Source organism: Hemiscyllium ocellatum, chromosome 28 (genome assembly GCF_020745735.1).
Source record: "Hemiscyllium ocellatum isolate sHemOce1 chromosome 28, sHemOce1.pat.X.cur, whole genome shotgun sequence".
Taxonomy (NCBI): domain Eukaryota; kingdom Metazoa; phylum Chordata; class Chondrichthyes; order Orectolobiformes; family Hemiscylliidae; genus Hemiscyllium; species Hemiscyllium ocellatum.
The window spans coordinates 15726529-15870707 of NC_083428.1; the positions used below are offsets into that span (position 1 = coordinate 15726529).

The 144179-nt window shown below is 39.6% G+C and overlaps 1 protein-coding gene across 2 annotated transcripts; it reads right to left on the reverse strand.

Annotated features, from left to right (window-relative positions):
* Nucleotides 1-1745: 1745 nt before the first annotated feature.
* polrmt (polymerase (RNA) mitochondrial (DNA directed)) lies at nucleotides 1746-113024 on the reverse strand. 2 transcript variants are annotated; one of them, XM_060846268.1, is made up of 21 exons: nucleotides 112869-113024; nucleotides 105195-105293; nucleotides 98481-99118; nucleotides 96192-96325; nucleotides 72654-72840; nucleotides 70806-70955; nucleotides 69738-69905; nucleotides 66647-66817; nucleotides 64303-64542; nucleotides 55814-56602; nucleotides 54493-54615; nucleotides 46314-46436; nucleotides 45505-45684; nucleotides 38866-38952; nucleotides 36378-36491; nucleotides 16821-16873; nucleotides 12143-12241; nucleotides 8016-8088; nucleotides 4978-5069; nucleotides 4753-4826; nucleotides 1746-2962 (listed from the first exon to the last, which is right to left on the reverse strand). In XM_060846268.1, the coding sequence occupies exons 1-21, from the start codon at nucleotides 112990-112992 to the stop codon at nucleotides 2913-2915; spliced, it is 3768 nt and encodes a 1255-aa protein (XP_060702251.1). In that variant the 5' UTR covers nucleotides 112993-113024; the 3' UTR covers nucleotides 1746-2912. The 2 variants fall into 2 exon arrangements, with proteins under 2 accessions (XP_060702251.1, XP_060702250.1); XM_060846267.1 differs by having other exon boundaries at nucleotides 98481-99256.
* Between the last annotated feature and the right edge of the window lie 31155 nt (nucleotides 113025-144179).

A 144179-nucleotide genomic window follows, 5' to 3' on the forward strand; every position in this document is an offset into this window, starting at 1 on the left:
TCATTGTATTCCTATACTCGAGCAAATGTGACAATAAAATCTAAATTTAAATAATCAGAATCAACACCAAACAACACTAAATTTCCTCAAGGTCAATGAGGATTGGGCAATAAATGCTGACCTAACTAGCAATGCCCACATCCCATGAATTAATATATTTAAAAATGCAGTTAGCAAAGCTCTTACATTCTGCACAGTTCATCTTATTTCAAGACGATTTAAAAGAGACCAAACCAGCAACTTTTTCATGCAGACGGTAGTACGTGTATGGAATGAGCTACTGGAGGAAGTGGTGGAAGCTGCTACAATTACAACATTTAAACGCCATCTGGATTGGTACAAAGGGTTTTAAAGGGCAGTGGGCCAAATGCTGGCAAATGGGACGAGATTAATTTAGGATATCTGGTTGGCATAGACAAGTTGGACCAAAGTCTTCTTCCGTGCTACGCAACTCTATGACTCCAAGTACATTTCAAACCTGCCTACATTGTGTCACAGAAGATGACAGTTGGTTTATTCAAAGGGCTTATTCCTTAGTAAGAGACTGCAAAAAAAAGTCAGCTTTCTGAAAACTGCTCACTAACCTGATATACTAATTCCCTTAAATTGTTCAGTTATTTAGGATTTTGCAAGTGATTCTGATTCCATACACCATTTACTTGCAAAGACAGACAGGACAGTATTTTAACCTGTACTAAGACTTAAAATGATGAAATGTTTTCTATCATTCAAAGTAATGGACAACATAATGGATGTCTGATACAATTGCTGAAGTCACAACGTGATCTCTTCAATCTCAACCTACTACTTAAACTACTTACTGTAAAAGTCATCAAGCAAGGACAATGTTTTTTTGAAAAGTTCAAGGCTGAATAATTTCTTAAATGAAGAACTGGTAGTGATGTAGTACAGAAGGACGTGGACATACAGTATATAATTCTTTTAAGGTAGCAGCATATAGAGACAGGGTGGTTAAAAAGGTGTTCGTCATGCTTGCCTTCATTGCTCAGTCCTTTGAGTATAGTCATGTTGAGGCTGTACAGGATATTGGTGAGGCCACTTCCAGAATACAGTGTCCAGTTCTGGTCATCCAGTTATAGGAAGGATATTATCAAGCTGGAGAGGGTTCAGAAGAGACGTATCAGGATGTTGCTGGCTACGAAAGGTTTGAGTTATAAAGAAAGGCTAAATAGGCTGGGACTTTTTCACTAGAGCATAGGAGGCTGAGAGGTGACCTGTTAGAATTTTATAAAATAATGAGGTATAGATAAAGTTAATGGTAGTTGTCTTTTTAATTTGAATTGGGGATTTTGAGACTAGGGGGCACATTTTTAAGGTGAGAGGAGAGAGATTTAAAAAAAGACATTAGAGGCAAATTTTTCACAGAGGGTGGTTTGCATGTGGAATGAACTTCCTAACGAAGTGGGGAATGTGGGTTCAATTACAATGTTTAAAAGACATTTGGATAATAATATGAATAAGAAAGCTTTGAAGAGATATGGGCCAGGAGCAGGCAGGTGGGACTGGTTTAGTTTGGGATTATGTTCAGCATGGACTGGTTAGACCCAAGGGTCTGTTTCTGTGCTGTGATAAAAAAAAATTTCATCAACAACCAATGACATATGTGGATATGAACATTTCTACAAGCGTAAACTTCTGTAGAATGTTAAACAAAATAGCACAGGGTAGTTAGCAGCCATTTTTCAGATCCAATAATTTATTATAAAAAAATACAATCAAGTCAAACTTTCTGCAATTAGAAATCTGATGCAGTTTAACAATGTGAATCATTCACTAACAAGTGATAGGAAATTCAATGATTTCCCTCAGAGACAGACATGGAGGTCACAATTCCTTTTCACTAAACTTGCAAAGCAATGAAAGCTGCAGGAGTCATATTCTTTAACCAAGACAAATCCTGGGTTTTTCACAACCATATCATAACAGCCCAGAGGAAAGAGGTTATAAAACTAAGGACTGGTTTCTTTAAATAAGGAGATACAGAAAGTGGGATACAAGTCCCATTTTTGTGTTTGTACAGTAATTCTTCACCTTACAGATTTTATCACTTTTCATTCATTAGGTTAATGAAATACAAATTTACAGGAGTTCATAGTAACTGCCATGATGTGTTAAAAACAGATGCAAAAATTAGACTGAAAATAAGTTTGAAACATTTTACTTCTTGGAAACATTTAAACTGAAATTTCTCAAATTTAAAAACTGAAATAGGATTACATTTGGTGGGGAAGCAACAACTTTGATACGAGGATGTAAGGGATGTGCAATTCATGATGCTAGCATCTCCTTTCTCACCTAGCATTCTGCGCTGAGATATATCCAGTCACCTTAAGAACAAACATGTGCAGAACTTGGGTTCTGTAACCCCCTATGTAAGGATGACAATAGCTGAAACAGAAATAGTACAAAAACATTATTTCTGACTTTGTTCACCATACAATGAGCAAGCCATAAGATTTTACTTAACTCCTCCACATGGTATTATTTTGTCAATGGTGGTCAATTTAATCTTCAAATCGAAAGAGAGATAAATTATTGTTTGGTAGTTTTATCAAGTTTTCATGGAACCTATCATAAACAGGAAAGATTTACACAGGTCAACAGTACAAAACCTCTTCAGCTATTTCACTGAAACAACAAATTCCTTTCCCAGCTTAAGCCTTTCATGTATCCAATAAACAATGGGAAGATATCTGAAGAGGAGTCGTGCTAGACTAGCAATTTAGCACTTGCTATGTCTCTCCAGATGTTTCCAGATTTGCTGATTTTCTACAGCACTTTGTTCTTATTCCAGATCTCCAGTATTTGCAATACTTTGCTTTTAATTAGAGGACTTTTCTGGAGTTCAAAGGGCAGATGCTTGTAGATATCTTCCCTTCATTCTGATATCTTCAGCTGAAGAAATAAGTAGATTCTTTAACCTTCTCTAGATCAAATTCACCTGAAAGGATATAAAAGCACAATCAGTCTTGCATAAACAAGCGAATCAGAAAGGAAGAACTGATTGAAATCAAGTCAAGTTCACGGTGGAAGGGGATATTTAGATTTTTCGTATTGTCGATTAAATCTCAATTAATCCATATTTTTAAGCAAAAATAAAGCATTTGAAAAAGTTGGAATGTTTTCAAACATATGCAAAATGCTTGAAAAGGCATTCCAAACTTTTTACCAGTTTAACTATGCTTTTGCATTGAATAAATAGTGATGATTGAAGAGTGAGTGATTAATGAATGGATTTACTGAAGCATTAAAGATCACTTTAATGAACTAATTAGTACTTGAAGTGGTCATCTCCCAACAAAGACTCTTAATTTCTGGAATTCTGCAATGAGCACAATCATTTCTTCAAGGAAAAGTTGTATTGTTTCAGAAGCATAATTAAATCCAAAATCATTAAAAGACCTTAACTTTCAGATTACATGGAAAACAATTGTTGCAAATGTGGTATAGTCTGTCACTGTTGAGATCTTGAGAATTATTTCACAAATTTTGATTTTCCAAGCCAACGTACATCTCTTTATCTGGAATTTCAGAATTTTAAATAGGCGAGATAATCTGTTGTGATGTGGCAGTTACAGGAGGTGAGTGAAGAACATGCACCATATCATGAACAATATTACTTCACATATCAAAAGGAAGGAATTAAATTCACAATTAACATACTACAGACTAAGCCCAGGTCACACAAGATATTTTTCCTCTTCCTATCCTTTCCACTTCCCAAAAATTGTTAAGCCAGCTACACTTTCAACTTATTAATACAAATTACTCACACTTTGCTCACGTGAAGCCATAAATTTAGAAATGACATTGAAAGTTGCTGTTCTTCAATCAAGTGGCTTGCTCCACCATTTCAAAGGTGACAGCACCAATCACATTGCTGTGGGTATGGAGTCACTTGTAGGTCTTCTCAGAAGTGTCCTGTTGATAATCGCAATTGCTTCGTGGCACCGTGAATGACAGTAACTTTCAGTTCCAGATTTATTAATTAAAACTAAATTCTGTCAGTTGCTGTGATGGTACTTGAACTCATGGCCCCAGATCATTAGCCTGGACCTCTAGATTACTAGCCCAGAGATTTTACCACTACGCCACCACATCCCTATTGTATTGTACTGTCCTTTGATACAGTAGATACAGCAAGATCCACATATGTTATTAAGCCAACAGATCTTATCATAGATAATGGTAAGTGCCACACCCTGGGTCAGTTGCCATAGTTTCAAAAGCAGACAAAGTGGCTATAGCTACAGTGACCCTCACTGGAGGATAACGCACATGTACTAAATGAGTGCAATTTTGGATTTAGGTCCATTAATTTCCATGAAAAATTGCATACAGCCAAAATGTCCAGAATTCTTAAGAAAAATAACAAACTCCTGAATAATGCATCAAAGAGTGGTATCAATGGCTGCAGAAAAGGGAGTTGGAGTAGTGAAGTAACTGGCAAAAAAACTTGAAATTATTATACAACTTTGCAGTTATTATACAACTTTTTTTTTGCCTTTAAGGCATTTAATCTAATTTCTTTCATCCAGCTGCCTTAAAGTTCATCATTATTGCTCTCCCCTTCAGAGCATACTGTTCCTTCTGAGAAAGTACTCTAAAAGCCATAGTATTTTATTCAAAGAGCACACAGGTTAAATTCACTAATTTGACTTAGACTAGGTATGTCCTATTAATCTAATACCAGACTTAATTTGCTTTTTTCTAAACCAGTTTGTTCAGTACCTATCTTCAGTTCTTTAGAAAGTAATTCCATCATTCTTTGGTAGTCCTGAAGCTTCTTGCTTTTTCGATCAGCTCTGCAAAGACAGAAATATTTGACTGAAACCATTGTCTATATTAAAAAGCTCAGAGATATCAAAGTATTACTATTTCTTGCCTCTGATTGTTACAAGTCTATGTTTGAACAGATAATGATATTGTATGGAGTGAAACTAGCTCAATACTCACGGAATGTTATAGCGGTATTTGTTTACCAGGAATTTGGAAAGATCTTGAAGAATAGGTTGGCTATGCAGGGCAACGAACTGCTCACGGCAAACCTACAACACAAGTGCACACTGCTTACTAACGATATAGATTACTGCATTGCCTTATTGGTTAAATGAGATTAGGTTGGAGGGTATCGGTGTTGTCCAATTAGGACCAAAAGGCTTTAGGAACAATAACTATAGCCTCACTGTAATAGAGCTGCAGTTTTGTTGAAATACATTTCTGAAATCCTGTTTTATCAAAGGTTAAAGAGGAGAAAGACCTCATATGTTTCAATTATTTAAGGGTGGCCCAGTGGTTAGCACTGCTACCTCACAGTACCAGGGTCCCAGGTTCGATTCCAGCCTCGGGCGACTATCTGTGTGGAATTTGCATGTTCTCCCCGTGTCTGCGTGGGTTTCCTCCAGGTGCTCTGGTTTCCACCCACAGTCCAAAGATGTGCAGTTCAGGTGAACTGGCCATGCTATATTGCCCAGGTCACTCTTTTAGAGGAAAATGGGTCTGGGTGGGTTACTCTCGGTGTGGACTGGTTGGGTCAAAGGGCCTGTTTCCACACTGTACGGAATCTAATCTAATCATTATAAAGACATTTGCAGCACAGCTAAAATTGTCATTCAAATATTTTACTGACTCAACTTTATGCTGAAATACTAATAGAGAGGAGAATGATTGTTTTATCAAATTTCACAATTTTGACATTTTCTGTAGCTCCAATTTTAAGTTGAATTGCCGTACAAGGTTACCCTTAAGTCATCTATTCAGTATATGCCTTCCACTAATCACGTCACTTAAAGAAAACTTTCCTAGCTTATGGCAAATGTTTTATAGATATTTTCAAGTCGCCGAGCTCAGTCGATAAGTTCAACTCAGTTTACTGAAATCATACAAAATATCCTGTATTCTTTAAATTCTACAATTAAAAAGTTTATGAAAAGCATTACACTACAGTAGTGCTGTAATATTAACAAGCTTTGCATCTATTGGCAGCACTTTGGACGTTTTTCAACATAGAAGCACTTGTGTAACAAGGCCAGCAGGTCATTAATCTAACAGGTAACATCAATTTGCATCAATATAGCAGCTGTTATAAAATGAGGGAAAAATAGATGGATAAAGGGAGTAATGGAAAACCAATGAGCTATACAGTAAAAGGAGGAGAGGAGACTGAAAAAATGATGGAAAGATTACTTTAAGATGATTTCAAATGTGGAAAAGTATAGGGTTTGGACAGAGTTTTGAAGAGTACAGTCTAGAAATTTGAACACATTACTGGTGGGGCTTTGGTCAGTATTTATTACTGTTGTCTGCTAGCTGACTTTCAGGTGATGCAAATGCTCATTAGGATCCAGATGCCCTAACATTAATTTTAAAAGCAAACTATTTAAAAGATTCAAAAACACCCATAAGTGGAATTTTCAAAGTTTTGTAAATTAATTATTTTTTTTTACTATTTTAGTCATTATTTTCCATTCAGCTGATGGTGCAAAACTACTTTGTTTGGTGGGAAGGCCAGAAAAAAATTCTTGTACATTTTCTCATGAGTTTTTCTTGCAACTGTTGATCCATTTATCCCCGAAAAAATTATACATATTTTTTCTCAACCTCAGAGTTGTAGTGGTTAGATTGTTGGAAGTAATTAGAGAAGTAGTAGATAGATTTGTGAAATATCAAGGAGTTAAGGGCTATGATGAAATGGCACAAAAGGATTGAGGCATGGAGAACATTAGTCACGATCTTGTTGGATGTCAGGGTATACTTGAGAGCTGAATGGCCTATTTCTGCTACTATTTATATTCATCTGCTTGTTGACTTTCATCAGTGGCCACATAACTCCTCAAGTTGCAGGTAGATAGGATAGTGAAGAAGGTGTTTGACATGCTTTCTTTTATTGGTCAGAGTATCGAGTACAAGAGTTGGGACGTAATGTTGCGGCTGTACAGGACATTGGTTAGACCACTGTTGGAATATTGCGTGCAATTCTGGTCTCCTTCCTATTGGAAAGATGTTGTGAAACTTGAAAGGGTTCAGAAAAGATTTACAAGGAGGTTGCCAGGGTTGGAGGATTTGAGCTATAGGGAGAGGCTGAACAGGCTGGGGCTGTTTTCCCTGAAGTGTTGAGGGGTGAGGGGTGACCTTTTAGAGGTTTACAAAATCACGAGGTGCATGGATAGGATAAATAGACAAAAGTCTTTCCCCTGGGGGCAGGGAGTCCAGAACTAAAGGGCATAGGTTTAGGGTGAGAGGGGAAAGATATAAAAAAGACCTAAGGGGCAACTTTTTCACACAGAGGGTGGTACGTGCATGGAATGAGCTGCAGAGGAAGTGGTGGAGAGTGGTACAATTGCAACATTTAAGATACATTTGGATGGGTATATGAATAGGAGGGGTTTGGAGGGATATGGGCCGGGTGCTGGCAGGTGGGACTATAGATTGGATTGGGATATCTGGTCGGCATGGACGGGTTGGACCGAAGGGTCTGTTTCCATGCTGTACATCTCTATGACTCTATACACAGGAAGGTTAAAGTTTGGTATACAATTTTCAATCCATTCTACTCCACATACTATTTTCTAACAATTATGGTTGCCAGCTTTGTGACAATGACACCATGTACGTGATGTGAGCTTTCAAACCCTAGGGTGTTTTGACTCTATTACCCATGTCACGGTTTCCAGAAAAAAAACTCCAAAGCCAATGCACTCTTTGGGAAAGGGAAAGTGATATTATAACAAGCCATTTTGCAAATGGGATCTTTTTAAATTCTGTTTTACAATTATACTGCAAATTAAAGTTCAGATATTTGCAGAAAGATCAAGAGGGAAATTTATGACATAAAAAAACCACTACAGAAAATTAAGATACTCGAGGCATTCATTTTCACAAAGCATATATATTAAATAATTCGGTGGAGCAATTGTTGCAAAATTTTTCTTATACAATATCATATTCCTGATCATTTTTGAACAGCACCAATAATATAAAAGGACTATAGTTACCTTGTTCATGACATCGACTGTGAATGCGTGCGTCCAGAAGCAGTCATGGACAGAAACAAATGTTACCCCAGCACTGCAAAGACACAAAGTTATGACAATTACATTTTCATTCAATACAGAGAGATAGGATGATTCTAGTGCCGAAGTCCGTCAGCTTTTTCAGTATACTTAACTTGTGACCGAGAATGCAGACTTTAAAATTGTACATCTTCCACAACTTCAGCTTAAATTAATACCTTATGAATCCTCTCAACAGTCTTATCTCCTCTATACATTAAAAACATTAGATAGTCTAAACCCCACACCCATCCTTTCTCTGTCATAGTACAGTTTTACCAACAACTCTGTTCTTTCTCCTTTTGTCCCCCAGTGAACTAACTTCAAGATCATTATCTTCAGGCCACTCTATTCATCTCACTGAAACAATTATCCGCTCCTGAAATGATCATTTACTTGCTCTGGATTATTGATGAATGACCATTCCGTTGTCAGTCACTACGCTACTGCCCTGTAATTCTTTGCAAATGTGTCTGAGTCTTACTACCTTCAACATTGGCTTCAGAAACCTTTTAAAGTCCTATCTTTTTCACTATTCCTTTAGCATTGCCTTTTTATTTTACTGTTAGATGTTCGCATCTTTACTGTTTCCTTGCCCTTCTGTGTAAGGAGTGTTATATAAAGCCAACTTGTTTATCTTAGCCACATAATGAACATAAACAGCTTTGACAGTGGAGCCAGGAGAATGAAGCTGCAATTTACATAAAGCATTTAATCAAGTGACCTTTCCTTTTGAACAGCTGGTGGATATGAGAGGTGACCAGGTGATATAATATAGCTACCACTCCCATTTATCTATTAGTTGAATAGCAATCAAAGTACTGAAGTAGATTTTATGGAAACATTAAAAACTAGTCCATCAGAAATAACTGTCCTTTCATGGACTGAACCACTACCAACAGTACTCAACGAGATATACAAATCTCATCTCATTTCCCTTCTTCTGTAAATAGAACATTTTTCAAACCTTATACTATTCTGACATTACACAATGTGATATGGTAATCGCACAAAATGACATGGCATTCAAAGACATGGATCGGACTTGGCCTAATATAGTTTAAACTATATAAGGCTCTGTTGTGCCAGCACGTGACATATTTTCTAGGTTGGTTTCTAGATCTGTGAATCATAGAATCCCTACAATATAGAAACAGGCCATTAGCCCTATCAAGTACCACAAGGGTACACAGGAAAACAACACACACAGACCAAGTCCTAAACTATGAAAGTAACCACCCCAACACACACAAATGAAGCTGCATCAGGACACTATTCAAAAGAGCCACAACACACTGCAGTACACCAGAACTGCGAAAAGAGGAAGAGGAACACCTATACAAGGTATTCGCCAAAAACGGATACCCGCGCAACTTTATCAACAGATGCCTAAGAGATAGACCACGGAACGAGGACATGCCACAACCAAAAGGACTAGCCACACTACCATACATCAGGAGCGTTTCAGAACTGACAGCCAGACTACTGCGACCCTTAGGACTCATAACGGCACACAAACCAACAGCCACGCTCAGACAACAACTTACTAGAACAAAGGACTCGATACCCAACATGAGCAAAACTAATGTAGTTTACAAAATACCATGCAAGGACTGCACAAAACACTATATAGGACAAACAGGAAGACAGCTAACAATCCGCATACATGAACATCAACTAGCCACGAAACGACACGACCAGCTATCCCTAGTAGCCACACACGCAGACAACAAGCAACATGAATTCGACTGGGAAAACACTACTATCATAAGGCAAGCCAGACAGAGAAGAGCCAGGGAATTCCTAGAGGCATGGCATTCATCCACAAACTTTATCAACAAACACATCGACCTGGACCCAATATACCCAACCACTACAGCGGACAGCTGAAACTGACACCCGGAAGCGGCAAGGACAGACCACTATAAATACCAGAAGAAACATCAAAGAAGCGCTTCGCAGGAGGCTCCAGAGCACTGATGATGTCGCCTAGCCAGGGGACGAAACGTTTGCAACAAAAACTTCCAGCTCGGCAAGCAGAACCACAACAGCCCTATCAAGTACACACCGAACCTCCGAAGAGCCTACACTATCCCTGTAATCCTGCATTTCCCATGGCCAATCCACCTAACCTGAACAACCTTGGACTGTGGGAGGAAATGCACACTGACACAGGGAGAATGCGTAAACTCCACTGAGACAGTTGCTCGAGGGTGGAATTGAATATGTGACCCTGGCACTGAGAGACTGCAGTGCTAACCACTGTAGCACCATGAAAGCGATTGTAATCCTAAAGTGTGCATAGAAGATTCCAGGATTATAGCAAGTTTTGCAACTCTCAGTTATGAACAATGCTCCAAGAATTTGGCCCATTATTTTGTAGAAATGCAAGCTCAAAGGAGATTATAAAGTTTTTCTTTCAAATAGAAATGGGTTGTAGAAGACCAAACCTGTCAAATACATGGACAAAGACTTAGGTCTGACATTGGAATGCAATTTTGGCTTGAAGATGTTAAAAAACATTGTGAAGTATGTTTAATTATGGACTCTACACAATCCTTTAATACAATAATACGATTCTGAAACCGCTCATTTCTATCTTAGCTAACCAGTGACTCCAAGAATTAGCTCAATTGCAAACTGAAACATTTTTTGAGCCGCTCTAAGGCTTTTTTTCCTCTATTTTTATTTTCCCTTTCCCAATAAACATTGTTAGTAGGAGTGGCTAGATCATCTGTGTGATTACACAATCAAATAGACAAAGCAGGCTTGATGAGTCTGATAAAAGTCATATGAACCAACCTCCATTTCAATGAAACAATGAAATATTGTAATTAAGTAAATTCCAATTGCCTGAAAACACATTTAACTTGCATCACATTAGCAACTAATGCAATGGAACAAAAAAGCAAACATAATTCAAAGTTATCTGCTCAGAAATGTAGACCCAAACACAGTGACTTTATATTTGAAGGATAAAGCACACGCCTTTCAAAATCTCAGAAATTGCTTTTTTCAACTAAAACACCGAGCTATTATTTAGAAAGCTTAGAAACCACACAGCCTAAATATTTCAACATGGTGACAGACAATTAACTGAGCAAAGTACTTTCTAAAATATCAAGGTTGCATATAAACAGTTGATGCTAACTGAGATGGCCTGGTGGCAAAAAAAAACTCATTAGTACAGATCTGAATACATCTCAAAATTGTTTTTCAGCCATTAGCTTCCATTAAGAAATTATATCATGAACAGGTGTCACAGGTTATTTTATGAAAGTGCTCTGGGAACAAATTAGGTGGAAAAATTGATGTCTGAAAGTTATTTTCAGTTCGCTGTTTGTGGTCATTTAATCTCAATAGTGTCTTCCAGAATACAAGTTTGAACATCCACAAGCAACAGCACACTCTGACCAATTGTGAAATACATCTAATTTATTGCATATGCTTAAATCCACTAGCAGGAATGGAACAGAAAGGGGCATAAAGGGGAAAAATGTAGTCACTCTCTTTCACCTGATTTATGTCCCCTTGCTGTTGGCCCAGTAACTGGTCATTTCAGCCTCAATAAGATTTTATAGTAATTTGTTTATGAGATATTTTTGTATTAATCTATGTAAGCTAACACCGCCTGCATGTACACATTTCTTCTCAGGGTAAAGAACAATTACAAGTTCCAAACTACTTTGTACAATATCCCCAGGTCTAATTTTGTATAAACTCTAAATGGACCATAGTAATTAAAACGTGGAACAAGAAAATGGCCTCAAATATTTAATAAAGCTGTCCTGTAAATTATTTCCGTATGTAGCCATTGCAGTCACCATTCCCAACTAAATACTTTAAACAGAAATCTTTGTAGGCATCATAGAATGGGGGAAGCAATTATGTAACTGTATAAAATTTATCAATTTTAATATTTTGCATTAAACTTTAAAGAATGTATGTATAAATAGAATACGATATCCTAAGTAATGAAGTTACAGCCTTAAACCGAAAGACAATAGGTATAAACTTTTTAGTTGTGATGATGCTCTTGTTGCAGTCTGATTACTGAATCAATAGCTTACCTATAACAGTACAGTGCTGTCAGCATCATGTGCGTTGAATCAAGAGAATGAATGAAATTTGGAGGAAAAGCATTCTTCTGCTTGACTGTGTCAGGTCGTCTGCAGTAAACAAGGAAACACAAAGGTCAAATTTTCTGCAGCACCATTGCTTTTGTTTTGGAACTTGCAGGTGAATTGATAATCAACACATTAGTGGTTTGCATTACAAAGTAACAAACATTGGAATAATTTCAATGATAATCTTACATCTATCCAATGTTAACAAGGCATGCGTATGACCTTCCTATCCATAATAAGTTTACCCTCCCAAATCCTTTTTTTCAAGGTTTTTCAGGTGTAGCACATCAATGACGCCAATATTTTTAAACGGCATAATTGTACTTCAACATTTGACAATGGCAAACTAATGTCAACATTCCAATGTCACAATTCACCAGTGAGTCATACAACCTTATTTTACCCTCAAGCTTAGCAAACCCCAAGAAACCAGCCTAAGTGGCTTGGCACTCATGGATGAAACCAAAAAGTCATCTTGATGTGGTTACACTTAGCAATACAACAAAATACAGCTACACTCCAGGATTATCACCCAACTGGCAAAACCCAAGACTGATTCCACTCAAATACATGTTCGTCCCAATACTGTCATTTATGTGCAGCCACTGATGTACTTTGGATACAACCTTGATGTTCACTTTCAGTTTTAAAACCTGTGAGGAATATAGATTAAATGAACACTTGAGTATATGCCAAACATAAAATGACATAATAGCTTTTAATCTCTGAAACTCTGCTTAATATTTTAAAATATTATTAACATTAGCCACTTCTATTTATAGAACACCATTAATGTAGTAAAACGCCATGAGGCACTTCACAGGCCATTATAAAGAAAAATACCATATCAAGCTACCTATGGATATATTAGGTTAGAAGTAGGTATTAAAAAAAAACTTGAAGCAAAAAATTGAGTTAGAGAGGAGAAAAGTGCGGAAAGAGATTTCCAGAAGTTAGGAGCTTGGCAAGTAGTCCCTGCCACTAATAGTGGCAAAATCATTGATACTCAAAAGGACATAATGAATAAATACTTGCGAAGTCAATGTAAATCCAGCTCAATAAAGTATTGTGCACGTGGCTTTAAAAGGCATGTTTTATCCTGCTTTCTTTGAGAGAGAGAGAGAGAGAGACTGTGAGACAGGCACTGAGCAGTCTATGAGAAGATAAACAACTTGTGAGGTTTTGGGTTTTTTAAGTTGAGACAGCTTGAGTGGGTGTGGCCAAGCTCTCTCACATCCAGGATTTTTAGTAAGCTTTCGACAGTTGCAGTTGGGAACTCGAAGAAATGGAAGCTATTTTTCCCTCTTCTGATTACAGCCAAAAGCTGGGGGTTCTCTTCCTGGGCTGCTAGATTGCACGTGACACAGATCTATTTTCTGAAGTTGCCTTTTACCAAGGGTATGTTTATGGGATGTTACTATATTGGAACAGTTAATAAGTAATAATTACTACATTTTTTATCTAGGTTAGATTAGATTCCCTACAGTGTGGAAACAGGCCCTTCAGCCCAACAAGTCCACATCAACTCTTCTAAGAGTAACCTCCCTCCTCCCTCCGACTAATGCACCTAACACCATGGATAATTTAGCATGGCCAATTCACCTGACCTGCACATCTTTGGAACGTGGGAGGAATCCAGAGCACCTGGAGCAAACCCACACAGACACAGGGAGTCACCCAAGGCTGGAACCGAACCTGGGATCCTGGCGCTGTGAGGCAGTAGTGCTAACCACTGAACCACCGTGCCGCTAAGTAAGTTATTATTCCAAATTATTCTTTCTTGCATTGTAGTTTAACTATAGTGTTTGAATAAATTGTGTTTTGTTTAATGTTGAGTAGTTTGACCAACCGAACTGCATCTGGAACATATCAACTAACACTTATCTTCAAAATAAGAACAAGCTACTTCCTTAATCTATTTTTGAGGGGAGTCCGATCCAGTCTATAATATGCATTACATGTTAAAAAAAAACTGCCATATTGTTGCAAAATATCATGTTCTCTGAATCATCAGGGTCAATATAATTTGAATATTTTGTTTATACTTTGACATGTTATCAGTACATTTAAAAAGATGTAACCTCATTGAGTTTTGCAAGGTTCATTTTAACATTGTTTCCTGTGAGACCTAATTCATGTCACTTTGATGTAGCCTCTCTCGCAGGTCTCCAACTTGCTACTTCTCCCCATCCCATGAGCCTCTGCACTGCAGGGACTCTGAACTCTGATTTACAGCCACTCACTATGCCTAATACATCCCCTAGCTGAATCTCCCATTCACTGACGCTCACTGCTTCCCTCTCCTGACCTGCAACCCCACTTAAGATTCAAACCCAATCCAATCTAATGTCAGAGGTTCTGGAAATGTCAAAGTGTAAGTTCTAATGTTGCATTTCTTTCTTACAGAGATTGTCAAAGATGCTCTTCCTCAAGCCCGGGAGAATTTATGAACAGTTTCAGTTTGATACTACAATGAAGTTTCATGTCATATTGCCTTGAACTGGAGATAACAAGATGACTCCTCACTGATACCCTTGGACGGAGAGCAGAATATAAAATTGGCAATGTAACATCAATAAAGCACTAATATTAATTTGAAGAGGTTTTGTATCAATTTAGCATTTATGTAACAAATGTGGCTTAAACTAAGTTATTGCACCATAACTAACACTGGACGGACATGACACTGCCTGGAGCCAAAATAATCTTACTTTGCTTCACACGAGGATCAGTTCAGATCCCAACAGAAAATTGTTTCGCACCAATAATACACTGTACAATGTACTGTGGTCAACAAATCTGGCAGTAAATGCAAAAATCATCATGACAGGAACTGATGAGAAGTGGGATGCTCTATGAGCTTCACTGGAAAGTCTGATTTAAAAAATAACAAAATACAATGCATTTTCCAGTTCTCCAATAGCAGGCATTGTGATTGATGATTTGTAGTCAATTAAGGACTGTTTTCAGTTTTTTCTGCTGGAAGATGATTTTTTTCCCCCCACCAGAGAGAGAATGTTGGTCAGATTTAAGGTAAAATCACTGCTTCATTTGTTTAACTGAACATCGAGGGGGCAGCAAAGCAGAGACACTGACTACAGAAAGATATGTGGAAATAAAAAATGCCTTGAGTTTCTTTATCCTCACCTCTATTTTAAGATTCCCGACAGTATGGAAACAGACCTTTCGGCCCAACATGTCCACACCAACCGTCCGAAAAGTAACCCACCCAAACCCTATGTTTACTCATAATTATGGATAATTTAGTGTGGCCAATTCACCTAACCTGCACATTTTTGGATTGTGGGAGGAAACCTGACATGAGAAATAACGCTAGTAATAAGAAAGACCAAGTCTTCAAGTATAACCTTGTGCTATCATATAATGTCATTTTTAAAGATGACTTTAAAATTCAATCTGTATGAGAACATTAAACTACTGTCACTGAATAGAGATGCAACATGTGAAAATGATATAATTCTGCTGTTAAGGCTCCGGGACAGTATGGTTAGTGAAAGGAGATGCTTGGAGAATCTGAATGAAGAGATTCTGCAAACATCCCTTTCTTTCACTAACTATACTGCTCTGGAGCCTTAACAGCAGAATTATATGCTTGCAAAATCTGAAAGAAGAGGTTGCTTTTACTGAGTATAATCATTAATCTAGCAATAATTCTCTTTTAGCCAAATTATCTTGACACCTGACTTGAAGCAAAGAACAACTCCAATCATTCCAATGTCATTTATGTACTGCAGTGTTCTATCACACACAAACAAGTAGCGATCAAAGCTTTATTAACTTCTTTCAGCTGGTTCTGAGAGTATAGACTTTCTTGGAATTTGAGAGATAATGACAGAAATTTATGCAAATCAACATTTTACTTAGAGGGAATTTTCAAAATATTAAAATTATCTAATGTATTCACTCCTTTAAGAAATACTAATTCATTGCCCACTCTTTGGCCATATAACCTATATGATTCCATACCATACATAATTTAATAATGTTCCCAAGAAGTTGCCATAGAAAGTTTCATAAGAGACATTAAAAGCACTATAAGCTATTCTTTTTATTCAAGGACTTCAACAACTTTTTGTTGTTTTATCAAATCACAGGGTACCTTCGTGGATTACATTAAAAGTATATGCCAACTAAAACACTGAACTGGTGGAACCATTCAGTATTTGATTAAATTAAGTTAAGTCTATATGGCTATCAGCATTGTGTACATATATCTATTAGAATTAACTAGGTAAAGGTCCTTGGCATGAAAGTCAAATATTAGGCAAGTATTGTGATATCTATTACATAAGCAAAAGGGTAAGCTGAAAATTTTATGGACATTGTTGGTCATTAGTTAATGGTAATTCACCTTTCTTCTATATTAAACATTTTAAATCCTATTTCTAAAACTGAGATAAAAATCATAATTCTGCTTATCTTTGACTAAATGTACTAACTTGTGTAATGCTTACAAAGGTTGCAATATAATTTAATATACTACGACATCAGCCTCAATTTCCCACTTAATTTGAGCCAAACACAAGACCTCTTAATTTTTAACAACAATGAAGTTACTCTCATAGACAAAAGGTAGTGACAAAATTGGTGAAATACTTACTGAGTTGCATCATGACTTATTTGCAAATTCAAATTTTGAAGATTGCTTCTGAGCTGTAAAAGAATAATTTAATAATTTCACCCATCTTAACAAAATAAAAAAAAATTCTTGATTGTGACAATTATATTCTATTAACTCAAATTTCAATGCTTTATATATGCTATTTGTTTGAATTTTAAATATTGCCAAAAGACAATTGCGTTTAATGCATACATTAAATTGTGAATTGCTAAACTTCATTAAAGCAACATTACAAATTGCTATTTATTATTAGATTAGATTAGATTAGATTACTTACAGTGTGGAAACAGGCCCTTCGGCCTAACAAGTCCACACCGACCCACCAAAGCGCAACCCACCCATACTCCTACATTTACCCCTTACCTAACACGGGCAATTTAGCATGGCCAATTCACCTGACCCGCACATCTTTGGACTGTGGGAGGAAACCGGAGCACCCGGAGGAAACCCACGCAGACACAGGGAGAACGTGCAAACTCCACAGAGTCAGTTGCCTGAGTCGGGAATTGAACCGGGTCTCAGGCGCTGTGAGACAGCAGTGTTAACCACTGTGCCACCGTGCCGCCCACTTATAGACAATAGACAGTAGGTGCAGGAGTAGGCCATTCTGCCCTTCGAGCCTGCACCGCCATTCAATATGATCATGGCTGATCATTCCTAATCAGTATCCGCTTCCTGCCTTATCTCCATAACCCTTGATCCCACTACCTTTGAGAGCTCTATCCAACTCTTTCTTAAATGAATCCAGAACTGGGCCTCCACTACCCTCTGGGGCAGAGCATTCCACACAGCCACCACTCTCTGGGTGAAGAAGTTTCTCCTCATCTCTGTCCTAAATAGTCTACCCCATATTTTTAAGCTGTGTCTTCTGGTTCGGCACTCACCCATCAGCGGAAACATGTTTCCTGCTGCCAGAGTGTCCAATCCTTTCATAATCTTATATGTCTCAATCATATCCCCTCCCACTCAAGGGTATAAAGCCCAGTCGCTTCAGTCTTTCAGTGTAAGGTAATCCCTCCATTCCAGGAATTGACCTCGTGAACCTACACTGCATTCCCTCAATAGCCAGAATGTCTTTCCTCAAATTTGGAGACCAGAACTGCACACAGTAGTCCAGGTGTGGTCTCACCAGGGCCCTGCATAGCTGCAGAAGCACCTCTTTGCTTCTATACTCAATCCCTCTTGTTATGAAGGCCAGCATGCTATTAGCCTTCTTCACTACCTGCTGTACCTGCATGCTTGCCTTCATTGACTGGTGTACAAGAACACCCAGATCTCTGTACTGCCCCTTTACCTAAATTAATTCCATTGAGATAGTAATCTGCCTTCCTGTTCTTGCCACCAAAGTGAATAACCATACATTTATCCACATTAAACTGCATCTGCCATGCATCTGCCCACTCACCTAACTTGTCCAGGTCACCCTGTAATCTCCTAACATCCTCATCACATTTCGCCCTGCCACCCAGCTTTGTATCATCAGCAAATTTGCTAATGTTATTGTTGATATCATCTTCTATATCATTAACATATATTGTAAAAAGCTGCGGTCCCAGCACGGATCCCTGCGGTACCCCACTGGACACTGCCTGCCATTCCAAAATGGAGCCGTTTATCACTACCCTTTGTTTCCTATCAGCCAACCAATTTTCAATCCAATCTAGTACTTTGCCCCCAATACCATGCGCCCTAAGTTTACTCACTAACCTCCTATGTGGAACTTTATCAAAAGCTTTCTGAAAGTCCAGGTACACTACATCTACTGGATCTCCCTCATCCATCTTCAGGGTTACATCTCAAAAAATTCAAGATTAGTCAAGCACGATTTCCCCTTCATAAATCCATGCTGACTCTGTCCTATCCTGTTACTACTATCCAGGTGTGCCGTAATCTCATCCTTTATAACAGACTCCAGCATCTTTCCCGCCACTGAGGTCAGACCAACTGGTCTATAATTTCCTGCTTTCTCTCTCCCACCTTTCTTAAAAAGTGATATAACATTAGCCACTCTCCAATCCTCAGGTACCGATCCCGAATCTATCGAATTCTGGAAAATAATCAACGTATTCACGATTTCCCGAGCCACCTCCTTCAGTACCCTGGGATGTAGACCATCAGGCCCCGGAGACTTATCAACCTTCAGATCTAACAGTCTCTCCAACACCAAATCCTGGCAAATACAGATTCCCTTAAGTTCAGGTCCTTCAGTTACTGTTACCTCAGGGAGATGGCTTGTGTCTTCCCCAGTGAACACAGATCTGAAGTACCCAGTTAATTCTTCTGCCATTTCTTTGTTCCCTGTAATATATTCCCCTGTTTCTGTCTTCAAGGGCCCAATTTTAGTCCTAACCATTTTTTTGCCTTGCACATACTTGAAAAAGCTTTTATTATCCTCCTTTATATTATTGGCCAGTTTGCCTTCGTACCTCATATTTCCTCTGTGTATTTCCTTCTTAGTAATCCTCTGTTGTTCTTTAAAAGCTTCCAACTCCTGTTTTCCCACTTATCTTTGCTATGTTATACTTTTTCTCTTTTAACTTTATATGTTTCTTAACTTCCCTCGTCAGCCACGGCCGTCCATACCTCCTCCTGGGATCTTTCTTCCTTTTAGGAATGAACTGATCCTGCAACTTCTGCATTATACACAGAAATATCCGCCATTGTTCCACCACAGTCATCCCTGCTCAGGTATTGCACCATTGAACTTTGGCCAGCTCCTCCCTCATAGCTCCATAGTTCCCTTTATTCAACAGAAGTACTGTCACTTCCGACTGTACCCTCTCCCTCTCAAACTCAAGGTCAACTCAGAATTTAACCTGCATGTGAGAAATTGGTCTGCATTCTGCATGTATTCAATTCTATATTAACCTGTTGCATCACAAAACAATACTGAACATAAGAATTTAAATTCAATTTCTGCTGCGTGCTAATAGATTGACATCATCCATTACAACAGTCATACATTGTTGGTGATAAAGCAATTTATTGTACTCCCAGTTCCCAACTGCTAGATCCAGTGTTGAGTGTGTGGTTCTGGAAAAGCACAGCGCGTCAGGCAGCATCCGAGGAGCAGATTCACCTGCTCCTCGGATGCTGTACTTTTCCAGCACTACACTCTCAACTCTGATCTCCAGCATCTGCAGTCTTCACTTTCCCCGTTACATCCAGTGTCAAGGATGAGAGCAGCTAAAGATGAAAAGATCTGAGATTTATTTTGTGATAAGGTATTATGTAATTATAGAAAACCTCCCAATATCCAGCATCGAAGCATCCAGAATTCTTATGCAACTGGCAAAAATTTCAAAGGAAATATACCATTTTTATACTGTTTCTTCAAAAACAATCTGAACTTGGTGCACCAACTTCTGATGCACACATGTTCATAGTATTTCTTGTGCTATCAGTAACTGCACAGAACTGACACACCTCCCATTCCCCATATTTGTCAGATAATGGAGAGTTTGCTGTATAATACTTTTCATAATCTGTTGTGAAAGCAAATGTTTCTTGGCCATATGGTGAGTAGCTGGAATTGTTAGGCTCTAAGTTGTTTGAAACATTAGTTTTTCCTTTGTTTACCTTCTATTACCATAAAGATTTAGACCAATGTCTTTGTATCAAATCACCAAAGTGATCTCAAGTACTTCAGCATTTGTGCAAGCTATGCAGGATGAAGTCCCTGCTAATAAAAGACCATGACCTTGCTAGATTATGTACATATAAAGCATAGCAAAGGAAAACAACAGTGCTGTCCAACCATGTTTTAATCCACTGCCACACTTTCAAGGCCAATTAGAGATAGACAATAAATGCTGATATGTCCAGCCATGTCACATTCCACGAATTAATATTAAAAAACACTCTTGAAAATGAACATAACCCAGACACCAAAAAACAAAGAAAAATGACTACAGTAATATTTTCTAACATAAGTAAAATATAAATACACAAATCTTTGTTTTAAAATATTTCACAAAAGCATTATTGCTTCATACAGAAGTTTGTCATGCTCTTCATTTTACCTAATGGGAGAAGATTCAATTCAGCCCTCGGCTCAATATTCCTTCGCCTCTTTCAGTTAGAACAGCAGCCACTCTTCCCAACCCACTCCTCACACAACTGAGCAACCCTTCTTCCCAAAATCCCCCTTTCTTAGACAGCAGACTCTAACCTCTTTTCCTGCCTAACCTCTTGGATAATCAGGCTTCATTGCTCCACATTCTCCCTGTTTCCAACCTCCCCATCACTGTATCAGGCCTGCAGAAAGTTGGGGCTCTGCATACCTCCCACATTAGCTGCATGCTTCCTTTATTCCACTGAATGGCTAGAAGGAGAGTGCACCCCTCTAGTGGGGTGAGTGACTCTGGGCTGGCACAAGACTGACTTACGGTTCCGTCCTAGCCATGTCACTGACAGGATGTCTCAGGCTGAGATACTCTCTCATCCAGACTTCAGTCAAGTTGGAGGCAGAAAGGGATGAGGAGTGAGAGGTCAGAAAATAAATTTAAAAGGTAGAATCTCATTATCTAAAAGTTGGAAACAATGAACATATGTCAATCCTGCAATGATTTAGTGGTCGCAAAAATGGCAATACAAGTAAAGTACTGGAGAGAAACTACACCCAAATAAATCAATGGCTTGACAAGAAAGGAGGTGTGTTGAGTGGAGGGGCTGAATAGCTGAAAAACAAACGGTTTCTATATGGTAATACAAACGTTAACAATACTTTTTTTGTATCCAAATTGTAGCAGACAAGAAATGTTTGTTGCTCTGATTTCACAAAATATATTATCGTTTATTGATAACAATATAATTGCCAAAATACTTTATCATTTCACATTACTCGTTCTTGAACTAGAGTAGCAAAAAGGATACTGGTGCAATCACTAGAATTGGAATTGGTGTAATCATTTCAGTATTATTGCAAGTTTTAACTTTATTCTAATCTATTCCACTTAACAGAGGTCACCTTCAAGAGGTGTATTTATAATCAGTCATATTCTTAAAATAGGTGCTCTTAAATTACAAACATAAATAAAGATTTTCTTTTAAAATAGGTCATCAGTTGATTTTGTATCAAATACCGATGGCAATGTCAAAACAGCACAGTCTTGAAGTGTTTTATTGCTCTCTTTCATGACTAGGGCTCAAGCAGTAATTAATCATTGCTTTACCCACTCCATTTGGCCATAGGTCTTCATGCTCGTAACACAGATTTCATACACTGTAAAGCATTTTTCTTCCCCTATGTGACAGATAGTCATAAAAAATGAAATGTTCAATTAAACAGAAAATATTACAATTCATAATGCTACTTCATTGCTTTGTTTTAAAATTCTAAAAGAAGAAACACTTTTTAATTGTGTTATGGCAACCATAGGCAGTGATATAACCATTTACTCTTTTTTTCATATAATTCTTAAAATAAAACCATGCTGTACAATTCACATAGAGCTCAAAAGTTCAACGCCACAGATCTCTCCGAAACAAAACAGATATTGAAGAGAAGATATTTGAGACATCCCAATAACATGTATGGTAAAATATACAACAGGCAACGTATGGGCTCCAACATTAACAAACTCAGGTGAGTGGGTTTTCAGGAAAGGCATGTAATCAGAATGGAGATTGCTATCAAATCATTCAATAAACATTGCTTATCCAATATACGCAATGGCACGGAAGATGATGTTGTGAAAGCTAATGAAGATAATATTGATGATCCATGTGATGATATCATTCAAACAGCAGAATGGTATGAGTTATTTGGTTCTAAAGACAAGGAGGATGGTGATTTTATGGATATTAATACACGTTCAGCGCATGCTGTGTTGCTAAGTATTATTATTTTCTGTAGTGAATCTCAATATACGACTTTTGCTTTTGATGGACTAATTCAGAATTCAGAGTGCAGAGTTAATGTCTGTTGGCAAAGAAGTGATCAATTATTTATAAATAAAAACACTTTTGGCTCCATTAGTGCTATGGGATTGGCAGCAAGTCTCTGATGTGGCAGCTGCAATAGTCAGATTATGGGACAGAGTGGACTTCAACCTCTCCAAAAATGTTTCTCATTAAAAGCCAAATCCCAAAAAATCTAGTCTTAGAAAATCGACTTTTGCGTAAACACATACAGTATTTAATAAAGGGCATAGTACTACTTCGTATATTCTTAAAATGCCGTCGGTGTGATAGAAATTCTTGTCCATGCACCTTCTGTTGGCAAGAATTTTCTGTAATTAGTAGGCTTTTTAAAAAAGGGATTTTGACGAATTGTATCATTTCAATAAGCTAACTGCTCATGAATGTTCTTGAACACATTGCACAACAGCATCTTATATGTTTGGTTTAAACTCCTTACAGGATTAGGACCTCCAGAAAATATCAGCGTAAATTACACAGACCCAAGTGAATTGACTGCTAACTTTGTGCCAACAAAAGCTTGAATAATTATACAACATAGTGACACACTAATGTCAGTAACATAGAATCAGACAATACAATATCCCAGCATCACTGCCTGGATCCTGGATTCATTTATTCAGCCAAAATGGAATTTCAAAAATATGAAACCTATGAAATCACACCTGTAAAAAACACTTGAGATATTCCAATAAGTTGCACAGTAAAACATGCACAGCATGAAGCTATGAGACACTCAAATTTCTTTGGACAGCCTTCAGTACACCAAAACCTTTTAAGTTTTAAAACATAAGACACACGGTCGTAAAACAGATGCTTATGCATTTTTCATGGATTCAGGATAACCACAACTTCCTGTTACAGCTTAATTCATTTCTGCCCTACATTTTCTTTCACTTTGGTACAGTGAATATATGTAGGTACATATTGTGTAGTGCATTTTGTTTAAGCAATGCTTTTTGCATCCAGGGAAGCTCTTTAACTAGAATCCTTAGTGGCAAAGAACTCTGTCTCTGAAATCGAATGCTGCTTTGGATGCTGGTTAAAGAATTCCCTCCTTTGATAAGAACTGTTTCTTTTGCAGACCTGGCTGCCGATGTGCACTAACTTGCAAACATGAACTGAATAGTCTTTTGTGGCAAGCAAAATCTACACAATCCTTTCCTCCTTAATCCTACCAAGGTCTCCTTTTCCTTGACTTCTGATAAGGGATCAGGTTCTTTGAGGAGCTTTGGATTTACAATGTGAAAGTAAGACTGTTGTCCTGGGTTCTCCACGTTTCTCCCAACTATTAGTCAATTTTCCAACAGCCCCACTGCATAACCAGAAAACTTCAAGTTCACTTGCACATAACTTGCCCAACTTGTGCTCTTCTTCGTAAATGTTGTCAGCCTAGTTTGAGACTTGCCTTTGTAAACTTCAATATACCATTATAATCCTCCCTTTTATTATTCTGCCATTAGCTGGCAAGCCAGAAGATCTTGAAATGAAACAGAAATTTAGACTACAGAACTGAAGTGAACACTGTTGTGTAATAGGTGTACTCATACTTTTGCTGCAGTTGAATAGGTGCTGATCATAATTACAACTGGCTTTTAGATTGCTAATAAAAATATTTAGAGTACACATAATGACCCTTCTGGAAATAAAGATACCAGCAAAAAAGGATAGTTGTTGTCAGTCCCTAAGGAATCTGCAATTTACAGGTTTCCCTGACAGATCGCACCTTCCATTGCTCATAACATAACCTAACCGATCAAACAAAGATGTCAGTCTCAACTCGTATTTATGAACTGTGCTCTGCTGAGCTTCCTGTCCTGGTGTTCCTCTTAAGTAACTAAATGATGAAGACTGAAACCATTGTGTATACATTCTTTTCATTTTTAACAATTATAAATGTCACTGTTACAAGCATAAAGTTAAATGTTAGCAATCATTTATCTCACATATACAAAGATCATAGATTAGATTTACAAAACCAGCCACAAGATATTTGTGTGAAGTCAACATGAAATTCAGAGTCTGTTTCGTTCGTTTGTTCATACCACTTTGGCTTGATAAAAATCTGGGCACTTACCCAGATTTGCATTTAGCACAGTGGAAAATCACAGCTGAACAATGCTGAAACACTGCTTCTTGATAGGGAGGAAATAATTTACAATATTGGCTCAAATTTTGCAAAAGGAATAATGCAAGACTAATAGCACTTATCATTATAAGGGGGAACATCTGGATTGAACACATATGTAGTTAAATGCTCGATAACCTGTTCCAGTTCAAGAGCTGCACTGAAACTGCTTTTGCCAATGGACTCAGCAAAGAAATCGCTGTAATGGTATTAACATCGAGTACTCATCAACTAGTTCCCAATGAAGCTGGTCAGAAAAATGTTAAGCCTGGTCTTTCAGGAGTAAATGAATTTTTAATGGAATAGAAAGTAATAGTTAAAGATACATTCGTGGGAGAAAGGAGACAATTTAGCCTATCCATTCTAAGCTAGCAGCCAGGCAGCATCCGTGGAGCAGGAAAATGTGGTGGCTCAGCGGTTAGCAACGCCACCTCACAGCGCCAGGGGCCCAGGGTGACTGTCTGTGTGGAGTTTGCATATTAGGACGTGCAGGTCCTGGGCCTCTTCCACCGCCGCTCCCTCACCACCTGATGCCTGGAGGAAGAATGCCTCAACTTCTGCATCAACACTTCAACCTCAGGGCATCAATATGGACTTCACCAGTTTCCTCATTTCCCCTCCCCCCACCTTACCCCAGTTCCTAACTTACAGCTCAGCACCGTCCTCATGGCCTGTCCCACCTGTCAATCTCCCTTCCCACCTATCTGCTCCATCCTCCCCTCTGACCTATCACCTCCAGCCCCACCCTCGTTCACCTACTGTACTCTTTGTTACCTTCTCCCCAGCTCCACCCACCCCCATTTATCTCTCCACCCTGGAGGCTTCCTGCCTCTATTCCTGATGAAGGGCTTTTGCCTGAAATGTCGATCTTCCTGCTCCTCAGATGCTGCCTGACCTGCTGTGCTTTTCCAGCACCACTCTAATCTAGACTCTGGTTTCCAGCATCTGCAGTCCTCACTTTTGCCTATTCGAAGCTAGCGCTCTATTGTGCAATCCAGTCAGGTGCATTCTACCACTCTACCCCAAGAGACAAACAAACAACCTCTGATATAACAGCTTAACTTTACAAGTTCTGGAAATATTTATAAAATACTTTTGTTTGGCTCTTTATCTCCCCTTCTCAATCCCATCTTTTCAGATCTTTAATTTGCATTCTGCATGTGATTTAAATCCAATTGGGATTTATGAATTTAGCTGCTTTGAGTCTGCTGCTGAAGGAATTTTCCATCTGATTGTGATAACATTGATAATGCCGAGATGTCAAAGATTCCTTTATAGAAGGCATGTACTGGTTCAAATGTTAAAATAGAAGCAATCTACACTGATATTTATAAAAAAAATGTACAGGCAGCGATTAGTGAGGTGAACAGCAACCTGGGCTCCTTCATTGCTGGGAGAAAAATCTAGGTCATGTGACAATACAGGAGACCAAAAAAATACAGTCAGGGAAGAATTTAAAAGGTACATACTGAGAACTTGCAATATAAAGCAGAGTTAAAACAGTTTAATAAATTAGACGATGTTTCAACCTTTAATTTTTCTGTTTTATTGTGCAATTTAATATTGTGGCCTTTCCGAATATGGCTTCGTTATATAAGCATTAAATAGCTACTTCGTTAATCTAGCAGGATGAAAACATGCACTTACACCTACTCTCAGATAGTGTACATATATCGATTGGTCACGCCATTTTCAGCATTATGAAAAGCTAGACTGATGGCTGCTTTCCCATTCAACTTATTCTTACCCTTGTGAACTGACTACATCGCTATCCTTCACACTTACATGTCCTTGAAATCTAGTCAGTATTATTAAATTGCCTAGATAAAAGGATACAGACAAGATAGAACTAGACCTCATGCAATCTAGGATGTTTATAGTTAAAAATCACACAATACCAGGTTATAGTCCAACAGGTTTAATTAGAAACATTAGCTTTCAGAGCGCCGCTTCTTCTTCAGGTGGTTATGGAGGACACAACTGTAAGACACAGAATACAGAGGGTGGTGGTGGCTTGCTTTTCAGACTGAAGGCCTGTGACCAGTGGAGTGCCACAAGGATTAGTGCTGGGTCCACAACTTTTTGTCATTTACATAAATGATTTGGATGTGAGCAGAGGTACAGTTAGTAAGTTTGCAGATGATACCAAAATTGGAGGTGCAGTGGACAGTGAAGAAGATTACCTCAGATTATAACAGGATCTTGACCAGATGGGCCAATGGGTTGAGAAGTGGTAGATGGAGTTTAATTCAGATAAATGCGAGGTGCTGCATTTTGGGAAAGCAAATCTTAGTAGGACTTATACACTTAATGGTAAGGCCCTAGGGAGTTTTGCTGAACAAAGACCTTGGAGTGCAAGTTAATATTGTGTGTCTTACAATTGTGTCCTCCACAACCACCTGATGAAGGAGCGGCGCTCCGAAAGCTAGTGCTTCCAATTAAACCTGTTGGACTATAACCTGGTGTTGTGTGATTTTTAACTTTGTACACCGTAGTCCAACATCGGCATCTCCAAATCATAAGATGTTTATAGCACTTAACCAAGACAAGCAGGAAAAACCACATATCACTTAACTTTTAATAAACATGAAAATAGAGTTGTTAAAAATATTTAGCTATTACTATATAAAATGCTAGTCTTTAGAGCATCTTTTGTTCCAATCAAATTGAAAAGACATTGATTAATTAGCACTGAGCAAACTGCCAGCATGAATAGTGTAGACCAAAATCTTAGGCAGTTCAAGAGCCCATAAGGATATGGGGTAGGTATGTGTCTGTCTGTGCATGCACGTCCATGTGTACGTATGTGTGCGCATTACTCAGTGAAGAACTGGTCAAGTGAAGATGGGATGAATCTCTAGTCTTTCTTAAATTTTTATAATTTCATAGATAGGCTTACTTCCTATTTGCGTAAGCTACTCCACTGTAGGGGGACTTACTGCCAAATCAGGAGCTGTCTTCAGCTTAGATAAACATCAAAAATATATATTCAGGAGTAGAAACATTTGCTAATTTTCTTCCTAAACCAAGCCAATTCCATGTTCTGATCTTACACTGGATGAGTTCATTTAATTCTTCATAGATCAAGAAATGAACCTGGGCTTGTCTAATCAGCATGGATGAACATCCTGACATAAAATGAAACACATTTGGAGTAGATAAACTCAGGTTTTTTTAAACATTGGTTGTGGTTGTTGGAGACTAATCATCTCAGCTCCAAGAAATCACAGAATGTCCATCAGGGTAGTCCAAACCCAACATCTTCAACTGTTTTATCAATGACTTTCCCTCCATCATAATGCCAAAAGTGAGTATGCATGCTGATTACCACAATGTTTAGTACCATTTATAGATCAGACACAGAAACAATGTTACCTGCATGCAATACCATTGCTTGGGTAGATAAGTGAGCATTAACATCCATACCACACAAATGAAAGGCAATGTCATTTTCACCAAGAAATAATCTTTGTTTGATATTCAATGCAATTTGCATTTCTGCCGAGGGTCACCATTGATCGAAACCTTAGATAGACCAGTCACATAAGTGCTGTAGCCATAAAAGCAGTTCAGAGGTTAGGTATTCTGAAGTGAGTAACTCAGTTCCTGACTCCCTAAAGGTACAAGCATAATTGAAGAGTATGAGGGAAGTCCACAGCAGACCTAATGAGTCCAGCTTGAAATACTGCAGCTTGCTGTACTGGATAAAACAATACAGCATCTCGAATCATCAGGAATGACCACAACATCACAGAGAAAGGCAATTTAACATTGGCTACAATTTTGAAGTTATTCAAGTTTCATATGTTCATATTTACATTGTCAAATGCAACTTGCTCTGGGCAGATTTCTTTAAATTCAAAAAGAAATCAGATGAAGGGCTCCGGCCCGAAACGTCGAATTTCCTGTTCTTTGGATGCTGCCTGACCTGCTGTGCTTTAACCAGCAACCCTTTTTCAGCTCTGATCTCCAGCATCTGCAGACCTCACTTTTTACTCGAAGAAATCAGAGTAGCAAATCTCATTAAGTTTGGTAAAATCTCGACTAATACTTAATATTAATTTAAAGAGTCCAGGCTTTTGAACTCAGCGAAAGCAATGGTCCAGTGGTAATATGGCTGGACTGTTCATCCAGAGATCCAGGTAACATTTTGGAAACTGGGTTTGAATTCTGCCATGGCAGATGGTGGAATTTGAATTTAATAAAAAGTCTGGAATTAAGAATCTACTGACCATGAATTCATTGCCAATTATCAAAACAATCCATCTGATTCACTAATGTCCGTCCTACATGTGACTCCAGATACATAGCATTGTGATGACTCTTACCTGCCCTCTAGGAAATTAGGGATGGGAAATAAACGTGGCCTAGTTAGTTACACTCTCATCCCTTGCATGAATAAAAAAAAATCAAACTTACATAAGATTCCTGGAGAATAAGGATTAAGGTTGGTTTAAATCTGATGATCAAATTTACAGACGTTTGACATATTAATTGAAAAATCTGCCAAAGGCTCTGAACTACTATGTATTGAAAGCCTACATTCACTAGTCCGTATCTGTGCTGGGATTCTGTCAGTTCTACGCATTATAAGGTGAATGTGACTGGCAACCTAAACCCTAGCCATCTGCTCATCATGTGTTAGAGATCAGACTAGCCTTCCCCAAGATATATTATAGAGATAACTTTAAAATGAAATAAAAGTTAGCCTAAAACCTAAGTGTAAGGCACTGTGTTCACCAATAATCCTTTAGTCAAGACACACTTTATTCTTACATTGCAACTAAAATGCAACAAAGTGAAGAATTTATAACTTTACTCCATTGTCGTACTTAACAAGACAATGTATTATTTAAGCACTAATCATCAACTATTGTAATAGGCAGCATCTCATAAACATGCCCTTTGTCAAAATACAATGCAGCAAAACTGCTATTATTCTCACACGCTGTCTCTCTCCAGACTAGTAGAAAGAAACAATCTGTCCCTTCTGATTTCTAAGAGGAAAGTTCTCGTTTATGTCTTCAATGTAGCAGCACAGAGAACTCTAGCCATCTGCTCTAGCAGCTAACTAACAAAAAAAACTGAAAGCAAAAGCAAAGTCCTCTGGGTCTGCGAGAGCCTGACCCCACCCACATAATTCTTTTGTCATAAAAACACCCTGGGAGAAACCCAAAGCTATTTACAAACTGCCTACCCAAAAGAAGACACCTCAACACTATTGCGACAGAACACCTCTGCAAGAGAAACAGGACAGAACACACAATAAAGGACAATATGGCCTGCCTCTTCATCAGATATGTGGAACAGTCCATCTCCCGCAGCTACACTGGCACCACCCACCACCTTTTCCTCTGCTACATCGATGGCTGTATTGGCGCTACCTCGTGCTCTCACAAGAAGGTTGGACAGTTCATCCATTTTACTAACACCTTCCACCCCGACCTCAAATTTACCTGGACCGTCTCAGACTCCTCCCTCCCCTTCCTAGACCTCTCCAGTTCTATCTCGAATGACTGACTCAACACGGACATTTACTATAAACTGACCAACTCCCACAGCTACCTAGATTACACCTCCTCCCACCCTGTCCCTGGTAAAAACACCATCCCATATTCCCAAGTCCTTCACCTCCGCCGCATCAGCTCCCAGGAGGACCTATTCCAATACCGAACAGCCCAGATGGCCTCCTTCTTCAAAGACCGCAATTTCCTCTCAGACGCTGCATCTCTTCCACTTCCCGCTCCTCCGCCCTTGAACCCCGCCCTTCCAATCGTAACCAGAACAGAACCCCACTAGTCCTCACCTACCACCCCACCAACCTCCAGATACATCGTATCATCCTTCGTCATTTCCGCCAAGGATATATTTCCCTCCCCTCCCCTGTCAGTGTTCCGCAAAGACCACTCCCTCCGTGACTCCCTCATCAGGTCCACACCCCCCACCACCCAACCTCCACTCCCGGCACCTTCCCCTGCAACCGCAAGAAACGCAAAACTTGCACACACCCCTCACTTCTTTCCAAGGCCCCAAGGGATCCTTCCATATCGTCACAAATTCACCTGCACCTCCACACACATCATTTACTGCATCCGCTGCACCCAATGTGGCCTCCTCTACATTGGGGAGACAGGCCGCCTACTTGCGGAATGTTTCAGAGAACACCTCTGGGACACCCGCACCAACCAACCCAACCGCCCCGTGGCTGAACACTAACTCCCCCTCCCACTCCGCCAAGGACATGCAGGTCCTTGGCCTCCTCCAGTGCCAGACCATGGCAACACGACGCCTGGAGGAAGAACGCCTCATCTCCCGCCTAGGAACCCTCCAACCACAAGGGATGATTGCAGATTTCTCCAGCATCCTCATTTCCCCTCCCCCCACCTTTTCTCAGTCCCAACCCTTGGACTCAACACCGCCTTCTTGACCTGCAATCTTCTTACCGACCTCTCTGCCCCCACCCCATCACCCTCAACTTAACCTCCTTCCACCTATTGCATTCCCAACATCCCTCCCCAAGTCCCTCCTCCCTCCCTTTTATCTTAGCCTGCTTGGCACACCCTCATTCCTGAAGAAGGGCTTATGCCCGAAACTTCGATTCTCCTGCTCCTTTGATGCTGCCTGACCTGCTGCGCTTTTCCAGCAACACATTTTCAGCTCTGATCTCCAGCATCTGCAGTCCTCAATTTCTCCCAGTATTGTCAGGTTAATGCTGAGATAGGGCATATCAAAACTATCAGCTGAATAATGGGTTATCAATCACCACTCATCGTACATTGCAAAAACTCAGGAAAGGATCTATGCTCACTATTTTCGGCCTCGAATAGTGCCCCGCCTGCTTCAGTTTATCCTAGATGGGGAAGATTATAGGGTCTGTCAGGGATGCCGGAGACCAAATGGAATCAGATGGTTAAATGTTAACTAAGGGATAACTGGGTGAATACTGGTTGTAGATATTTTTAATCAACTTGTTTAGACGAACTATGACACATGTCTAGGCCAAGTGCGATTTGAACTCACATTTTGGCGCCGTGGTAGTGTCCCTATTTCTAGACCAAAAGGGCAGAGTTCATGTCCCATCAACTTGCAGCTATCATCACATGTCCGAAAAGGTAGATAAAAATATTGGTATAAATTAATCGGTGTATTAGTTTGGTGATGTGCCAATTAAAATTACACTGACAAGAAAAGCATATGCCTGGACGTTGGCCATCATTTACCCTCTGGTGTTCAAAACGGTGAACACAGACGAAGCTAACTGTCTCATGCTGTTACGGTGCAGTCAAGTCAAGTGGTTTTCTTCATTTACAGGATGCTACTGTTAAGCCAAAGAGTTTTAACTACCAGAGAAATGAGTAACATGACAGGTGTTTTAGTTCTGATGTGAAGTGTGTAAGCTACATGACCCAATAAATGCAGACTATATCAATATATTCTATTAATCACTCATAGTGAGCAACATGCCATCATGCTCATCAAGAGCATGTCTCAACAAGAACCAGGCCTCAGAACAGCGTGCCTACCATCAGATGGAATTCTACTATTGGACGTCATTTATTAAATAAGCCGGACTGTGCCAAGAAATGTATTTGAAGTCAAGTTGAATATTCAGTGGATTTGCGTATACTAGCAGCTACTTCCATGGACACGGGAGACCTTTCTTTTTATGCTAGTAAAAGGAATATGTATGAATATAGATTTCATTTTTGGCACTGGGGAGAAAAAGGCTCATGGAAACTGCTAATCTCTGCTGAACACTGACAATTATAGTCAAAATGCCTGGTCAGAGGACCAATACTCACAGTTAAGATTTTTTCTAATCAACCTGTTCAGAGATGTTATTACACATCTCTACAGTAGGTGTGATTTGAACCCAGGCCGCCTGGCACCCAGCTAAGGACACTACCACTGCACCACAAGATTGCTAGTTAACTACAAGTGCAGCATCTTCATAATAAGAGTGGTGCACCCAAATAGCATGTACTTTTCAGGCTGCAGAAATTTGTGTCCCATTTTTCAAGTGTGCTTCTTGCGTCCTAATGCAAATTCGTCCAGGATAAAAAAAAACTATGGATTATCTTTTAGCAATGCTTAATCTCTCATGATTCCATTAGATTCATTTTTAATGTGTGATTTTTCAGATGACATGGATAAAGTAACTAAAGTTTCTGCTCTTCCAGTTACAGTGCAAGTGCATTACAAAGACTAAAAATTGCAGAGTGTCAACCCACACATTTTATGCTGAAAGTTGTAAATATAATTGAATGCTCAGTAAAATACAGACTTATTTTTGTATATAGTGTTGCAATGGAATTGAAGCCTACTGGTTTAAACTGCTTTCTTTCTCTATTATGCACCATACACAGGGGAGAAAGATTACAGTTATTACATTCCAGTCCACAATTAATGTTTGCAAATTTATAACTGAATAAAATGATCAGGTTTTCAGAGCTGATGATTCCAGACAATTGTGAGTAACTCTTGAGAATTGCTGATAGTTCTGCTAAGATACACTAGAAAAACATCAGTATATAAATGGAGCATATTAAAGTCATGTCTGATGGAGACTATCTGCAGTTCTCAAGTTAAACTATGAATGATTATGCTGTAATCCTTAGATTACATGGAAGCCATTGGAGACAAACAGTATGAGCAAAAGAAATTTTCTTTTCATTAACTGCAGTTCACATAATGACAACGTTGCTCAAGAAACATTCTACATTGTGGTGATCAACAAGTAATAGGCTCAGAAGCAAGCTCACTTAAAACTAAGTACATCAGAGATTACCAACTATTTGAGTCTAACACCAATCAAATTACAATTGTATTTAATATTTTCAATAATAGACATGATTTGATCAGTCTGAAAACAAGTTTATTTCTAGTCTTTTGTCAGATCTTGACTGACGTTAAGATCATGTAACATTGGAGCGCATGGGGAGTGTCCTTTGGAGGACAGACTAAGTGTACTCAGTGAAAACAGACAATAGCATCTCCCCCACGATAATCCTCAAAACTGGCAGCCTGCAATGATGCGTTCTCAGCCCCTTACTACACTCCCTGTACACCTATGACAGTGTAGCCAAATTCCGTACGAATGCCATCTACAAGTGTGCCAACAACACTACCATGGTAGGCCAGATATCAAACAATGAGTGAGAATACAGGTGGTACTGTGTTGCAATGATAACAACCTCTCTCCCAATGTCAGCAAAACAAAAGTGCTAATCACTGACTTCAGAAGGAGGGAGAAGGGCATGCCTCTATCTACACCAACGGTGCTGAGGTGAAGGGGTCGACAGTATCAACTTCCTCGGAGTGACGATAATTGATCATCTTTTGTGGATCTCCCATGTGGATGGGATGCCCAGGAAGGCACAACAATGCCTCTTTTTCCTCAGACAGCTTAGGAAATAGGACACATCTACGACGGCCCTCACTAACTTTTACAAATGCAACTGTTCTGGTCTGGACTGTATAAAATTACAGAAAGTTGTGTGCACAGCACAGACCACCACAGAAGCCAACCACCCCATCCATGGATTTCATCATTATTTCCATTGCTGTGGAAAGACTGTCAACATCAAATATCCCTCCTAGCCCCTGGTAATGCTCTTTTCCAACCTCTTCTGTCAGGCAGACGATATAGGAGCTTGAACACATGCATCAACTGGTTCAAGAACAGTTTCTTCTCTGCTGTTATTGGACTGTTGAATGGATCTCTCTAACTTCAAATAATGTTGATCTTGCTTTGTGCATCTCCTGTCCAGCCATAACCTTATATGCTTGTATAATCTGTACATCCTTGTTTGTTATGATATGCCTGTACTCCTCACAAACAAAACTTTTTACTGTACTTAGGTACATGCGCCTACAATAAATCAAATGAAATCGACTAGGTCTATGTTTCCTGAAGATTAGAAGGATGAGATGACCTAATTGAAGCATACAAGATTCTAAAGTAGCTTGACAGAATACCTGCTGAGAAAACATTTCCCTTGCCTGGGAAATCTAAAACATAGGATTACAATCTCAGAATAAGGGTTGAACATTTAGAAATCAGATAAGGTGAAATTTCTTGATGTAAAGGGTTCTCTATCTCAGTGAGCCATGGATCTTTAGTTGAGTGGACTAAAGAAAGTGGTCAGTCTTTTTTGGGCATTGATAGAAATAAGGGATATAGAATTAGTGCAGGAAAGGACATGTTGTGGCAGAAGATCAACGTTGACATTACTGTTGCAGGCTGGTAAAGCAAAGCGGCCAATTCCTGTTCTTATTTCTTACAGCGTGGCAATTGTAGAGTTGTCCATTGTGGTTTGAAATTAGACTAAATGTTTTGGAAAATTCTACAGCATCAAAAGAAAACAGTTGTTGAAACAGCAGCATAATCTGACTGTATAGCAGGAATAGAATATTTTAAGGATTAGACAAGAATAGGCCAATTTGAAGAATGACAGCTACTGACCTGTCAGTCAATTTTCATTATTTACACAATTGTCATTCCTTATTTAAAAAAAACATGGCTACAATTGTGCAAAAACAGGACATTTACTAAACTGACTTGGAGACATGCCTTAATACTTTCAGGGCATATGGGTGTCAATGGGAAAACCAGCATTTGTTGCCCATCCCTAACTTCCCTTGACACAAGTGACTGACTATATCATTTTCTGAAAGACGGTAGAAGCAGAAACTTGAATACTTTAAGGCAGAGGGAGATAGATTCTCAAGTCAGTCAAGGTGGTGAAAGGTTAGCAGGGGTAGATTGGAATGCGGATTTGAGGTTACAATTAGATCTGTCATAATCTTACTTCTGCTTCTTGATCCTGTTTTGGAGAATAGTAAAGGATCAATCACATTTCTAGGGTCTGGAATCAAAAAAGTAGGCCAGTACAGATAAAGACAGCAGGTTTCCTTCCCTAAAAGAGAAAAAGGGCTGGAATTGAATCGTAATAAGCACGGCTGAAAGATGACAATTTCATTCAATAATATTGGATTGTTTTATATCAATAACTTTATCCAAGAGTTAAAACTGTCAGGAGAGGCTTGATGTAATAATTCTTTATTCCACTGGATTTAAAAAAAAAATCAAGAGTTGATCAAATCGAGGTGCTCAAGATTACTAGTGAATTTGATTGACTAGGTAGAGAGAGGGACTATTTTCATAGGCTTTGTGAGTTCAGAAAATAAATCACAATCTTGAAGTTAGGGCAACATCTAAAATTCAGGTTGATATCAGGAAATAGCTCTTCACATAAAGAGGAAGGGAGAGCTGTAATGCTCTCTTTTCCAAACAAAGCCATAATGTTGGGCCACATGAAATATTCACAACTGAGAGAGATTTTTGTTAAATAAGGAATACAGAACCAACATAGGTAAATGGAGTTGGGACACACAGCAACTATGATTCATGTGAATGGTAGATCAGTTTATCAGATATACAAGTAACTTAATAAACAGTAGTCATATGCTTGCTTAGCACTTACTAATGTAGTCCTGGTCCTATGGTAAGGTTGTACAATTGGTAGCCTAAGTGGCGTCACCCACTCCACTGAACTTCCTGATTTGGAAATCAGTCGTGCACTTTGTGTCAGCCAGTCCTAAAGATAACAATGTGTCAAGTGACATGATTAATACAACAATTCATTTGTAGCCCACGATTATTAATAAAACTGTACAACAAAAACTTAGTTGACCAATTATGGATTATTTGTGATGGAAATCAATTGTAACGCTTCTGAGATAATATCAGATATTTATCCTTATGAGGTTCAGTATGTATTTTTGCTCATTACTGAGATTGTGGAACCATGCATGAAGCTCAAGACTACATTCAAATTGAAATCTTTACCATCTGTACCTTAAAGCTGCAAAATCTATTTACAACAATTTATAAATCATAATTTTCTTACATACAAAATATGTTGCGAAAATTATTTTGTGATGCAAAAGGTTATCTGTCTGGATTCCCGATACATAAATGACAGTTTTCAGAAAGACTGAAAGGTAGTATACTGGATTTAATGAACAGGACTTATAAGCAATTATACTTTTTCAGATACTGCATGTAGAGTCTGAAATTAAATTTTTTAAATCATTATGATTTTAATTGCAACTTTGAATGCATGAATGTGTGCAGCTTTGAATATTTTTAAATGTAAAAATTATTTGGGACATTTAAAGTATACATAGAAGAAGAAGAAAAACTGGATTTCTATTCATGTAATAGGGATAACTTCACTTTTACACACTGAAGCTGAGAAATTTAAGCGTAATGGAAAAGCTTACATTAAAAGTGCAATTTTGGTTTTACACATCTGAAAATTCAGCATTGTTTCCAAGTTTCATATTCACTCTCATTTTAATAAAAGTAATTTTGGATCAGCTTGCAGAATTTTGTAACATTTCCATCACAAGTAAGTAATGCCAATCCACACCTCCAGCAGCCTTCAACTCTAAGCTTAACAATAATTTCCTTGAGATCAACTTTATGTTACACCATAAAATAGTGAAAATGCTTTTGTTCCAAATGGGTTAGGTGAAATATGTACTGTTTAGCGTGGAGATGAGCTAGTTCTGGTCCAGTGCTTTACACAGCTTGGTGGAAGAGACTAAAGTTAGCAGGAGAGAGAGAGAGAGAGAGAGAGAGAAACAGAGAGAGAAACAGAGAGAGAAACAGAGAGAGAAACAGAGAGAGAAACAGAGAGAGAAACAGAGAGAGAAACAGAGAGAGAGACCGACACACAGAGTATCTTTTTTATTTTAATCTTAGTTGGTGGAATTGGGTTTAGGTGTAAATTAATGGAACAAAAAGGGACTCTGCAATACTTTAAAGAATTGTTAAATGGAACATAACTAATTCAAATAAATACTGTTGATATTGTAAATATTCAGTTGATAGGCAATATTTGTGGAAGGAAACAAGAGTCAACACTGACCTGAAATGATCCACGAGAAAACTGACCACGCTAACTAAAAGGATTTATCTAAAATTTTCATGGGAGCCTGTGTCTGTGAGACACAAAGTCACTGGCCTTCATATCCCTGCAATTTACATATATACCTTGCCATACCTCATTCATAGATAGACAGACAGACATATCTGGGTCAATCATGCTGCTGGCACCTTGAACGTTGAATTGTTTGTGAAACTTTTTAAAAATATGATTTTAATGCAGGTTAGCTTACATTGCAATTATGGCAAATCAAAATTGATTTGCTTGGCAAACCTGATCTTTGATCACAAGGACACTTCAGAGGGGAAAAAAAACTATAGATTAGGAAGAACAATCAAAGGAAGCAAAGGGTGTTGAAATGAAAATGTAAGATGATGTTGAACTGGACATGATTGTGCACCAACAATCTGCATGCTGATCCACAAATCATAAAAACACCCAAAGCTAGAATCAGACAATGCAGCCTTACCTCAAAATAGCATTGGCAAACAGACTGCTACCCAATTTTAGCATTTCCAAGCAACAATTCCATGAACTGGTCTGGATCAATCACAGTTACAGAAAACTTGTGTGCACATTTATAAGTGCAGGGCAGTATATAGGTTGCCCATTATATGCAGGATAACATTACTGCAAAACATTCACCTTCAATTATCAGACTTACCTTAACTAGCTTTCGTGAATCTGTTATTGAAAATAATTAAGAAGATCTCCAACATTATTCACACTAAAGTCTGCAGCTGGCAGAGGGGGACATTTGCCTGCTGATGCTATAACTTATTCATGCATACGTACAAAAAAAATCCTTACAGCGGATAATTCAGATTATTAGGTACAAGCTTTGGATATGTGGATATCTTAAATCTATAGAAATCTGTATTGCTTCAACTCTCCTCTTTTCTTGTATTGCAACAAAAAAATACTGAATGGCTACTTAAGTTTGGGCCATTCAACTATCTAAACATCTACTATCTAGCCATCTACTATCCAGTTACATTACTGCAGATAGTGTAATTACCTGAATTTCCCTGGTTCCGGTAAACATTTCTGTCAAACTGCTGAAGACCAGCTGCACCACGTAATGAGAAGCATCCCACACATGATCCTAGAAATTAAATAAAATTAACCAGTTATATTTAATTTTTGATTTCCACTATAGCGCACAACAGGTAACCTGTAATTTTCTATTACATATGTTCTTACACATCTACACTACCTCAGTCCACATGGAATGGATAGCTGCAAGACTTAATCATTTTTACTTCTGCCCTTGTATGAAGTTGCTGGAACAAATCACCAACATCTTGCCTTGTTTTAAGGGTTAATAAAAACTTAATTATGTTTTATTCAGTTACTCATAGTAGTTGTTACAGGGAAATATAAAATGTTTTTTTTGTTATCTATCTTGGTACAGCGAAAGTTAACTGCAGAATCAAAGGAGCTATGTTCTGCAACATGCAAAATTGGTATCCAAGCAAACTAGGGCAGTTTTGCCATGTACTTTCTCAATGTCTACTGTTTTCTTCTGTTTAAACTTATGCGTTATTAGATTGTTTCTTGCAGGTAAAAGAAAATGAGGGGCAGATGCATCAATTTCCTCCAGTTGGCCTTGCCAAGAAAAATGGTATATTGAGAAACATCCAAGAGGTGCTGAAAGCTGGTCAACCTTCAGGTGTATGGTATATTGAATCGTAACTATTGCAATATATTGGAAAGGTAAAAATTAAATAGCACAAACATATGGTGACTCTGAAGGACATCAAAAAAGCTTAAGTGTGTGTAGACATTTTAAAGAATATGCATTCTTTTCTAGTTATTTATTTTCATCCTATTCTGCAGCCCTTAAATCCTTACCATTTACAGTTGGTTCTGATATAATGCAATAGTTCTGTTTTTATGCAATTTCACGTTAAGGAAATTGTGCAATAGCAATGCCATTTAAACTAATGGGGATGGAATTGCGTTATACCCAATACAGGTAAGGAAACCTCATGTTCTACAAATAACGGTCTTAATTCCTCAATCGTGTTAAAGAAACATGTGTTATAGGAGAACTGATTGTACTTCATTATTCTCTGTTCAGATTATGCCTAGTGATTTCAGTCAGGAGATTATGATTCCTATAGTTATGGCTTCAATACTACCAGATTGAAAGCAAAAACCAGTTATCAAGTAATTGTATGCTGAAAAATACACCTTGAACAGCAGCTGAAAAGAATTGGATCATGAGAATGAAGAGATGACAATACTGTTGAAGAGGATATGGCTTGGAAGGGAAGTTGCAGGCAGTGGCATTCCCATACCGTTAATGCTCTTCTTCTAGTTGGTGCAGGCTGTAGTTTGGAAGCTATGCTGTAACAGCCTTGCTGAGCTGTTGTGTCACATCAGGGTTTTTTGGGGGGGGGGGGGGGGGGGGGGGGGGTTGAAATCACGATATTATGGACGAGGTGCCAATCAAATGGGAGCCTTTGTCCTTAATGTTGGAAAACTTCTCGGGTGTTGTTGGAGCTGGACTCATCCAGTCAAGTGAAGAATATTCCATCGTACTCCTGACTTGTGTTTTTATAGAATTAGGTGGTGAGTTGTTGACCTCTGAATTCCTAACCTCTGATGTGTTCTTGTAGGCACAGCGCTTATACAGTTGGTCCAGTTCATTTTCTGGTCAGTGGTAACTCCCAGTGAGGCTGGCAAATTTGTTGCTAGTAATGCCATCAAACTTTGAGGAGATATGTTAGATATCCTCTTGCTAGAATGATCATTGCCTGACACTTTTGTGGCACAAATGTTTCTTCTGTTGTGCTGCCATAGGGAAACCATAAACAACAAAAACAAAATTACCGAATGACTCCCATAAAAAGTCATTCTCAACACAATCTCAACCTTTGTAACTTTGACACAAATCAGAACCCATGCAAAAAAAAGAATTAACAGGCAAATTACACATCAAATAAAAGGGCAAAGTTAACTTTAAATATTAATACATAGGGGCACATAGGAACAGGAGCAGGCCATTGAGCACGTTGAGCCTGAATCAGTATTCAATAAGATCACAGCATCTCTGTGGCTTAACCCCATAGGTCTTCCTTTGGTTCATATCCCTTAATACTTGCTAAACCCAAACTTTTCTATATCAGGTTTGAAATTAACAACATATCTTAAATAAACTGCTGTTTGTGAGAGAGTTCCAAACCCCTACACTCTTCGTATGTAGAAGTCCTTCCTAACATCTTTCCTGAACAGCCTGGCCCTAATTTCGAGACTGTGCACCCTAGCTCCAGAATTCCCAACCAATGGAAATAATTTATCTTTATCTACCCTGATTTCATCCCTTAACTTTCTAAATTCTAGAGAAAACAGGCCTCATTTGTATAAGCTTTCCTCATACCTGGACTTCAGAGGTTAAGTTATCATTCTTGTAACCTACATTGTACTCTCTCCATAGTGTAATTACACTATATAATTATATTTATATAGTGTAAATATATCCTTTTAATGTGAGATACTCAGAACTGCTCAAGTTGGGTCTCACTAAGGTTTTGTAAAGCTGCAGCATAACTACTGCATCATTATATTCCAGTCCACTAGGTACAAGGGCTAGAATTCCGTTAGCCTTCTTGATTATTTTCTGCATGTTTGGAGATTTTTAAAGATGTATGCACCTGATCTCTTTGGACATCCATTATATTTAACTTCATACCATCTAAAAATCAATCCTTTGTCAGTCCAAGATATATTTTTATATGACTCCTCTTCAGCATGAATAGCTTTGAGTAAGTGTACAGTTCCACAACATGCTGTTCTTTATTCATACATGGTAGGTCAGGAGTCCTACTGGATAACAACTTTCTCCCTCACATTTCACAGTATGGTTATCTGCCGCAAAGCACAATTCTATTAGTCCTTTCCCACTCAAGTCAAGACAGTCCAGATGGAAAAGCTTTCCAGAGTTCCTTTATCAGCTGACCAACAGCTAACATAGTTTAGCCACTTTTAAGAAAATGCCTACGTCTTTGGTTGCTCCAAATGTTTCAGATTTTAAGCCTCCTTTGCTTGCACAGTTCCTCAAATAGCTCCTACTTTTTTTTTCTGCTAAACATAAAAATACTAACTTCTTTGTGAGAGAAATTTGCTTCCTTTTTCTCAAGAATTTCACGTGCCCTCTTTCTCTCTCCATTTGCTCTACTGTTGTTGCTTCATCTGTGCCTCAGCTGCCAGATCATCCCCTTGTAGTTTTCCAGTATGTTTGGCCATATAGGAATCCTTATCTCAACTTTCCTTCTGCAATACTACCTCAATTGTGAAATGTCAACTGTACCTGTATTTCTCATTAATCTATGGTTCTTTTACAATCGATGCAAGCTTTTAGAAGTCCTTTTCAAAATGTTATTGAAAACAATGGAATTTCAGAGATTTCCACAAAGAAATACAAACGTTCCTTACTGCATTGCTTCTGGGTCAAAGGTGGATCAAGTTTTCTTGAAACACTAACAGAAACAATTACACTTGAGCAGTACTGCTTTGGCTGCAAGGTGCTTTGTCTGCTCCAATGTCATCCAAGGCGATTTTGGAAACGCGAGACTTCTTTGCCATTATTACATTTTTTTTGTTGCTTCAAGACTATGTTAAACCTGAAACTTTGACGCAATAGAAATGTGTCCTACAAAAAACTTCAAGGGCTGCAATACTCCCACAGCCTTCACAACAGAGTATGAAAACATCATTGAGCAATGCAATTTAGTTCACTTTTACTGGTATTGATAAGTTCATAGTTGATTTAGAATAAAGCATCTGCAGAAATGTAAGCACTGCTTTCAAGCCTATTATCTTGAGGTTTATGATTATATGTTGTGACAAGATGTTTGGTTTGTTGCAAACTGTCAAATTCAAGTAATTTTAGTTAGGCTGCTCACTCTGCTGTTGACCAAACTCAGAGTAGAGAGTCTGGTGCCAGAAAAGCACAGCTGGTCAGGCAGCATCAGAAGAGCAGAAGATCAATGTTTTGGGCATAATGCTTTCATCAGGAATGAGGCTTGTATGTCAAGGGGGCTGAGAGATAAATAGGAAGGGGGTGGGGATGGGGGATTATAGCTGAGATTGTGATAAGTAGCTGAAGGTGGGGGTGGGATGAGGCGGATATGTCAGAACGAAGATGGACAGGTAGAACAGATCAATAGGGGGAGTGCCAAGTTGTAAGGTTGGATCTGGAATAAGGTGGGGGGAGAGGAAGTGAGGAAACTGGTGAAATCCACATTGATCCCATGTGGTTGGAGGGCCCCAAAGTGGAAGATGAGGCATTCTTCCTCCAGATGGCAAGTGATAAGGGTTTGGCGACGGAGGTGGCCCAGGACCTGCATGTCCTTGGGGGAGTGGAGGTGGAGTTAAAATGTTCGGTCACGGGATGGTGAGGTTGCTTCATGTGTGTGTCCTGGAGATGTTCTCTGAAACATTCTGCAAGGAAGTGTCCTGTCTCCCCAATGTGGAGGAGACCGCATTAGGAGCGATGGATACATTAAATGATGTGTGTGGAAGTGCAGGTAAATCTGGGATGGATGTGGAAGACTCCTTTGGGGCCTTGATAAGAGGTGGGGGGTGGATATGGGAGCAACTTTTGTACTTCTTGCGAAAGCAGAAGGTATCGGGAGGGGAAGGTGGGTTGGTGGGGTGCGTGGCCCTGAAAAGAGAGTCATGGAGAGAATGGATTGCATGGAATGCAGATAGTGGTGGGGAGGGAAATATATCACTGGTGGTGGGGTCTGTTCGTAGGTGGTGGAAATGGATGAGGATGATGTGATGTATCTGGAGGTTGGTGAGGACGAGGGGTTCTGTCCTTGTTGCGGTTGAAGGGGTGGGGTTCAAGGGCGGAGACGCAGGAAGTGGAGGAGATGTGCTGGACAGCATCATCAACCACGTGGGAGGGGAAATTGCAGTCTTTAAAGGAGGAGGCCATCAGGTGTGTTCTGTAGTGGAATTGGTCCTCCTGGGAATAGATGCGGCAGAGGCAGAGGAATTGGCAATAATCATTTTTACAGGAGCAGGATGGGAGAGGATGTAGCACAGGTAGCTGTGGGAGTCGATGGGTTTGTAGAAGATATTCGTGTTGAGTCAGTCACCGTTGATGGAGATAAAGAGGTCCAGGAAGGGGAGGGAGGTGTCAGAGATAGTCCAGGTGAACTTAAGGTCAGGATGGAACATGTTAGTGAAGTTGATGAACTGTTCAACCTCCTCATGGGAGCACAAGGTGGCACTGATACAGCCATCAACATAGCGAAGGAAAAGGTGTCGACCAAACTTAGCCAAGTTATAGTGAATAAAGTAAATTAACTGCATTTCCACTAATTTTGTTTTGTTCTGTGCAGATCTCTAAGATCCATACCAGCAGCAGCTTTCAAAAGTCAATGATTGGGAATGGCATGTGCATGGACTGAGCTTAGAGGAAACCTTGCTACCCGATTAGAACAAATAACAAACAAAAATTCCTGCATTGGCCACTTGAAAAATATTAATTTCACTAAAAAAAAAGCACTGGTAAGGCTGCACAGGCTCAAATTATTTTCAGAACAGGATACTTTGTATAAGTTCAAAGCATTTGGTAAATTTTAGTATATTTCATAACAATTGGAAATTGAAAAATCATAAGGTCTATGCCCACCGCGTTCAATTAATTAAAGAATATTAGCCGTGAAATTTTGCTGAATGGTTATTTTTCTGTTTGGAATTTGCAGTTAATCCATGTATGTTTACTGTGTCTCGCTGCAGTTATCAATTCAAAGCGTCTGATTACTTTCTCAGTCATTTGAATCATGGAATAGAATCCTTGTAGTGCAGATAGGGGCCATTTGGTCCATCGAGTCTGCACTGACCCTCCAAAGAGCATCCCACCCAGGCCCAGCCCGAGCATGCCGTGGCTAATCCACTTAGCCTGTATATCCCTGGTCACTATGGACAAATTAATATATCCCACACCTTGTTGGACTGTGGGAAGAAATTGGAACACCTGGTGGAAATCACACAGACACTAAGAACGTGCAAACTCCACAAAGACAGACACCCAAGACTGGAATCGAACCCAGGTCCCTGGTGCTGTGAGAAAGCAATGTTAATCATTGAGTCATAGTGCTGTCCAACAAGCAAACTACTTTATAAAAGATTTACCTTGAAATTGAAGTAAAATGCTTACTCAAAGGCAAAAACTGTTAGCATGCCCAAAATTGCTTAATAATTTTTGGTTCAACACACGCTTTTATGACAAGTTTTGAAATTTTAACTTCTATTTCACTTTTTGATGTTTATTAGTTTGGTTGGCCTTATTAAAATTTTCAGTTACAGTATCAAAATTTACAGCATTTTTGCTTTTCCTACTTACTGCTATGCCAAATATTAGCTTCTTGAAATCAGAGTGAAGAAATAAAGCAAGAGAAGTATCTTATTTATGAGTACTCTAATGTGTGAATTGGACTACTTCCAACTTGGTGCATATTCGAGTTTAAATTGGCATTAAAACAAAAATAATAATGACTGATGAGCTGATTATTCCAATATCAAAATGGCTGTCTGGATTTTCTCTGTTAGTTGGACTTAACTAGAACGGCCAAGAAAAGTATGGAATAATTGCTGAGCCTTTGCTAATGAGTGCAAAAATTACTGCAATTTTGAATACCTTTGGAAAATCCTCAACTTCTTTCAATCTTTTTTCAATCTGGAGACGCCCACCAAATCGTGTCACACCATACACCACAGTCATCACCGTCTGTTTCACAACCTTGCGATTAATGAAGCCTTCCAAGATTTGAGCAATTTTTACACCTTTTTCAGCATCTCTTTTTCTGAACTCTTCAACCTGAAAGGAAAACACAAGGCAATTGCAATAATGAACCCAGGTCATGCATTAGCTAAAAAGTAGATGCCAAAATAAACAATATTTGTTACCAACATCTCCTGCCGTAAGGCGCAAAGAATTAACTTGATTTACACTAGTAGTGTCTTTGATAGTGATATTACTTATTACAAATTTAACTATAGCAAAGTTACTGCAATCAAGATAAATTCGAATTTTTTTTCTTAATTTTCAAAAGTATTTACTTTCGCCAATTACTGTTTACAAGACACATCTTGTGATTCTAATGGTTTCAGTACAATGTTTCCTTAACTCTGTATAATTGTTTATTCTTCTTCATTGATAAAGAAAGCAATTCCAGAGTTTGGTTGTAGTGCAACTTTTCAAGGTCCTCTCAGACCATCATTAAACAAAGATTTAGTTAGTGCAAGAACCAAGCATTCTAGAAACTACATGACCCTGCTAATAACCACCATTACTTGTACATTGACAGAAAATCACTACAATCGTGACAGTTTACATTATCGTGTATTGCAGTTTATTACTGTCACTCATTAGGTTGTATATTGCTGTCTCTAGGATACTTATACAACTTAAGATTATTTTTAGTTCATTTTACTCAGTTCACTTGCCTGTTGTGCTACTGCACTGTAAACATCCTGTGGTACCTCTTCAGGCATTAGGTTCACAGAGGCTGCACCAATCACATCACGTCCTAGAGCAGCATAGTGTTGCAAACCATTACAAGAGCCATCCTGTTTAAAAAAAAGGCAAAATACTTTAAGGAATTAATCAGTGCTGAATCTGCACAAAACAACTGAATTTTTAAAGAACAGTTTGCTATTGCACTTGTAATGAACTCAGTGGCTTTATATATTGTTCTTTTAACATCAATTTATGTACTTTTATATAAGGGAGAGATAAAAAGTGAGACATTTCATAAATGCTAATTTGACTCCCCTACTTAGCCAGCCAGAAATTTTAGGCCAATATTTAAAAATAGAGAATTTCTGAGTAAACATGCATAATGGTTTGATTTATTTTCACACTCTAGAACGATGTGAAAAAATATGCAAATATTATACCTGACTTAATCTCTATTAACATCCAACTGACTGTCTAATCAAGATTTATCTGAATTATTCTGTTCATTATTGGGTTCACAGCAATATTTATACTTTATCATTATCACACTTTCCCTTATGAGAATACTTTCTTCCTATAATTTTGTAAATTTGCCTGAAAAATCAGTGCAGACATACCTGTACTAATATGCATATTTGGTAAATTTCAAAGTCCAAGTAAATAAACAAGATCAATTAATGATATCTTTTTGTTTCATACTTAATCTAAAGAATGATACAGAAAATTTAATTCGACACAAAATTAAATTGAGAAATTTAATTTATTGGAGATGCATATTAGATATTGTTTTAATTAAATTAAATTAACCACATCACTCATAGTAAATCAGACAATTTGGTGTTTTATAACAATGGGTAAACAGGGTGTTTTATTGTCATGGATGGCATGCATCAAAGTGACCAACAAGCCAAATTGTATTTTTTTTTAAATTAACATGATTTTACTGGTGGTTTGGGAATTAAATTCCATAGCCTCAAACTATATGGTGAAAAGTACAAATGGTGTTGTTTATCTTTAATCTGCCTCCCTGTCATTTTAAAAATGACAAAGAAACAAAATTACATGCAAGATGCATTAACTGGAATAGAGACCAGATATTCTAAGGTACCAGGAAAAGAATGAGAGTTTCATGTGAAGGTTGTCCTGCACTTTGATATTTGTGGGAAAGTTTTTAAATTTTGTAAACATTCGGGGACAGTCTTTAGTTTTCAAATGTAATCTGAAGTGTCTTTTTCTTCTTATCTTACAAACACATATGCCCAGATTTCATAGCAGTGAACAATTGGCATTTTCCACTATTTACATTTACTTGCTTTGTCAATGGGCTTGCAGTAAGTAGGCAGTCAAAACAATCTGGTATCTTCACCTAGCTTCTGATTTTGGATCTGTGTGCAAGCAATGGCATCTCTCCTCAGCCAGCCAGGTTGAATTAGTACAGAGGCATTCCTCTTAGAAATTGTACCAAGTGCAAGAATTATTTGATTTAATGCTAAATCATGCATAGGAAGTTAATAAGAATGAGAAAGAAAGGTGAGATTAAGATAGAGGTAAAACAGTCATTACAAAAAAGATTTTGAAACACTATATTTCCAACGAGTTATAAAAGCACATTCTCAGAGAGATTGTGTAGCAGTAATTTAGACATATTACTTCACTAAAATTTCACTTACACTTGAACAAACGACTGTTAACATTTTCTGTTGTATTTCGTGAATATCCAATAAGTCCATCAAATTCAAACCCTATTGCATATTAAGTTTATGAGCATGATGCTTTTAAAATAAAGACTTTGGGCATCTCACATAGTAGCTTCCTGATTTGTGTTTAGCTACATCTATGCAGACACCAAAACCTGCAGTCCCTTTTATTATTTAATAACAGACAGCCCTGATACCTTATGGTCATTTCTATTGTAAACTCCATGCTATTACTGTCTCTTTCATAATAAATACTAAATATATTTCAATTGATTATTCCTTGAAGTCTGTCTTTTCTCATTTCTTCAAATAATTTTGACAAACACTTTGCAGACACTGCTAGAATCTAAAGTAAATATTCCAGCAGTTCAGATACTTAAAGCAATGATGCAACTGGAATATTACGCACAATGCATGCAGATTCTTCAGACTACAAAATCTGAGATCACCCATCAATGTCATTATTCTGGAAATAATATTCAATTCTCTCTGGGGTTTCTTGGGAGTTTGAACCTGTCAAGATGAACTTCAATTAAGGTATTTAAAAAAAATAGAAGACAGCACGATGTACTAACCGCATGTTTGTTTAATTTGTTAGGCTAAAGTTCTTACTTTGAAGATTAGCATCTTCAGTTAGAAAGACACAAATGTAAATTGACTTTTTTCACAAAGCCCAGCAAACCATTTGTAGGAAACTCCAATACCATCTAGTGGCCATAGCTTTTAATTAGATTGCGAATGCAACCATTTATCCAGACACAGGTACAGTAGTTAAAAATCTGGCTGGTTGGATGAATCTCAATAAATCTTTCCTTATCCATGCAGGTGGACGAATAAAGTAGTCGTAATTACTTAAATACATCACTGCATGCAATATGGATTACTAGTCCTTTCTTTTGATATATTTCTTTCCAATAAAAAAATGTTGGCTTAAATATTTGCTATTTGCATTTTAGCAATTGGGTTTAGTTATTCAGAAGTGCATGTCTTCTAACCTTTTTAGATTTCTGGGGGAGAGGCTCAGAGACAAGAAAGTTGTAAAGAAATGCTAAACAGTCCTGAGTAACAGAACAAGATAGAAAGTGATGTGCTTTAAATAGAGACTGCTGATCTACAAATTTGCACATTATTTGGTATTCATTATCATTGGAACTCACAATTAATAAACGATGACTGTTTTTGATGCTGAACCATGTATTAAACACTCATATTAAGGACAAAATATGGAAACAGTCAACTTAGCTAATTTCTAAGTTTATGTTAAAAGTCTCCTTCATGTAAGCAAGTAATCCAATGTAAATTTACTGCACCTATTCTTCTAGCTGTCCAGCTTCTTTTCTTGTTTGGGACACTAAAAATCAATACTTTGAGCATTAGTTGGACCTCCAGCATTGATTCCTACAATGCAAATCAGAATTGAGAACTGGTGCAATTCAATTTTCTAGCTTTTCCATGTAACATCATGCAAAATAAAAAAACAGATGCCTCAAAAATTATATATCAGAAAGTGTGCCGCAGATTAAGCATTATGCTTGATTGAGTTATGAGGATTTTCAAAATTACAAAAAAAATCAAACAGATAAAAGTCGTCCTACATTTTCCCATGAAATCATCAAAATGATAATTATTAGATTAGATTAGCTACAGTGTGGATACAGGCCCTTCGTCCCAACCAGTCCACACCGACCCTCCGAAGAGTAACCTACTCAGACCCACCTCACACTATGGGCAATCTAGCATGGCCAAATCACCTGACCTGCACATCTTTGGACTGTGGGAGGAAACCGGAACACCCCAAGGAAAGCCCTGCAGACATGGGGAGAATGTGCAAATTCCCCACAGACAGTCACCCAAGGCTGGAATCGAACCTGGGACCCTGGTGCTGTGAGGCAGCAGTGCTAACCACTGAGCCACCATGCCACCCACTAGTCACATGTCTGCATACAATCACTCCCTGCATTCCTATTTATACAGAATAAAATGTTTTTGTTGAGGTTATTTAACATCTGATACAAATTTTGAAAATTTAATCATGATCATCAATAGACCACATGCCGAATTATCTATAAAAAGATCAGAACTTTCTTCTGTGGATTTCCGTTGTATGTTTCACAAGGTCATTAGGTTGCTCTTGTTATTGTGTCATACATAATTAATAATACTTATATCTTATAAACAATGCCTTATTTGTGGAGATAGCAGACATGTCATTCCATGTGAAGACTCGCTCTAGATTTAAAACAGCCACAATTTCCAACTTAGTGTTGAATAATTCCTGAAGACTTATAATTGAATTTTAAATAAAAATCATCACCTTAATTTTTAAACAAGTGGTATACTTCCAAGTGACCACTATTGTAAAGGAAACTTCATATTCCTAACAGACCATTTACAATCAGAGATAGCACACTCACCATTTAAATACTGCTATCAATCAATTAAATAAAATATGATTGCCCTTTCAGTAACTCTGTACAAATCAAATTAGATTTAAAACAAAACATTTGAACTCATTATATGTTATCTGTCACTAACTGAATGGAAAAATGAAATTGGATAACTCTGACATCAACATAAACCCTCCAGTGAAAGGAGATAGTTCTGATCATAGTGCTTCTGTTCTAACATCAGATGTTAAATTTATTTTGAAGCATAAAATTAGACCACATACTTAATTGCATATAACTGGAAGAAAATTATTGAACACAGAAAAGCATGTTGTATTATTTTCTATACTGCTCATTTGAAACACAACTTCCAACAACTAACATTACAAACAGAAAAAAGTAAAAAACCTTGAAATTACTAGAAAGCTGAAAATAAATTAGAAAAAGAGACAAAAATGCAGCAGAAAGTTAAAGAGAAATCTCATTCTCTAAAATATTAAACAACATGCAATAGAATTTTTACTGTCCACCAGTCAATTCCAAATATTCAGAAAACCATGCTTTTCTTTACAAGAAAAGTACTTCAGTTTTCTACGCGAAGTCTATTGATCAGAGTAATGTATTCTTACTTCAGTACTGAGAGACTTGCTATTAATATTTTTACATGGTTGAAGATATTAAACAATGCATTAAGGTTGTGCAGTGAACAACACAACACACATCAACCCAAAAAAAGGAAAAATAGCATGTTAAGCGAGCATGTGCCAAAAAGTTGCCAGCAGAGTGTCGGCTGCCCAAAATATTACAAATTGAAAAGAAATTTCCACTTTCTATTGACCGAATCCTCTCTCAGCAGAATATCAAAATTAATTTATTTGTTCACAACAATGGTGCGCACTCTCAAGACCACACGATAAATTTTAACATATAATCTGATGGTGAAATTGGATTTCTGGATTGGCCAACCACAGATTATAGAAAGCATTCAATTTCGATGAATGGAAGCAAAGTTTTGCATTTTTGACAGTGTGGGGCTGATCTTCAATGCCAGTTTAGTATCTAGGCAGAATGATGGAAATCTGCCACACATGCTGAAGGCTATTATTATTTCAAATTTTGGAGACCCCCAGTGACTGGGCAATTGTGGGAGCGAGCATGAACAAAAAGAGAGCTTTGCTTGAGCAGATAAAGGTGGCTCACTTAGGTAACAGTGCCACCACTATGCTATGTTGATACTTTCCTGTGAATTCCTGAACATAATGACTCCATATAGTGAGTTACCATATGTAGTTCAGATCATAATGCTGGAATCTAAGGACCAGTGTTAGAAACAACTGAGCAACAGACACCTGTTGCAACCTGATATGTTTAATTAAACAATACATTTTACAGTTGCGTGCATATTTGGCATGTAACTCCATCATGCACCAATATTGTGATGTCACCTGCACGTACACAAATACAAATGTCAATACAGGTTCTGACGTGACTGACTGTTATCACAGGAGCATCCTTAGCGTTGGAATCACACAATCCAAAATGAAAAAGAAAAATCAAAGGAGGAAATTTCAGGAAACATGAAGCAAGTAACTTGCAACTCTGAGGATTCCTCTAAGTTCAGCAAATGTATGTTTTCCAATGAAACTCTAATATACCATCAATCTGGAAAAAGAGAAAACAACTTCCTAATCGATACTGAAGTTCATGTGGATCTAAATTCATGACAGAATATCACAGTTTCTACTGTCTTCCAATACCGCAGCCACTCAATGAATTTAGGTACAATTCATGTTTTAAATGTGAAATGTATGAAAGTGTTATCTCAATGAGTAACTATGTAAAAACAAGCTAAACAATATTTAATTCTTTATTATTAAGATGAATACAATGCTATCAAAAGTAATAACATATTTAAGGCATATCTTATTTCTTTTACTCTTCCTACAGTGTAACAAACAAGCAATCTTTCCAACAGTATTACAATCCTAGGACCTCTCTTCATCATGATTGTATCCACCGATACTGTTCTGAGATCAAATGGCACGAAGTATCACTTTGCTGATTATTGATAGCAAAAGCATTGTTCAGCACATGCTGCACCATTTAGCTTGACTTCAGAAACTAGATGTCATTCTTACACTTAACGACTCCATTGTTCTAAACACCAATATCGATATTCAAAGATTCCGACACTATACCTAGATATTTTGAGAAAACCTTATTTAAATATACCAACATTCATAATTTGGAAATAGACGGTGACCATTTTACCGTTATGAAGCAATTATTTCATTGCATGGTGGTTTGTTGGCCATTTTGTCGCCTCAATAACCAGAATTCCAATTTCTAAAGTTAGATTATAAGCAACATAAAAAGCATCTATTTTGAAACAACATGAATATTATTCACTGAATTCTGTGTATTCCAGTACTTCCATACAAGTTTTTGTTGGAAGAGCCAAAGACTTTTAAGAACTCTATAACAACTTTATAAGTTGACAGTGACTAGGTAAACTGAAGGCAGATCCTGTAGTTTGAACATATACACTAAATACTTTTCCATGAAGCATTATTCAGAATTAGCTCATGGCAATTTTTTTTCTCTTAGAAGATCATGAGCCCACAATGAAATGAAGGTAATACAATAGTAGTGTTGACAATCAAGATTCAAGGATAGTACTGTAATATTATACAAAATTTTAGTTTACAATAAGACAGCATTGGTCTTTCTGCATAAGTTTAGAAATGTCACAAAATCTCTCAGTAATCAAACAGAAGTGTCTTGGAAGCACTTACAGAACTTTTAATCTTTCAATGTTAGTGTAGATGCTATTGCATAAGTTGACCCATGAAGCTTTGAATAATCACTCCAAAACAGGACTTAACTTTTACATGGAAAATAAAAGTCAATTGCTGAGTGATCACCGTCATCTGCCACACTGAGTCTGTTCTGTGTTTACACCTTAATGGTAAATGTGGTGGCTCAGTGGTTAGCACTGCTGTTTCATAGCGCCAGATATTCAGGTTCAATTCCAGCCTCAGGTGACAGTGTGTAAGGAGTTTGCACATTCTCCCAGGGTCTGCGTAGGTTTCCTCCAGGTGCTCCGGTTTCCTCCCACAGCCCAAAGATGTGAAGGTTAAGTGGATTACCCACGGGAAATGCAGGGTTACAGAGATAGGGTAGGGAGTTGAGTGTGGGTGGAATGCTCTTTGAAGAGTCAGTGTGGCCCTGTTGGGTCAAATGGCCTGTTTCCACACTGTAGAAATTCTATTCTATTCTTAATCTCCCATGTGTTTTCACAATACAGCCCACAGCATTTGCTTGATCCTTACATAAAATTACAAAGGTAACCATAAGTAAAACATCGGTGTGATGAAGAATTTGAGGCTGATTATTAAGTTTGAGTAGGTGAAAGGTGGGGACAGTCAACTTATATGCCAAGTTGATGAAAACAATACAATCTTTTGGGGCCACAAAATGGTGTTGCCTGATATGCGCAGTCAACTTATACATGCCATTACCTACAGCATCAATTTAGGAAGCTGAAAGGAAATCAGCGTATGTACTGACAAATGCTGCTGTAGCCCTAACCTTCAATTAAATGCAAGTATTTCCTAAAAATTTTCACTGTTGTAAATATTAAAGCAGTATGAAGCCAGTTTATTTCATGTCTTCAACAACATAATCTTCTTCAGCCCAACTACACTCCCACATCTGGGTTTCACTAATTCTGGTATCTTCAGCATTTTTGCTATTGGTATTTGCCAAAGATCATAGTTGTGAAGCTCCCTCCTTTTCACCTATCAAATTCTCGTCTACTCTTCTTTAAAACCACCCATTAAAATCTAACTAATTCAGCTTTTGATCATCTTGCCTGATACCTTTTTATATGGTTTGGTGCCAAATTTTGTTGCATAACACATCTATCATGTTCTGTGGGAAATTTCATTACTGTAAAAATGCTATATAAATGAAATTTGTCGCTATATTCTTTTAAAGCAGGCCATGCTGTCGTTCAAATTAACTTTATACGCATGTACAGATAGAAAAAGTCTACGTTTTCTAAATATTTCAGAACGTACCTGGTGGACTGGGAAATAAGAGATGTATTTGCTTGGATCAGGTGATCTAATAGCATGTGCTATCTCTTTGCAACAAGCCAATGTTTGCCAAGGCTCATCTGCATTCATCCACCACTTCCTCCCCTGGGAAAAGCAAAAGCATCTTAGACACACAGACACATTATTTTATGTAAACATCATTAATCAAGGGCAAATGATGTGCACTCACTCTCCTTCCTTCATCTTTTGGGCACTCAGATGCTTTCAAACGTTCAAGACAAAAGCAGTTTCTACAACAAACTGTGTTCCACTGAAACATGGATTTTACTTTTCATTTAAAGTCACAAGCATTTCAGTATAATAATATGAATAAAAGTTTTCAAATGCCAGAAATATAAATGAGTGGCTTACATGCCGATTCAACCTGCATGAATGAGCTTTCCACATAATTGTAATTGAATGCTTTAGATCACTTGGCAGTTATTAACATAGTAGAATATCTTTTATACTTTCAGTAGCAGAGTTTTGTTAGAGAGTACATAAAGGACAGCAGTATTTTGAACAGGAACATTATTTCACAGAAATAAGTGAACATGCATATTTTTAATCTGTACTTAATAAATTAGTTGCATTCAATTACTCTTTCTTCCTTATTTCATCTACATGTTTGCTTTTATCATCTTTCAAATTCCTTTTCTTTCTCCAACTGGTGGAGGAGGTTTCGTGGCTGCTATTTGAATTATCTTACAGTGCCAAAGTTGAATAATGGTATCGCCCATTCATTCAACACACGTTTGGCTGATGCTGGGATTATAAAATAATTCATGTTATCGAAAGTTTGATCATCATGAATACTTTTCTCAAGCAGCAGTGAATAAAAGTAACAGCAAATCTAGGGATTCTATAAAACTTCTATTGGAATACAGCCAATATAAAAATAGCAATCCTTTTTAATTATTACATTGCTTCATATCCACAGAATATCAAGATGCATATTTCACTGTCAATTTTAGTAGCAATTTAAAGACAGAATGCAACAACACGAATAAAACAAGAAACTGCAGACGCTGGAAATCTGAAACAAAAACAAATTGCTGGAGAAACCCAGCAGGTCTGACAGAAATCAGAGTCAGTGTTTCAGGTCCAATGACTTTTCATCAGAACTCTGATCCTTCTGTTGAATGGTCACTGGACCAGAAACTTGGACTCTGCTTTCTCTTGAGAAAGACTGCCAGACTTGCTGAGTTTCATCAGCAACTTCTGTTTTTGGTACAAATACTTGAAAGTGTAGATACGAACATTTAATTGATAGACTGGTGCATTTGAAATAATATTCACTTACTGTTAAAGGGTTATCTGCCGAATCCAAAATGTCGTCCATTACTTTATCAGCATAATCAATTCTGTCTTTAAGGGAACACTTTTTCTTAAAGCCGGTTAAGTTAACAAGATGAACTTTCAACCAATTTAACCCATGTTCTCCCAAAGGTTTTCCTTCTGCAAATAATAAAACTGCACGAGTGACATCACTGCCCAGGTGGTTAAAATATGGGGGGCAGGGATACGTCCTTCCTCGAAAATCCATGTTGTGCGGAAACCAGAATATGTCATCTCTGACATGGTTGGCAATGGAAAGCTTGTAAAGGGCATCCATTCGAAGACTGTGCATTTCAGCTGCCCTTTTTCTGACCCAAGCTATCTTTTTTTTCAATACAGACTTTGCTGCTGGACTAATGTCAGCTTTTGGGTCATACTTGGGCATGTGTGGTGCTTCTGAAAGTGGAGGTGGAATCTCCAGCTTCTCGTTTCCTTTATCATTAAAAATAGAAATAATCAAATCAAGGATTGGTTTGTTAACCTTCCAAGCGCAGTTACCAAGCTGAGTTAAAGAATCTAGCACTGGATGCAAGTCACTACTCTTGCATTTCTCCAGGAGTAACTGATGCTGTAGAGCTCCTTCCACGCACCGCATTAATTTGGTAGGTGCCAGAATATAGGCTCCAAACCGAGGCGAAGTCCATGGGATGGGAGCACAGACCATTGGCATGACACAGGAGTCAAAGATTAATGTTGTCTCAGCAGCTTGCGAAAGGAGCTCAGTTAGAATAGGATGCGGTTTGATGAAACCAATCTGCAAAACAAGACATTACAACAAGTAGTTCATAATGAAAACAGTAAACCAGCTTGCTTCCCATCCCCCAAACCAAATTTAATGAGTTTGAGTGTATTTCCCAACACTGATTTGATTTCAGATTTCTACCATGCAAAATCTTTTAAAAAAGACACTCTATTGGACATATATATTGACAATCATTTATGTATTTGACTTCCATGCAAATTTCCCTCTCCTGAGCCAATTAATTTTAAACATCTTGACGATTCTTCTTTTACTTTCATTGCTGTGTGTTATACTGACATTTTATTGCACAATGACAACAAAGTGCCTTTTGTAAAGACATATGGACAGTGAGTTTTTTTTTAAACCTCCCACTCCAAACTGAGCAGTCAATTGAACACTGAAGGACATCAGCACACCCACAGGTGACAAATATTGATGGCAGAAATGGAGGAGGTGGATAAGGATCCTGCACCATCAACATTAAGATTCAGATTTTAATATTATCTGATTATCACTCTGGGTAGTTCAAATTCATGTCCTCTAATTTTATATTTACCACCATGAAACCACCAGAACAGAGTTTTAGATTCAATTAAAAGAAATCCTAAATATTCTGAATTATAAGCAAATTATGGAGATAATATGGAGTATAACTATTCATTAATCCACAACAGTTATCACTTCACATTATATGCTCAACTCATGAAAGATAACCTTCAAATGAATATGAACTGAGACCCTGTTCTAGAAACTAACATTGTTTAATAAATACAACAATTTGAAACATTCCTGCTCTGCATATAGATATTCATTTAATGCAACAGCAACCACCACCTGTGGGAAACCACAACACTGCTTATCTCTAATATCCCAAATATCTATGGTCAGTAAGGGATGACCATAAGAGTTTCATCATCAGCACAAACTGTATGATGGGAAAAGGGAGGAACTACATACAAAACAGAGTTGTACAATAATGTAAAATTTTGCACTGTCTTTGGGATTGAGGGTGACTTGCTTTCACTCAGGTTTTATTGGGATTTGCAGACTCTGCCACATGTAGGATGGGTTGAGTTTGAAGGTTTGGATAAATGGGTTGTTTTGAGGTTCACACTTTCCCTCCAATACCTTAACTTCAACTCTATAAATGCCCAAAGCTCCTTGAAATGTTTGGTGCCTTCCTGTATGAGCCTTCTCCATTTCTGGTTAGTCACAAGGCAAACTATGAATCGATGAGTATATTTCACTTCTTCAGGGATTCTTTAAGGTCATTAATACATTTCCACTGGGCTCCTTGGAGCATACTACTCTGAACAAATTTCAAGTAGAACAGTTGTTTTGGGATTCTGGTTGCAGGCAACTCATGACCCCATATAATTCAGACACTTGGACAAGCTACAGCAGGCACTTCAAACCTGAGAGAAGTATTATCAGCGACCCTTTGCAAGATCCTCCAAATTTGATAGTAATACAAACAGTCCATTAGCAGTGTCCTCTCAGAAAGTGAGGACTGCAGATGCTGGAGATCAGAGTCAAAAAGTGTGGCACTGGAAAAGCAAAGTGGGTCAGGCAACATCTGAGAAGCAGGAGAGTCGATGCTTGAAACGTTGATTTTCCTGCTCCTTGGATGCTGCCTGACCAGCTGTGCTTTTCCCGTGCTAACCTTTTGACTCACAAATCAAGCTGCCCGGCATCCAAGCACCAATCATTCAAAATTAGCTTAGCTGGACAGCACAATACGATTGCTTTCCACTATGACAGATACAAGATCACAAAAGGTTTCAACCATGGATTTCCACTTCCAACCAATGATAGGCCAAAAAGATATAAATATAGGCTGGGCATCTTGTCAACTGCAAATCACTATTCCTTCATCAATGATGATTTGGAGGTGCCAGTGTGGAACTGGGGTGTACAAAGTTAAAAGTCACACATCAGGCATGAGCTTTCAGAGTGCTGCTCCTTCAACAGTTGGTTGTAGAGTATAAGATCGTAAGACACAGAATTTATAGCAAACGTTTACAATGTGATGCAACTGAAATTATATATTAAAAAAGACCTGGACTGCTTGTTAAGTCTCTCATCTTTTAGAATGGACATGTTGGTTTCAGTTCTTTCGTATGTAATCCCAGAACATGTTTAAAGTTACATTCTCACGTGAACTTTAACAATAGGTGCCACGTTGGCCCAGATAATGTACTGAAGGTGTGAGGCTGTATGTGCTCCAATGTTCAGACTGATTCTAATCTCAAAAAGGGAATTGCAGAATCTTACATGGATCTATGCAGTTTTTGAGCAAAATAAAATGTAATTCTGCAAGTACAAATTCACCCCACAAACTTGTGTGTGCGTTTGTGTGCGTGCGCATGTGCACGGGGTGGAGAAATAGGGGTGTCTGTATGTGTGTGCATGTTTGAGCATATGAGAAAGAGCTTGAGTATGAGAGAGGGTCTGTGTGACAGCATGGAGTGTCTGTGTCTGTGCGTGTCCGTGTCTGTGTCGGTGTGTAGTGCAGTGGGGTCACCTGTAGTGTGACATGAAGTCAAGGTCCCAGTTGAGGCCATCCCCATGGGTACCCAACTTGGCTATCAGCCTCTGCTCGGCCACTCTGCATTGCTGCCTGTCCTGAGGTCCGCCTTGGCGGATGGTCACCCGAAGGTCTGACGATGTTCAAGGTTCCGAAGCTGAAGTGTTCTCCGACTGGGACGGAACACTCCTGTCTGTTGATTTTTGTGCGGTGCCCATTCATCCACTGCCATAGCCTCTGCTCAGTCTCGCCAGTTTACCATGCCTCAGGACATCCTTGCCTGGAGCATATGAGAGAGGCAACATTGGCCAAGTCTCATGAGTACCTGCCACATACATGGTGGGAGATTCCCCAACATGTAATAGTGGTATCTGTGTCAAGGTTGGATGGTGTTATCCTGAAAGCAAGGCGGTTTGCTGTGAACAATAATGGCTTTGAGGTTTGGTGGTTGTTTAAAGGTGAGAAGTGGAGGCTAGGAAAAGGTCTTGGCGAGATGCTCGTCGTCATTGATAATGGGCTGCAGGCTGTGAAGAATATGGCGTAGTTTTTTGGCTACTGGAAAGTACTGGACAACAAACGGTACCCTGTTGGTTGAAGCTCATGTCTGTTTCCTGAGGAGGTCATTACGGTTTTGCGCTGTGGCACATCGGAACTGGCAGTCGATAGGTTAAGCATTGTACCCCGTTCTTATGAGGGCACCCTTGAGTACTTCCAAGTGCCAGTCACATTCCTTCTCACCTGAACACATCCTGTGTATTCGTAGGGCTTGACGGTAGGGGGTGGTTGTTTTAATATGTTTTGGGTGGAAGCTGGAGAAGTGTAGCATTGTGAGGTTATCCATGGGTTTGTGGTAGAGTGAGGTGCTGAGATGCCCATTCTTGATGGAGATGCATGGGTGGAAGAATGAGTCGGATGCTAAAGAATAGTCCATGGTGAGTTTGATGGTGGGATGAAATTTGTTGACATCACTGTGTAGTTCTTTCAGTGACTCCTCTCCATGGGTCCAGAGGAAGAAAATGTCGTCAATATACCTGGTGTATAGTGTTGGTTGGAGGTCCTGCGAAGAGAAGAAGTCTTGTTTGAACCTGTGCATGAAAATATTGGTAGATTGGGGTGCAAACTTTGTCCCCATGGCTGTTCTGTGTGTCTGGATGAAGAACTGGTTGTTAAAGGTGAAAACGTTGTGGTCAAGATAAAGTGGATGAGGTGTTCGGAGATTGGCTGTTGATTTTGAGTACGGAGGCTGTTGCTGCGATGCCATCATTGTAGGGGATGCAGCATATGACTCGGTCAACATTGTCAATCTCATATGCTGCAGGCCAGGATGCCCTGAGGCATGGTACACAGGCGAGACCAAGCAGAGGCTATGGCAATGGATGATTGTTGTGCGGTGTCCGTTCAACAGATAGGAATGTTCCCTCCCGGTCAGAAAACACTTCAGCGGTCCGGGACATTTGACCTCGGACCTGTGAGTGACCATCCTCCAAGCAGGACTTTGGGACAGGCAACACCACAAAGTGGCTGAGCAGAGACTGATAGCCACGTTCATTACCCATGGGGATGGCCTTAACCAGGACCTTGGCTTCATGTTACACTACAGGTGACCCCACACACACACACACACCCCCCAACACTTCAAACACAAGCTCTCTCTCATACACATGCACCTCTTACAGACTTATATCCCTTTCCACTTTCACTCACACAAATGTACACACACTCACACAGACACTCATACCCCACCCCGCGCACACCCGCCCACATATACAAGTTTGTGGGGTGAATTTGTACTTGCAGAATTACATTTTATTTTGCTCAAAAGCTGCATGAATCCATATAAGATTCTGTAAATCCCTTTTTTAGAAATAGAATCCGTCTGAACATTGGGGCACTGACAGCCTCACACAGGACACCTCACACCTTCAATACATTATCTGGGCCAAAATGGCACCTATTGTTAAAGTTCACTTGAGAATGTAACTTTAAAAATGTTCTAGGATTACATATGAAAAAACTGAAATCAACTTGGCCATTCTAAAAGATGAGAGATTTAACATACAATCCAGGTCATTCTAAGAGATGAGAGATTTAACAAACAATTCAGGTCTTTTTCAATATATAATCTCAGTTACATCACACTGTAGACTTTTGCTATAAATTCTGTCTTACGATCTTATACTTAACAACTAACTGATGGAGTAGTGGTCCGAAAGCTAGTGCTTCCAAATAAACCTTTTGGACTATAACCTGGTGTTGTGTGATTTTTAACTTCATCAATGATGGCTCAAAAATCCTAGAATTCTCAACATAATAGCACAGAGGTACATCTTCATCACACAGATTTCAGCACTTCGAGAAAGAGATCACCACCCAAGATGGGACACAAATGTTGGTTCTGTGACAAAAACATGCATCTAATGTACAACTGAGCAAATTTTTAAACAAAGGAATTCTAAATTTGTTTAGGTAGTTGTATGATTGAGTGAAATAAAAAGTATAGTGGACTTACTCCACAAATTCAATTGAAGAAAAATGGAACTAAAGCCAGTCTTTATCCACTTTTCTTTATGTACAGAGTTACATTTCAAGTTTAGACATCATCACCCAACAACTATTTTTTTGTCTGCACTAAATTACATGGGCTCAACCGAATCTTTTGTTAAGGCCCACCACCTGCATAAAATTAAATCCACCACCCGCATACAATTATAAATTAATACAGTCAGAAATCACACAACACCAGGTTATAGTCCAGTAGGTTTATTTGAAATTAGAAGCTTTTGGAGCAATGCTTCTTTGACAGATGAACCACTTCTAACAAAAGAGCAGCGCTCCAAAAGCTTGCGATTTCAAATAAACTGATTGGACTGCAACCTGGTGTCATGACTTCTGACTTTGTCCACCCCCATGCAACCTCATACCACAGTAAATAACAAGTAATATATATGAACAAACTGTAACAATGGACGAACATAAATGGGATTCTAGTTTTGAAAGTATAGCAGATGCATGACCAAACAGAAATCTAATGAATGACCAAATACCATATTTTTTGCTTTCAGATGCTGAATGGGGTGTCTATTTCTAGAATATTCTCTTCTTGTGTTTCACATTTCCAGCATTCTCGTTTTATTCTTTCACTTTGCAGGAAAAATGCAACTCTCCATCAGCCATTACAATATGTAGTATACTTTTTAACCATCTTAGCAGACTGATATTGTACTAATTCTCTTCAGTAATAATTCAATCACAAATGAGGTTAAAAATGGGCCAATTTATTGATGATCAACTTATGTTTCATTCTTTCAAATTTTCTTAAGTGACCTTTATAAGTCGCATGTCGTAAAGGGCTCATCTGGATGTTAAATATTCCTGGCCACAAGTCATTCAATAACGATAGAAAAGAAGGAAAATGGAAGGATGGAAGTTTTGGTTAAGGAGAGCATTGCAATATTGAAAAAAGATAATATTTCCTTGGACAGGAGACATTTAAGAAGATACGTGAAAGTTGTTTTCAAAATCATGAGGGGTTTGCACCACTAGATAGTGAGAAACTATTCCTACTGGGAAACTGATCAAAAGCCAGGGGTTTGTAAATATTTTCCTAAGAAAGCAAATGCAGAGTGAGAAATAAAGTATTCCACCACAAGTCATTAGGATATGGAATGCAGTGTCTGGAAGTGAGGTAGGGGAACACTAAATTGAGCATTATATTTAAATGAGAAACATGTGGGGTTACGGGGAAAAAGGCAAGGAGTTTGTCACCAAGTGAAAATGCACAGAGTGCCACTTTAGATAAAATGGGCCAAATAGCCTCCTCCTGTCTTGTAACAATTCTATGGGATTGCAGTAGTTAATATTGTTTTACGAGACTGCACACAGGATGTTATTTGCTAAAGCTCATTTAAGTAGACATTTAAAAAACTGAAGGAATTTGAAAGTACTAATGCACATTCCTTTAGGTTGCAAGACATATTCCCCTCTCATAAAATGTAAATGGAACAAAACACAGGTCATAAATCTATAATTAGGAACCATAATATGCAGCAATAAATAACAGATTAGTAAATTAGAGCAATCTCTACCCCGTCATTCAAAAACCTTTTAAAGATACAATATTATAGTCTTAATACTCTTCCAAAACTCTCTATTTATTACCTTCTAACCATACTGGTATCATTAAAACTTCTCTTACAAATCTTCATGAGCAAAACAGCACTTTTTACAAAAAGAATAACAACTAATACCATTTGATGAAATACATCTTTCCACTTATCTGGTAGATTGCTAAAACAAGATAAAATTTGACATAGAAAACAACTGCATAATTAGATTCTTCCATAACTTTTTTTTGTTCTGTCGTGCTGTGGAGACCAAGTGATGTCTTACTGACATCCAAACAATCAGTACATCTGAACAAAAACAACTACATAGCTATAGCTGCTTAGTTCTGTTAATGTATAATTCAGTACCCCTATCACCTATAGTTCAGGTGATGGCACACTCACATCTTCAAGAAGTTGTGGATTTAATTGAGACTTCAGGGACTTCAACCAAAATTTAGGCTGACACTCCATTGCAATACTTGCACTGTCAAAGGTGCCATCTTTTAAACGGGATGTTAAATCTAAATCTGCCTACTCTTTCTGATGTACCGAAGAGATCCCGCAATACTATTTCTAAGAGGAGGAACAAATTAATCCCTGGCATCCTAGTAAATATTCATCTCTCAGTCAAGATCACTGAGAAAAACAACTTATCTTACTGTTGAATTGTTTTCTGTAACGACTTGCAGTATGCAAATTTTCTACTATATTTCTGACATTTCCTACCCCACAGCTCCAAAAATATTTAAATGGCTGCAAATTACTTCAGGAAATCCTGTGATCATGTATTGAGTCGTATAATCATAGAGATGTACAACATGGAAATAGACCCTTCGGTCCAATTCGTCCATGCCGACCAGATATCCCAACTCAATCTAGTCCCAACTGCCAACATAACTGTAAGCCTTTCTTTCTTCTCCATAAGCATTTACACAGCCACTTCATGAAAAAATACAAATTCAAGATAACCAGACAGGTGTTGGCTCCAACCAACTTAAGTACAATTGAGTGCACATTGTTCAAAATAACAATACAAAATTTACCCAAATACTAAAAAAAATCATGACTTTGTGCCTCACCTGCTTGTTACTGCGAAAGCTGTACATGTGATACAAGACTGGGATAAATTTCCTCTCTTGACTTGGGCTTTGGGTGTTCATGGGGATTTTAATTTCATGAACCATTAGATCTACGAGATGAGTTCCCAAATCTATGATCAGAAAATGTGGCCAGGGAGAATCTTCACCTAATAGCGAAAGACCTAAATTCATCTCTTTTTCTACTTTCACCATGTGCTCACGAGGCAGGAAGTTGTTCAGCTAGAATCAAAACACAGTTTATAATTAAATGCTTTTACCACATATAAATAATCACTGGCTTGCAAAAAAAATTATAGCTTTTCTAAGTGTTCATTCCATGCTGTGCAATCATATTAAATCAAGATCAAAAGAACGTTGAATATGCCATTCTAATGCCTTCACAATTAACTGTTTATACATTCTTGAAATTTCAAGAAATTATTAATTTATATGTTACTCTCTCCGTTCCTCCACTATAGTTTAGCATCTTGATTTGAGATCATATTCTCTACTCTTTGTTATCCTTTCTAAAGAACATTTCATACACTTCTGCATTAAATTGTGTCTGCCACCAATCTGTGTTTGTTTGAAGTCTTTTACAGTCGGCCTTACACTTTTCCATATCACTACTTTTGCTAACAGAAAGAAAAAAAATCTGTTTGATCCAGAACTGATATTGTTGAAATATCTCAAGGGAAAAGTTGGTCCTACCACTGGTCCCGAAGTGCAGAGCAAACCTTTTCTAATTCAAGGAACATTCATTAGCCTTAATCATTTGTCTCACGTTTATCAACCAACTTACCAGTCATGCATTTTCTCTTATGTTTCTAAACCTTTGTAGTATGATAGGACTATTTACACTAAGTTTACTCACGCAAATAAAACCAGTATTGTTTTCATCACCCAGAGTGGATTATTTTTCCATTGCTGCTTTTTTTTAAGATTACTTATAGTGTGGACACAGGCCCTTCGGCCCAACAAGTCCACACCGACCCGCCGAGGCGTATACCACCCAGACCCATACCCCTACATTTACCCCTTCACCTAGCACTATGGGCAATTTAGCATGGCCAATGCACCTAACCTGCACATTTTTGGATTGTGGGAGGAAACCAGAGCACCCGGAGGAAACCCATGCAGATAAGGGGGGAATGTGCAAACTCCACACAGAGAGTCGCCTGAGGCGGGAATTGAACCCGGGTCTCTAGCGCTGTGAGGCAGCAGTGCTAACCACTGTGCCACCGTGCCGCCCATAATGGGTCGGTTTGTAAGTTCTGTTGTTCCTACTTATTATCAGCTGAGCTTTCCAAAATGTTTTAAAATATTCTGATTGTTACCATATGCAACAGCAAGACTCAAAACCGATAAATGCTTGAATGTTACTAAAAGATGATAAGAAATCTAAACCGTTATAGATCATACTGATTCAAATATTAAATCCATTCTTAATTAGGATTATTGAGAAATCTACGAGCAGAAGTGCTGGACAAAATCTTAATGTAATGAGTTATACACGAAGGTGACACTTTTAAGTTGTGCTTTCAACTTCATAATTGTGGAAAATATCCAGACAGTATGCTAGAGATCAGGCCAGACTCCCTGAAAATATTTTAAGAACATAGCCTAGGCACTAACATTTTCTTATTTTAAAGGTAAATGTGAACTGCTTGTTCCAAATATGATGCAACTAGTCAAACCACTCAGTTTTAAGCAAAACAGAATTTATTTGAACACTGCAGTTGAAACACGAACAAGAGAAAGCAGAATTTGGAATAACTTAACTATTGGAAAACTTCAACTTGATACAGCAATTTAACTAATTAATGTTCTAATATAGTAACATCCCATAAACACCCCTTGGTAAAAAGGTAAATTCAAACACAGATTCTTACAGGCAGGAGGGAACCACTTCCAGAGAGAGATTTCAGAATAGTCGGAAGAGTTCTTTGCTGAAGCTTGCAACTCCCCTGGTCTCTCACATCTTGTGACTGCTACAGCTAAAACAAACTAAACAAAACTTGAACTGGGAGAACTGGCCGTTCCCTTTCCATTGCTAACTAGACATTTCGGCGCCTCTGCCTGAACAACCTTGCTTCAAAATAACCAAGGGCAAAAATAACCTTCTTGAAGTGACAGTATTGACACAAGTATTTCAAAATATCTTTGGTTTTGGTTCGCAGATCCGAATGCAAATGTCATATAGATGAATGTTACTAATGTATAATCATTAATAAACCAGCTAGATGCCAACTTAAGAGTTGTTAACAAAATTAGAAAAGAAAGAATTGTATTTATTCTTATTTAAAATAATTAAACTAGAAACAAAACATTAATTTAGCATTACCTCCGTATCCTTTGCCAACAGTTCGATGTAGGCATAGTAAATTTGTTTAATCTTATCTACCATTTCATTTTTGATCTTCTTCCGTATGGAATACTTGTTGTAGACTCTGTTACCCAATTCCTTAGCAATTGTCAGTAATGCTTCACCATTTGGCGGGATATTTGCAATAGACTGAGAGGTGGAACGTAAAATATTAAATCAGTTTTAATATTACACACTGATCAAGAATCATCATTTCATAAAGTCCAAAACAGAAACAGCATATGATGGGAATACTCCCCAGGTGTGTCAGCATCTGCATGTAAAGGAAGAGTTACTATTTCAAGTCATCAGCACTTTGTTTTTATGTCAGATTTATACCAGCATCTGCTGCATTTTGCTTAAAGGGCAAAATGACTGCCTTAAACAATGCTTTTTGTGTTGCATTCATTCATAATATTGCAAACATTTTATTCATAACATTTGTAAATAATAGAAAAATCTGTAACCCTTAGGTGATCCCTCATCACCTGTGCCTACACAGTTCCATCATATTTTAGCCATGTCTGTACAGTTAACATTGAGAGGGGTTAGCTTAAGGGACCATCTGATACATTTTCAGAACATAACACAGAAATTACGTGGAGGAAAGCAATCGTGACAATATAGATTGTTCTGTTATAATGCGTATTTCAATAATGCAAATCCACTATAACACAATTAACGAGTTGGGGACACTGTTTCTAAAGCACGAACTGGTTATAATGTGATTCAGGCCCCATTAATTTAAATGGTGCTGCTATTATGCAATTTTCTTATACAAATTTCTTATACAATGGGATTGCATGAGAATGGAGCTAGCATGCTATAGCAGAACCGACTAAAACAAACAATTCTTTTGCATCAATATGAAGTAGTTTTGAATGTGCGTTGATGAGAAACTGGTGAACTCAGGAGTCAGATCAGTCTGTTAAATTCACAAGTTCATCAAAAAGGAAAGATATTGTGGTGCATTGGCAGCATCCCTATGCCCGAGTCAGAAGGTCTAGACTCCAATTCCACCTCAGGATGCGATGGCCACAAGGTGGTGTCATAAAATGGCTTATGAACAAATAAAAACCACCTTCTGGAAGCAGTGTAGCCCTGTTTAGCGACAAAACAGATGGTCTGCAATAGAGGGATCAAGAATGGCGAAGTTGGTAGGAAGGGTACGAATGCTGGAACAAAGATGGAACTATGTGTCACCACTGAAAGGTAAGTTTACATTTATTGATTATGTCACCAAGAGGGAGCAAAGAATTGGAGGAGACCTTTGGTAGATTGAGTTGCTCTGAAAGTGACCACGTAGAAGCAAAAGGTGTTAATTAAGACAGATAAGACATCTATCAAGAGAAGGTGGTACAGTGGAGATGGTGTATGTAGGAAGATATATTTGCCATCCATATTGGATTGCTGAGAGCTCAAGATGCACTTGAGAAAATGTGATTCAGTTTCATGCAGAATGTCATTGGTTACTTGAACCCTTATCAAGAGAAAAGTTTAAAGCCAAATTTAAAATGATTGTCTACAAACCATTTTTGCTGCTAGACACAGAAACATTTGTACTGTGAACATTCAGATCACAATTTATTATCCTAAAAGTAGCACATTGGAACAAAAGAAATGGGTTGTGGGAATACAGGTCTTAGGAGCAGGAGTTTGCCATTTGTCCTTTCATGCTTGCTCTACCATTTGAAAAGACCAGGACTAATCTGGTTGTGGTCTTAATTCCATATTCCTATCAACCTGATAACCTTTAGCTTCCTTGTCTATCAAAAATGTATGTAACTCAGTCTTGAATAAATTTGGTGACCCAGCTTCCACTGTTTTCTAGGAGCAAAATAACCACATACTAATGCCCCAAGAGAAAAGTAACTTATCAGCTCTGTCTGAGAAGGGACAGCACTTATTCTTAAAATGTGTCCCTTAGTTCAAGTCTCCAACTCAAAAAGGAACATCCTCCCAATATCCATTTTATAGCGCTCTCATTCTTCTGAATTCCAATATGTAGCTCCAACTTATTCACCTGTTTTAACTTTGGATTCCATCAAACCCTTTGTCAAGCTTGAGCTTCTGTGTTACAAGATTTGTAAACATGTAGTTGGTCCCCCAACTTTGAATATATGATTCTAGTTTCTGAACTGCTGATATGGGTTCAAGTAGCCAATGACACTCTGCGTGAAGGTGAATCGCATTTTCTCTTCATAGATTTCTTACCTGTCCTTAATTAATACTTTCTGCTTCCATTTGGTTACTTTCAGAGCAACTCACTTACCCAAGGCACCCGCTAAATTCCTTGCTCCCACTTGGTGACAATCAATAAATGTAGACTTACCTTTCAGTGGTGATATGTAGTTCCATCGCTCTACCAACACTTATATCCTTCCTATCAACTTCTTCGTTCCTGACCGCCTGTTTTGTTGTCTAACAAGACAGTTTGCTCAGTTACGTTAGATCTCAAATCAATTCAGGTTAGAGGCATTTCCAGCTCCTGCTTGAATTGATTTGAGACAAAAGTGAGGACTGCAGATGCTGCAAATCAGAGTCGAGTTTAGAGTGGTACTGGAAAAGCACAGAAGGTCAGGCAGCATGAGAGGAGCAGGAAAATCGACGCTTCAGGAAAAAGCCTTTCATCAGGAATGTCGATTTTCCTGCTCCTCGGATGTTGCCTGACCTGCTGTGCTTTTCCAGTCCCACTCTAAACTAGACTCCGATTTGCAGCATCTGCAGTCCTCACTTTTGTCTCAAATCAATTCATGCAGGAGCTTTAAATGCCTGAAAATGTTCACTCAACTTAAATAGTCAATTTAAACATCAATGTGAATCTTTGGCTTCACGGCCAGATCTATACCAAAACTTACTTTCAATTCCAACTAACGTATTTCAAACTAACTTCTATCTTTTCAAAAACACGGATAAAGAAAAAGCCAGGAAACACTCGATACTCAATATTTGAAATTAATTCTGATTTGGAACACAGATACGTCAAAGCTATTAATTAACCTTCAAAGTGCTAAAATGAATTCAATGCATTAATGATTTATGAAAGTGGTCACAGCTCTGTCATCCATACCTGTATCATTATATCTACATATTCCTTATCATCCAGCAGGCAGAGATAAGGATAGAGATTCATTTTCCAGGAACAACTTCGGTCACCAGCCAAGTGAAACTTGAACTCACGAAATGCCTGCAGTAGAGATTTATGCCACTTGGCACGTAAATCTGCCAAACGGTTACGCTGAATCGAAACAAAATACATTCTGTTAGTGATAATCAAATATAATAAATAATGATTTGGAGAGTGTGGTGCTGGTAAAGCTCAGCCGGTCAGGCAGCATCCGTGAAGCAGGAGAATTGACGTTTCGAGCACAAGCTCTCCATCAGGAATTCCTGATGAAGAGCTTATGTTTGAAATGTCAATTCTCCTGATTCTTGGATGCTGCCTGACAGGCTATGCTTTTCCAGCACCACATTCTTCAACTCTGGCCTGCAGCATCTGCAGTGCTCACTTTCTTCCCTATAATAAATAATGGTTGAATGCATGTCACTTTATTTAAAAGCAGTATCCTTCTGACGCAATTGCACTAGATACCACACAGATTTAAAGCCCTTAGGAAAATTTCATATTTCTTTCCCAAGTCACAAAGTAGACAGAATACTATTTAAAAGCCTATAAAATACAATTTAAAAGATTATCTAAGACTATAAACTATTAATTAGAATAATTAAAATAATTATCTAATAAAGTATGAATTACAAGTCACTATGATAGACTGTACAAGGTAATATAGAAGATAAGATCATACAAATACAAACATGGCTTTTTAAAATGTGGAAAACATTAACGGATTTCTGAGATTTCTTCACTTGATATTTTGTGACCCCATGCCATTCTTAAGACAAGTACCAAAAGAAGTCAGGGCTGGAAAACCAGGTACAGCATCTTTGTCAATGGCAGCTAACAGTACCAGACAGAATAAATATTTATGACCATCATTAATAACAACCAGCAAAGGCACTTAGGAGATCTTGTCTTCGACCTTAGCAGAAGAGACCATGATCAGAGTTAAAAAGATACACAAAATAACTTCGATTTTATTGCTTTATACTATGTGCTTACATACAAGAAGATAAGTACCATTCTTTTCATTTTCTCTGTAATGGGTTTTGTTGCTTCAACAGAGCTAATAGAAATGGTATCCTCTTGCTCCCTGCTCAGTTGTCGATCAAATCTCTCCTTTAGTTGTTCCAAACACAGATGCAATTTGGGATATTTAATAGGCTCAATCTGAAATGAAACAAGATGCTTCATGTACATAACTACTAGCAATTTGTCAGATAGTGATAGCCTAGTGATTATTGCAGTACTTACTCAGAGATAGTTAAGTTCAAATCCCTCAAGGCTAATTTGTTAAACTGAATTCAAAAAACCTGACAACCTGTAGGGCGGAACAGAAATTTACCATCAAAGTAGCAGAATTGTAAAAACCCAACTAGTTCTGTAATGCACTTGAGGAATGGAATCTGAGCTACATATGGTTCCATACTAGGTGAGTGACTCTCAGTATTCTCAAGCCATATGCAGTTGGAGAATAAATACAGTCTCACCAGACTTTGAGTACGTCCAAAACTCCTGGGCTTAAATACAAATACAAGTATTTGTTGGCTTAATGCTAATCAACATACTGAACCACCACTGAGCACCGTGTCCTCTTTCAAGCCTTCCATAATTACCCAAGTTCTTCAAAAGAATAGTCTTGTCCCCTTCCTCTTCTAAAAACTAATAGACAATCTCCAACTTTTTCACTGGGGCTCTGGAGGCTGTGAGGCTACTGTCTCATCCACAGAAATGAGGGCACTCTAGACAAAAGTCAACAACATTCCTGTGCAACTATGATAGAAGATTAGCATTCCTCTGGATTGCTGATTTGATTATTATTGCCAACTGGAATACCAACCTCAGAGTCTAAACATCACCATCACCACTGTTTAAGTATTGGGAGCTCTAAATTTGAAAAGTTAATCAGCTATCTTCAATTTTGGCTAAAGTTAAAAATCATTTAACACCAGGTTGTTCAATGTATCATTTTAATTGCATGACTCTGTGATCATTTGTTATAAATTCTGTGTCTTATGATCCTGCCGCACTAGTCACCTGAAGCAGCAGTGGCGCTATGAAAGCTAGTACTTCCAAATAAACCTGTTGGGACTATAACCCAGTGTCGTGTGATTTTTAACTTTGTCCACTCCAGTCCAACACCGGCACCCCTACATCATTATATTTTGGCAATGGTATTTTTTAATGCGACCAATACTATCTCTATAATTATAAATTGTAGATATAGTTCACACCTTGCAAATAACTTATACAACAATTGAACCAACTATTATACTATACAGTACAGTACTGTAAACTGACATCTTTGTATGTCAAACGTCAGATCACAGAATGAAATTCGACTTGATAGATCATGTGTTTAATTCTTATTTTAGGTCGTCAATGTGTGATTAGCCACAAACATATTCACACAAGACTGCAGATGCTTCCTTTACAACAGAACATATATTTACACACAAAATATATTAAATAAACCAAGTGATGTGGATAAAGAAGAGTTCAAGACCTCAAATGGCAAAATTACATCTTGTTTCTTAATATTTTCCATGATAGAGACCCAAGTCCAAAGAAATTACACTCCTGTCTCAACTATAAATTTCTACTTAAATGACATGGACCAGTTTCTTTTCCATGGAAACAGAGACAATTCTTTGATTCCTTTTTGAATCTCTGGATATTTCACAATTCTGAGGGCTTTAAACTTTCTCATTTTTAATAATTTGAAGACTTGCACTCAAATTCTCCTAGCTTGGAAGCTTCACTGTCTATAAAACATTGTCACTGAGGTGACTGATGCCCCTGACTTGAACTGAAAAAAGTTAACAAAAGACTGACTTCATAGAACAAATGCAATGCTGTCCCTCATACCTTTGAATAAAAGTGCTTCACTAATGGAGATTGGCAAATCTCCACTTCAGGTTCAGGTTGGAGCTGGAATTCAGGATCTACAGCCCAAATGGCTTTCATTATCATCTCTCTTTCATCTTTATGGAACACACAATTCTTAAACAAGTCTTGTATTGTGAAGCCGTCTTCCTTTAACTGTTGAAAGCATCTAGGAAAATAAATTGGAAATGTTAAAATATGTTGCACAAATGTTTAATCTTCCCAAACAATAGGAGATTTTCCTTGCATGTACAATGTTGTCCAACGCATCATATCCTGGAGATAGTACAGTAATTACTCACTCTTCATAATTTACTAAATACCTCCTTACCAGCAGGGGGAAAAATAATTAAGAAAACATAAACACTTAATCATTTCTATTCAAACAAGGGCAGCATGGTGGCACAGTGGTTTGCACTGGTGCCTCACAGCACTAAGCGATCCAGGTTCGATTCCAGCCTTGGGTGACTACCTGCATGGAGTTTGCACATTCTCCTTGTGTCTGAGTGGGTTTCCACTAGGTGTGCTGTCAAACTCACTGCAGATGGAAGACACTAAAGTCACTTGAATTGACATGCACTTCCATTTTTTAGTATTACGCTCTAACCTCAGGGGTAAAAACCCTCAGAAAAGGTTGTGGCCTGTTGAAAAAACGTTTTTTTTAAAAATGATGCATTAAGCCCTAATTACTTTTGACAGCCTTTCTGGCTATAAATAGTCAATTTAGCAATTAGGGAATGGAAACTTTTGGCATTTTGAAAAAAAACCTTTCCTTTTAATGCAATAGAATCACTTTTAAAAATAGTTAACTGCTGCAGATCCTAGAAACCTGAAATTTAAACAGGATTGAGAAACAGAGTGCAAGTTGATGACAGTTCCTCTTATCCACAGATGTCATCAGTTCAAAAATAGTTTGATTATTTCGACATCTGCCTTAAGCCTGTGTGTAGATCCAAAGCTTTATTTCATTCCCTATGAAATTAAAATGTGAAGGATAATCAGTGTTTGCTTGTTTGCTAGCTTTTAGAACATTTTAATGTGATTGGCTGCTTAATCTGCTTGATGATTGTATAAATACCAATTGTTGGCAGGAAAGTAATCAAATCATCATTGAAATAGTGAAGCCCATGTCAGAACTTTCTTTCTGTGATGAGCGGCAATCACTTTGCTGTGACCACAAAATGTTGTCCAATATAAACAGGAAGATATTTGCTCGCTGCCCTGGCAAGATTCCTCCCATTGCTAGTACAATCAAATAAATAATCATTTTATAGCTATTTGTAGCGTTGAAGCAAAGACCAAATAAAAACTGAGAGGAATAAATTTAAATAAGGAGACTTCTGTCAAGCTGAAAGTTTATAATAGCCAAGTTACATTCCTCCCCAGACGTAAACATTTCCTTCATACTGACACCCTTATTCTTCTCTTCCCTTTCTAAGTGTTAGAGCTGCCCATGGTTCTTAGCTAACATTAAATGGTTGGCTGTGGCTTTCAGTTGACAAATATGGCCATAATTGCCAGCTGAAGCAGTAATTTTAAGAGTCAGAATTGTAGTCTTCATACTCATAACAACCAGATAAAGTGTCTCATAGAAATCACAGAATAGGATTTTATTAAGAAGCAGCAAAAATGTAACCACTGTTTACAGAGACAGCTTTGATAAGGGAAGCACTGATAGAAGCCTTTCTTGCAAGCTAATTTAAAGTTTGGTATTGAATATGGAATAGAAGGAGAAAAGCTTGATTCACAGTAGTTCAGACTCTTTCAGGGATTGTAATCACTTATATGTATTCACACACATATGATAAAAAGGGTAGTTTAAATACATCTGACTTTAAGGAATTAACTATATTCCTGTGGAGTCTGCTTTGAGACAGAGTCTGTTTAACAAGGAACACTCTTGAAAAGACTTCACAATTTCCCCTTTAACCAGCTAATTCAAAGATTGTTATTTAGTAAAGATTACAAGAAAAAGCCTAATCCCACAATAATTAAGACTCTTTAGAAAATTGCCACTACGTATTATATACACCTATATAGGCACACAGAAGTTCTAAATGCAACTAACAAACTAACATGAAAGAATTTAGTAGAATTCTTATGGGCAGACAGCCTGAGACAGTAGGAAGAAAGCCTCCATCTGCTAGCAGGGGGAACTGAATAACAGAGGCAGAAATCAGCAGTACTGGAGCATGGTTGAATATGATATTGTCAAAGCCCAAGAATATATCATAAGGATTTTTGGGAAACACTGGAAGACCTGGAGTTGTCCATTATTGACAATGCAATCACACAATTACCCTGATAGGATGTGTATGTAACCAATTAATAATACAATTGGTTTGTTGTAATCAGAAGTGTGCTGAAAATAAATGTATAAAAGTTTGCATCTTTCCTTTGTTCAGTAAAAGCTTCTGGACCCCCAGAAGTTTTCTTCCCACTGGCATAACATGTTATGGACCAGAGCCCCTTAAAATATATTAAGGAGGTATCCTGGACCCCAACTTTTTCTTATATTAAAGGTAACTGTGAGGTACTGTGTTGCAGATTCAATTTGATTGGTCAAACTACTCAATGTTAAGCAAAACAATTTATTCAAACATTATAGCTAAAATACAACAAAAAGGAAGGAAGGAATTGGAATAACAACTCTACATGAAAGCTTAACAGAACAAATAGATACAGTAATTATTGCTAATTAACGGTTCCAATATTGCAACATCCCATAAATACAGTCTTGGAAAAAGGCAAATTCAGAAAACAGGTTGACTCTGATGCAGTTCTCCAGTAGCAGGCAGAGAATTTCCAGCTTATAGCCGTAACCGAGAGGGGAAAGAATAGCTTTCACTTCTTCGAGACCCTAACAGCAGTTGCAGAAAGCTAAACTAAAATCCCTGGTTCTGTAGTTGGGAGCTTGACCACAGCCATTCAGGCTGCTTCTATTGTTCCAATATTTAAAAAAAAATCTTAGGCTTTATAAATTGTTTATCTTCTCAGATTGTCAGAACACCTGCCCGCCCCCCCCCCCCCCCCCAAATTTCTTTCCAAAAGCAGGGCAAAATACACCCTTTTTTAAAAAAAAGTATTTTATTGATTAACTTTTCTTTACAAAATTATAACATTACAAAAATATAATATAAAATTATAACAATAAACCAACTACCACCCTACTCTACAGAACAAATGAAAACAAACTGACTACAGATCAATAAATAAATACCGCCACTCAGTGCAACAAAACCGAAGCTCCCAACTATCGACAGTATTAATTATTACATCCACATTTATTTGAAAGTCCTCCTCTCAGGACATCAAGTTTACTGAACCTAATCATCATGGCTAACCAAAGGCCCTAATTAAAATGGCAGACATATCTGCTTCCAGGTAATTCAACAAGGGCTGCCATGTCTTATATAAAATATTCCATCTTTTGGTACACTATATTTGCAAGAAAATCGAAAGGGTTGGGTTCAATAATTAACTTACGTTACTCCGACCAGCCCGGGTGGGGACCTCAGCACATCAGAATACTCTTCCTCGCACTAAAGTTAGGATGTTAATAAGCTTTTTCCCATGTACACCTAAGGATGCGAAGTTCAGCAACCCAAGGAGAAGGGAGATCAGGTCTACCTTAACCTCAGTCCCCAAGACCCCCTCTATTACTCATGTCACAGTGTTCCAATACCTACAAAGTTTGTGGCATAACTACTAACAAAGGGTGAGGGTATCTATGCTTAATTTACACTTAGGGTACATTGGAGATGCTCCTTCTTAAATTTTGTAAGATGGTCTTTAGCCAAATTAACCCTGTGAAGAACATACAACTGCATGGCATGTGTCCTGTTACAGATCGAGACCTTTCTCATGTTCTCACAAATGTCTTCCCATGTCTCGGAGGAATTCTCAACTCCCAACTCTTTCTCCCAGACCTCACATAGTCACTCAATATTATCCAAGGAACTACCCACAGGAGGCAGTAGGCAGAACTAACCAAGAGAGTGCTCTAGGCAAGAAGCATCCTCTTCTCTGTATTGGATCTGCAGGGGTTGGTCAACAGCATAGTTCTTTTTTGAATAAATCCCTAACCTGGAAAAATAAAAAATGTCTCTGCTAGATAATCCATACTTGCGGCTTATTTGGTCGAAGTACATCATGATCTCACCCTCAAATAAGTCACCCAGACAAGAGACTCCCCTAGTTGCCCAAAGTTTAAATCCAGGGTCCATTATCCCTGGCCAGAATCCCGGCATTCAACTATTGGGGTGAGAAAAGAGGTTTTAGATAAATTGTTCTCACTCTGCCACATTGCCCTCCATGCTTTGATGGTATTAATAACTGGATGCAGATGGTATTCTGTAACTGTCCTCATCTTATCCATAAACAACAGACTACTAAGAGGGCACTTTGCCTGGGAGGCCTCGATATCAAACCATATTGGCGTTGGATGCTCACAAGCCCAGTCACTTACAAAAGACAGAAGGGAGCTTTGTTGGTATCTCTTAATATCCAGGAAGTCCACTCCGCCCAGCCCTTGGGGTAATTGCAATTTGGCGAGTTGAATGAAGGGCCCCTGTGATGCCAAATAAAAGAACTAAACCAGCCAGTAGGTCTCCACAAGGTTTGCCTGTGAAACATCAGAGGGAGCATTCGCATGGAAAATAGCAAGTGAGGAAGGATATTAAATTTAATAAGGGCTACTCAACCTAGCCAGGATATTGGGTGACCTCCCATCTTTGAAGATCTTGTTTATTCTTGTCAAGCAAGTGAACAAAATTAGCCTAAATAACTGATCAAAGTTGGGAGCAACAAAAATAATGAAATAAAGAAAACCCCTGCAACCATTTAAAAGGAAATTGCGATTTACCTTCAATGTCAGGTATTCCCCTAAGACCCTCCCATGGGCATAGTCTCCAACTTTGCAAAATTGATCTTATATTCTGAAAAAGAATCAAATGAATTTATACATTTTATTAAATGGGGGGCAGAAACTGCCAGGTTTGGTAAGAAGAGAACATCATCTGCATATAACTTGATCTTATATGTCCTTGATCCCACATCTGGGACAGCTATGTTAGGGTCCTTACGGACTGAGTCGCTGGCAGAAGCACAATCACCAATGTAAAGAGTAGAGGTGAGAGGCGACAACCTTGCAGATTGCCCCTACTGATACTGAAATTACTGGATCTTACATCATTGGTGAGAGCCACAGCCATTAGGATCACTAAACAGGACCTCCACCCATCCGACAAAGACTTCACCTCGACCAAACCTTTCAAAGATATGGCCACTCCACCTGATCGAATGTCTTCTTGCATCTAAAGAGATCATTAATCCCTGAACCGATCAATGTTGACACACTTGGACCATATTCAGCCATCTTCTAATATCGTTGGAGTACCTGCGGCCTTTTATAAAACCCGTCTGGTCCTCCTTAACAACAGAGGGCAACACTATCTCTAATCTTAACACAAAAGTCTTGTTCAAATTTTGAAGTCCGAATTTAGTAGCCTATACTAAGTGCAATCCTCCAGGATCTATCTTTCTTGAGGATGAGACAGATATTAGCCTCTCTCAGGGATGGCAGGAGGCAGTCATAACTGTACGAATAGCTGTACATGGCCAGCACAGGCCCGGACAATATATTTATGAATTCTTTGTAGAATTCACTAGGGAGGCCATCAGGGCTGGGCGCCATCCCACTCTGGAGCTGTTTTTCTGCCTCCTGTATCCCTTGTCCTGTTAAGGGGACATGAAGAGGAGACGCCTGTTCTGAAGTCACACCTGGAAGGTCCAGGTTCTTAAAAAAAGATGATTTCATCTTAGCCAACCTATCCTCACAACGTTCCAACAGGTATAGTTCGGTGTAAAATCTCCAAAATGCAGCATTGATCTTTTTAGAGTCACAAGTAGGAATTCCAGAGCCTTCTCTGATTACTGTAGAAGATTGGGGACTGTTCTTTTTCCTGGCCAGATATTTGCCTGGCCTATCACTATGCTCAAACAGCCTTTGTTTCGCAAAAGAGAGTTCTCTCTTCGCTATCTGTGTGAGCATAGAATTCAAAGCAACCCGGAGAGCTGTGACTCGCTGTAGTTTAGTCACCGATGGCCTACCAAAATATGCCATCTCAGCTGCCTTCAACCGTGCCTTGAGCACACACCGCAGCTCTCTCGAGTAAGAGATAATTATCTCCCTAGCATTGGCCTTAGCAGTCTCCCAGAGTACAGACTGGTTGCTAACTGTACCCAATTAATGGCCAAGTACTGAATAAACTTACTGTCCTTGAGAATAAAAGGATCCATTTGTCAACGCCGTGAACCTGTCCCTCTGCCTGCAATCTTGACCTCCAAATATACTGCTGCATGATCGGAAATCACAATATCTCCAACTGTACAGGACATCACTGAATCCAGAAAAACCAAGGGGGCTAAAAACAAAGGTCAATCCCAGTATACATTTGTGCAGATTAGAAAAAAAAAGTATAGTCTGTACCCGTGCGATGGAGACAGCTCCAAACATCCATCAGTCCCAATTCCACGCATAGGTCAACCAGTTGTTTAGATTGCGGAGAGATGTTTGGGAGGCCTTTGAGCATTCTATCCACTTTGGGGTCCATGAGGTAGTTAAAATCTCCCCCATGATAGAATGCCGCGTTCCAAGGGCAATAAAATTGGAGAATGCATCGGTCAGGAATTTAAGTGCATGCGCCCGGGTGACAGTAGACATTAGAATGCCATACTCTTCACCATGTATTAAGGCTTTAAGAATTACGAATTGCCCATACTCATCTTTAATGTGACCTAATAAATGAGAGATTCTTCCAAACAAGCACAGCCACTCCCCTGCTCTTAGGGTTAAAGGTCGAAAAGAACACGCAATCAAACTCACCCTGCTGTAACTTTAGATGTTCCTTATCATCAAGGTGTGTTTCCTGCTATAGAACAACATCAATCCTCTCCCTCCTGAGACTTGAGAGTACTTTTTTTCAATTGAACGGCGAGTGACTCCCCTTAATTCCATGGTGCATTCCATTCAAAAAGACAATTAGTCATATTCCCCCGAAACGATCTTGAATCCCAGAGAGGAAGACCCCTACATACAACGCACCAACTAAATAGACTCATTGAGCCTAGAAAGTACACATACTAAAACTACATTAAGTAAAATCAAAAACTACATCTACTAAAAACCAACAATCTAAACAGAATACAAAATAGAAAAAACACCTGATAGAGGACTCTACCCCCGGCCACAGGAGATGCTTACACTACCAACAAAGAACATAACAGTGTAGTACAGGTCCTTCAGCCCGTGATGTTATGCTGATCTGTGGAACCAATCTGAAGCCTATCTATCCTACACTATCCATTTTCATCCATATGTTTGTCCAAGGACAAGTTAAATGCCATTAAAGTTGGGAAGGCCTGTAGAAAACTCCCATCAGGGTGACCTCTCCTTTCCTGTTTCTTACTTCAGCCAAATACACCTCCATAGCTTCTTCTAGCTTGAGCCACACCCCAAACTCTGGCAAAGGATAAAAAAAATTATGAACAATTAAATTGAAGGTGGGCATTCCAACCATCCCCAACCATGCACTGACCTCAATTCACACTGGAAAAAAAATTCAACACTTTCTATAATAAAAGAGAAGTACACGAGGAAATAAAGGGAAAGAAAATAAAAAACAACATTATTGTTTATGACATATAGATCATCTGGTCTATTTTCAAGCATCCAGAACATTTCTCGCTTTTTCCGATAAATCAAACAAGTGCACAGGCCCTCATTGTTTAAATGGAACACTGCCGGATACTTTACGGTGTACTGAATATCAAGATCCCTCAATCTCTTCTACACCTCAAATAACTTCCTATTGTGGATCACGACCACAGAAAAGTCCTGGAGAAAACAATCTTGGATCCTTTGTCGGTCAGGGCCAGTGGATCCTTCCCTAGTGAACTGGAAGCTTCTATTAGCTTCTGTTTGTCTCCAAAACACTGGCATCACACTAGGACTGGGTAGGGGTGCTGGTCCGAATCAGGCCTGTGCACTGCAACCCAGTGAGATCCATCAATCTGCACCCGGCCTGCCTTGGTCTACCAACCAAGAAACTGTGGCAGCAAGTCTTCAAACGAACTGGCTGGCTGCTTGCCTTCCACTCCGTCCGGCAGCCTGATAACCTGGATGTTCTTTCTTCATCATCTATTTCCGAGGTTGTCAATTTGCTCCACTAAGGCCCGTACCACCTTCTTGAGGGCCTGGATCCGCCCCACTGAGGACTCCACTACGGTCTCCAACATCGCTGTATGTTTCTTGACCTCCTCCACTTGCTTCCCAAGTCCTTCCAGGTCCTGCTTGTGCTTCTGTAGCATGGCCGAGTTCGGTTCTAGCTTGATGCGATTTTCTTTGATCAACGCTTCAATCTTCTTCCAGAGCTTCAGGACCTCTGCAGCCAAGCCTTGTTGACTAGGTGAGTCGATCAGGGTTTCAGAGGAGGCCGAAGCTGAGGTTGCAGGGATGTCTGATGTTACAGGAGAATATCTAACAGGGGGGTGGGAAATCATCACTTTGCCTGAGTTGTGGTGCAGAGCTCAGCGAGGCAGACTTGTTAGATCTCCGCCATCCTGGTTCCCCAAAACACCCCCCTTAAAGTCACGGCATCATTACAAACATCAATAAACTCTTTGACATTGGATAAGAAACTCAGGTATTGCATGATTTATTTAGTTGAAAAGTGTGGCACTGGAAAAGCACAGCAGGTCAGGCAGCAACTGAGGAGTGGGAGTCATTTCAGGCATCAGACATTCAGGGAGGTGACAGGTAGAATGGGGGGGGGGGGGGGAAGAAGAGGTGATACTGATAGATTGGAGAAGGTGGGAAGGATAGGTGGCACCACCCTCTTGAATGATCCTACCTCTCCATCTTCCTTCCCACCTATTTGCTCCACCCTCCCCTCCGACCTATCACTATCATTTCCCACTTGCATCTACCTACCCTCCTATTTGTCTCTCAGCCCCATTCCCAGCCTCCACATTCCTGATGAAGGGCTTATGCCCAAAACTTTGACTCTCCTACTCCTTGGATGTTGCCTGACCTGCTGCACTTTTCCAGCACCACACTTTTTGACTCTGATCTCCAGCATCTGCAGTCCTCACTTTCCCTCTGATTTATTTAGTTGTTGTACACCAGTTACCACAGTTCTGCTACATTAGCATCATTGTTCATAGAATCATAGAATCCCCAGTGTGGAAGCAAGCCATTTGGCCCAAGTCCACACTGACCCACCCGACAGCATCCCACCCAAACCTACCCCTACCCTATTCTTGTAACCCTGCATTTCTCATGGCTAATCAACCTAGCCAGAAGATCCCTAGACACTATGGGCAATTTGGCATGGCCAAGCCGCCTAATCTGGGAGGAAACCAGCGCACCTGGAGGAAATCCACACAGACATGGGGAGAATGCCTAAATTCCACACGGACAGTTGCCCAAGTCTGGAATCAAACCCAGGACCCTGGTGCTGTGAGGCAGCAGTGATAACCACTGAGCTACCGTACCATCTCTTCAAAAGCTATCAATTTTACACAAAGTAAATATAAAAGGCACTATCTACGTTAAGAAATATATTTTACGTTGCTCTCACCAGTTAAAATATCCTCAACCAATAGCATTCCTATGCTCATTTTTAGAGTAATATAGTATTGAATTGAGTATAGAAGCAAAGAGGTTCTTCTGCAGCTGTACAAAGTCCTGGTGAGACCCACCTGGAATATTGTGTAGTTTTGGTCTCCAAATTTGAGGAAAGACATTCTGGCTATTGAGGGAGTGCAGCGTAGGATCACGAGGTCAATTCCCAGAATGGTGGGACTATCCTACGTTGAAAGATTGGAGCGACTGGGCTTGTATACCCTTAAGTTTAGAAGGCTGAAAGGGGATCTGATTGAGACGCATAACATTATTAAACGTTTGGACACTCTGGAGGCAGGAAGCATGTTTCCGCTGATGGATGAGTCCCAAACCAGAGGACACAGTTTAAAAATAAGGGGTAAGCCATTTCGAGCAGAGTTGAGGAGAAACATCTTCACCCAAAGAGTGGTGAGTGTGTGGAATGCACTGCCCCAGAAGGCTGTGGAGTCCAAGTCGCTGGATATTTTCAAGAAGGAGTTGGATAGCGCTCTTAAGGATAGTGGAATCAAGGGTTATGGGGATAAGGCAGGAACAGGATACTGATTGAGGATGGTCAGCCATGATCATAATGAATGGTGGTGCTGGCTCAAAGGGCAGAATGGCCTACTCCTGCACCTATTGTCTACTGTCCATAATGGAACAAAACATTTCAGTGGACACAGTAGCTGCTCCCTCACTTCAGTACTGAGTAAACCCATTAAAATAGATGCAATAGTTATGGTCTGTTGCCTTTTCTTGAAAATAGAAACATAACAAATTTGTTGGGAAACAGGTAGAATTCTGTTTTAATTGACTGACTTAAAAAATATTTCCCTTCTGCCAGACTATTTGTTCACCTAATAGAAAACATATTGCAACTGTTCTCAAGTAACTTCCTAAATACAAGTTACAGTGCAATCATGATACTAGACACAAATACTTTAATTCCACATATTCTATCCTGCCCTGTTTATTAGGAAATTACTTATTTCGATTTATTTTCGTGACACTATCTTGCAACTTTCTGGTGAAGGTGCTAGGACTTGCTAGTGGACAGTTCTGTGATTAACTTCTGGTTCTCTTACCACCTGCCACAAGCCCAATTGTATCAACATTGACTGGCTCAGTCAACACTGGTGTAAGACATGCTTGAAAGGAGACACTGCAGACTCATACCCAGAGTACATTTCAAATCTTCACAAACAGAAATGTTTTGTCAAATGGTATAACAGTAGAGAGAATATGATATTTGCTAACCAGCAGGTTTCCTTTCCATTCTTTATCTGAAGCCATGAAGTTTCTCAAATAATCCTAACGGAACGCTATCTTGTCCTACACATCCTTTTTAGCAGGTACCATGAATTCCAGGCAGTAAAGGAACTTCTGAACTTCCACTGCCTTAGTCAAAATATGCCAAGCACCAATTTACTTGCTTGTTATCACTCTGGTAAAAATCATCTAAAGAAAGTCTGAAAACATTTTCCCCCACACTTTAGCACTAATGCACAAAGTAAGTTTAATGAAATTAATTCTGCAGCAAGATGAATGGATTTAAACTTTTAATCTTTGAATTGCACAACATACTCAATTTGGCATTCATGAGTAATTATTAGGAAATTAAAACAAGTTCTGTTTCACAATTTACATATTACCCATTATCAAAGAAATTTAAACAATCAGTTAGTTTTCTGAGTCACTGACCAGCATGTTCCTCACGAACAGCCAATTGTTGTTGCTATGTATTCACTCTATTTGTTGTGCAGGAGCAGCCACAGATGGTTAAATCTAAAGTAATTTGGCTGAACATTTCACAATTATATAAAAGGCCATGGATGTGATCAAAATTAGTAACAGATCTAAATTCTAATCTGTTACCTTATCAGAACAAAAACCACAGCATCCATTCTATTAAGCCGTTTTCACCTTCATGTGCAATCAATTCCATTGTCAAGTTTTGATGAATAACACTCCTTAAAATATTTTACTCCATTAAAGGGGCAACATAAATGCAGGTTGTCAAAGTTGAAATTAGCCTTTTGAGAGAGTTGAACAATGTTTGCCATCCAGCTGGTATACCAATATGCTGTGCCAATGAGTCAGAGCACAAAGGTGTCAAGGCTCTAGGGGGTATAGTAAACTGATGACAGTTGTGATGAAGCCTTTGGATCAAGCTCAAGATGAATTTAGCTTTAAAGCTATCATTTGATTTTAAAATTGCGGCTCAGGAGCTAATAACAATGACATTTTATGCAATTAAAGCCTGCCATAAAATCAATCTACTTTAAATAATAACATTTCAAAAATATAAATTTCTATCCATCTGATCAGCAAGTTATAATCGTGAGTTATCCTTGAACTAGAAATAAGGAAATAGAATGACAAAGAAATTAACTCTTCGGGATATACTGTGCATGAGTTTTAATTGTTGGTGGCGTGTTGAAATCCAACAGCAACAGTCCATCATAATGTGTTGGAAAAAATGTTGTGCTCAGCTACTGATTAGATATCTGCATTATTTAAAAAGATCCAAGCATCAAGAGTGAAACCCTTCATCTGTTCTGCACTCTTCAACTCAGCTAATGCATTCACAATTGCTTATGCTGCAAATCAACCCAAAAAGAAATCATGGTACCCAATATTTCTAACTGTCAGATTTGAAATACCTCTAGAAAACTAAGTAGGATCAATATCTCATGGGCTACCCATAGCATCATGGGACATTGTCACATTAATGACATAGTATGAATATAATTAACTGAAGCAGGCCATTTGCCTTTGGATCTATGTAGTTATTCAGAGATCTAGCTGATCGGAGACATAATTCAATACACCTTGCTTGAAAGTTCCAAGTGCACTTACCTCAAATCTAAAATTTCCAATCATGCTGGTATCATTTGCTGATTGCAAATCAGAATTTCAAACTTCTACCACTCTTCAAACATAGAATTGTTTCTTTATTTCACTCCTGAAGAGTCTGACTCTAATACTTAGTCTGTATACCTAGTCTTGAGTCCTCAACTAGGAGTAAAAACATTCTACTTATCCAATCAGTTTTCAAATTATTAAGGAAAATGATGAACAAATTACCCCTTCACCTTCTAAATTCTATGGAATACATCCCTGGTTTGAGAAAGTTCTTCTTGCAATTTAACCCTTTGATTTCAAGTAACTTTCTAGTAAAGCGATGTTGCACTGCCTTCAAGTCTAATAAATGCTTTTAATTGATGTATTACTCAATGCTGTACTAAAGAATGGATCCACTGATGGCATCATTCAGACAGGATCTGTAATGGAGAAGGATTTCGACAGTTGAAGCTCTTGAGTTGCGAAGGTCTGCTAAAAGGAGGAAATAAAGGTAACAATTGATGTTGACATTTCATAATCACATTTTTTTTTATCATGTATTGAAGGTGTGAAATGAACACATGCTTTCAGGTTGAAGTTGAAGGGCAGAAAGAGAAAGTTTCCATACAGCTCACTGTTGAACTTCTCACCAGTTCAAGACTGAATTAAACTACTCAGCTAGAGAGCTGACCACTCTCCTTTCATTATACAGGTCACTTCTAAAACATGATCACTTTGGCCTGAAGTCTCATCTGTTTACATATAAACAAAATGCCTCTCAAAATCCTTTTCATCTCTGTACGAGACAAGACTGATCAGAGCCTGGCCTGGTTTATTACCCCTCTGAGAAAAATCAAGGACAGAGTCTCCTTGAGTCAAGGAACAGCTTTTAGAAAAGAAAGGGACTAGCGTTGTGACTCAAATCATAAACACATATTGTGAATTGCTGGTGTCCTAACATCATTAGTTATCACCTGCCTTTCCTAAAAAGACAGTTTTATTCCTATTCTTTGTATCCTGTTTGCCAACCAGTTTTCTGTCCATTTCAATACATTATTCCCAATTCTACGTGCTTTAATGTTACACGTGTATTTCTTACCTTAATCAAAACCTTCTCAAAGTCCAAATAAATCACATGCACTGGATCTCCCTCATCAACTTGTGAAGAATTTCAGTTGATTTGTCAAGCATAAATGCCCTTTTATAAATCCATGCTGACTCTGTCCAGTTTGCCCATCTTTTCCAAGTACTTAACTATTAAATCTTTCATAATAGACGCTAGCATTTCTCCATGACTGATGTCAGGCTGACTGATCTATAATTCCCAGTTTTCTCTCTGTTTCCCTTTTTAAATCAAAGGGTACCTTAGCTACCCTCCGGTCTGTAGGGAGTTGCTCCAGAGTCTATAGAATCTTGGAAGATGACCATTAATGCATCCACTATTTCCAGGGCCGGTTCTTGATGTACACTGGAATGCATATTATTAGGGTGTAGGGATTTATCATCCTTAAATCTCATGAATTCTCCCACCACTATTTCCCTGTTCATACAATATAGTTCAGCCATCAATAAATTGAATGCCACAGTTCAAGATCTTGTAGTCCTGCTCCTCGATTCCTTTTCAAAAAGTGAACTATGACCAAAAGTATCTGAAACCTGGTGAAGTAAAGGCAAAATAACTCTGCCTCAAACCTATAAAGACAAAAATGAAATCTTAGAAGATGCCTGTCTTGCAGCCACATCCAGCACCAGTGGTACTTGAGTTTTGAACTTTCCAACTGAAATGTCATATGGAGCGTAACATGACAAAAGATGATTTCAGCTTTTGGAAGGATAAAACAAATTATTATGACAGCTGCATCAATCAAAAGACAACTTTAAAGATGTGCAGGGACACTGTCCAGGAGAAAGAATGATAGTACAGGTAGTTCTGGGGTAACGCATGTATCAGCAGTGCGATTCGACTATAATGCTGAAGAATTAGGGAACAGTATGTTGGAGGGCACTTATCTCCCGTTGGCAATAGCGTGATTCCAGGGAGGATTGGTTCGTGCACTTCATTCTGTGCATGTGCCAATGTGTGCGCTGAAATCTCCACGCTGTTCTGCACACGCGCAGGTATCTGCATAAGGACAATGTAAGTGCCAGTCTTCGTGCCAGTCTGTGCATGTGAAGTCTATGTGCACATATGTGATATCAGCACTGATTCCTCTGTACCATCCTGTACATGCGCCTATGTCGGCTGCTAATACAGCAGCTTTCAGAAAGAGATACTGTACAGGGAGCAGCTATCTTAATTTTTTTTAATATACTGTGTTAAACTTACTATGGTTAATAAATACGATTTCAGCTTTCACTGCATTAGACTTTTGGGTGATTTTTCAGTGATTCAGTGTGATTTTTTTGTTAACGAGTCGGCCCCTAACCCCATTTTTCCCATAGGTCCCATTATTTCTATTAAGCAATTTTCTACTAAGCGAGGTTACACTGGAACACAACTATGGCGTTAGGAGAACTACGTGTACATTTACAATATATAGTTTTTTTAAAAATGTTAAGACATAACTCAATCTGCAAAATGCCTCCATTGTAGAGAACAATAAACGTCCAGTGATACAGAACTTGAACATTGCTAAAAGGAGACTAGAAATAGAAGCTTATTATCTTGCACTTATCAGAACCAGGACACTAGAAACAGACTTGAAAAAGAGATACCCTATTGAACAGAATGAGGAAGGTGCTGACTGGTTGAGCCAAAATTGGCATGAAGATGTAGCAACTAGTCCAACTAATCAGCATTTTTGTCTCATTCTGTTTCATGGCATCTCTTTTTCTCAAGTTTATTGCTTGTGTTCTAATTCTCTCATTCTCTCTTCTTTATAAGAATTACTTAAAGCCTGGTCCTTAACCAAGGATTTGATTACCTGTCCTAATATCTCACTACATGGTGAGGTCAGATTTTGTTTGACAATGTTTGTAAGGGACCTTTTTGTGCATAATGCAGTAAAATAGACCTTCAGCAATATATATTCATCTATGAATTCCAGTATTTATATTAGCTAATACCATCTTTACTATGAATGTATTTTGGAACAATTGAATAAAAGTATAATTAACATAAATATTCTGTTAGTGAATTACAGATGTGACTAAATTCTTGTGGGCCATTACTGTCACATGGCAAAGGTGTAAACTTTATATGGTCTAAAATCTAACCATATGCTTCTTTTAAATTGTGTACAATTCTCCTGCTAACAGGATCTGCTGGTGTGCTAAACAGGTCACCCTTTTTGCCAGAATTTCTTATAGCTACATGTCCAGGGCGACTGAAACAGAGATGCCAAATGTCTTAAAATCAATCTTTTCATGATTCTGCATAGTTAACAAGTCAGTCAGTCTATGTTCCACCCCTAGCTTTTAAACCACAATTATCAATAGACAGGAAGCTTACACCAAGGTCATGAATTGAGAACTTCCTATACCAACAAAATAAACTCATCCTACGAGAATGACAGTGAACAAAGTTTGGTGCATGCTAACCCCACCATTTCAGCGCTGGGCTGAAAAATTATACTTCAGTGGTCTAAGATAGGAAGTCTGTTGAGTCATCTGCAAATTATCAATCTGCGCGGTTCTTGCAAGATGTTCAAAAGGACAACACCCAGTTGGCTTTCAACATTACAACTAACTACAAACTAACTAGAGTAAGTCATCTGGTATAATACAATGTGTGAAACACATTATCCAATAAACTCTTATTTTATTGTTCAAACCAATCTGCAACATTGTATGCTTGTGTTTCAGTAAAAGACCACCTTGTTAAATTTTTTAAAATCTGAACTATCAAGTCAAATTTCAGACTGGGATCTGTTATGGACTAGGCCAGACCACTCAAAACATTCCTAAGTAGGCAGTCCTAGACCTAACTTTGTAATTTGCTTTGGTAAGTGTACAGTAAAAATTACCCAGAGTAAGATAACTAGGTTAACTTCTAGATTTTAAAACAGAGAAAAACTTTATTCACAAAATTACACAATGAAAACCAAAGAACAGAATAAAGAATCCCTACAGAACTCAACCTATACAACTAGACTTAATTATGCTGCTCCAAATAACCACAACATCCCAATAAACAAACTCCCCTTAAAAACAAGTATAAATGCTTACAGGCTGAAGTTGAAGGGCAGAAAAGAGAGAGTTTCCAACACAGCTCCCTGTTGAACTTCCCAGTTCAAGACTGAACTAAAACTGCTTAGCTCAGCTAGCTAGAGGGCTGACCACTCCCCTCGCTTTATACAGGGCACTTCTAAAACATGACCTCTTTGGCCTGAAGTCTCATCTGTTTACATTTAAACAAAAGGCCTCTCAAAATCCTTTTCATATCTGTACCAAACCAGACTGATTGGAGTTCGGCCCAGTTTATTACCGCTCTGAAAAATATCAAGGACAGAGTCTGCTTGAGCCCAGGAACAACTTTTAGAAAAAAAGGCACTCGCTTTGTGACAGACCTGACTTGTCCAGTATTAACATTAGCTGAGATCATAAGTCAGAAGGAATATTTTCCATAGCCAATTATATTTGGTCTTTGGACAATTATGATAAGCAGAAAACCAAATTAACAACAAAATTTCTAACGGAGAAATCTGACTCCAACATAATTTTAAACTACTGACAGCTGAACACATTTCAAAGATTTGACATCAGTGCAGTGTGATGCTGCCTGCTGTGCTAGTTTACTAGAGGGATAGTACTGCATGGCAACCTATGCCCTCTTGAAACTGGGCTAATCAGTTATTATACAAGTAGTAATGCACCTACTGAAATAATCATTTATTGTGAAAATGATTAACTGATATCAGAAGTGAACAGATCTTATGCTTTGCATTAAAAGATTCAACATTAATTCACATAGTTTCACACTTCATACAGTCCTATTTTGCACAAACAATGTTATCATTTAGTGTATGTTCAGCACTATTTTGCGTGGTTTTTACATTACCAGTGCCAAATCATTTGAAATTGCAGGAAATAGAGCATTGAGAGAATATGCAAACACATGATAACTGATAAACTAGTCAAGGCAGACTTTAGGAAAGTGATTCTCATTTTTATTTCAAATGATTCAGTTTCAAGGATATTAATTGATTGTTATGTATTTGGACTATTATTTACATAACAGCATCCTTATTATTAATCTTACAGAATCAATTATTGGCACAATAGGCAAGTGACATTAACAGAATTCCAATTATTGATGCAACATTTTCCTGATTGTTAAAGCAATGAGCAACTGTTTTAGAATGCCAACAACTCAATTATTGTTATCAGGTCCCGATTATTAGTGCCAAATACACTGAACATTTATGCACTTAGAAACTTAACATCATTTTTAAAAATTCACTAATGTGATATTAGCTGGGTCAGCATTTATTACCAGTCCCTAGTCACCCTAGAGAAAGTGGTGCTGTGCTACTTTCCTGATGGCTAGTCCAGTTCAACTTGTGGGCAACAGCAATGTTCAGGATAGTGATAGCGAGTGATTCAGGAATGGTAACGCCATTGAATGCCAAGGGGTGATAGTTACCACTTGGCATTTGTGTGGCATGAATATTACTTGCTATTTGTCAGCCAAAGCGTGGGTATGAACTATTTCTAGCTCCATTTGGACATGGAATGTTTCATACCTGAAGGGTTATGAATAATGCAGAACATTGACCTCCAACAATCACGATCAGCTTCTTTTGTGCCAGGTTTGACTCCAATCAGCAATATTCCCTCTTACTCTATTTTTGCTAATACAGGATACTCCTTGATGATACACTTGGTCAAATGCAGCTTTCATGTCAAGGGCAGTCACTTTCATCTCACTTCTCTTTCTTCCGAGGTAATCCCTGGGATGGAGGGTTCCTTTCTCCCAATCTAATGTGGTGGAACCTGAGGAAATTAAGTAGTCTAATGCTGGATCAACAAAACCTGCCATAAGTAGAGCAGATGGTCTTTGCTGAGATAGGTGGATGGTATTGCACACCCCATTCTCTGCTGTACATGTTCTCCATTTGAGTCTGTCAAGTTGGATCTTTTGCAAGTACTTTCTTGTCAAATTGGGCAATCTCAGGCTTGAGGTTCCCATGAGTTGATAAGACTACAATATACAAATGTATCAGGGAGAAATTATAGACATCCTTGAAGCATTTCCTTTGCCCCAGTACCAGTTGTCTTGATACTGAGGGTGTTGGCCTAAGCAAGGATGCTGATATCGGAGCATCTGCACTGCTACGGTAATTGTAGGATTTTGCAGAATCATCACTAATGATATTTCACAAGGCTGCACATTGTCCATGTCAGACACATACCGGAGGACTGATAACACTATTGCCCCTGCAAACACTGTTCCTCAGATGGCTAAAGGCTGCACCAGCACACTGGAAGCAACACTGATTTTTCTCATTTATGTTCTCACTGTGGAGGGTCCCAAGAGGTGGGAAGTGATCCACATTGTCTAGTGGCTTACCATAGACCTCAAAACTGCAGCCTAATGACAGAGGTTGGGGTGGACTTGCTTCCGGACTGAGGACAATGCAAGTTCCCTGCTTATCCTGGAGTTGGTAGCTCCACACTAGATATGGGAGCGGAGTGTTGCAACAGAGAAGATGAAAACGAATCTTGGTATGATGAGGCAGTCTTGCTCGACCTTAGCTTGCACACACAATGGCTCTTTGGTGAATTTGTTGGTGAGGATCACAGCTTGCAAGACCGCATTATGCAGGTGGAGTATGGTAATGAATTTCTTCTGGCAACTAAATTTGAGAAGCTTGCGCCACAGTCTGTCCTGAGAGAATAAAATGACTCTGAGACATGTTGTTGCTGCTCTCTGCGCTTTTCCTGTATTTAATTATCTTTGAAGATTATGTCTGCTGATGGACCGAATCTGCTCGACGACTCAGGGAGAAACTCTTCAGCCAGTTAAGGAAGCAACTGAGGCAAATGTTTGCAATGATCTTACCTCTGGCAGACAGCGTAGACACTCCTCTGCAGTTAACATTATTAGTCTCATCCTTTTGTTTTGAAGATATTCATGATTATCTAATCTCAAAGATCAGTGGCAGGCTGTCCTCCCTCCAGATAGTGGAGATGAGCTTGTGCATTTGAGCCAAGAGTGACCCTCCATCATAATTTAGTATCTTGGCAGACAACCTTCCTGTGTCAGCAGCCTTGTTGATTGTCAGCTGTTCAATGGCCCTTTCAATCTAAAGTCAGGCTGGGATGTTATAGTACTATTGTAACAGCTAAAGTTAATGGGGTTTTGATATGAATGTAATGGGAACGAGACATTAGCGTAATATGACTCAGCATTGATGTAAAAGGATCGTTATCATTGATGCAACAGGATTAAAATTATTAATGCATTTTGATCCTGATTATCGACACAAGACAATCCTCTTTATTGAAGAAATACACCTTCTACAATAAACCACAATTCTTTTGCAGCAATTATGAGGTCTGAGAGAGCTCTGCTCACCAACCAAAAAGTGAGAACTTAAAATGTCGCCCAGTGTCAGAAATCAGCTGGAGCTCCATGTAACCATTGTTGGCTGAGAGCTTGTGACCACAAAATTTCATCTTGCATCTCTACTGCAAGTTGCGACCCATGGTTGATGAAACCTTGCTTTAGAGGGATCATCAATAAGCATTAGTTAAAAACAGGACAATTATTACACCTTGTACTACAACACTTACTCATTGTTCATCTGTGTAAAGATCGCAGGAGCCATCTAGTGGACAAAATAAGTATTTTGTACCTTACACGACACTTAAACAATCCAGGTCTTTTTCAAGATATAATCTTAGTTACAGCACACCGTAAACTTTTGATATAAATTCTGTGTCTTACGATCTTATAATCCACAACCACCTGAAGGAGAAGTGCTCTGAAAGCTAGTGCTTCCAAATAAACCTGTCGGACTATAACCTGATGTTGTATGATTTTCAACTTTGTATCTATTTCTACATAAGCTACAATCAGCAGCTACAGTTACCTTCCAATTGTAATATGGTATCAGTGAGGCCAATGGCATTACGGTGTAAATATGGAAACAGGGCCTCAGTCAAGTTGCAGCAAGGAGAGATTCTTACAGTACTTTCAAGAAATACCATTCTGGAGCAGGTCATTTTCTGAACCCAGATTATTTTTACAATTTTAGCATCACTTTGCATTGATACTGCAACTCTTACATAAATTCAAACTGTTCCACATTTAAATATACAATGTTTCACAACTTGGTGGATTAGGGATAATTTTATTAAAAGTGTTGTAAATCAGTTTAACAATTTATATCACTTTTAGTAAAATTATCCTTGAAACTACGAGTCTCTCTGTTATAACTTGAGAGAGACAGCCAGACGTGAGCCTTTCCAGCAAATTGTTTTTCTGCCAGAGATTCAGCAGCTTGTTGTATTTACATTGTAAAAAAATCAAAGCAAAACGACATTTTTTCCTCAACATTTTCTGAAACCATATAAAGAGTGTGACAAGCAGCATTATCTAGTGAGAGCCAGTGGCAGGAAGTAAACTGGCTCAATGAGCAGATGAAGCAGCTAAGGAACTGGGACTGTGTAGACATAGAAGACTTGATCAGTTCCTTAACAAAGGTTAGTGGAGGCTGTGTAGGAATTTGAAATTAAGGCAAGAACTCTGAAGTTAACTCACTGCAGTGTGAAGGCAGTGAGATTTGGGAGAGTGGAAGGGTGATCAGCATACCAGACTCTGTTGCAGATAAGAACATGAATATGAAGAGAAATAAGCTGTAATTGGTGAGCTGTTGAGCTGATTGTAGCATTGAGAAAAGTAATAGAGAAGCAATAGATTCAAGCTTCTATAATCATCGACAGAAAAACAGGATAAATTATAACATTGCAAAGGTTAAAGGAAATAATCTTGTTAATGGGGTGGATGCAAGACCCCAGCTCAGCATGCAAGGAGTACAATGAGATTCCATATCTTCCATTTCATCTCAGATAGCAGTGGGGGAGGTTGCTAAAGTCAAGATGCTGCAGGAGTCCAGAAGGTCTGTTATCATAAAATTTAGCTTCTCCACCCGCATGCCAATAAGGCAATCACAGAGTGCAACAGCCTTTGAATTAATGGAGAATAAAGAAACACAAGGTGTTATTGGCATGATTTGTACTCTGTTCTGTACAATTTGCAACTTCTCAGCTACTGAAATAGTCCATACCCTTATGAAAAAAGTCACAGTCGACATTCAAACTTGGACTGATAAGTGGCTTGGAATTCAAGCTGCACAAGTGACTGGCAATGACTACCTGCAATAAACAGTAACTTAAGCATGTCCCTTAGACATTGTACAGCATTACCATCACTAAATTCCCTGCTATCACCATCCTGCTGTTACCACTAAGAAGAAACATAACTGCAGCAGTCTGTGGCTACAAGAGCAGGTCAGACAGAGGGAATTCTGCATTGAATAACTCTCCTCCCTACTCCCCAAAGCCTGTCCACCATCTTTCAGTCAGCAGTGTCAAGGAATACGCTCCAACGACCAAGAGGGACGCAACTCCAACAACACTTGAAAGCTCAACACTATCGAGGACACCACAGTCCACCTTGATCGGCACACTTTAAATATCCACACTATCCCCCATCACTAGTACAGAATGGCAGTTTTTTACACCTGCACTGCAGCAACTCATCAAGACTCCTTTTATAGTACCTGCCAAGGCTAAGACTTCCACAATCTAGAATAAGGGCACTAGGTACAAAGGAACACCACTACTTGCATATTCCCCTTCAAGCAATACACCATCCTGACTTAGAACCAAATTTTCATTTTTTTTTCTGCTGCTGAGTCAAAACCCTGTAATGGCATTCCTTATAGAACTATGAATGTATCAAAACAACAAAGTGTGAGTGATTCAAGAAGGCTGGTCATCACCTCAAAGAGAATTAGGGGTAGCATCAAATGTTGGTTTTGCCAAAGATGCACACTTTCTGTGAAGGAATTTTAAAAATCCAGAAACCTTATATTTTCTACCAAGATAGATGTCAAGAGAGACAATGTAGTTATGCACATGAAGGAGCCAACTTCAGAGTATGGTGTACGCCAGGAACTCAAACTGTGAACAAAAAAGTGAACATGCATCACTCACACAGAAAATCCTGGCCGGTTAAACTTTCCTGCCAGTACTCAGTGACACATAGTATGCACAGAATGTACAAACAGATTTCAAGGCTGGTTTCAGGTTGTCATATGCAGATGCCAACATAAACTAACTACCTTGACATATTTACACTCAACTTGCTCTCAAAGTTGATAAATAAACATGCCTAATTATTTTAATATAAAACGTTTTTTTTCTTTTTAATGCTATCAAACAAATGATTCATATGCTTATATCAATGTTTCCTATATTAAGCAGCAGCTAAAATCTCTGTTGAACAAGGAAAGAATTTGATATGAGTACATTTAGTATTTGCATTGTACTTAAATGTGAGGTATTCAATATAATATTACCAAACCAAAAATGTTTTAGCTGGGAAAAAGATGAAACATCAAGGTAGCAACAGCTATCCTTAAAGTCCATTCTAATTGCATTCTTTGAACATACACCACACTGCATTTTCAACACAATTTCTCGAAGGAAATGGTCTATCCACGCACTCCGCTCTTGCACAGGTGTTTAAGATTCTTGTGACAAAGTGAAAAAGTAACAAAAATATACCCAAATGAGCTTGTAAATCCAATAATCTATTGAGTGAATCTCATTAATGTTGTTCTGCTATGTTCAAGTACTGAGAGAAAATCAACCAGGTTATTAAAGGCCTCAATATTTTCAGAGGAACAGACGAATGACACTGGTGTCATCAATTCTTCTGTAGTCAATGTGCATTTTTCATATGGTTATAATTTGCTCCAAATGTGCTAATAGATAGAGTTTGAACAATTGAATCTGTGTCTTTGTGACATTTTTCCCCAATTTTTACCATCACTGCTTACCTCTCAATCACATGGGGGGAACAGTTTTCCATGCGCCCCATACATTCCAATGCTGCCATATAGCATCCCAAATTTGGCTTCAACCCAGCCTCTTCCACCAGACTGAAAAGGTTGCCAATTTGACTTAATGAACCCTGCAAATAAAGCATGAGGTTATTTTTCTAACTGCTAATCTTCAGGGGGAGAAAAAAAGCAGGAATATCGCCAATGTAGATTAACCAGTTGGAAAATAGAGGAAGTGAAGCAAAATACCAAAAGACAAAATTAGAAAGAAAATAATGAAATGTAACAAAAAATAAGCAGATGCAATTTACAAGAAAAAAATAGCAGTTTCCTTCAAATTAACAGAACAAAGCATTAATTCGGAGGAGCTTCCAACTGCTAAAAATAGACTTGGAATGTGGGTTGTTGAGCTGTCGATGGAGCAAATTTCAATTTTCCCTCAGTGATGCTAGAGCTCTTAACCTCTAACCCTAAACTGTGCACTTGCCAAATACTTGATGCATTATAGAAAGCACAACTGATCACCCTGACAAAAAGATCCTGATTATCCTCTCCTTGTCATGAAATATTGCACAAATGAAATCAAGGAATGTTGGTGTTGCAAAATGGGACAATTTTTCCTTACAACATCCGGTGTCAGTTCAATGAACCCAAAGGTCAGTTATGGCAAATTTCAGTACAATTGTACTGTACTCTGCTCTGACAAGGTATCCCCAAATCCTTCTGCAGGGCAGTTCCATTTTCAATATCAGTCATATTGTGGCCTGATAGTAAAATAATTGATTAATGGCAACTAAGGGCACTATATGAAATTTTGGGTACAAGGACCTAGATTTTGGTTAACAAACTGAAATGCCCATTAAAAACTGGAGCAGTCTGGGAAACACGTTATATGACCATAAGATGTAGGAGCAGAAGTGGGCCGTTTAGCTCATTGTGTCTGCTCAACCATTCAATGATATCATTGCTGATCTGATAACCATTAACGCCACCATCTTTCCTTTTCCCCATAACCCTCGATTCCCTTACTGATTAGACATCTCTATCGCAGCTCTGACCATACTTAATGACAGAGCCTCAGCAGGTGTCTGCAATATATACAGCTGCAGATTCGTTACCATTCCAACTGTCTTAAATGTGCGACTCCTTATTCAGGGATTAATCCCTCTGCTCAAGACTCTCCTACAAGAGAAAATAACCATTCCATGTCTACCCTGTTAAACACCCAAAGAATCGTGCATGTTTCAATCAGATTACCTCATATTTTTCTAATAACCAACAAATACAGGCCCAACCTACTCAACCTCACTTTGTACGACAGTCCCTCCATACTTGCTAGCAGTCAAGTGAACATTTTCTGGACTGCCTTCAATGTCAGAATATCTTTCCTTAGATAAGCATTCCAGGTGTGGCCTAAATAGTGCCTTATCTAGTTTTAGCAATATCGCCCTACTTTTATACTCCATTCCCTTTGAAATAAGGGACAACACTCAATTAGCCTTCCCTATTAGCTGCTGAACTTGGAAGCTAACTTTATCTGATTTAGGGATGGGGACTCCCAAATCTCCTCTTCCATAGCTTTCTACAATCTATCTCCATTTAAATAATATTTGGCTTATTCTTCCTGCAAAGTCCATAACTCCACCAGTCACAGGTTGCCATCCTGCAAGTGCCCCCTTTATCCCAACTCTGTCTTCTACTAGTTAGCCAACCCTGTAGACATGTTAATATACTAATTCCAATACATGGGCTTTTATCTTATTAAGTAACCTATTGTGTGCCTATTCAAACACCTTCTGAAAATCCAAATATATTACATTCACTGCTTCCCCTTATCTATTCTGCTCATCACCTCCTCAAAGAACAGTAACATTTGTCATGCATTATTTCCCTTCATGAAAGCATACTGATTATGATTGATCATATTAGGTGATTTTAAATGCTCTGCTATTACATCATTGATAACATTTTCCAAATAACAGACTTTAAGCTAACTAGCCTGTATTAGTATATTTATTGACTCCATCCCTTTTAAAATCAAGATGTTGGCAGTTTTTCAACCCTCTGGGGCTTTTCCAGAATCTAGGATTTCCTGAAGATTACTACCAATGCGCCCACTATCTCTTTAGCTACTTCCTTTTAGAGGAATCAAGCATGCTTTTGCGCAAGCAGCAATGCTGTTAATAAAATTTAACTTCATTTAAAAAGCACAGGAAGAGCACTTCAGAACAAATGTTGTAAATAGTACAACTTTTTTTTAAAAACTGTACTTATAAATTTACTAACCTTTTTAGCCCACAGCTGCATTAAAACACTATAAATCTTTATATTCAACTGCTTCCGGCGAGTAAGAATCCGATGATGGAACATGACACATTGATGAGCTCTGTCCAGATCATTAATGAATGCACAAGCCTCAACATAGGATAAAATACTCCGCTGGGCATCACCATATCTGTTGCCTTCTTGATCTTCAAGCAGTTTAGCAGAAGGCTCCCAATTAATGAGCTGTTGGTCAAGGTTTTCCACTTCAGCAAGTATACCTTCCACAGAAAAATCATGTAATGCATTCGACTTTGCTTCCCGATTACTCATTACTGAAGGTCTGGCTCCGTGCGTTACTGGTGCCTTTGCAACATTGCCTTTTGATGTACTTTTACTGCCCGTCTCAGTGGTCTTAGCGCTAGTAACACTTTTTGTGCTTGATAATTGTAGAGATTCTTTGATTTTTTTCACAATATTAAGTTGTCTCCTGGTTTTGTTCCGTTTCTCTTTGTCTAATTTTTCTATCCATTTCCTTGGCGCTGAAGCAGTTTTTGGAATTGCTGGTTCTGTGTGACATTTCTTTCCCATCTGTTCTTTAGCTATCTTTTCTTCTACAAATGCTTCCGTGCTCAGGTTAAGAGATTTTTTAAATTCTTGATCTGGCAGAAAAGTAAGATTATTTGTACTGTTGTGACTTTCATCATGAGTTACATTTATTCGGTTGACAAACTGCACCTCTGTACATTTTACTTCAGTGATGTTATCTGCCTGAAGTTGTTGCATTCGGGCTTCGAGAACTGCCATGCGAAGGAAAGGAATTCAAAGTTTAAACATCTAACTACAAACTTTAATCAGACAATATAGAAATAGTAACAAGAGGAGAAAGAAAGCAAATAAACAGTTTGCATGATTGAACAGAAAACTATATAACACATTTAAAATGGTGACAATTCCTATACTTGCCAACCAAACATCACCTTGATCCATAAGCAGAATGTCCTAATCAATAGCACAGCTTGCAAGGAGGAATTGTATTTCCAACACAAACTACTCTGACACAGTCACAACTGTGTACAAGGTCAAAGAAACTTGTAATGTGAGAAGGGGGGACAAGAGACTGGAGCCTAAGATGAGAGGAGGAGACCTGCTTCAGGAGAAAGGGGAGAAGATGAAATGTAGCAGGAGTAGAAGAAAGCAAAGAATCAGGAGAAAGAGTAAGGGACTGGTAGTCAGAGGATCAACTTATGCAGGGGAGCCCAAAAGAATTAGGTACGAAAGACTATCCAAGGAGGTGTGTGTCTTTTCAGAGTTACAGTTAAATACAGCACAACTGAAATCTTACAAAAAACCTCGATGTTACGCCACCCTGTCATACTAATCTGAAGCCCATCCCACCTACACTATTCCATGTACGTCCATATGCCTGTCCACTGACAACTTAAATGCACTTAAACTTGGCGAATCTACTACCATTGCAGGCAAAGCATTCCATACCCTTACTACTCTCTGAGTAAAGAAACTACCTCTGACATCTGTCTTATACCTATCTCCCCTCACTTTAAAGTTGTGTCCCCTCATGTTTGCCGTCCCCATACTTGGAAAAAGGCTCTCCCTGTCCACCCTAACTAACCCTCTGATTATCTTTTATGTCTCTATTAAGTCACCTCTCAACCTTCTTCTCTCTAACGAGAACAGCCTCAAGGCCCTCAGCCTTTCCTCGTAAGACATTCCTTCCATACCAAGCAACATCCCAGTAAATCTCCTCTGCACCCTTTCCAAAGCTTCCAGATCCTTCTTATAATGCAGTAACCAGAACTGTACACAATACTTCAAATGTGGCCGTACCAGAGCTTTGTACAGCTGCAGCATAACTTCCTGGTTCTGGAACTCAATCCCTCTATTAATAAAGGCCAAAACACTGTATACCTTCTTAACAACCCTGTCAATCTGGGTGGCAACTTTCAGGGATCTATGTATATGGACACCGACATCTCTCTGCTCATCTGCACTCCCAAGAATGTTACCATTAGCCCAGTACTTTGCATTCCGATTACTCAGTCCAAAGTGTATCACTTCACACTTGTCCACATTAAACTCTATTTGCCACCTCTCAGCCCAGCTCTGCATCCTATCTACAACCTACTACATCCTTTGTCACTATCCACAACTCCATCGACCTTAGTGTCGTCGGCAAATTTACTAACTCACCCTTCTAAGCCCTCATCCAGGTCATTTACAAAAATGGCGAACAGCAGTGGACCCAACACCGACCCTTGCGGTACGCCGCTAGTAACTGGACACCAAGATGAACATATTCCATCAACTACAACCCTCTGTTTTCTTTCAGCAAGCCAATTACTCATCCAAATTGCTATGTCTCCCACAATCCCATTCCTCCGCATTTTGTATAATAGCTTACTGTGGAGAATCTTATCGAACGCATTGCTGAAATCCATATACACCACATCAACTGGTTTACTCTCATCTACCTATTCGGTCACTTTGTCAAAAAACTAAATAAGATCCGTTAGGCACGACCTACCCTTCACAAAACTGTGCTGACTGTCCCTGATCAGATTATTCTTTTCTAGATGGTTATAAATCCTATCTCTTATAACCTTTTCCAATACTTTACCAACAACTGAAGTGAGACTCACTGGTCTGAATTACCAGGATTGTCTCTACTACCCTTTTTGAACAAGGGAACCACATTTGCTATCCTCCAGTCCTCAGGCACTATTCCTGTAGACAATGATGTTTTGAAGATCAATGCCAAAGGCTCGGCAATCTCTTCCCTTGCTTCCCAGAGGATCCTAGGATAGATCCCATCCGGCCTAGGGGGCTTGTCTATTTTCACACTCAGCAGTATTTCTAATACCTCTTCCTTGTGAACCTCAATCTCTTCTAGTCTAGATGCAAGTATCTCTGTACCTTCCTTGCCAATATTTACATTTTCTGTAGTGAACACTGTCGAAAAATATTTATTTAGTGCTTCCCCTATCTCCTCTGACTCCACACACAACTTCCCACTATTATCCTTGATTGGCCCTAATTTAACTCTCGTCATTCTTTTATTCCTGACATACCTATGGAAAGCCTTAGGGTTAACCCTGATCCTATCCGCCAACAACTTCTCATGTCTCCTCCTGGCTCTTCTGAGCTCTCTTTTTAGGTCTTTCCTGACTTCCTTATAACCCTCAAGCGCCCTGAGTTTTCACATTTTGTCCAAACATAAGCCTTCTTCTTCTTGACCAGGGATTCCACTTCCTTAGTAAACCGCGGCTCACGTGTTCTATATCTTCCTCCCTGCCTGACAGGCACATACTTATCTAGGACACACAGGAGATTTTCCTTGAATAAGCTCCACATTTTTAATGTACTCATCCCTTGCAGTTTCCTTCCCCATTCTATGCTTCCTAAATCTTTCCTAATTGCATTGTAATTTCCCTTCCCCCAGCTGTAACTCTTGCTCAGTGGAGTACACCTATTCCTTTCCATCACTGAAGTAAACCTGACAGAATTGTGATCACTGTCTCCAAAGAGCTCACCTACTTCCAAATCTAACACCTGGCCAGGCTCGTTACCCAGTACTAAATCTAAAGTGGCTTCGCCCCTTGTAGGCCTGTCTACATACTGTGTCAGGAAGCCCTCCTGCTCACACTGGACAAAAACTGACCCATCTATAGTACTTGTACTGTAGTGATCCCAGTCAATATTTGGATAGTTGAAGTCCCCCATGACAACTACCCTGCCTCTCTCACTCCTATCGAGAATCATCTTCGCTATCCTTTCCTCTACATCTCTGGGACTATTCGGAGGCCTATAGAAAACTCCCAGCATGGTGACCTCTCCTTTCCTGTTTCTAACCTCAGCCCATACTACCTCAATTAACGAATCCCCAAACATCCTTTCTACAACTGTAATATTGTCCCTGATCAACAATGCCACACCTCCCCCTCTTTTACCATCTTCTCTGTTCTTACTGAAACATCAAAATGCCGGAATCTGCAACAGCCATTCCTGTCCCTGCTCTATCCATGTCTCAGTAATGGCCACAACATCGAAGTCCCAGGTACCAACCCACGCTGCCAGTTCACCCACTTTATTTCATATGCTCCTCGTGTTGAAGTACACATGGTTCAAACCAGGTTCTCGCTTGCCAGTGTCAGATCTTTGATTTTGGAACTCCCTGCTCTCATCCTCTTCTGTACCTGTCCTACAATTTTGGTTCCCATCCCTCTGCTGTATTATTTTAAATCCATCTTAATAGCTTTAGCGAATTTCCCATCCAGGATATTGGCACCCCTCTGGTTTAGATGAAGACCATCCTGCTTGTAGAGGTCCCACTTACCCCAGAAAGAGCTCCAATTATCCAAAAACCCAAAACCCTCCCTCCTGCACCATCCCTGTAGCCATGTGTTCAACTCCTTTCTCTCCCTATTCCTTACCTCACTAGCACGTGGCATGGGCAGCAAACCAGAGAAAACAACTCTGTTTGTCCTACCTCTAAGCTTCCATCCTAGCTCCCTGAATTTCTGCCTCAAGTCCCCATCTCTCTTCCGACCTCTCTCGTTGGTGCCAATGTGGACCACGACTTGGGGCTGCTCTCCCTCCCCCTGAAAGATCCCAAATACACGATCAGAGACATCACGGACTTTGGCACCTGGGTGGTAACACACTGACCGTGAGTCTCTCTCATCCACACAGAACATCCTATCTGTCCCCCTAACTATTGAGTCCCCAATGACTACTGCTCTGCTCCTCTTCCCCTTCCCTTCTGAGCAGTAGGTGCCCCACTTACTTCTTAAACACCTACTCTTATACAAACTATTGACAGAGATAAGTTTTACCTCACATCTGCATTTAAAGTAAAATATCAGTGTTAGCACAATTTCATGTCGTGCAAGTTGTGATTGACAAACTTCCTGGAATTCTTTGAGGATGTAACCAGCAAGGTGGACAATTAGGATCCAATAGATGTGGCATATATAGACTTCTAAGTGGCATTTGATAAACTGCTGCAAAAAAGATTGATCCAGAAGGTTAAATTCCAGGGGGTTAAGGGTAGAGGATTGGCTGATTAATAGAAAGCAGAGAATTGGGATTAATGGCTCGTTCTCTGGATGTGAACTGTAAGTAGCGGGGTGTTGCAGTTCTTGGACCTCAACTATTTACAATCTATATAAATGATCTGTAAACAGGGGCAGAGTGTAACATAGCAAAGTTTGCAGATGATGCTAAAATAGATAGAAAAGCAGGCTGTGTTGAGGTGATAAAGAGCTTACAGATAGATATTGATAGGTGAGGACAATGAGCCAGAATCTGGAAGATGTAATTTCATGTAGATAAGTGCAAGGTTGTTCAGTTCGACTGGAAAAATAAAAGGGCAAATTATTGTTTAAATGAATCCAGAAGGATCTGGGCATCTTTGGACATGAATTGCAGGAAGGGGTGTGTAGGTGCAGCACATAATAATAAAATTGAATGGAATCCTCATATTGATTGCAAAAGAACTGGATTGTGAAAAGTAAAGAAGTGTTGATACAATTATATAAAGGTATTGGTGAGATAGCAACTGGAATAGTGTTCAGTTTTGGTCTCCTTATTTGAGGAAGGATGTGGTGGCACTGGAGATAGTTCAGAGGATGTTCACCAGGTTGATTCCAGGGATGAAAAGGGCTGTCATACAAGGAGTGGTTGAAAAGCTTGGGTTTGTACTCGCTGGAGTTCAGAAGAATGAGGGGGATGTGACTGAGATATATAAAACGCTAAACAGAATCGATAAGGTGGACGTTGAATAGATGCTCCCCCTTGTAGGACAGTCTCAAACAAGAGGTCATAGGTATAGAATGAGAGGAGGGAGATTCAAAACTGAGATAAGCAGAAACCACTTCTTTCAGAGGGTTGTGAATCTGTGGAACTCTCTGCCCCCAAGTTTAGTGTAGGCAGAATCAATCAACAGATTCAAGAAAAAAAAGATGTGGTTCTGATGGGGTGGCATGGTGGCTCAGTGGTTAGCACTGCTGCCTCACAGGGACCCGGGTTCAATTCTCGCCTCGGGCGACAGCCTGTGTGGAGCTTGCACATTCTCCCCGTGTCTGCATGGGTTTCCTCCCACACACCAAAGATGTGCAGGTCAGGTGAATTTGCCATGCTAAATTGCCCATAGTGATAGGTGTGTTAGTTGGGGTAAATATAGGCTAGGGAAATGATTCTGAGTGGGTTACTCTTCAGAGTGTCGGTGTGAAGTGGTTGGGCCAAAGGGCCAGTTTCCATATTGTAGGGAATCTAATCTAATCTAAAAAAGCAACATAAAGCGCTATGGGGAGCAGGCAGGAAAGTGAATTTGAAATCAGGATATGATCAGCCATGATCATGTTCCAGAGGAACCTTGATTATCCGAATGAGATGGGCAGGCACTATTTCATTCAGATAATTAATTATTTGGCTTCCTCTGGGGCTCGGAGTTTTCTGTGAAGTCTGCTCCCTGTTTAGGAGACTAGGCAGCAGCACACTGCGCGCGAGACCCCGCCCACTCCCACCCCAACCCGGCAGCCCCTGCCCCATCCGCTCCCACTCTGTCCCCGCACTCCCCGCCTGCCCCCATCCACTCCTACCCTGCCCATCCCCAACCCTGTTTGCTCCCACCCTAACCCCCGTCTGCCCCCAACACCACAGCTCCAGCTCTGCGTCCCCGTCCATTCCCCATCCGCCACTTGCTTTATTAATACATACCCTGTAACAAACGAGTTTTCTCACAGGGTTGATCCTTTCCAACATTTTTCTTAGGAATAATAGAAGAGTAATTTCTTCTGAAGAAACCCCAAGGCAGCTCTGATAGAAAAAATTGCAAGTATTTTTAGTTATGTTGTCCATCCAACAAGAATATTTAACCAATAATCATATTTTTCTGTTGGTTAGAACTTTCTGGAACATGTACAAACATAATATGAAGCTCTCATTTGTGACATTATTTCAGTTTTGTTATGTAACTGATATTGCCGCTGGGCTGGAAGACAAGTGCCTGGGTATTCACAAACTCAATTAGCCACCCATTTGATATAAATAATGGTTCTGAAAAGCCTTACCAGACTCAATTTTTCTCTCACCACAGATGATGAGCTTCTCAACATTGTGCTTGTTTCAGATTTTCAACATCTATAGCATTTTGCTTTTCAGATAAATACTGTCTGTGCTTCCTCAATAAAGAAAGGAGTTCATATCTACAAGTCTAGAAACGACATATATTCATTTGCCTTTCATGACATCAGAGGACCACAAAGTAGCACACAGTCAGTGAGGTTCTTTTCAAGTATAGTTACTGTTGCAATACAGGAAATGCGGCAGCTGATTTAAGTACAAACTCCCATAAACAACAATGTATTAACGACTAGATTTTTTTTGATCTTGGTAAGGGATAAATATTGATCAAAACACCAGAGATAACTCCCTTTTCTTCAAAATCATCCTAGAAAATCTTGTACATTTGATTTGAAGAGCAACAGCGAGGAGCTCAAATTAACATCTTATCCAAAATATGGCAGTTGAAGTGTGTAACTATCCTTCAACATTGCAATTTAATGTCAGCCTCAAGTATTTGTGCTTAAGGTCCTCAAGTGAGAGTTGAAGCTACAACTTCTGATCCAGAGACACGGGCTCTAACCTCATGAGTACAAATGATTGAAAACAAACTGAATCATGTGTGCAAACATGGCTTTTCTGATTTTTGGGAACTGGCTATGATTGATCCTTCAACACCACCTTCCAAACTCATGATCCCTACTACTGGGATGACAAGGTTAGCAGATGTCACCTGTTACATGCTCCTCTCCAGGCCATACTAAATCCTGACTCTGAACTATATTGTCAATCTTTTCCTGTCACTGAGTCCTTAAATTCCCTTCCTAACAATGGATGTACTGACATCCTTCGTACTGCAGCAGTTCAAGAGACAGCTTATCATTTTCTCATAGTCAATTAGAGGTGAGCAATAAATGCTCGCCTCATCAGCAATGTCCACATTCAATGAATGAATTAAAAAGGCCAGCATAACTGGATAATACACAAATGCCAAAACCTCAGAATGTTATTAAAATAAATAATGAATTTCTAAGAAAAAAGCTGCAACTTGACATCTGCCATTTTTGGTTACATGACATTCTGTGGAAGATGCACTGATGAGACCAGTTTAAAAATTGAGAGACACAAGCTGTGGACGTATTTGGAAATAATGAGGTAAGCTTTATTCCTGATGAAGGGCTTTTGCCTGAAACGTCGATTTCACTGCTCCTTGGATGCTGCCTGAACTACTGTGCACTTCCAGCACCACTAATCCAGTATTTGGAAATAATACCTGGCTGTCATTATTTCAATGGGTTGAACATGTAGTATGCAGTTATGAACAATTTATCAGATTAGCAGATACATTTACCAGGAGAAAATGAGGACTGCAGATGCTGGAGATCAGAGCTTAAAAATGTGTTGCTGGAAAAGCACAGCAGGTCAGGCAGCATCAAAGGAGCAGGAGAATCGACGTTTCGGGCATACGCCCTTCTTCAGGAATGAGGTGGGTGTGCCAAGCAGGCAAAGATAAAAGGTAGGGAGGAGGGACTTGAGGGAGGAGCATTGGGAATACGATAGGTGGAAGGACGTTAAGGTGAAGGTGATAGGCCGGAGAGGGGGTGGGGACGGAGAGGTCGGGAAGAAGATTTCAGGTCAAGAAGATGGTGCTGAGTCTGAGAGTTGGGACTGAGAAAGCTGGAGAAATCTGCAGCTCAGACTCAATTTAATTTATGAATAAAAAGTGCCATTTTATACTAAATAATCTCATCAATAAAGCTGAATGATCACATCCCAGGAGTGGCGGTGACTAATGGTGATACCACAGGACCAGTAATTCAAAAGCCCAGGTTCATGGCTATAAATTCCATTAAGGTAGATGGTGAAATTTAAATTCAACTAAATAAATAAATGCAGAATTAAAAAAATAGCCTGCAAAACCACTGTTGATTGTCGTAAAACCCCATCTGGTTCACTGGTAACCTTAGGGAGGGAAATCCATTGTCCTTACTTAGCTTGGTTCACAGATGATTCAAGACCCACAGCAATGTGGTTATTTCCTAAACATCCATGAAATAGTTTGGTGAGCCACAGCTGTATTAAACTGCTATGAGATCCAAAGAAGGACTGAAATCAGATGGCCCACTGTCAACCTCGAGCCAAGGGCCCAGGAAATTACTACTGCAAACCTAGCACCAAACCCTGCAAAGTCCTCCTTACTAACATCTGGGAAAGAAAACTGAAAGTATAACATGACATCTAATGGATTAGTTGCATATGAACACCATCACCTGCAGGATGTGCTGACTGGGAACTACATTGTGTTTCCTTACTGTTTTTGAGCCAAATTTTTGGAACTTGGTATTAATAGTATTGTGGGTGCACCTGCACCACAAGAATGTTATTGGTTGCAAGGTAGGATGGATCATCACCACCTCCACAAGGGTAATTACTTTTGGGCAATTAAAGCTGGCCTAACCAGCAAAGTCCTGTGAATGAATCAAAAATGGGAAGTCTGGTGTCAAAGCCCCACACATGCACTGAAACCTCTGCTCTGAGATGAATGCACATTTTTTTTTATTTCCCCCAGTGTGGACAATATTATGGAGAGTGAGTTTGCTTTTACATCTTAGGAAAGTGGAAACATTAGTACTTTAAAGGAGTTACAAATAAAAGCGTGAAATATAACCATTAGAAAGTGACTGAATAAGTCAGAACAAAGTGTACAGTGGAGATCAGAATTATCAAAGAATGACTGCAAATTTGATAGCTCCCAAAAACACAATCACATGACCTCCAACAAGGAAATCGAACATTTTTTTCAAAAACAACCAATACTTTGCTGACAACACTGTTGTGAATTTTTTTTTTAACAATTGAAGCCTTAAGACTTCTTCAAATGACTGATAGAAGTTTGGAAAATAAACAGGGAAAGTAGAGAATGTGAATAACTGAGTGAGCGCAGATGACAGGACAAATAGTCTTGTGTTTTTAATTTGTAGCATTCTATGAATTTCAAACTAACTCAATAAATTGAGCCACAAAACCTTACAATAAAATCTACAGAATCAGTCAAGCCAGTCCACAGAAAATAATGAATTTAAAGAAATTTATTGAATAGAGTAATACAGACTATTAACTAAACACAAAAAAATTTCCATCAACACCACTTCGGTTAGAATAAAAACTGATCCTCTTACACCAAACTGTATTCCAATTGAGACAAGAACCAAAAATGCACTCCAAGACACTTTGCTGGAAGATTAGTGGTTAGCACTGCTGCCTCATAGTGCCAGAGACCCGGGTTCAATTCCCCCTTCGGGCAACTGTCTGTGTGGAGTTTGCACATTCTCCCCGTGTCGGCGTGGGTTTCCTTCGCGTGCTCTGGTTTCCTCTCTCAGTCTAAAGATGTGCAGGTCAGGCGAATTGGCCAAGCTAAATTACCCGTAGTGTTAGATGCATTAGTCAGGGGTGAATGTAGGGGAATGGGTCTGGTTGGGTTGCTCTTTGGAGGGCGGTGTGGACTTGTTGTGCTGAAGGGCCTGTTTCCACACTGTAGGGAATCTATTCTAATCTAATCAAAACTTAACACTGAACTACTTGATAGAATATTAACAGATGATTAACACAGCTGGGTTTCAAGAGTACAATAGAGGACAGGAGGGTAGAAATACTTAAAGACGATTTCCTACAGTTGCCTAAGTTTAAAACTATAAACACAGCCACTGGTCTAGGAGCAATTGAAGCCAGAGATGTTTGAGGTGTCAAAATTGAAGGAGCACAAAGATCGCAGTTTATTGGGCTGGAATATCAAAAATAGAGGAAGTGAGGCCACAGAATGATTCAAAAATGTGAATGAGAACTTCAAAATTGAGGCATTGTTAAATCAGGAAATGTCTGTCTGTGAACAGAGCTGATGAGTGGGACTGGTTGCATAGTATACTAGTAGAACACACTCAGCAGAGCTTTTGTTGAACTCAAATTGTAGATCATGGAAGAATACAAAAGTGACCATCAGGGTTTTGGAATACTCAAGAGTTCTGTAGAAGTAAACTAACAAAGGTAAGGACAAGAGTCTAAGCAGCAAACGAGTTTAGCTGTGAGCAGTGCAGGCTGATCTTTCCAGTGGTGAAATAGGTTGTCTTAGCAGTATCATAGGTAAATAATCAAAGATCATCTTGGCATGAAGTGTGAGACTTGATACAGCCAAAGATAATGGCTTGGGAGCAAGGTAAAGTTTGAAGTCAGGGACTAAAGACAATGGCCCAGGTTTCTGGTGGCCATAGAGTTGCTGGAGCAGCAGAGATCAGAATTTCAGATAAGACATGATGTCAAACTCTTGTTCCATTGTCTTTGCCTCCATACCCATTTTGTTCGACAAGAGCCTTCTACCTGTCTCTCGGACCCCTTCACCCACCCGCAATACTCTCCCTCCACTTGGACCCCTCCCTCAGACCTTCTAACTGCACTTGATCTGTTCATTAAGAACTGTCGACGTGACACCACTGGTCGCCTCAATTTCTCTGCTCTCCCTCCCCTTACCCAATTCAACCTATCTCACCCCAAATTCCAATTTCCACTGCACTCCATTCACTCAGATTCAACCCTGACTTTGTTATGAAGCCTGTCAATAAGAATTGTACTGTTGTAGTTTGGCATACTTATCTCTATATATTACAGATGCACAGAAATCTCCTCTTAGCTCCCCCATACCATGACCCCCACCATGGAATATCAGGCCACTGTATCAACTCCAGTCATGAACCTAATTTCATCCGGTGATCGCCCCCCCTCGCCCAATTGCTTCCAAGTTGATCGTATCCCAACCCTGTACAGCTTGCTTCTACCTCCTTCTGAAAATCCACAAACAGGACTGCCCAGGCATTATTTGTGCCTGCTCCTGCCCCACAGAACTCATCTCATCCTAACGTGACCTGGTCTTTTCTCCACTGGTCCAGTCCGTGTCCACTTACATCTTCATTTCCTCTGATGCTTTATGCCAGTTATGGAATTTCCAGTTTGCAGGCTTCAGCTGGTTCCTCTTCACCATGGATATGTAATCCCTGTACACGTCCAAGCCCCGTCAGGATGGTCTCAGGGCTCTCTACTTCTTCCTGGAACAAAGGCCTGAACTGTCCCCAACCACCACCACCACCACCCTCCCCCGCTGAGCCAGTCCTCACGTTAAACAACTTTTCTTTTAACTCCTATCGTTTTCTTCATGTCAGAGGGGTGGCCATGGTTACCCACACAGGCCCTAGTTATACCTGTTCGTTTTATTCTGGCCCCCACTCTACAACTCTTTCTCCAATATATCAATATCATCAACACTGCTTCCACTCTCATCTGGAATTGGAATAGTTTGTCAATTTCACTTCCAATTTCCAACCGCCCTCACTTTCACCTGGTCCATCTCTGGCTCCTCCTTTCCTCGACATCTCTGTTTCTATTTCTGGGGATAGACTGGCCATTAATATCTACTATGAGCACATCAACTGTCACAGTTATCCGGATTATACATCCTGCTTCCTGTAAAGTCTCTCTTCCATTCTCCTAGATCCTCTGCCTTCGTCTCATATGTTCCGATGAGGCCAACTTCAACAAGGGAGCTTCTGAAATGTCAGCCTTCTTCCTTAACAAGGATTCTCCAGCATAATTGTTGACATTGCCCAGGTCCAACCTATCTCCCACACTTCAGCCGTCACCCTCTCCTGCAATAGTTCTCTGTGTCCTTACCTAACATTCCATCAGCATCCATTTCCAGAGGAGCCACCATTTCTGCCACCTCCAGACACATATACCCCTCCCTGTCCACCTCCTGCAGAGACCATTCCCTTTTGGATACTCTTCCTTCACTCCAGACATCACCAGCACACCCCACTTCCACACACACACACACACACACACACACACACACACACACACACAGACCTTCCCCTGCAATCCTCAAAGATGCAACACTCGCCCATTTACATCCTACCTTCCCCCAACATACCTGAAGGACTTATGCCTGAAACAGCAACTTGCCCACTCCTCAGATGCTGCTTCACCTGCTTTCCAGCACTACACTTTTCAACTCTGATCTCCAACATCTGCAGTCCTCACTTTCTCTCAAACATACCCGACACCTCCCTACCTCCCACTTCCACCAGAATCAGTCTCCATCACCCCTGACCTGACCCTGCTAGACCAGAGACCCCATTCCCAGACTGAAATCAAACAGACCACCTGAAACCCTGAACAAACCCTCCAGCTAGAACCCAAACACCCCCCGCCACCTGCAAGAATTCCTTCCATCTTCTGGACAGACTGCACACACAACGCTGCTGGCCTGATTCTTCCCCCCACACACATCCCTGCTCATCTGACAGCATCTGCCCCAATAACTCCTCTCACCTATTGCACCACTGAATCTGAACCAACACTTGCAAGCCTGACACCTATTCCAGCGAGCCTGAAGCATATTGGATCCGATATCGCCCAGAATCGCACCCCACCCCCTGCCTGTCAGTCCTGACAACCACCTATGTACCTGGTCATTTACCTGGCACTCGAACCATATCTAACTCTTACCCTATTACAGCAGCTGTCAAGTGCTGGCTGTGCATTTAAATTACACAACAATGCAGTGACTGCTGCAAAAAAGGAGTGTTGTTTCATTAAAAATCCTTGCTGCTGAAGTCATGGATCAAGTTCACAACAGGGGGCTCTTGTCCAGGAAATTCCAGCACAGAACACAGAGAATGGTAAATGTACATTTTTTAAATATAATTTTTCTGCAACATTTGGGCCAGTCTTCACAGGAGAAAGTTAAAAATCACACAACACCAAGTTATAGTGCTACAGGTTTATTTGTTGGTATAACCTGTTGGACTATAACTTGGGTGTTGTGTGATTTTTAACTTTGTCCACCTCCAAGTCATTCCCACTAGAGGTCATTTTTGGTCATCCAGTACCACAGCTGTCTGACAATTTACCCTGTTTACAAAGGATTGTGACATTTCCATGTTGTCAGCAGCAGAGTAAAAAGAAAATGCTTTTGCCTTCAAGTGCAGACGAGGTTTGACAAACAAGGTGGGCTCATAGCGTGTAAAAGTATAATAACGTGGATGCTGCAAATCTGAACCAAACAGAAAATGCTGGAGAAACTGACAGCATCCGTGGAGGGATAAACACAGTTAATATTTCGAGTCCGGAATGATTCTTCTTCATAAAATTATTTTATGAGTGTTTTTTGGGGGGAGCTTATAACGACTGTAATGTTTCAGACTCAGTGAAGGGAAGCGCCTGGGGCACATGGAGCCTCAGCCTCCAGGAAGGGCTCAGTCCAGCTGCAACACTTTTACTGACCTGAGCTCCTCACGGAATGTCTCCTGAGCTGCAGACAACGGTGACAACCGGAGGGAAGAAGCAGCAATTCCCGCAAAGTCGCGGGACGGGAACTCCGAGAAGAACAGAGCCTCAGAATCGACATCGCCCTATCACCTATGGCGCCATCTTGGTTGTTCGGGTCAGGGCGGCCAGCCGGAGCCAGTGCGCAGACGCCCGCCTCTCGCATAGCCTCACGGGAACTGAGGCCAGTCTGCTGGGCGAACTACAACTCCCAGAAGGCCTGGCTCCGGACAAACCACGTGATATCTGGAATAGTGTGTGTGAGCAGCTACACTGAAGATCCCAAATCCATTTGCAGATAAAGAACTGTATTTGTTTAATATGTTTGTAATAAAAATAAACGCTGTATTGAACAGTGAACCCTGCATGTATTTTAGTGCCTGGAGTCAACTAAACCATAAGCAAATTCCTGTAGATGCCGGACATTTGAAACAAAAACAGAAAGTGATGGGTCTGGCAGCATCTGTGGAAAGAGGGACAAAGATAATGCATTATATTCAATATGATATAAATCAGACAAATAGTGCATTTAATCCAATTTTCATTTAATATTCTTTCCTGAAACATTTTGCCTATTAATATTCCTGTTACCTGCACAATAATTTTGATTTGTCAGTACATGATAATAATGTTTCCATATTTTTAATTTGGTTCATTCATTCATGAATTTTACATATAAATTACACTAAAGTTTGGCCTTTGGGCTATGAATATATTTCTTGAATAAAATACTACAATTGAGATACCGCTATCAGATTACTTTTTGTTTTCAGTCTCTTCCCTCCTGAAAAGGAAGAAATACTTGCATTTTATACAGCACCTTCCAGGATGATTTTAAAGTGTGCAACATTCAGTTGTAGTGTCTGTTGTAATGTCGGGAACCGAGACAATTAACTTACTCTAACACTACCAATAAGGTCATGAGCTGATCATTTATTTTCAGATCAAGCAGAAGATGTTGGTAATACTCAGCAGGTTTGGCAGCGTCAGTGCAGAAAGAAACAGAATTAATGTTTCAGGACAAGAAACAATAATAAGCATTCTGAGTTAGGAAGATGTGCTGAAAAGTCATTGATCTAAAAAGTTATAACTCTGCTTCTGTCTCTAGAAATGCTGGCTTACCTGCTAAGTGTTTTCAACATTTTTCTGTTTTAATTCCAGCATCATAATTTCATGGTTTTGAATCTAATTTACGTGATGCTTAAGGATGAATATCAGCCAAGGATACTGTGCTGGGATAAATTACGATCATAGGACAGAAAGACACTTGGATAGTGACTGTTACAATGCAGGAAATACAACAATCAATTTGCACAATACAATAAGCAATGAGATAATGAACAGCTCATTTTCAGTTTTACTTATCAAGCTATAATGGCTGAGAAAATGTTTTACGAGATCTTTTGCATGCACAGGTCGAACAGGTCTTCAGTTTAACATCTCAAATCAAAAGCAACACCTCTAACAGTACAGCACTGCAATGGGTATGTCAGCCCAAGTTTTATGTTTAAATCTCTGATTTTATAACCTTCTGACTCAAGTAAGAGAGCTACAAACTGAATGACAGCTGATACTGAAGGCAGTGATTTTTAGAAATGACAACCTCAAACTTAATTTTCTCATCAGCCAGCAATGATTGTTGGATAGCCATATAATCCATGAAGGTCAAATCCACATTTCTGGTCACCTCCCATAACCTTTTCACCACTTGCTAAACAATGATCTATCTAACTCTGTCTTAAAAATATTCATGATGTGGAGGTGCCAGTGTTGGACTGGGGTGAACAAGATGTAAAATCACACAACACCAGGTTACACAACTTGAAAGTACAAGTTTTGGAGCAGCAGTCTGAAAGCTTATACTTTCAAATAAATCTGTTGGACTATAGCCTGGTGTTGTTTGAGTTTTAACTTTAAAAATATTAAAGGACTCTTCTTGCACTGGCTTCTCAGGAAGAGAGTTCCAAAGAGAGAAAAATAGCTCACCTAATTTCTGGACAACCACTTATTCTTAAATAGCGAACCCCAGTTCTAGATTGTCCATAAGAGGAAAAAACCTCTCCACATTTACCCTGTCAAAATACATTAGGATGTTACATGTTTTAGTCAAGTCACCACTACACTTCTAAAGTCCAGCAGGTACAGGCCTATGATATCTGACCTTTCCCACTAGACCACCCGCCCATTCCAGTTATCAGTCTAGTAAACCTCTGAACTTCCTCCAACATATTTACATCTTTTCTGAAATGAGACCAGTATTGTTCACAATTCCCCGATATAGTCTCACCAGTCCCCTGTATAACTGAAGTATAACCTTCCTATTTTTGTAACTAAAAGGTTCTGAAGAAGAGTCATACTGTTTCATTCCATGGATTACTGCCAAACCTGCTGAGTTTTTCCTGCATTTTGGTGTTTGCTTCCTACTTTTGTGTTCAATTTCCTTTGCATTAATTGAGAGCATTTTATTAGCTTTCCTAATTGCTTGCTATACCTGCATATTAACCCTTTACAATTCATGCATAAGGATACCCAGATCCCTTTGCATCTAATATTCTGCAATGTCTCACCATTTAGATAGACAAATCAGAGTACAGGAAAGAGATAGAGAGCTTAGTAGCATGGTGTAAAGACAACAATCTCTCCTTCAATGTCAGCAAAACAAAGGAGTTGGTCATCAACTTCAGGAAATGGAGTGGCCCTGAATGTATCAAATGGTGCTGAGGTGGAGATGGTCAAGGAGCTTCAATTTCCGGGGAGTATATATTATCAACAATCTGTCCTGTTCCATCCATGTCAATGTTACAGTCAGGAAAACCACCAACAACTCTACATCGACCATGACTTCACCTCACCTCCCATCACTAAACTATCATCTCCTAGACTATCCACAACCTTATCACCTCAGGGGATCTCCCATCCACAGCATCCAACTTCATAGACCCGGACCTCTGCACTGCCTGATTCTAATTCTTATCCAAAATTCGCAAGTGTTTAGATCAGAGTGGTGCGGGAAAAGCACAACAGGTCAGGCAGCATCTGAGGAGCAGGAAAATCGACGTTTTGGGCAAAAGCCTTTCATCAGGGCTGATGAAGGACTTTTGCCTGAAATGTCGTTTTTCCTGCTCCTCGGATGCTGCCTGACCTGTTGTGCTTTTCCAGCACCACTCTAATCTAGACTCTGGTTTCCACAATCTGCACTCCTCACTTTCACCCAAAATTCACAAGTCTGACTGCTGTGGTCGACCCATAGTCTCCACTTGCTCCTGCCCCACAGACCTTATCTCCTCATATCTTGACACCATCCTGTCTCCCTTAGTCCAGGAACTTCCCAGGTACATTTGGGACACCACCCAGAACTTCCATCTCCTCCATGACTTTTGTTTCCCTGGCCCCCCAATGCCTCATCTTCATCATGGACATCCAACCCCTATACATATTCATCTGTCATGGTGAAGGCCTTCAAGCCCCCTGTTTCTTCTTCTCCTGCCAACCCAAACAGTACCCTTCCACCGACACACTCATTCAATTGGCGGAACTGGTCCTCTTCTCCTTCGAATCCTCCCTCTCCCTTCAGACCAAAGGCGTAGCCATGGGCACCTGCATGGGCCCCAGCTGTGCCTAAGTTTTTATCGGATACATGGAACAGTCTATCTTCTGCAGTTGCACCGCACCAATGCCACCTTTTCCTCCATTACATTGATAACTGTTTTGGTGCCTTCTCGTGCTTCCACGAGGAGGTTGAACAGCTCATCAACTTGATGAGCACTTCCTACCCTGACCTTAAGTTCACCTGGACCACCTTGGACATCTCCCTTCACTTCCTGGACCTCTCTATCTCCATCTTCCTTACTCCCAATTCCTCTGCCTCTGCTGTATCTGCTCCAAGGAGGAACAATTCCACTCAAGGACATCCCAGAAGGCCTTCTATTTCAAGGGCCACAGTTTCCCTCCCACATGATCAACAATGCCCTCCAACACATATCCTCCACTTCCCGCACCTCTGCCCTTGAATCCCACCCCTCCAATGGCAACAGGGATAGAAGCCCCCGGTTCTCATGTTCCACCCCACTAATCTCCAAATACCGCGCATTATCCACCGCCATCTACACCAACTATAATCAGACCCCTACACCAGAGATATACTTCCCTCCCTATCCATATCAGCATTTTGCAGAGACCATTCCCTCCACAACCTCCTCATTAGGTTCTCACCCTCCCCCACCAACCTTCCCTCCACCCCGGCGCCTTCCCTTGCTACCGCAAGAGGTGTAAACCTGTGCCCACACCAGCCCCCTCACCTGCATCCAAGTCCACAAAAGATCCTTCCACATCCAGCAGAGATTTTCCTGCACATTCAAACACCTCATCTGCTGTGTCCATTGCTCTTGATTGTGGTCTCCTTGGCACTGGGGAGACAGGATGCCAACTTGCAGAATGTTTCAGGGAACATCTCTGGGACACACGCACCTAATAACTCCACCATCCTATGGCCGACCACTTCAACTCTGCCTTCCATCTGCCATGGGCATGCAAATTCTGGGCCTCCTCCACCACCAAATCCAAGCTACCCGACGACTGGAGGAAGAAGGCGTTATCTTCAAGCTTGGGACCCTCCAACCACATGGCATCAACATTGACTTCACCAACTTTCTTATCTCCCTGCCACCCACTCATCCCAGACCCAACCCTTCAATTGGGCACTGCCCTATTGAACTGTCCTATCTGTCCCTCTTCCTTCCCACCGATCTGCTCCACCCCCCCCAACCTATCACCATTACCCTCCACCTGTATCTGCCTATCACCTTCCCAGCTACTTTCCCCACACCCCCACCATCCTATTTATCTCTCAGCCCCCTTCCCCCCACTCATCTCCCCCCCCCCCAGCTCCCCACAACACACACACACCTGATGAAGGGTTTATGCCTGAAATATCGACTCTCCTGCTCCTCAGATGCTGCCTGACCTGCTGTGCTTTTCCAGTGTCACACTTTTTGACTCTGATCTTCAGCATCTGCAGTCTTCACTTTCCCCCCCCTCTACATCCTAAGAAGGCTAAGGAAATTTGGCAAGTTCACAATGACTTTTACCAATTATTATAGATGCACCATGGAAAGTATCCTATCCAGATGGATCACAGTGTGATACAGCAAATGCTCTTCCTAGAACTGGAAGAAACTACAGAGAGTTGTGAAGCCCAAAACCTTATGTAAGCCATCCTTCTACCCATTGACTTCATCTACACTTCTCGCTGCCTCAGAAAGGCAGCCAACATAATCAAAGACTCCCCCCATCCCAGTTATAATCTCTTCCAGCCTCTTCCGTTGGCAGAAGGTACAAAAGCTTAAACACATGTATTAGCAGATTCAAGAACAACTTCTTCCTCGTTATCTGAATGGACTTTACTAATTTTAAATGTAATGTTGATCTTGTTCTTTGTGCACCTTTCTGCAGCCATAACATATATTCTTCACTCTGTTCTCTTGTACTGTTTTAGTGCACTCTGTATGGTATGACCTGCCTGTGCTGCATACAAAACAAATTGTCTCACCATACCTAGGAACATATGATAATAATAAATCAAATCAAATCCAAATCAAATCAACAGATTCAAGAACAGTGTTTTCCCTGCTGTTATCAGACTTATATATGTACCTATCATATATTAGAGTTGATCTTTCTCTGCATCATCTCTGTGGCTGTAACATTATCTCTGCGTTCTGTTCTATTACCCCACTGTACTTATATACGGTATGATTTGCCTGGATAGTACACAAAACTATACTCATTGCTGTATCTTGATGCTTTGTGACAATAATAAATCAAATCAAATCAAAGATAATTTGCCTTTTTTTATTCTTTCTGCCGAAATGGGCAACTTCACATTTTCCACATGATGTTCCATTTACCACAGCTTTACCCTCTCACTTAAACTGTCTGTATCCTTTTGTAATGTCCTAGTGTCTCTTCACAGCTTTTCTGCCTGTTTGTATCATCAGCAAATTTGGCAACCATACTTTTCATACCTTCATTTAAGTCACTTGTGAACAACTGAGTAGCTAACACCGATCCCTGTGGTGCACTACTCATCAGATCTTGATGCATTTATACCAACTCTCTGATTCTTGTTAGCCACCCAGTCTTCTATCCTTGCCAATATACTAGCCCGTACATCATAAGTTTTTAATTTCTGTAAAAACCTTTGACATAACACCTCATCAATTAGCTTGTGGAAATGTAAGTACAGTACATCCACTATTTCCCTTTTATCCATAGCATGTGTTAGCTCCTCAAATTTCTCTAATATATTGCTTAAGCATCACTTATTTTTCATAAAACCTTGTTGAAACCACCTGATTTCCTTGAATTTATCTATATAAATTATAAATCCGTTAATAATACTTCTAACATTTTCTCTAATGATAGATACTTAGCTAACTGACCTGTATTGTCCTGCTTTCTGTATCTTCTTTTTCCAAAAGTATTGCCACAAGTATTGCAATCAAAAAATTATGCAGGCTTAGGACATTCTAGACTCCTCTGTTCATGTGTTCAAAACTTACCAAATCATTAAATTCTTGGTTCTGAAGACTGTGCCTCTTTAGAGCTACCAGAAATAAGTTTTAGCTTTATTATACAAATATTCATCCCGTTAAATTGAAATTGCTGGAGAAACTCAGCAGGTCTTGCGGGCTCTGTGGAGAGAAAGCAGAGTTAACATTTTGAGTCCAGTGGTTCTTTTACTATCAGTTCAAGAAGAGTCACTGGATTCAAAATATTAATTGTGTTTTCTCACCCCAGATACTGCCAGACCTGCTGAGTTTCTTCAGCAATTTCTGTTTTTGATTCAGCTTCTTTAGACAGATGTATAATTCTCAAGAATATGTTATGCACTGTCTTTAGCCTGTTTGACCTTAGATGGAGGTAGAAAGATCTCTGCTGACTGGAGTCTTATGTAGCCCAAAGAAAGATGGTTACTGAAGGTCAATATGCGCAGTCTCAGGAAATTTCTGCAGGGGTTCCTCAGGCTAGTGTTCTAGGCCCAATCATCTTCAGTTACTTCATCAATGACCTTCCTCAGTTGTAAAGTCACAAGTGGGAAAGTTCACTAATGATTACACAATGCTCAGCACATTCATGATTCCTCGGGTATTGAAACAGCCATGTTCCTATATTTGGGCCAATACGGTGGCTCAGTGGTTAGCAATATTGCTTAACAGCACTAGTGACCTGGGTTCAATTCCACCCCTGGGTAACAGCCTGTGTGGAGTTTGCATATTCTCCCCATGTCTGCATGGGTCCTTGCAGGGTTCTTCGATTTCCTCCCATAGTCCAAAGATGTGCAAGTTAGGTGGATTGACCATACTAAATTGCCCACCGTGTCTAGGAATTTGCAGAGAATTTGCACTATACATATGAGTGGCAATGACATCTCAAATAAGTGGTAATCTAACCATCACACTTTGACATTCAATGGTATTGTTATTGCTGAATCCCCGGCTATCAAAATCCTTGGTGTTACTATTGGCCAGAAACTGAATGGGCTAGCCATATAAATATTGTGGCTACAAGAGCGTGTCAAATGCTGGGAATTCTGCAGCAAGTAACTTGCCTCCTGTTTCCCAAATTCCTATCTACTGTCTACAATGCACGAAGCAGCAAAGCAATGGAAACTCTCTGCTTGTCTGGTTAAATTCAACTCCAGCAACACTCTGGAAGCTTGACATCATCCAAGGCAAGTTGAAAATGTGTTGCTGGTTAAAGCACAGCAGGTCAGGCAGCATCCAAGGAATAGGAAATTCGACGTTTCGGGCATAAGCCCTTCATCAGGAATGAGAGGCCAAGGAATCCAAGGCAAAGCAGCCAATTTGATTAGCGCCACATCCACAAACTTCAACACTTACTCCCTTCACCACCTCCACTCAGCCAAGTGACAGTAATGTGTACCATCTACAATTCACCTTAGCACCAAGGCTCCTTCAACAGGAAATTCAAAAATCATGAGTTCTACTCCCTGGAAAAGTAAGGGTAGAAGCTGAGTAATGCACCACTTTCTGCAAGTTTCCCTCCAAGTCCCACACCATCTTAACTTGAAATTTTGTCTCTATTTTCCTTTAATACTGCTGAGTCAACACCCTGGAACTCATTTCATTATGGCACTGTAAAGGGTGTCCCTTTACCTCCATAGCACAAATCAAATTAGCTGCAACCTGCTGTCTATTACTCTAGGGAGATCAGGGGGAGACAAAAATTGATTGTCAATTCAACAATGTTGGCTGGTGTTGGTTGAAAACACCTCCAATATTACAACAGTGATTTCACTTCCAATACACATTGGGGCATCTCAATCTTGTGACTGGTTCCATATTAATGCAAGACTTTACATCCTTATTTATAACTTCAAACAATACCTGTATTTGTCATCACTCTAACCTTTGCGACATCCATGATGTCTTTCAAACACAGAATCAGATGGAAGCAGTCTGCATTTGGCTCAATCTTTCTGTACTGGTGTCACCTCTCAATCCATCACTTTCAGTTGAGCCTTTTAGTATATCTTCCTATTTCCCTTTTTCTCTAGTATTCATCTAGTTTCCTTCTGAAAGTGTTTAGCTGTAAGTAATGGATAATGGATGCGCTAGAACCTATCCTGAATATATCAGTCCAACCAAAGGTTTAGATTTAGATTAATTACAGTGTGGATACAGGCCCTTTGGCCCAACAAGTCCACACAGACCCTCCAAAGAGCAACCCACCCAGACCCATTCCCCTACTCATGCACCTATCACTATGGGCAATTTAGCAATTCATCTGACCTGCACATCTTTGGATTGTGGCAGGAAACCGGAGCACCCAGAGGAAACCCACGCAAACACGGGGAGAATGTGCAAACTCCACGCAGTCAGTTGGCCGAGGGGGAAATTGAACCCAGGTCCCTGGCGCTGCAAGGCAGCAGTGCTAACCACTGAGCCACCGTGCCGCTCACCACTGAGCCACCATGCTACTGAAATATATAACCAGAGCACAGTAAGAAACCCTTTGGCCCAGGGACTTTTTTTATTCATTCCAAGGAATGAGGGCATCACTGTCTAGGGACAATTGAACTTGAATCATATTCCTGTGGGTCTGGAGTCACCTGCAGGTCAGACTGGGTTAGGATGGCAGTTTCCTTCCCTAAAGGACACGAGTGAACCAGACAAGATTTTCTTGACCATTGACAATGGTCATCATCAGATTCTTAATTCCAGATCTTTATCAAAGATGGCAGAATTCGAACCCCAGTCCCCGGAACATAATCTGAGATTCTGGATTAACACACCAGTGACAGTATAACGAGCTATCACCTCCCCTGAAGCTTTGCTAGAGCAAATCCCATCTTACTGTGCTGTCTTTCTCCATGGCACTGCTCCCCACCTCCCCACCCCACACCATCTTTCACTGCTCCAAATGTTTATGTACTTTTCCTTTAAACCTTGTTGTGGACTGTGCCTCCTAATACTCCCTGTGGCAAAAACATTTCAAACATCAATAGCTTCAGAAGAAATACTTCCTCATGTTTCTTCCCACTCTTTTGATAAGATAGCTGTTCAGGAAAATTGTGGATAAAATAATCGACATGAGAAACTCCATCCTTGTATGAAGACAGTCTGGATTATAGAAGTTTAGAGTGGTGCTAGGAAGGCACAGCAGGTCAGGCAGCATCCGAGGAGCAGGAAAATCGACATTTCGGGCAAAAGCCCTTCATCTGGAATCAACGGACTCTTATAGAAGAGCCTGTCCACTTCATTTGGAACAAGCCAAGATTGATCCATGGTGTACACATGCTCTCCTGAAGAAGAAAATAGATCTCATTTTAAGCCCGGAAAACTGCAACTACGTTTGAAGTGTCCGTGACATAAAAATTGATTGCACAACATAAAGTTTAAAGGGGCTAGCTATCAGGCAGATTTTGGTTGGGGAAGGAGTATGCAGTGGAGCATAGACATGAGAGCTTGTTAGTCTAATAGCATCCCACCCACCTATGTGCAGACCCAGTAATACCACAGGCAGGTAACTAGCGGCATCCAGAATCTGTCCTCTATATTTTATAAATAATTGATGGTCAATCAGTAATTATAAGTGAATGTGCAGGTAGTCATGATTTGGAGGTGCCGGTGTTGGAAAGGGGTGTACAAAGTTAAAAATCACCTAACACCAGGTTATAGTTCAACAGATTTAACTGGAAGCACTAGCTTTCGGAGCGACGGTCCTTCGTCAGGTGGTTGTGTCCTCCACAACCACCTGATGAAGGAGCGACGCTCCGAAACCTAGTGTGCTTCTAATTAGGCCTGTTGGACTATAACCTGGTGTTGTGTGATTTTTAACTAGGTGCAGGTAGTGTTGAGCAAGTGGGAGGCTGCAGATGAACATGGACAGCGGAGCAAAGAAGTGGCAGATGAAATACAATGTGGGAAAATGTGAGGGCTGTGCATTTTGGTAGGAAGTAGAGGTGTGGACTATTTTCTAAATGGAGAAAGGCTTTGGAAAGCTGAAGCACAAAGGGTCCGGGGAGTGCTGGTTCAGGATTCTCCTAAAGTTAACCCGCAGGGTCAGTTGGCAGCTCAGAAAGCAACTGCAGCGTTAGCAGTCATTGCAAGAGAGCGAGAATGCAAGAGCAGAAATACACTGCAGAGGCTGCGTAAGGCTCTAGTCAGATAGCATTTGGAATATTGTGAGCAATTTGGGCCCTGTACCTAAGGAAAGATGTGCTCTGCCTTGAAGTGTCTAGAGGAGGTTTACAAGAATAATCCTGGGGATGACAAAGTTAAAAATCACACAACACCAGGTTATAGTCCAACAGGTTTAATTGGAAGCACTAGCTTTTAGAAGACCGCTCCATCATCAGGTGGTTGTGGAGGACAAAATTGTAAGACAGAATTTACAGTAAAAGTTTACAGTGTGATATAACTGCAATTATACATTGAAAAATACCTTGATTGTTTGTTGAGTCTTTCATCTGTTAGAATGACCATGTTAGTTTCACTTCTTTCATATGTAAATCACAAAACCTTTTAAAAAGTTACATTCTCAGGTTAACCGTAAGATAACAGCCAGATAACATGTTGAAGGTGTTAGCCCCCTGTGTTCCCTATCTGTGCCATAATGTTCAGACTGATTCTAATCTAAAAAGTGAGTTAACAGTCTTAAATGAATTCATGTAGTTTTTGAGTAAAGTTCAATGTAACTCTGCAAGTACAAATTCACCCCACACAAACGTATATGTATATGTGTGCATGTGAGTGTAGAGTGTGTAAGTCTGTGAGAGGTGTATGTGTGAGTGTGGGAGTGTGTGTGTGTGTGTCTGGAGTGGGGAGTTGTGAGTGTCTGTGAGAGAAAGTATATATATGTGTGTGTGAGTGTAAAGGGGTCTAAATCTATGAGAGGATACATGTGTGAGTGTGGGAGTGTGTGTGTCTGTACGAGTGTGTGTGAGTGTCTGTGTGTGTCTGTGTATAGGTATATCTGTGTGTATGTGTGTGTGGGGATGAAGAGCAGCTAAGGACTCTGGTCTGTACTTGACAGAGTTTATAAGATTGAAGGGGCATCTGATTGAAATCTACAGAATACTCAGAGACCTGGATAGAGTGGATGTGGAGAAGATGTTTTCACTGGTAGGAGAGGCTAGGACATGAGGACACAGTATCAGAGTGAAGGGGCAACCCTTTAGAAATGAGATGAGGATGAATTTCTTCAGCCAGAGGGTGATTAATCTGCAGAACTCATTGCAACAAAGGGCTGTGCAGGTCAAGTCATGAGATGTATTTAAGACAGAGATAGATACGTTCCTGAATGGTAAGGGGATCAAGGGTTATGGAGAGAAGGCAGGAGAATGGGGTTGAGGAACGTATTAGTCATGATCAAATGGTGAAGCAGGCTTGAAGGGCAAAATACTTCTATGTCTTATGGTCTTATTAATAAGTTGATTGTCTGGGACATTACACGCCCCTTACTATAATAAGGTTGGTGTAGGCAGATGCATGAGAGTGGGCAGGCCAATTTTTAAAAACTAGTTGCAGGAAGGTTGGAAGGAATGAGGGGTGGAGTTGGATGGCGGTGTTGCAATATTATTCAGGAAAGGTCTGTGTGGACTGGTGCAAAGTCACCACCCCAAGACATTTCCCCATCTTTGTTTCTCCCTACCTGGCCTCCTTTGTTAGATTGCTGATCACTCCTCTCCCTACAGACAAAGGATTCAGACCAGGATCTACCAGAAGTCTGTGTGTGGACCAACCTGTAATCCCAACAGCTCACCTCAACAGCTCCACTGCTGCTGGGAGTGTGGTGCTGGAAAAGCACAGCAGGTCAGGCAGCATCTGAGCAGCAAAGAAATTGATGTTTCTGGCAAAAGCCCTTCTGCAGGAATGATGCCTCATTCCTCTCGACTCTAATCTCCAGCATCTGCAGTACTCACTTTCGCCTACTGCTGCTGGGTATGCAGGTGGTCACTGACAGGCGGATGTCCAACCCACATCCAGGTGTGTTATGCCCACAAGTTGAGCTTCTTCTATTTGCACTGGTTGGCTGCCAAAGGGCTAGAAGTGTCCAGTTGCCATAAAATCCAACTTTAACCTGAAATTGTTAAATATTTGGTCTTGTCATTAATGTAATGAACACCAGGTGGCAGTATTGTTTGCAGATGGGACATCTCACTGGCGAAAGCACACGAGTTGAGGAACGCATTGGTCCTCAGCACCCTTTGAGTGTAAAATGTTTCCTAATTTCATTGCTGAAAGATTTTACTCTAATTCTTAGACAATGACCCTTTGCCACTGTGTCACTTAATTTAAATCACTCTTGGGTTATGATGACATTCTTGAACACACATTTTTGCCTGTTTTCTCCTTTCCAGCTCCATTGAGCTTTTTCAATGTTGTTTATTCCACAGTTGCCCTGATAATCTGCTGCCTTTATCATGAAATTGAATAACTGGTTTTGTGATTCTGCCAGTAGGAGGCGCAGTTGTTGTACAGTGAAAAGTATATTGTGATCTAAAGTGTTCTGAATCTAACCATAACATCCCAATGTTTCCTGACAGTGTGTCGTTAATAGATATCTTGGCTTGGTTTCTTTCTATATACAAACAGTCTACTGCTGAGGGCTGATAACACTTAATATTGGGCTTCAATTATTATCTAGAGCTGCATATACAATAACCTTATGCCTGTGACATCAGCGATTAAAGTTAATAAATTCCCAAGATCAAAAAATTGGCTCTCATTAATGGTTTGATCTAAAATATTCTGATTTTTACTAAAGTAGTCTTCCTATTCTAATAAATCCGCCAACCCTTTACTGCAAATGGAAAAGTGTTTAAGTTGGTTAAGAGCACAGGTAATAGTTGGTCCAGGCTGCATATCTATAATTCATTCCCAAAGTTATGCCTATTCCTCACTAGCATTTTTGTTTGAAATTATTATTAAATGAATAAAAAATCTGACGACAACTTGTGAACTAGAAAGACAGAGTGGGAGTCTCAGGGTTTGAGTACAGTACAAGCAGATGGACTACTGCACTATCATGGCACCGCTGATGGGACAGGTCGTTTCAGAGTGAAAAGTTTACATTGAAAATTTACATTCTAAAATTAGAATGTGAAAGACAGCAGTTTATGAAGCCAAAAATGTTAACATATGTTACAGACACATTATGATACATAGTTAGTGAACAAATGATTCAACTTCAAACATACCTGTATAAAATTTAGGAAAACGTTTTCATTTCTCAGCATATGAATCATTAAAAATTGAAACAGCAACATATATAGCAGCTGTCTGAGGTTCTTGTTCACTCAGTAAGACTAAAAACCTTTTGTACTCTTTTGTTTAATTCTGGCCTTTCTGTGGGCAAGTTCAAAGTGTTCCAACACACCAAGGGGCTTGAGAGAAAAGTTCTGATTGTTCAAAATGTAAATGGACACCATTGTAAGATACTTTAAATAGCTCAGTAATACACAAATCCACCTGTCTCAGTAACTGGAGAAAGCAACATGGATCAGAATCTCCCCTTCTGTTCACTGTGCTTGTCAGACAGGAGACATGGGATCATACAGAACAGAAGCCGACCATTTGGTCCACTGTGCCCACCGTCCTGGCTCTTTCAAATTCATTAAATCCATTCCATTGCCTGTTCAATTTTCTTGCCTTCAAATTTTAATCAAATCCCTTCCACCACCCTTTCAGACAATGTGTTCCAGATCGTCATAACTCTCTGGGTACAACATAATTCTCCTCATCTCACTCTAACCTCTAACTAGACTAATACCTGAAACAGGCAGGCTCTCTTATGAGAATGTGCTAGGTTTGTATTTGCTGGAGCTTAGAAGAATTTTAAGAGGTCGCTTGTTTGAAACAAATGATCCTGAGGGGTCTTGTGAGAGTGAAGATAGGGGAAATGTTTCCTCTTGTGAAAGAATCCAGAACTAGGGATGACTGTTTAAAAATAAGGGGTCAGTTATTTAAGACAGAGATGAGGAGAATATTGGGTTTGTGCCTTGAGAACTTTAGTGTCATAGAGTCATAGAGATGTACAGCATGGAAACAGACTCTTCGGTCCAACCTATCCATGCCAACCAGATGTCCCAACCCAGTCTAGTCCCACCTGCCAGCACCCGGCCCGTATCCCTCCAAACCTTTAATATTCATATACCCATCCAAATGCCTCTTAAATGTTGCAATTGTACCAGCCTCCACCACATCCTCTGGCAACTCATTCCATACACGTACCACCCTCTGCATGAAAAAGCTGCCCCTTAGGTCTCTTTTATATCTTTCCCCTCTCACCTTAAACCTATGCCCTCCAGTTCTGGACTCTCCGACTCCAGGGAAAAGACTTTGCCTATTTATCCTATCCATGTCCTTCATAATTTTGTAAACCTCTATAAGGTCACACCTCGGCCTCTGACACTCCAGGGAAAATAGCCCCAGCCTGTTCAGCCTCTCCCTATAGCTCAGATCCTCCAACCCTGGCAGCATCCTTGTAAATCTTTTCTGAACCCTTTCAAGTTTCACAACATCTTTCTGATAGGAAGGAGACCAGAATTGCATGCAATATTCCAACAGTGGCCTAACCAATGTCCTGTACAGCCACAACATGACCTCCCAACTCCTGTACTCAATGCTCTGACCAATAAAGGAAAGCATGCCAAACGCCTTCTTCACTATCCTATCTACCTGTGACTCCACTTTCAAAGGGCTATGAACCTGCACTCCAAGGTCTCTTTGTTCAGCAACAATCCCTTACCATTAAGTGTTTAAGTCCTGCGAAGATTTGCTTTCCTAAAATGCAGCACCTCACATTTATTTGAATTAAACTCCATCTGCCACTTCTCAGCCCATTGACCCATCTGGTCCAGATCCTGTTGTAATCTGAGGTATCCTTCTTCGCTGTCCACTGAACCTCCAATTTTGGTGTCATCTGCAAACTTACTAACAGTACCTCTTATGTTCACATCCAAATCATTTATGTAAATGACAAAAAGCAGAGGACCTAGCACCTTTCTTCCTCAAAATGCAGTAAATGCTGAGTTCTTGGATATTTTTAAGGTGGAGGTGGATAGATTTTTGATAGATTTTCGCCAGGTCAGGTGCCTCGATGTTCCATCCTATTCTCCAGTGAAGCGTGGAATAAGTTACATTGACACAGCAAGGCAGAGGGTGACTGTTTTAAAGAAAAAAAACAAAAAGTGAAGGTGAAACCAACACTGAGAATGCTGGAGAAACTCAGCAAATCTAGCCCCATCTGTAGAGAGAGAAAAAGTAAACGTTTCAAGTCCAATAGGACTCTTTTTCAGAATCATACTAGACTTGAAATGTATGATTTCTCCTCCACAGATTCTACCTGACCTGCTGATATTCTCCAGCAGTCTCTGTGCTTTTTTCAGATTTCTAGTATCTGCATATTTTGCTTTTATTCCGATGGCAGTGAGACTCAGCAGGACTGGCAGCACCTGTGGAGAGAGAGACACAGAGGAAATGTTTTGAATCCAATGCGTCACTTCTTCAGACACTGGCTGACCTGCTGGGTTCCTCCAGTACTTTTTGGTTTAATTTCAGATATCCAGCATCCACAGTATTTTGCTTTTATGTGAGGAGGGGCTGGTTATTTCATGCTTCAGCTCAGCAGCTGGCATTTTTCACTGGTTCTATGACTTGTCCTGTGAAAGTGTGCTAACAAATCACCCTACATTTCTCTGGTTGCTTAGTGGGAAAATTCATATATAGGTGCAGAATGCCATGCAAGTACCTATCAATAAGACAGAAGTGTAATATGAAAAAGCCTTTTGATGAGGAATTATGAGATTAGATTCCCTACAGTGTAGAAACAGGCCATTTGGCCCAACGAGTCCACACCGACCCTCTGAACAGTATCCCACCCAGACCCATTTCTCTTTGACTAATGCACCTAATACTATGGGCAGTTTAGCTTGGACAATTCACCTGACCCTGCACATCTTTGGACTGTGGGAGGAAACCCACACAGACACTGGGAGAATGTGCAAACTCCACACAGACAGTCGCCCAAGGCTGGTATCAAACCCAGGTCTCTGGTGCTGTGAGGCAGCAGTGCTAACCACTGAGCCACCGTGTCACCCCTATTATGTAATGCTATAGCTGGGTTATTGTATATAAACTTCAGAAATGATCAATTCAAACTCAGAAACTCTGTGTACCTAAAAGTACAGGCAAATCACTCATATCATGGAATCTGATTTCTATTTATTTTAAATTGAATTATTGAACTGAAGCAATTGTAGGATGGCTATGCCGTATGCACTGTTCCAAGCAAACAACATAGACAGAAAATTAACAAAATATTCTCAAAAATTCCAGGCTGCACAAAGATCAGAAGCAGAACCCTTGCAATCTGCTGCCTGTCAGCCAGGCTGTATTTAAGCAGAATATACCGAAGTTGTGACAAGACCCTGGAGATTCAGGGCTATTCTGGTAATTTTATACCTCGTAGCACAGACCACCTGCATATTCACTGAGTGAAAACATTTCCAGTTACAGTAAATGCCTTCTCACTCAGAGTCCTTTACTGAGCTACATGTGCAAAAGCTATAGGTCCCAGGAGAAACTTCATCAGAAAAAGATTGTTCAAGCATTTCATTCATTTACTTCAATTGATTTATGCAAAGCATGTAAAAAGTGCAGCATTTCTAAAGGCCACAGTCCTTAAGCAGGGCAGCACGAGAATATGGATGGATTGAAATGTTTCATTTAATGGTTTTAAGTAATTTTCAAATTCAAAAACAAGGTCAACAACCTTGATCAACACAGCATTTTTAACACAGTTAATTTTTTTTTAGAAAGCTGTGGATGCTGGGAATTTGAAAAGGAACAGAAAATGCTGGAAACACTCAGCAGGTCTGGCAGTAACTGAGGGGAAGAAATAGAGTTAACATTTCAAGTCCCAGATGACTCTTTTTCAGAACTAAAATTGGCTGGAAAAGGATGGTTTCCATGCTGTTGACAGTGTGTGTGTGTGGGGGGGGTGGGGTGGTGGGGGGGTGAGGGGTGGGGAGGAGTGTATAGGATGGGCATAAACTGCAGAACATAGAATATGGTACATTACAGCACAGTGCAGGCCTTTCGGCCCTTGATGTTGCACCAACCTGTGAAACCAATCTGAAGCCCATCTAACCTACTCTATTCCATGATCATCCATATGTTTATCCAATGATCATTTAAATCCCCTTAAAGTTGGCGATTCTAATGCTGTTGCAGGCAGGGCATTCTACGCCCCTACTACTCTCTAAGTAAAGAGCCTATCTTGACATCTGTCCGATGTCTATCACGACTCAATTTAAAGTTATGTCCCCTTGTGCTAGCCATCACCATCTGAGGAAAAAAGACTCTTCCACCCTATCTAATTCTCTGATCACCTTGTATCTTTATATTAAGTCACCTCTTAACCTTCTTCTCTCTAACGAAAACGGTCTTGAGTCTCTCAGCCTTTTCTTATAAGACCTTTCCTCCATACCAGGCCACATCCTAGTAAATGTCCTCTGAACCCTTTCCAAAGCTTCCACATCCTTCCTATAATGTGGTGACCAAAACTGTACGCAGTGCTCCAAATACGGCCACACCAGAGTTTTGTACAGCTGCACCATGACATAATGACTCCAAAACTCAATCCCTCTACCAATAAAAGCCAACACAGCGTACGCCTTCTTAACAACCCACCAAACTGGGTGGCAACTTCCAGGGATTTATGCATGTGGACACCGAGACCTCTCTGCTCATCCACACTACCAAGAATCTTAACATTAGCCCAGTATTCCGTATTCCTGTTACTCCTTCCTAAGTGAATCACCTCGCACTTTTCCACATTAAACTCCATTTGCCACCTCTCAGCCCAGCTCTGCAGCTTATCTATGTCCTTCTGTAACCTACAACATCGTTTTGTACTATCCACAACTCCATCGACCTTAGTGTCATTCACAAATTTACTAACCCAACCTTCTATGCCCTCATCCAGGTCATTTATAAAAATGACAAACAGCAGTGGACGCAACAGATCCTTGCGGTACACCACAAGTAACTGAACTCCAGGATGAACATTTCCCATCTACCATCATCTTCTGTCTTCTTACAACTAGCCAATTTCTGATCCAAACTGCTAAATCACCCTCAATCCCACGCTTCTGTATTATCTAAAATAGCCTACCATGGGGAACCTTATCAAACACTTCATTGAAATCCATATACACCACATTAACCTCTCTACCCTCATCCACCCGTTTGGTCACTTTCTCAAAGAATTCAATAAGGTTTGTGAGGACAGACCTACCCTTCACAAAACTGTGTTGACTATCCCTAATCAACTTATTCCTTTCTGGGTTATTATAAATCCTCTCTCTTATAACTGTTTCCAACACTTTACCCACAATCGAAGTAAGGCTCACTGGTCTATAATTACCAGGGTTGTTTCTATTCCCCTTCTTGAACAAGGAAACAACATTTGTTATCTTCCATACTTCTAGCACTATTCCTGTAGACAATGATGACATAAAAATCAAAGCCAAAGTCTCTGTAGTTACCTCCCTGCCTTCCCAGAGAATCCTAGGGTAAATCCTATCTAGCCCAGGGGACTCATCTATTTTCACACTTTCCAGAATTGCAAACACTTCCTCCTTATGAACCTCAACCTGGTCTAGTCTAATAGTCTTTATCTCAGTATTCTCCTTAACAACATTTTCTTTTTACCGTGTGAATGCTGATGGAAAATATTCATTTAGCACCTCTCCTATGTTCTTGGACTCCGCACACATTTCCCACTCCTGTCCATGACTGGCCCTAATGTTACTCTAGTCATTTTTTTATTCCTGTCATACCATTAGAAATCTTTATCTGCCAAAGACTTCTCATATCCCTTCCTGGCTCTTCCTAGCTCTCTCTTTAAGTTCTTCCTGGCTAACTTGGATCTCTCAAGCATCCTAGCTGAGCCTTCATGCTCCATCTTTACATAAGCCTCCTTCTTCCTCTTGACAAGAGATTCAACTTCTTTAGTAAAGCATGGTTCCCTCCCTGCCTGATATATACATGCTTAACAAGGACACATAGTAGCTGTTCCTTGAACAAACTGCACATTTCAGTTGTGCCCATCCCTGCAGTTTCCTTCCCATCCTAAATCTTGCCTAATCACCTCATAATTGCCTTTCCCCCAGCTATAACTCTTGTCCTGTGATATATACCTATCCTTTTCCATCCCTAAGGTAAATGTAACCAAACTGGTCAGTATCACCAAAATGCTCACTGACCTCCAAATCTGACACCTGGCCTGGTTCATTACCCAGTACCAAATCCAATGTGGTTTTGCCCCTTGTTAGCCAATCTACATACTGTGTCAGGACACTCTCCTGCACACATTGGACAAAAACTGATCCACCAAAAGTACTTGAACTATAGTCAACATTTGGAAAGTTAAAAGTCCCCATAACAACTATCCTGTTACTTTTGCTCCGATCCAGAATCATCTTTGCAATCCTTTCCTCTACATCTTTAGAACTTTTCAGAGGCCTGTAGAAAACTCCAAACAGGGTGACCTCTCCTTTCCTGTTTCTAACCTCAGCCCAAGCTACCTCAGTAGATGAGTCCTCATTAAAAGTCCTTTCTACCTCCGTAATACTGTCCTTGACTAACAATACCACACCTCCCCCTCTTTTATCATTTTCCCTGATCTTACTGAAACATCTAAACCCCAGAACATGCAACAATCATTCCTGTCCCTGCTCAATCCATGTCTCTGGAATAGCCACAACATTGAAGTCCCAGGTTCCAACCCATACTGCAAGTTCACCCACCTTATTCCGGATGCTCTTGGCGCTGAAGTCGACAGACTTCAAACCATCTTCCTGCCTCTTGGTATATCCTACGACCTTGAAACCTTATTCATGACCTCTATATTCTTAACCTCCTGTACACTGGAGCTATAATTCATGTTCCCATCCCCCTGCTGAATTAGTTTAAACTCTCTCGAAGAGCATTAGCAAATGCTCTCCCCGAGGATATTGGTACCTGTTTGGTTCAGGTATAGACCATCCTGTTTTTAGAGGTCCCACTTATCCCAGAATGAGCCCCAATTATCCAAGTATCTGAATTCCTTCTTCTTGTACCATCCCTGTCGCCACTTGTTCAACTACTCTCTCTCCCTATTTCTCGTCTCGCTAGCACGTGTCACGGGTAACCAACCAGAGATAACATCTCTGTTTGTTCTAGCTCTAAGCTTCCACCATTGCTCCCTGAATTTTTTGCCTTACATTCCCATCCCTTTTCCTACCTGTGTCATTGGTGCCTACATGGACCACAACTTGGGGCTGTTCCCCCTCCCCCTTAAGGATCCCAAAAACACGATCCATGACTTCACAGACCCTGGCACCTGGGAGGCAACATGACAACTGTGAGTCTCCCTCGTTCCCACAGAATCTCCTATCTGTTCCCCTAACTATGGAGTCCCTAATGACTAATGTTCTCTTCCTCTATCTCCTTCCCTTCTGAGCAACAGGAACAGACTCTGTGCCAGAGACCTGTACCCATGGCTTACCCCTGGTAAGTCATTCCCCTAACAGAATCCAAAATGCTATACTTGCTATTGAGGGGAATGGCCACAAGGGATCCCTGCACTGTCTGCCTGTACCCTGTCTGTAACCCATCTACCTTTCTCCTGTACCTGAGGTGTGACAACCACCTGTAACTCCTCTCAATTACCCCCTCAGCCTCCCGAATGATCTGAAGTTCGTTCAGCTCCAGCTCCAGTTCCCTAATGTGGTTTCCGAGGAAATGGAGTTAGGTGCACTTACCACAGATGAAGTCACTTACCTCTCACATTCTACAGGAGGAGCATTCAACTGTCCTATCATTCATTCCCACTTTTCTGAATTCCCAAACAGACTATATATAAGAAAATTAGTAATCTTACTAAATCTGTGCTCAGAACCTTTTTTTTTGGTTGGAGGAGGAGGAGGAGGATGGGTGTGAGACACTACCTAAGTAGTGTTTCAGGTAAAGCAACTGGCCAAATATATTACCTCACTTTACTCAACCATTCCATATCCGTTTTTGCTCAGCGTGCGCTCCATCTATACACGACGTCAGCTTCCAAACAATTAATTTACTTTCCTGGCAGCCTCCTTGTCCTCGCTCTCACTGCTCCCACTGCTGCCGCAAAAATGGATGCTGCTGCCCCCCAGGAGGTAAGCTTTTAAATGATTTTTAAGGTTATCAATGGACTGGTCAGCTGGGCAAAGCAGTGGAAAATGGAATTCAATTTGGAATAAAATAATGGAGGGCTAATGCACTGAGCCAAAGATTTACACTCTGAATGAAGGGAGCATGGGAAATACTGAATATCAAAGGGATCTTGGTGTGCATATTCACAGATCCCTGACGGTCGCAAGGAAGATAGGTAAGGTGTATAAAAAAGGCTAATAGGATACTTGACTTTATTAGCCAAGGCATAGAATACAAGAGCAGGAAGGTTATTCTGGAACTGTATAAAGCTCTGGTCAGGCATCAGGTGGAGTATTGCTTGCAATTCTACTCAGCACATTATAGGAAGGATGTGATTACGGCGGACAGGGTGCACAGCAGACTTACGAGAGGTGTTGCTTAGACTGGAGGGCCCGAGCAATGAGGAGAAATCAAATAGACTGAAATTTTGGTCCTTGGAACAGTGAAGGTTGAGAGGAGACCTGATCGAGGTGTACAAACCTATGAGGGGTGTGAATAAGGTGGATGGGAAGGCACATTTTTCAATTAGTAGAGAGGTCAATAATCAGGGGGCATAGGTTTAAGGGAAAAAATAGAAGGCTAAGGGGGAGGAGAGGGGAATGTTTTTCACCCAGAGGGTTGTGGGAGTCTGGAACTCACTGCCTGAAATAGTGGTTGAGTCAGAAACTCCTAGAACAGAAAAACAGAATTTAGATATTCACTTCCATTACCATAGCATCCAAGGCAATGATCCAACAGCTTTAAAATTGGACTGGTGTAATCAGATCTTTGTTGGCCAGCGTGGCCACAATGGGCTGAATGGCCTCCTTCTATGATGTAAACATTCACGAGCCTGGGAGCCAAAGTCTAGAAAGTAAAACCATTTTTTTGTGAGTCATTAGAAAGCAGTGGAGGGTACTGAGTGCCTATTCTAGGCTGAGGTTAAATGACATCCTTCAATTGCCATGTTGCTCTTCTTTGCAATCGCAAATTGTTTGAAAGCCTGGGAAGTTTGTGGATGAAATGCCAAACTTGAAGGTTCATTGAAAGACTATCACTTAGAGTAACTATCACTTAGCGCTAGGTTGCCTGCTCTTCTTGCAGGCTTCTGGAATGGAGTTCTGCTTAAGAGTTGGTGAGTTAAAGCCAGTTGCCTGGCAACCTCCCATTTTTGTCAGATTTAATTGTGAACCTACACCCAGGTTAAAGTTCCTCGATAAATGCCACCTGGGGTAATTTGTTTCATTTTATTCTCATACAGCCTCTTGAGATATTGTTAATTAGAAACAAAATGAGTGAATACATATTTCACGTGTCTGAAGATTTTACAAACCAGTTATTTAATTTGTTTGCTGTGTGTCCATAACCCTTCACAGATGGAAGAATGCTGGAATGAAATGTTTGCAACACCTATATATAAATTGTTAATACTGTATATGCAGGTCAGCAGCAGATAAACTAGAAAGTGAAAATCATGGGAGGAATAGGAAATATTTTATTCAGAAAAATCCCCTGGATTTTAATTGTTAAGCTTCCAGGTGAAGAGGGATGAACTGACTCCCCTTGATTATTCATCTGCTCCCTTTAATAGTTGCAGCAAGAATAATTTTACAAGAATCCCTTTGCTGCTGCATATCTTTCAGCCAGACTCAAATGAACTTATCTTTTCGAAGGAGTCAACTGAACCAAGCTTGATCAAATGTGTGAAGAATAAGCATTGCAACACATATACAGAGAATAGAAATAAGATGCAAGTCCAAAAAGATACAAAGCAAAAAGGAAAGATATAGATTTATTTCTGAGGTGTTTGTGAAGAGCAGATATGAAGATGTTGGGGCTATTATTGTATGGTACCAGTACTGTTGATGTTGGGCTTGAGCAGTCAATTTCGAGATTCTTCATTTTGTAGGATGATTTAAATTCCTGATTCCTTTTGAACTGACTGATAGCACACGGAATGATAGAAACACTTTCCCTTTTGTTTGACCTGCAGTGGAGGTATGGTCAAATGATTGTTCACAAAGAAGTGCTCCAGTCCACACTCTAGAGCATTCAATCAAATTGCATAGTGACTGGTGTTTTTAAACCTTTCTTTATATTCCTGGGTGATAAAACAGACATGTCTTCAAGAAATGGTTTTCAGCTGAGAGATTGGATGGTCACCTTCACCCATTATCTCTCCTTGTTAATTTTCTTTTTAGTTGAAGTTACCTTATTCTTTAAAGGAGCAATTGGCTTCAGTCAGGAAGTTTCCAGACAGTCCCTGAAGTTACATCAGCAGTTCTCTTTTGTGTTTAGCAGGTCTTTTTTTTAAGAAAGGCAAATTTTGGAATTTAAAGTAAAAATATAGAAGTGGGAATAAAGTCTAAGATCTATCACTAGCTAGGCTATTTCAGAGCTCATTTTAAGGGGATGGGATGGTCTAATGGTTTTGCCATTAGCCTAGTAATCCAGAGACTTATTCTGGTGACCAAGGTTTGAATCTATGGCAAATGGTTGAATTTGAAGTTATCGTTTTTAAAAATCTGAAATTAAAAGTCTAGTAATGACCATAAAACCATAGTCAATTGTCATAAACACCCATCTGGTTCACTAATGTTCTATGGGGAAGGAATCTACTGCCCATATCTAATCTGGCCTACATGTGACTCCTGACACACAGCAAAATGGTTGACTCTTAAGTCCCTTTGAAATGATCTAGCAAATCACTCTGTTGTATCAACTTCTACAAAGTCTATTAAAGAAATGAAACTGGCTGGATCACATGGCATTGACCTAGATACTGGAAATGACAATTCCAAATACATCCCTCATAGGCATGTACTATGCCCAACCATCTTCAGCTGCTTCATAATTGACTTGGTCTCCAAAATAAGGTCAGAAATGGAGATGTTTATTAATGATGCAAATTGTTCAGCACCATTCATGACTCCTGAGGTACAGGAGCAGTTCATGTGGCAAGTGACATTCATGCCACACACTTCCATCTCCAACAAGAGAAAATTTAACTATTGCCCCTTGATGTTTAGTGGCATTACCATTCCAGAATTCCCCCACTATCAACATTCTGATGGTAACCACTGCCCAGAAAATGAACAGGACTAGTCATATAAATGTGATGGCTACAAGAGCAGGTGAGAGACTAGGAATCCTTCAGTGAGTAATTCATCACCTGACTCCCCAAAGCATGTTTATCATTTAGAAAGCAAAACTCAGGAGTGTGATGGGATAGTGCCCAAAAATTTAAAATAGCTTAACAGGGTAGGCAATCAAAAACATTCAAAATAAATATGAAAAATGTTTTCCAAAAATGCAGATGGCCTTGCACCCAGTGAACCCACTTCAACATTTGTTGCATGGGACTGCAGCTTGCAACACTCTCCATCCTTATTTCCTCACGGAAAGAAAGAGGATTCCCTCACAGAGAGGGATATCTGCTGCCATAAGGTAGAATATAATGCCAAGGTATATCTGGTCAGTGGATAAAGGTGAAGAAGTAGAGAATGTGCAACAGCAGTCCATTTTAAAGGGCACAAATAGAGTTTCTTCATTACAGCTGGAAGTATGGAATGCAGAATGCCGAGGGAAAGTTTGGTTTCCAAGGCCAAAGTCAAATTCCGGATAGAGAGGGGTAACTTCACCTGGAAGCTGCCTCAATCCCTAATGCATTCTCAGGGATGAGAACCAGAGTCACAAAGTTCTGGATGCATACCAGATGTTCGTATTTACTGAGACTATCAGGACTCAGAGGGACATATCTGATCTCAGCAGGGCTTCAAACTAGACTTTTCTTTGACTATCAAGACTGTATGACATCATCAGATTGGACGGAGCTTAAATTCAGGGCATTAACCATTTCAGGGCAATGACCCTTTACCACACATCCATTAAGGACATTGGTGAACTAGGTTTCAACATTCAGTTGTGGTTCCATGGTCCCCATCAGCAAAACTAGATTTGTAATTCCAGAATTTATTAATTGCAGTTAAATTCGATAAACTATAATCCTGGGATCTAAATTCTTGTTTCCAAGTATGAACCTGGCTTCTGAATTATTAGTCCAACAATATTACCATTAAATCTCTATCTCTGTCAGAACCAAGCTTCTTGTAATAGTTCATCAGTAACCAAAGGATTCATTGAGATATGGCAATGAATTAAAGTAAACAATAGAGAAAATTTTCTGCTGCTCTGATCAATAAAAATATATGAATCTGTACATGAATTGAGCATTTATAATTTGCTGCTGGGAAAGTTGCTTGAATATATGGTTGACATTATTTAACACTCTTTTTGTAAAAGACTAGATTCCCTCCAGTGTGGAAACAGGCCCTTCGGCCCAACAAGTCCACACTGACCCTTCGAACAGTAACCCATCCAGACCCATTTCTCTCGGACTAATGTACCTATCACAATGGGCAATTTAGCATGGCCAATTCACCTGGTCTGCACATCTTTGGATTGTGGGAGGAAACCCACACAGACATGAAGAGAACGTGCAAACTCCACACAGACAGTCGCCCAGGGCTGGAATTGAACCTGAGTCCCTGGGGCTATGAGACAGCAGTGCTAACCACTGAACCACCAAACCATCTGTAAAATATTGAAGCATTGTAAGTGAAATATGTTTTATTGAACTGGAACTTAAAATAGTTGCTATGGTAAAAATGCACAACAAAATATAGAACTTTGGTAATACTCTGCCTTAACTCTTTCATTTGTGTTAATATGTTGTACCTTTTATTCCTTTTGAAAATCTGTTCACAGTTCTCGATAGAATAACAGTGTTCTTGGTGAAAACACTACTATTTTCAGTTTAGAAAAAAAGCAAAATGAGATCAAAGAGATGAAATGAAAAGACCTCTTTTCAAAATGACAAACAGAATTACAAGTCTTCATTCATTCTGAGTCGATTGGAGTACGTAATAGATCCAGTACCATAACACTTGTCACCCAATAATTTTGTAACTAACTGCATTATCAACATATTAAGAGACTATATCCTCTACTTCACTGCAGAACATGTAGATAATACACTGAAGGATGAAAGAGCAAAGGTGCATTACGTAACCTCAGTTCAACTGAAGTCATCAGTTTCCCACAAGTGGAATTACTGTGGAGCCAGGCAACAGTTTTCAAGGAGGAGGCCAGCAGTGAATATAGAGGAACAGTTGTTATCTCCAGCCTCTAAGCAACCTCTTGCTCCCTTTTTCTTGGGGTTATCAGTGGCTATAGTCTCACCGAGAAACATATTGCTTGACAGATCCTGAGGAGCAGGCAGTGAGAAGCAGACCAAACCCAGGAGATTAAGCAGATACTGCATTCCCAATATGGCTACCCTGTAACTTTCAGCTAAGGTTCAAATGTTCAGCCTCCCAGGTCTTTCATTATCTCCACACTGAGAACCACAGTTTGCTGAATGTTGAAATCAAAACTTCAATAGACTGGTCATCCATCCTTCAGAACAAGTTGCAACCTACAATTCTCTGAGATGATATTCCATGCAGCGATGGTTCAAGAAGGTAGCTCATCACCATTTGCACAGGTAATTAGGAGTGGACAATTGATGCTGACCTTAACACAGTGCCAACGTGCTACAAATGCATAATGCAAAAAAATGGTTTTAGTAATATTAAGAACCTAATAACATGCTTAAACAATCATATTAAATAAATCTGAGCATTTCTACGCAAACATGCCAATACATTCATTAATTATAAAAGAAACATTGTTGAGAACCATTTTAACCTTCAAATAAATAAGACTTGCAAAAGATTTTATTTTATAAAGCTACAATTATAAATTATCTACCTGAGGAATTAATGATCAATAGGAACTAACTAAAAAGTCACTAAGATTTAGCACGATGAGAATTATAAGAGACTCCTTCATTGTATTGAGAAGCCTTAGCTTAAATACCAAAACACTATCTGACACATAATGATCTGTTTTTAATGTAGCACCTATATCATAGAAAAATGTCCCAAAAATTGCACTAGTTTTTGTTTTATGATACATATGGTGCATTTTAGTTCTTTACATTTGTTGGGACAGCAATCTGAATTCAGACACTGTCTGAAAATCTTAAAGCCTGCACTCATCCAATTTGTGCTTTCCTGTATTTTTTCCAGGCCAGGTTCATTTTTTGGCATGACTTCCTGCATCTGCTGTGGCAAAATGCATTTCTCTTGTAAGTTATGCGGAGTTAACGTGGGGAGTTACCAACGTAGAACCTGCTGATAAGAACAGCACGGTTCTGTTATGCACAGAAATTATTCTAATGAGGAACCACCCAAACGATTTGCATACCACTTGGTTTTCAAGCAATGGGAACAGGTTACTCATGCATTGCATTGCGATCCCTAATTTCAGGAGCTATCCAACTCAGTTTCCTTAGTGGTCTCATAATATCACTCAGGCAAATGTGCATGATATTGTGCACTGATTTCAAACTGAGTGATTTTTGCATTAATCCCAAGTATTGGGATTTCCCATCAAGTAACTGACATATTTTTGCGTCCAATTTAAATTAGATTATATTCCCTACAATATGGAAACAGGCCATTTGGCCCAACAAGTCCACACCAACCCTCCAAACAGTAACTCACACAGACCTATTCCCCTAACCTATATTTACCCCTGACTAATGCACATAACACTATGGGGAATTTAGCATGGCCAATTCACCTGACCTGCACATCTTTGGATTGTGGGAGGAAATCAGAGCACCCGGAGGAAACCCACGCAGACACAGGGAGAACTTGCAAACTTCACACAGACTGTCACCTGAGGCAGGAATCAAACCCAGGTCCCTGGCACTGTGAGGCAGCAGTGCTAATCACTGAGTCACCGTACTGTTGAGAAAGGATGAATCAGCTCCCTTTTTGTCAATGTACTCAGTTGGCTACAAAAATAAATTTATATTCTTTTTGGCATGATGCTATACCTCTCTCCAATTAAAAGATACTTAATTAGTTCATCAAAAAAAGAGCTTTGCAAGGGTTTCTTCAGAGAAAGAAAGAGCAATTTTATTATCTGTTAACCTCAAGAAAAATAATAAAGGCACAATTTCAACATGTATACATGCAGGTACAAAGTTAAAAAGTGCTAGCCTCCAGTTCATAAGGAAGATGACAGGAATATACAATATATCGTCTTAAAGTGTCCTTGAGGCATACAGCTTTTAACCTATGACCAGAGTGGTTTAATTGATGTATCATCAGCAGTGGCAAATATTGTAGCTATCCTTCGAATTTTTGTACCCTGACCTTTCTTTATAATTATTTCTCTTACTGGACCCTTCTACTTGTGAAGCTGACAGAGAACATTTTATCTAGCTAGATTCCAGTTACAAATTCACCTCCTCTGCTCTGCCAAAACCTGAAGTACAGCCAATCTGTTTCCAAACTTGATAACTGTAGGTGAGTTTATTCATCTTCAATATGTGAGACTTATCATAAGGTGTAAATCAAAATATGAGAATAAGTGTTTCTTCATGGGGTAGATTAGTTTTCAACGTCTGTTAAGAAGAATGTCAATTTCAGTTCAGATGGCTGTTTCCACCAATTTGGTTTCATGAAGCTCAGATAATCTGTGTGGTCAGCTGATTGCTGTGACCATTTTAAGTCAGTGTTTTTCATTTCTCAAACCATTTCAGTTCATGACAGTCACAGTTATTAAAATCGAATGATGGAATTTGAAAATCAGCAGGTATTTTTTATCTTGATCGTGACAGTACTCTAGCCAATAATGAACATCTTTAATCACTATGGGACACACAAACAATGTTATCACTCAGATCACTTTAAGATGAAACTTTGGAACTACCTTCTACACAGCAGATATAATCTCAGTGGGTAGGATCTTTAAACATTTGCTGACATTGGATTTCAGAAGTGACATGTTCAATATTGGCTATTGATATCTAAATTAAGAATGTCAAGCATTTCAAGTGATAAATGTCCCTTGTAAAGTAGAGTTCCGATATAAATATCTGGCATGTAACAAGTTATAAATGTTTTCGTACAGTTTGTAAGACAGGAGTAGACTGGGTGTCTGGACAGGTGCCTAAAAGCAGCATTGGAAGCCAGATAACCTTTGTCATGCCCCATAAATAGGCTTGTGATCTGGTTTTTGAGACTTGAAATTATTTTCTTTCTCTCATCTGCAATTCAAAGAGTAAATCCCATTGCATAGCAATATATAAATCAGATTATTATCTTCAAAGACTTGGCACATTAGTCAAACCTCATGTTGATGCTAAGGGTAGGCCACAGAACAGGTTTGACAGAATTCTACCTGTTGTAACTGGGATTGCAGATGAAACACATCCAACTAATCTCTCTTTTCAGTCTGGACCTTTTTTTTGGCAATTGCATCTGTCTAGGCTTTTACCAACACAAGCACAGACACAAAATATATTTGTCCCAGTTCCATTTATTTCTCCTATAATTGCTTCATATATCTAATAATTGTGTCAGTTTGTTTTAGTCCTCAAAAGGCAATTAATTACCCAGGCTGAAAATGCTGACTTTACTGAATTTTCAAACTCAGATTAAAGGTCTATTAACTGTTACCTTCAGATTTTGGATTCCATTTGCGCACACAGCTGGCAAGCTGAATTTCACCTGGGTCACACAAATGGGAGATGAAGACCCAGCAGTACAGGCTACTTGTTCAGATGAAATGGCAATATTTGAATGAAAATGCATCGATTCAGCTCTCCCACTCACAAAGTGAACACTTGGTAGCTGTGCTAATCGATTTTACAGGCCAGGTAGGTTCCAAGATTAAAACCCAGCACTGTCAGCTGTTAACAGCTAGGGTAGCGAAGGAGAGCTACAATTCTCGATGAATAAATGAATGAAGCTTCCTCTTACCAATTGTGGCTCCTGTTGGAATGTGTCAGACATCCCCTGATGAAGATGCTCCAAATGCTTGCGATTCCAAAAACCTTGTTGGACTATAATCTGGTGTCATGTGACTTCTGACTTTATAGACAATCAAAGATTGCAGCAGGTTGGAAGTCATCTCCAGAGCCAGAACAAAGTTTTGATTGATAACCATAAGATAAGATTCTATACACCTATAGAAGCAATGCCCATTAACTCTGTCCAATGGCGATCACTTCTTTAGTCACAGTAATCAATGATATGAATAATACGATAAGAGACACCAATGTATCTAACTTACAAAGAAAAGGAGATGTGCAGGAAGTAATACAACTCATCCAGTTCATCCTTACATGGAAACCAGCCCTTCTTTGTCTGTCACCAGCTGTCCCACCACTGTGCCATAACCTCAGTCTCCTGAATAACATGAGTTTTTACTTCCAATGTTCTAACAGATGATCGTTTTCAATCGCAATCATAAAGAAACATATCCTGGCTGAATTACTATTTATTAGTCTGTGCAGAATAGTTTAACTGGAAATAGTGCTCCATATTAACTTTTTCTATTCTATTTGATGACTAACAGACTTTTATTTTCTCCGTGAAATGTCCTTTCATTCACCATTGAAGAA

What these genes read in the sequence shown, in the direction of transcription:
- polrmt (XM_060846267.1), bottom strand. Translation starts at nt 112,992, where the DNA reads ATGTCGATTCTGAGGCTCTGTTCTTCTCGGAGTTCCCGTCCCGCGACT. An exon ending in TGTTGGCAAAGGATACGGAG is followed by an intron (nt 64,543 to 66,646) that starts GTAATGCTAAAT and finishes TTTTGATTCTAG; the next exon opens with CTGAACAACTTCCTGCCTCG. An exon ending in AAATACCGCTATAACATTCC is followed by an intron (nt 4,827 to 4,977) that starts GTGAGTATTGAG and finishes CTGTCTTTGCAG; the next exon opens with AGCTGATCGAAAAAGCAAGA.